The sequence below is a fragment of the Lepisma saccharinum genome, unplaced genomic scaffold, assembly GCF_977018435.1.
Source record: "Lepisma saccharinum unplaced genomic scaffold, izLepSacc3.1 HAP1_SCAFFOLD_713, whole genome shotgun sequence".
NCBI classification, from domain to species: domain Eukaryota; kingdom Metazoa; phylum Arthropoda; class Insecta; order Zygentoma; family Lepismatidae; genus Lepisma; species Lepisma saccharinum.
Genome location: NW_028143382.1, coordinates 1 through 114,000, shown reverse-complemented (window position 1 = coordinate 114,000; position 114,000 = coordinate 1). Strand labels below are relative to the sequence as shown.

Here is a 114,000-nt window from a genome sequence, read left to right as displayed (position 1 = left end):
CCCTTCGGTCTGAAACCTTCCTAAGTCTTGAAAATCCAAGTCACAAGGATGGAAAATTAGGGCCTTGTTAAGGTTAGGTGTGAAGGCAGGCAGACCACAGCACCCTAAAGGATCATATCCAAACCCACAGGAAGAACGCATCTTACTTCAATCTCCAATACGGAATGATAAAAACTTCTGGTGAGTTGATTTTAAAAAATGTGTCCGAGATAAAGAGATGCGTGCCCAGGATTTTCTGAAGGGAGATGGGTTACGCATACTATTTTTAGTGGCCAGTCCTGATTTTGCCATTTTTTTCCCTGTTCTTGACGTTCTTCTTCTTTTTTTTTTTTTTTAAAAAAAAAGGAATACTGGGTCAAATGGGGTTATGACATCACCAACCCTCCGTTGGGCACGTCACTGGAGATAAATGAATAAGCATTTGATCATACTGGGAAACGAAACATTAGATGTGTTGGGAACGGAAGGGTTTTCACTGTGCATTAATTGTTTCGTGATCCATCTGTATTCGAGTAGACTTCCTTTGTTTCGTGCCGATATATGACAAGACAGCGGAAGCTGTGACAGGCATTTTGAACACTTGTGAGTGCTAAGGCCTGAATCTGAATAATTTGGTGGGTTTCGACTTTTATAAGAGCTGCAAACATGGGAGTACAAGACACATTAGTGGTGTTCAGGCTCTAATCAGAGATACAAATTCGAGAGCTGGTTGCGTCCAGTTCGCAGCCCACAATTTGAATCTCACGTTGTCGACTGGATTGTCCATCCCGTGCATGTGTAACAGCTTCGTAAAAACACTCAAAGATACCATAGCTGTTTTGATTCCTGATGGGAAGAAATGGACAAACACCAGTGGCGTATGCTGGTTTTAACTAGTGGGTAATCTCCGACACTTGATTCATCCACCCACTCCTGAAGTCTCCCTGCAAATTTACCTCAACATCTACAGGATTTATGAATATATGTGTGAAAAATTTTACCTTATTGTTGCGACCACTGTCGAATAATTGTTGTGATTGCACTTGCAGTTAATCTACGTTTAGAATTTCAAATGATAAAACAAGAGAATAGCTATAAGAAAAAACCTGTAACAAAGAATATGAAAGGAATGCGGTAGTGAAATAAAAACCCTCAATATTAATTTAAGTGTAAAATTCAAGTTACCCCAGTACTCAGTCACTCGTACATTCCCGATTTTTGTTTTTATACACGGAAGTTCAAGTTCAAGATCTATGGTACAAGAGATGCTACTGACCTACCTACATTAACTATTTGAAATTTCTCCGGAAAAGATCCAGTTCCAAATATTTTCGCACGCAAATATTGTATTATATCCATTCATTGCCTTTAACTTCAGTGAACACAGCACTAGCACAAATACTAAACCACTAACAGCTAAACAAATATTAAATTCTCGAATCGCTACAACACGCATTCAATTCCCTGTGCCAATATTCTATTGTGGTTCCTTCCTGCTTGACACAGAATTAAATTCCCTTTCCCAGCTTTATATTCCCTGCGATGCGCGAGGTTCTATAAGTTGGAATCATTGCGTTTTTTGTTTATATATTTTACATTCAAACATCTTTTATCATTATGATCATTGTTAATCTAAAGAGGGGGGAAAAGCAACTTAAATTACCTAATATATGTGTACATATATATATAATTTATTTCTGATAGCCACCCAGCGTCGAATAACATGGGTACCTGGGGGAAACCCTGGGGGGTAAAGGCGGTCAGGGGCGTGATGCTGATCACATCACCCCCACTCATGACCGGATCAAGAAAGTGTGGGGCGTTACCCCCACACCCCCTATACGCCTCCATGGCGTGGTGCTAAGCACAGGGGAACACTTTACCCTTTTTTTTTAGCTTTCCCTTTTAAAAATTATTCATTTCTGTGAAAGAAGTACTCTCACTGGTTTTGAAGGCTACAAAGAAAGTAATCACGCATTTTAAAATACAAAAATGAAAAAAGTAAGCATATAAATAGTTTAATTACTTCATTAATCGATTGATTAAACTGTTATTTGACGTCGCTTTTCTGCCACTTTTGGCTAATCACTACGAGTGATGATATGACATTGATGAAGGGATATTTACAAAGAACACCCATGCCTAGACCGGTATTCGAACCCTGGAGCTCTGGTGTCGTAGGGAGCTGTGCTAACACTCCGCAATGGAGGCCGGTGTAATAGTTTTTTTTCCTTTGACAATATCTGTTGAAATAGCAGAGATCAGGAAGACAGAACCAAACGTAAAATGAGAATTTTCATAGAATTGGTTCGCAAATGTTGTTCAGATTTCTCTGTTTCTCGCGCATTTTCAGATGTATTTTCTCTTCTTTCCTTTTCAGTACGTAATTTGTGAACCCAAAACCTGTTTCCTGATAAATTTCCCTGTCGTAAACAACACAGCTCCTACGATACAAAGGCCATCGGGGAAGAATGGCAGAAGAGGGTGCCAGCCAAGGGAACGGCAAAGGCTCTGGGGTGGAGAGTGTGACCGATGGACTCTTTCCAGAAGGAGCTTACCCTTGCCACGGAATAACCGCGCCTGAGAAGCAGTGTTTCCTTCCCCTCCCGTCAAGGGTTTTAAAGGGAGCCGGTGGAATCTCACCCTGACGTCACCAGATTCCACCAGCTGGAGAAAAAGCCTCACGGACATTCCGCGGCAAACGGTTGAAAACATTCGCGCGCTGGAAGCAAAGAAATATGTGATTCAAAGATTGGTTCGGAAGAATATTGCGAAGAAATAAAAAACAACTTTTTAAAAAATTATAGCCGGGTCATCTCCGATTACCTAGGTGACCCAGAGTATACGCCGCTGACAAACACACCTACTGAAATGCTTCCGGCAAATTATGTTAATGCATGGAAATAGAGAAGTCGAGTGGTAAAAAATGTTCCGATTTCACGAACTGATTAAAATGACAGCCTTACAGTGGCTGCGATTTAATTAATAGTTGGTCCCCATTTTCTTGCCTCAACATTATGGCCTCTTAATGTTAAGCCTTGTCTACCAAGAGAAAGTAAACTTTCCTTTCAACGCCCTCCGCACTCCCTCCCCTTCCGGTTTGGAACCCAATTGCCGCCACTGGTCTTGAACATACAATTGTAAGGTTCTTACTATACCCCTTAAAAAAAAAGTGTTGAGCCCCCCCCGAAAGGAATTCCTGGATACGTGCCTGAATAGACTCCTGCATTCTTCGTAATTTCCTTGCCGAATTACAGTGTTATTCCCCATGCCAATCTTCTGTCAATCAATTAAGTTTCCCCCGATTTATTTACAAATTTCATTTTGTTGATTCCATGGGGTGGAAACATATGAAAACTTTTAATTTGATCTGAGCCATAAAACGATTTAGAGCACAAAAAAACCTGAACAGTAGACCTTACTCTTTCGCATATTCCCCATGCGACTTCAACACAACGTATCCTACTTAGACTAGTTCCTGAAAGTCCCACCAGATGGCATATCGGTTAATTTTAATCGCGAATTCTATGATTCTATATTTCTACTGTCGACCGGACGTCATATCCTGATAGGAGGACTTTTCTAATTTTGATCTGGCAACTCTGCAGTCTATTTGGCGCTTTGGTTACTGTTTTGTTTTTTCATCTCTCTTGTTTTGTTTATGTTTACCTTGAACACATGGAGTTGGTAAGGCTGGTTATTTTGTTCTCCTGGAAGAAAATTAGTACCTTCAGTGGTATATACTTTGGGTGTAATGTAATTCCACTGCGTATCAGTGCCGGGGGTTTATACAGAATTTTTCATCTATGTGTGTTCTTTACAGGGGTGAAATTAGCATTGAATTCAAGCTGGAAGAGAGCGGAGCCTAAAACCAAAGGGGCCCAAGCTCCTTTGTTTTATTGCGATTTCATCATGCTACGAATGCAATTTTGGTATGGTAACAGTTAGATATAGTTAAATGTGTTTTCACTATATCTAACTAGTACCCAACGGCGTGCCCAGGATTTTCAAAAGGGATGGGTTATGTATACTTTTTCTTGGTAGTTAGCCCTCATTTTGTCATGTTTTCCTAACTTTGACGTTCTTTTTTTTGGGAATACTGGGCCAAAGGGGGGGGGGGTTATAACCCCCACCAACCCCCCTTGGGCACGCCACTGCTAGTACCGAATTTTTGCCACCTACCATCACTCTTTCTCGCTGTATAAATTTAATCACAATAAGTAGCTAATGAACTGGTACTAGTTTACTATCCTTCTGACAGATTTCTTCATTTCTACAGAAGAAACTACTTACCGTAATAATTTCCTGTAGTATTGTCTAACATCTGGAAGTTGTTTTGTGTGATGTGGGAATGTTTCATAGCGGAAATTCAACCATTGACGCATAGCCCCACAAACCATTCATACATAGCCCACGAATCATTTCCGGTAAGGTTAGGTTAGGTAGGGTCACAATAGGTTACAATAGTTAAAAATTGGTTTCGAAAAAAATTTGTGTAGTCCTACACACCATTCTCGCATAGCCCCACGAACCATTGACACATAGCCCCACAAACCATTTGCGGAAACGTATGTTCTTCAGTTACAAAAACACTTTAAAAAAAATGATCTAAAAACGTGAATACATGTTAAAAAATGATCTGCGAAGCAGATAGGTAAGTACAAATGTCAAAATTTTACGAAACTCCGAAGTTATAGGTGTCCGAAGGATAGTAAACATTTACCAAAAAAGTGTTTTTGTAACTGAAGAATGTACGTTTCCGCAAGTGGTTTGTGGGACTATGTGTCAATGGTTCATGGGGCTATGTGAGAATTTTGTGTGGGGCTACGCATATTTTTTTCGAAACCAACTTTTAACTATTGCAATCTATACGTGACCCTACCTTACCTAATCTTACCGGAAATGGTTCGTGGGGCTATGCGTCAATGATTGAATTTCCGCTATGAAACATTCCCACATCACACAAAACACCTTCCAGATGTTAGATAGTGCTAGAGGAACTTATTACCGCAAGTAGTTTCTTCTGTAAAAATGAAGAAATCTGTCCAGGGAATGTCAGATTAGTACTTTTTCTTATTGTTAGCATTGCTCTGCCATCACTTTACCTAACTTCTGTCATGACAATGAATGTTGATTAAATTAAATGGGTGAAGGGTGGATACAAAGAAACGCTCATGCACAGGCCAGGGCTTGAACTCGGATCCTTCAGTAATGAGATTGTGAGATGGAGAAATAAGGGAAATCATGCGGTAAATGTCTGTTATGTCGGAGACACATTTCTTCATTTTTACAAAAGCAACTACTTACGGAAATGAGTTTCTATAGCATTTTGAAAGCCCACGGAGGTATTTTCTCACTGTAGAATGCTGCACAACAATAAATAAGGTCTTTTGATATAATAAACTTACATTTTGTGGAAAGCGACAACATTATGTCATCGTTTCCATTATGTTCGTGGAGATGGCGCGAGCGTCGAAAGTCACGTGGTCTCGCCAGTGTTTCCAAACTTGTCTTTTTTTATGAGATTTTTTTAACTATGCTTACCTAACCTAACCCAACCTTTACAGAAATGGTCCATGGGGCTATGGTGAATGGTTTTTGGGGCTGTCTGTCAGTGGTTCGTGGGGCTATCATGAATGGTTTGTGGAGCTATTGTGAATTTTTTTTTGGGACTATCTGGCAATGATTCGTGGGCTAGCATGAATGGATTTTGGGGCTATCGTGAATGATTTTTGGGGCTATCCGTCAATGGTTTGTGATGACATAATGAACACGAAAGTAGGTATTTTTCGGTTAAGAAGGTGGAAACACTGCATACCCACTCCAAATTGACAAAACACAAGCATGGGGTGTGATGATCCACAGCTGTGTGCGCCATATTGTATGTTCCGCAATGGAAGAAAGGAACCAAAAGAATTGCTCGTAATGTGAAAAATTGAAGTTATTTTCGTGTAAAAATCATAATGGCACCTTCAACTATGTTCCGCAATACACAGTTGGTAAGTACGAACCATCCGAAACACAAATCAAATTTTAATGTGTCTCCGATATAACAGACATTTACCAATCAAGCAATGCAAAATTTTTGAAAAAAGAAAAAAGTTAATCATACACAAAGATGGTGTTTCAAACACCAATTGAAAATTATCACTGGGGGAAAATGCAGTTTGCTTTACCGACACCCACGTATCCGAATGGTTAGTAGCCCTTTCCTCTAGTATTTGTTGACGGCCAACCTCCATGGTGGAATGCAAGTGGTCCTGGATCGGTAACCAGTGGATTTTTTTTTATTTGCTTTATTTTACTTTGCTTCTTGTGCCACTTTTGACTAATTTGCAAAGATGGGGAGGAGTGATGACATGATGTAATTGATGATGGAAACTCACAAACATCCATGCCCATGCCGGGATTTGAATCCAGGGCTCCTGATGTCGAATCGCGATGTGCTAACACCACTCTTCTACAAGGGCCGGCGGTACCCAGTGGAGGCACATAGTGGTTCAGTTCCCACTTTAGACTGTAGGGCCAGTCCCGATTAGCCTTTCTGTGCATAAAGTGGGCTTGAAACACCAAATCAACCAACCGTGGGGGAGTGGTTATCAAAGTGGGGGTCGAATCCCCAACTTGGGATGGGTGTTCTTTGTGTTTGCCCCTTCCTTAATTATATGGTATCATCTTCACGGTTAACGAAATGTGACAAAAAATCTACTCTAAGTAACAAATATCAAATCAAATCATTGATAGATTTTTTTTTTTACTTCGATTTCCTGTTGGTTTTGGCTAATCGCGAAGATGATAAATTGATGAAGGGACACACACATAAAGAACACCCATGGCAAGCCGGGATGTCTGGCTTAGTAATCAAATGAAATCGTTTTTTATTTTCACAAGGGGGTGGGAGTTACGTGTAATTTTTTTAGAAATACTGGGTGCTAAAGTGTGTGTGTGTGTGTGTGGGGGGGGGGGGGGGGGTTATGAACCCCATCAACTACCCTTCGGCACCCCTCGGATTGCTATGCCAAGTGGTCACCTCACGTCACTCATGTTAACAGACGTAAATCACAATCGAATAGAACCATGTAAAAATTGTGTGGTTCTAGTTAGATATAGTGAAAACACATTTAACTCGTTTATTTCCAAATTATTTACATTTTTACTTACCTTATATGCATAGTGGAACATTTTTCAACTTGGGATTATGTTTCTTTGGTCATTGCTAATTTGGCGGGCAAATCTTGACTCACGTTGTCTATTGTCAGCTGATATGCAGTGTTTCCAAACTTACAAACTGATAAATGCCACACAAACTATTCACAAAAGGTCTTTAAGCGAAAATTGATCCACAAACCATTCACGGAGGGTTAGGTTAGGTTAGGCAAACAGAAAATTAAATTTAAAAAAAATGCTCACAAGTCATCTTGTAAAACTACTGCGTGGTTGCTACACTAACACTTAATAACCGAAAAATTATGGTTTTTAGGCTAAAATTGATCCACAAACCTTTCATGGAAAGTTAGGTTAGGTTCAGTTAGCTTAGGCAAACATAGAAAATTAAATTGGAAAAAAAAAACGCTCACGCTTCATCTTGAAAAACTACCGCGTGGTTGCTACACTGACAGGGGCTACATAATCGAACGCATGGAACATTTGATTCATGTAGTCGACGGTAATGGTGGCACGAGCTATCATGCAACGGAGATACATGAATGTCGAAAATTACATTATTTACCGGCTGAATAAGTTGCACGAATGGAAAAAAAACACTATTCCCAGCTTCCAAAAGTCCACACGAACTCAATTCCGTAAGTACTTTCCCGTCTTTTCTCCTGTAAATTTGAAGAAATGTGTTTTCACTATATTTAACTGTTACCAAAAATTCAATATATTTAAGGGGATAAACATGTAACAATACACACATTTTTGTAGTTTCTTCAATGATATTCATTTGGCTTTTTGAGTTTTGGAATAAATTTTTCATTTCATTATTCACTGCAGAGTACAACACACAGGAACAAGAATGCACGCTCGTCACGTGTTCGAATCCCGGCCTTCATCAATTCCATCATCTATCACTCTCATCCTCATCTTCGCGATAACCAAGTGTGGCAGAAAAGCAAAGTAAAATAAACCTAATCAACAACAACAATAAAAACACTCGTTCTGTTGCCCAAATAAATACATGCTTACTCAATTGTTTTCATTGGAAGCCAAGAGCTACTATATGTAAATAAAACGCTAGTAAAAATAGAGTGAGAGAGATAGAGCGTGAGCAAATATTTGTTATTTAATCATTATATATTTTATATTTGGAAAAAAGAAGAAAGCATAACATTTTTGTCTGCACATAATAAGTTCCCATTTCATAAATAATGAAACTACATCCCATATTATACATACACTTTGTACAATGTGTAAAAACGTAGAAAAAATCAATCAACTTTCGAAACCGTTACCCATGTAGGGCTGGTGACCAAATGCACCGAACTAAATTTATGTTGATTTTTTTTTTTTTTTTGCAATTAATATATGTTCATGTTTTACATAACATAAAATTTGTTCACAATGCAAAAACTCGAATATCTGATGTATTTAGTCATGATATGTGGCCCACGTACTTCTATCATGAAATACTTCCACAATTTTTATGTGTCTGAACCAGTTGCATGCACATACAAAATGTGTAGAACCATGTGTAAATACTAAGAAATGCAAAAATATGTAAATTTTTCAAGAATGTGTTTGCAATTGTGCATTGTGTCAAATGCACATGGATCACATATGAACTACAGACTAGGCCATGTAGGGGCCTACATGGTATATGGCAACAATATGCTGAATGATATTCCTGAATATATCAGCATCCTCATGACAAGCATGTTTCCAATTTGTATCGAAGGTCAATTTTGCTGGCTCTGTGGCCAAGCATATCAATTGGTTGGCTTTTAATCCCATCAACAAAATTTTGTACATCTGGTCATCACTCATCCTCATCATCATGATTAGTAAAGAGAGGCAGAAAATCAAGAGTGATATAACCAAAAAATTGGCGAAATTCTAACAGAATTATACCAATATGTGTAACCTGACCAAAAAAAAAGGTAGAATTATTTTCAGCACCAGCAACTGAATTTTAGTGGCAGCAAGATCTTCATCATTATCAGCATCTGCCTGTCCAAGTGCCTATTGTTTAACTCCAATTCTTCCATGGCCACTGCATTTTTTACGTACTAAGGTAAACCATGCCATGAGGACTCATTTAGGTGAAGTGGGAGTGGGGCCCCACACATTTTCAGTCTCTGCTCTTTTGGAGGTGATGTGACCAGCACTATGCTCCATCTGGGCAAACCCCAGAACCACTTTTTGCAGGGACAAAGTCAGAAAAATTCCGACCTTAGATCACCCACCCTGGAAACAACCCGAGTCTCCCACGTGACAGTCAAATGCCCTACCAACTAGAGTGTGAGTGATTTGCTTTATTTTGCTTTGCTTTTTGTGCCACTTTTGGCTAATTTCCGAAGATTGGGATGAGTGATGATATGATGAAATTGATGAATGAACACTCACAAACATTCATGCCCAGACCTGGATTCAAAGCCGGGACCGCTGACATTGTAGCACGATGTTCTAATCACTCTGTCACAGGGTTTGGTCCTTACTGACTACACCACTGTGGTATTTTACATGGTTTGATTTCTAATTATGTTTGTTAACACATACTTCAGAGGTTTCGCTCGTGACTACTTACGACACTTTTTCTGGAGAACAATTTTTCCCTCCCATCCACTTCTATCTGATTGTTTGCAAGCAGTCATTCATTAACTGTTGTCTTAGATACAGACTGCTGCTACCATCTTATTTCACATGCGTGGGATGTGAAGGAGTATTATTTCACTCCTAAATGTTTTTGTTATTGTTAGTCTGGTTAGGTTTAGGGCTCTTGGTAGTAATAAAATATTCTGAAGTCCTTTGATGTTAGATTAGGTGGGTCACCTTTAGGTCTCCTAGCAGTAGAATAATGCCCCTAAATTCTTTAAACACCTGATCACACCTTGAGCACAAAACTTCCTATGAGCCTCACATGATAATCTGCAAATAATTGACGAAAGTTCAGCAGGGGGAAGAGAGACTACATTCCATCTTACTATTTCACAATTCTGTATTACGTCCACAACAGGGGTGTAGCTAGTATGACTCCCAAAAATATCATTTTTGTCTACATTTATTGCAGTTTTACTTGTAATTGTATAGTGTACATTTCATACTTCTGATGCAAAAATGGAACCCGTATTAACCATGTAAACTCACATGGTTGCAAATTGACTACACATATATGTACAAAAAAATCCTTTCCAAAATATTCTATCAAAGTGGCTTACAGGGGTGTCGCGAAATGTTCCAATACTTTCACTGAAATGACACTTCCAAATATGTGCTTATTTAGTACTTTTTACATGTAAAATGTTTCTGAATTTGAAATATGGGTTTATTTTTTCACCTTAAGGCAAGCAACCAAACTACACTAACTAATCCTTGCAAGTGCTAGATAGGCTTACATTCTGACTTGGGCGCTGCAGAAGTATCTTGAAACACTAAGGGTGTCATGAAACGAAACAGTTTGGGAACCCCTGTTCTATCATACAGTCTTCATTCCGTTTACTAGGTCACTGATACATTTGATCACATAAGAAAAATGCTCCCTCATTGCTTGAAACTTTGATCTGCTTGAAAATGCTTCATCTCTTCTTTTTTCAAGAGTATAGGTCCCGTTCCGAAAGTTGCATGAGTTTATCACGTTAAACGAGTTATGCTAACTGGCTGTCCCATAAGTGCTTCCGTGCATTTCGTGAGATTCATTATGCTGTCCCAAAAGTCGCATTCTGTACGTTTCGTGCAAGAACGAGATTCACCAAATGCACGGGCCAGGAGGCTGGTTTGTTCGGTGAGAATCGTCTGCTGCTTGCAGACAACGCGTGTGCTTGAAGGATCCAAACTGAACTACTTCGAAAATGTATTATAATTTTAACAGATAGTGATATGAAGCAACATGCACAAGATGAGTATGCCTCAACTGTTCTTAGAATGTGATTAAAATGAGTAACAGTGTCCACAGTAGTGTTTATTTTTGCCATTAAGAACATTCCTTCCTGCTGGATGCCATGTGGAAACCTTTTCTGAACAAAACGCTGTGCCTGCGCTTTTGCCTAGAGCATCCCGTAAGCCTGTAAAATAAATAAAATTCATTTAACATACGTCCATGATGGTGTTCTCATTTTTAGCAATAATTAGCACATCATCTACATATCTGATGTAGAGTATGATATCCGCACCTATCTCATTAATAATTGGAGATTATTGAAACGTCACAACGAAAAACTGTTTTCTTATGCTTGTAATAACCGCAAACTATAGGAAAATAATAATTCTACAATGCAAGCAATGCGTACATACAAGAAAAACTATTATTTAGAATAATTTAGGTAAAATTATTTCTGCAGCTAGAAAACTTGTGAACCAAATTGAACAATTAGTTTCAAGATGGTGGATGAAAAACTTATTTTCTGCATGTTGCTATGCAATCCTCTACAATGTTTTGTTTTTTTCTTCAAAATGGTCTAGAATACATTTTTAGAGTGCCAAACCATCCAATGGTGGTTGCATGACCATTTTAGAAAAAAATCATTTTTAGTACATAGGTTTGTACATGTTTCTAGATATCAAAACCAATGTTAAAAAAGAATATTGTCTTTAGTTCTCCTGGAGCAGACATTTTTCCAACATGGCGCATGGCTTTTTTGCTCATGTAGCAGTATACAGAAACCTTAATATCTCAAAAACCATAAAGCTAGAGACCTGAAACAAAATTTATTTTGTAGCTAATGAAGTATACTTCCTATGATATGCAGGTATGTTTTGCTTGAAATTGCATCGTAAGTACGAAAATTATGGTGGAAAATGGGGTAACAATAGTTAAAAAATTGTATCTTTAAACCCGATTTTTTTAATGAATGGGTTTAGTCTAAGGCTTAATTTTTTTTTTCATGTGTAGACCTACCTGCAGGGTGTCTGTAAATAAAATATCAGTGCTTAGAAATGCACCCCTTTTTTACAGCATGGGCTCAAACATGGCCGTTCATTGAATTTTGACAGTTTTTGGGGTTAAATATCTCAGATGGGTCCCCTTTAAAAATTATGAAATTTGGCACATAGGAAGCCCTTCATGAACCTAACTCACAGTAAAAATCTCAACTTTTAGATTCAACTCTTTTTGGACAATATGAGGTAACGTATGTCACCTAATTTCTGACGTTGCAAAGTAAGGTTAAATATATTCCATACTTAGAATAATGAGTCTTTTTCTATTTTAAATTTGGGTTAAATAAAGGCTCAGAAAATATAGTAACGTAAGGTTTTAATACTTGATTTACAATAAATTGAAATTACAATTGAAAATCTGTGAAATTTCATTACAAAAGGTTAGATTTATTAGGTACCCATTACCAGTTGGTGTTATCAGCTCCAGTTTCCTATACATTCTCTTTGTTATAAATCAGGCAGGATTCTTTGTTCTTTCATTAAGTTCCTAAGTAAATTATCAGAAACCTTCAGTTCATCACTAATTTTTTCTTGACCAATTGGTAGCAATCAAACTGATGATTCTGACCTTTTCAACATTAGTTTTATGCACATTTACATTTTTCTTCTTATAATTTCAATTATATGATTGTACTGGCCACGCAAAGGATTGTCACACTTGCTTTCCTTTTCTTCAGTTTTAATACTTAGTGAAAAGCAACTTTCCAGTTTCCTTTGCACTCCTTGTAGGATGTGAATAGTTTTTTGAACATTGGTTTTGATATCTAGAAATATGTTGGTTTTGATATCTAGAAATATGTACAAACCTATGTACTAAAAAATGAAATTTTTCTAAAATGATCATGGAACCAAATATTTTAAAATTGGTTGATTTGACATGGAATGACCCTTTAAGTAATTAACTGAGTAATTTTAGAGTTTTCATTGGTTTGCAATTTTGCAGTAAAACTTTTAAAATAATATATCTTAGCTTAGGAAACTAATTGTGGTAATAGGTAAGATCAAACACATTCTATTTTTGATAACCGGCATAAATGCAAAGCTTTTGAGTTGCACTTTTTATAGTAACATAACTTAAAGGATTGGTCTCACATTGTATCTGAGAAAAATTGGTCACCATGTTTAAAGATAGTAGACAACAGACTGGTTTAACATGTCTTGTGGGAACTTTTAATTATGCTCATATTTGACTAGGTTATATTTTCGTACATTAAGAAACGCAAGTCTCAGTAATGTTACAGCATCACTTGAGTTTTAAGTTTTTAATAAAAACTGTGTAGTGTAGTGTGTGTGTTTTAGGAAGGTTGGGGGTAAGTCACCAATTTTGAGACCACAATAACTGCAGCAAATTTAGAGGGTTTTAGTTGAAATTAGTCCAACTAGATATACCTAGGGAATGGCTCTGTTTTGCATTTGCATTTGTTCAAAGCATTTCAAGAGTGTAGATAAAAAATGGATTTTTCTTATGCTGAGGTAGATTCCAAATTCTGATGACACTTTCAAATCTCTCCCTAAACTACATTTTTGGATATTAACCCATTAGTGCCCAGTGCCCACATTTGTTGGCGCCTGTTGGCAGTTATTGATCATGCCCACAAACCATGTAAATAAAAATTGATCGTGAAATTGTTGGTATTATCACTTACGAGTTGGCAACAGTGATCTGCAGTAGCGTTATCAAATTGAACGTTGCATTCGTTTTGGCGCGAGCTATTGTTGAAGTACGTTGTAGTTGATAAGCCTACGAGCATGGCGAGTTCCAGAAGGTAAGTTATTTTCTCATTGTTTTTAAACAGGTCTACCTATTATTTGTTAGGGTCATTTTAAACTACTATGACGTATGTTTATTATTATAAAGTAAAAGGTTCTTTGAACTTCATAGCATAGTAACAGTAATGGTTTAATTTTTACTGCCCACTTTTGTTGGCACTGGGCACAAGAGGGTGGGTGAACTTCTACAGCAGTTTTCGTAGCTACTTTTTTTTAACATTGAGCCGTAGACCTATATTTTACATGAATTGTAGTTTACACAAAACACATTGGTTGCAAAAGGAACATAGAATATTTACTACATCGCATTTATAAATTATATACCAAAACGATTGAAGTTTATGAGTTTTCTTCATTGCGGAAACGGATTTCCTTTGTATATGTTTTGTTATATAGCCATCGGATTTTTTCTAAATGGAAGGGCATAAAAGGTAGGCTTGGAAATAGTGTCATTTAATGCCTCCTTGCCGTTCGTTCTTTTCAAGTTAAATGAAATTTTGTTTATATCTAATGGTATCAGATAAATACAAGCATTTATTTTTCTTTCCAGGCTAAATGTTGAAGATATCGCAGCTCTTCTTGAAGAGGATGACGTACTTCATGTGGATGTGTATATTCAACCACCTGAAAATGCATTGGCCAGCGATGAGGATAGCGCTTCTGAAGAAGATTTTGATATCACACATTTATCTAGTAATCAGCTTCGAGGTTGAACCATACCAGGGGGCCTCAACAGGTAATACTATTCCTGAGCTTGGAGTAGGTGGTTCTGTTGTTACGAAACTGTTCAACAAAATGCCACCTGATACTACATATTGCCTGTACATGGACAATTTCTTTACGTCCCTCAGATTGTTTGACTCCTTACTTGAAAAAGGGCATGATGCAGTTGGTACAATCGAGTAAATCGAGTTGAAAAGGCGCCTCTCATTAATTCCAAAGTGTTCAAGAAGGAAATCCGTGGTTCGTATAACCAGGTCACGGGCACAAAATCTGCAATAACTTTGGTGCAATACAATGACAACAACGTTGTAACTGTAGCATCGACGAGCTGTGGTGTGCATCCATTGGGGAAAAGTAAAAGATGGTGTCGAGCAGAAAAGAAGCACATTTTTATAGATCAGCCAGCTTGCATTGCGAGGTACAACACTTACATGGGTGGAATAGACCAAATGGATCAGAACATATCTACTTACCGCATCACAATTCGAAACCGAAAATTGTACTGGCAGCTCATTGCTCATTTTTTAAATGTTACAATGAATAATGCTTGGCAGCTGTACAGATTAACACCCATTGGACACCAGCAGGGTCTACATCTTCTCGCATTCACCCGCTTTGTAGTTCAGAATTATTTGGCTAGGTGCACACAAGAGCGTCCATGGCAGTCACGAGTATCCACAATTGGGAAGATACGAGTTGACGATAATATTCGACTAGATGGTGCTCTTCACATCTTAGAAACCAACAAAACACAAATACGATGTGGAGAGTGCAAGAAGAATACTTGAAAAAAGTGCAGAAAGTGCAACGTGGGATGTCATATCAAATGTTTTGAACGGTTTCACAGTCACAAATAAACTTTCGAAAGATCGAAGAGATACTTTTCGAAATCCAGAAATTTGCATTATAAATTTATTTGAAGCTCATGAAGACGAAATATTTTGGGAGTAATTTACTAAGAAAAAAAATCTACCATTATATATACGAGGAGATATTATGTAAATTCTAGTATACTTCAGTGCATAAAATGTTGAACAGACCAACTGTACTTTCATAAATTTAGAACCTTTGCATTATAAATTACTTTAAAGCTCTTGTAGAAGTGTGACTTATTATAATTGCTCTATTATAATAAATATCAGGAGATCCATTAGTGCCCAGTGCCCACATTTGTGGGCAAGTAAACACCCCACCCATTAGTGCCCAGTGCCCACATTTGTGGGCCCCCCTCCACTCATTAACAAGTAAAGATATCATATCAAAACTGAAGTTAAGCATAATATCTGACCCTCAATAGCCTTATATTCAAGTATAAAACAGATATCTGAAAAAAAATATTCTGGGCACTAATGGGTTAAGAGTCTTAAGAATTGTAGGGCTTTTCTTAAGCTATAATTTGACAATAAATGTTTTGAAATATAGTGCATGTTTTGGGATCGTTGTGCACCAAATTGGAAGTCACCAATGTTTTGACCATGAGAATTGCCATTCTCATAGCATTTGAAAGCTTATTGTGGAGTAGTTGGAATAAAGCCAGCTTACGGAAGGTGTTCGCGTTTTGGTACGATTGCATTTGCAAGTCTTCTCGATCAAGCAGGAGTAATTACTCGTTCCGTTTCTGATTCAGCATTAATGCTAGCCAGATATTTTGGAAGATGTATAAGGTATTCATTCCATTTGGATGAAGTCGGCCAGACAATTAAAAATGACAAACTGATAATTTGGCATGGTTAAAACATGGGGGAGGTATTTATGCTTTAAAAGTCCAAAAAAATAAAACACAACTGTGATAAACTGTGAACAAACTGTATTGAAGCAGATTTAAATCATTGTGTTACAAGGTAACCAAAAAAGTTGTTGCCGTTTTTGACGTCCCATTAATCATGCGCTCACAGAGAGGAAACGAAATGATTACGTGCCTGCCAAGCGATCGGGAGTTAGTCTAACCATCGACTGTCAGTAATACAGGCACGTTGCACACACACATCAGTCATAGCTCCTCCAGTGTCGAAGAGAAATGGAGGTATCGAAGCAGCTTGTTCGCGTGTGTTTGTTGTATGACTTTAAAGAGGGCCTGTCAGCTGCCGCATAAAGTCGCCTCATTGCCAGGCATTTGGGGAGAATGCCGTGAACGAACGCACTGCCAGGCATTGGTTCCAGAAATTCCGTTCTGGAGATGTGAGCCTTTCGAATGAACCTCGCAGCGGACGACCACATGTGTTGGATGACGAGGCCCTGAAAGCAGCCATCGAGGAGGACAGTGGTCTAACGTTGATGAACTTGCAGAAAGGTTCCATGTTTCCGCTGAAGCAGTCAGACTGTACCTGCATGGGATAGGGAAGTCATACAAGTTAAGCAAGTGGGTACCCCACACATTGTCGGCAGCCAACAAGGAACAACGAGTGACAGCCTGTTTGTCCTTGCTCACTCGGCACCTGAACACACCCATATTTGATCGCTTGCTCACTGGTGACGAAAAGTGACACTCCCAAGCGTACCAGACATTGGTTGTCACCACATGACCCTGTTCCTCACACCTCAAGACTACCTCTGCACCCACGAAAGGTTATGCTCTCTGTATGGTGGAATTGTCGCCAAGTGGTGCATTACGAGCTCCTTCCACCTGGACCATCACTACTGACCTCTACTCTCAGCAGTTGCAAAGGGTGCACCGGGCATTGCAGCAGAAGGAGCCGGCATTGGTGAATCGCAAGGGTGTGCTGTTCATGTACGACAATGCCAAGCCACATGTGGCAAAGAGGACCCGGGAGACCCTTCAGCAACTTGGCTGGGAGATACTGTGCCATCCACCATATTCACCGGACCTTGCACCAACAGATTACCACCTGTTTCATTCCCTCAACAACCACCTCCGTGGGAGATCCTTCGCAAATGAGGGAGACCTGCGGAACACACTCACGGACTTCTTTGCATCCAAGCCCGCCGAGTTTTATCACCAGGGTATTGTGCAGCTGCAGGAACGTTGGCAAAAGGTGTTGGATGCTGATGGAGATTACTTCGAAACCTAAAGGTACATACTGTCCACTGTATTGCTCTTTGTTTATCACTGCTCTTGAACGGCAAGAACTTTTTTGGTTACCACGTACATAGTATTTTTGGATTATTTAATGGTCTATGCATATTAAATAAATTAGAAAAAAATGTGTTTGTAGCATAATTCATTCCAACATATGTACAACACTGCATTCGCAAAATAATTTGTTTCATAAACTGAAGTTCCGAATGGATTTGATTGATTGATTTGCTTTATTTTACTGTGCTTTCGTGCAACTTTTGAATAATTTGTGAAGATGGGGATGAGTGATGATGTGATGAAATTGATGAATGGACATTCACAAACATCCATGCCCAGACTGAGATTCGAACCCAGGACCCTTGGCATCATAGCATGATGTGCTAACTACTCTACCACAGGGACCGGCGAAGTTCAGAATGAAATATTTACTAATAGTATTAACTGAAAATGTGCATAATCTTGAAAAATATGTGATTTAACATCTAAATTTGAGTATCATTATGGAGGAAGAAGGTAGCAAATCTAATTAAGAAAATTAAAGTCTGTAAAAAGTTATTTACTGCTTTTTTTCTGGGAAGAAATGTTCCGGCACTATTCAAGTTGATATGTTATGTTACCATGTTGTTTGTTAATGTGTTCATCACAACAACTACTCAAATTTGTGCTATTTTCATAAACGATGATGCATCCAAGTACACACACACACACACACACATACATACATATGTGTTTCTCTTGTTTGTTTCACTGGTTGATCGTTTGATTTGCTTTATTTTACTCCTCTTTTCTGCCACATTTTGCTAATAACAAGATGAAAACGAGTGATGATATGATGAAATTGATGAAGGGACATACAAATAATACCCATGCCCAGGCTGGGATTCCAACCCAGGACCTCTGGCATTGTAGGCATTTCTCTTGTTAGAATAAAATGTTATGGCAGTATGGAATACCATTGTTGACTACCAGAAGGAAAAAAACCCACTGGTAATGCCATATTTTGTACTCCCACCCGTTAATTTGTTTCTTGGATACACGAAAGTATGTGCCTCCTCATGGAATGCATCCCTGAAAACTGATCACAAAGCAGCATTAACTATTACACCATCCAGGAAGAGTTGAATCAAGTTTTGGACAAATATTTTAGAACAGAAATAGTAAATAACTATTCCTTGTAACAATTGTCTCTGGAGCAAGGGTGTGCATAGCATCAGAAAAGGGAAGAAAATAGAGTGGGCAGAGGAAAGCAGTACATGCTGCTGTGAAGGTTGGTAACTGCAGTCGCTTACTTCTCCCCAGGCAATCCATTTCTCTCTCCCGTGTTCATTGGTGGAGCCATCTTGCGTTACTACTTGCGCAGAGACTTGTTTTTGTTCGCTTGCTCTAGAGAGAGTTGGGACAGGGTAGAAAGCAATACAAATTGAATGTCATGATACATTACTACTAGGGGAATAATGTATTTCATTCTTAAGATATATATTTTTAAATATAGCCTTAAAAACCCAGTAAAACCCAGTTTTGCCCAGGTTTTATCAGGTTTTATCTGAAAAAATAATAATGAAAAACCCACCTGGGTTGGGTTTTTTCGAAGAAACCTGGGCAAAATGCCAACCCTGCCTATTGCATGACAATGCTAAACCACACACAGCCAACACAACAAAGGAATGTCTGAAAAAATTCAAGTGGGAAGTCCTGGCCCCCCCCCCCCCCCTCTATAGTCTAGATCTGTCCCCGTGTGACTTCCACATCTTTGGTGAGCTCAAAAAAGCACTGCGGAGACAACAGTTTCAATTGGACTATGACGTCAAGGAGTACATGTCCAGTTGGTTCCAACAGCAGCCAAAGGAGTTCTACGAGCATGCCATTTTGTGACTTTTGTCACAATGGGATAAATGCCTAACAGTGGCAGACAATACTTCTGAGGGACATAATGTAAGTACTGTGAAATATTACATTATGTCCCTCAGAAGTATTGTCGGCCACTGTTAGGCATTTATCCCATTGTGACAAAAGTCACAAAATGGCATGCTCGTAGAACTCCTTTGGCTGCTGTTGGAACCAACTGGACATGTACTCCTTCACGTCATAGTCCAATTGAAACTGTTGTCTCCGCAGTGATATATATGTATATTATAAAAAGTAAAAAAGACATTTAAATTAAAGATCATAATTTTTAATCCACACTGCTTGTTATTGTCTTTCAGAAGGCTTCTGCATCCTGGTCTGATGATTGTGAAGAAAATATGGCTGTTCAAGTGTCCGACACGGGTTTGTCTCCTGTGGAAGTGTTCATAAAGTCTGAATCAGAAAGTGCCGATCCATTAGTTCGTGAACAAACATCTCTGGAGAGTGTGTGGCTTCCGGATGAGTCATGTGTCAAGACTGAAACTGTATCATTCAAGGAGCCTCCTGATGTTGATATCTCTCTTGACATCAAACGATCTAATCAGTGCATACAGGATGCTTCTGTTGACATCAAACCATCTAATGAGTGCATAGAGGATGCTTCTGTTGACAGCAAACTATCGAGTGAGTACATGAAAGAAACTTCAGTTTGTAAAGTGGAAAATGTGAGTGGTGATAGTTGGATTCAATTTGAAGGCAGAAATCAGGAAGTTCCAAGTGTGCAAAATGTTCATAGAAGTGAAGGATTTTATCCATGTTATCATGGACAACTTGTTACAAAAATGCCAGCTGAGGACAGTGACAATGGTGAATTAATTTTAAGTGAAGATAAAGACATGAAATATTCTGTAGAGAATCCTGATGAGGTGGAAGGCGAAGTGGCAGATCCTGCACAAAGGTAGGTGAAGAAAATTTTATTACTTTGATTGAAAATGAGCATGGCAGTACTAAGGTTCAAAATTGGACCTTATTGCTTGTAGATTATGATTCATGTAATTTCTGTATTGTGCCAGAAGTGCTGCAGGGTTACTGGTCATTCAATACAAGATTGTCCAGGAGTGTCCCACCCCACCATATCAGGTTGGGATAAAATTTGTTTCATGATATCCTTAAACATATATAAGAACCCATATATTTATTTTTCTTTTGGAATATCAACTGTAGTTTGGAATTTACAGTCCTCTGAAATTTCCTGCCATTTGATGCCTTTTTTCTTATGGGATCAAGCCATGTGTAGAGTGGTGTATCCAGGATTTTTGGAAGGATATACTTTTTTGATAGTCAGCCCTCATTTTGTCATATTTTCCCACCTTTATTATTATTTTATTTTTAGAATACATGGCCAAAGGGGAGTTACAGGGGATGGTCAAAAATATGGAAACACCACGACATCGGAACAGGTGATATCGATGCAATTTTTCCACTTGAAATCGGACACGGTGCGACATTTTGTGTTTTGTGCCGTGAGATAGGACACTCTTGGCCTGGTAGGAGTCGACAATTGCAATGTAGACAGCGTGCAGTGTAGTTGATACTGAATCATGTCGGAGCTGACTGTTTCAAAGAGGGCAAATTTTTGGTGTCCGCCTTGCAGGGGCCTCTGTTACCAAAGTAGCCATGTTATTTGGCATATCGAGAGGGACTCTATCCAAGATCATGATGACATAATAGTGTGTCCGGAAAGACATCATCAGATAAACACCTGGGTGGACGAAAATGTACATTGCGTGACAAAGACAGATGGACACTGAGAAGGATTGTGAACATGTTTTGCATGAAGAATGGTGCAAGATCCCATTATCACCATCCAGGACTTGTATTTGTCCATTCCTTGGAGACTGCAGGCCGTTTTGGAAGATAAAGGCGGTCCTGCAAATTATTAGCTACAGCATTCCGGCTTTTCTTCGCAGGGGCTTCCATATTTTTGTCCATCCCCTGTATGTCCCGTTCCTTTCCCCATCCCCTTGTGGTCCACACAGCATGTAAATATTTTGGGCCCAGGTTTTATTGCAATTTCATCATGCTACGAATGCAGTATTTACATGGTTCATTTTTGATTTATGTTTGTTAACACATACTGGGGAGTTTTAGTGATTACCTAAGATTTTGTTAAATATATGCTTTCGTGGTTAGGTTAGGCAGGTTAGGTTTGGCTTTCTTAGCATTAAAATAAAGTCCCCAAAAGCATTCTATGTACTAAGGTTCTGATTTGCTTCTACATTCATTCCCACTAGTCTACCATACTAACTGTCGCTTGTCAACGAAGAATACCTTGTCCATGGGAAGCACGCATGCTTGCGTAAGGTAATTTTTAAGTTTTATTTTTCAACATAAATAAAGGGCCTCCCCGATGGTGTAGTGGTAACGTCGTCACCTTGTGATCAAGGTGTCCTGGGTTCAATGCCCGTTGGAGGCACATAGTGTTTTGGATCCCACTTTAAATTGTAGGTTCAGTCCCGATTAGCCTTACTGTGCATAAAGTGGACTTAAAACAACAAGTGGACTTAAAACAACAATTCAATCAATCAATCAACATAACTTTTTTTAGAATCCAAGCAGTGCTTCTTAAGAAAGTTTCAAATTTCATGTGACAATGATTTCCAAAATTCTACAATAATTAGTCTTTCTGCTAGGAGAATTTTTTAAAAAAAATCATAAAACAGTCGAAACCGTTACCTTTAAAATAGTTAAAAAAATTAAGTTTGACGGAGCATGCATATCACCATGCCAAACAACATAAATGTTGTTATCAATGTTTTAAGCAAAACTGTGCACACTTGAGATGAGATACGACATTGTGGCATTACGTGCGTAGTAGGGGTGTTCAGAAAGAAACTTGTGAGGTGGAATTTCACATAATGGCTTATTTTGTTGCTTTCGCATTAGAGGATATACCTACCAAAATTCAAGAAGATCGGTTTGTGTTTAGAGGTTGCTCAGCAACCTCGAAATAATACTACTAAATTGATTTACGGAACATGTAATTTTTCTATATCTCAACTGCTTTTAGACACTAAGGAATACAATAATTAGTCAAATATTGAAGTAAGAGTGTGTAGATGTGTTGTTCGTGAAATAAATTAATAACATTTCTTTAAACTTCCTGAAGAACAAATTAAGAAATGTAAAGGAAGGCATAATTTTTAAGATAAGTAAAATGTCGGTTACACTAGTGATTATGTGTCTTATAAGTAACTTATTGCAATTTCAGGGATCTCTTTGTAGCAGCAGGGATTTTCTTCCTGTTTTCTTCTACAACTTGAATCAGTCTCTGCATTTCAGATTCCTTTTTAGTAATGGTTTCATTAAAACTACTCATGAGGACAATGGACCGTTCTGCTGCATCATTGATGACCTTTAATGAATTTACTATATTTTTTGCTTCCTTTTATTCTTCAATATCATTCCACAATTGTAGGTCTATATTAAGAATGACATCAATATTGACTTTCAAAGAGGTTAAGGCAGAAGTAGAGGCAGAGTCCATCAAATCATGTAGGTTCATGCTTTCTAGTCCATCTGCAGTTGTGAGCTTAATTCCCCGTCTTTTCCAATCTTCTCCACTGCTTTTCATCCTTGTAATAACCATTTTTTTCTCCTCAGGAGACAGCTTATCTGAAAATAAACACAGTGGTACCAGTTCTGAACCTAAATACCATATGTGTGATTTCAATTTCTTTGACGATTTTAGAGCCCCAGATTTGTTGACTGCTTCATAGTATTTCAGTTCCTTGTAAAGATGCAAATCATTTACTGCAGCATCACTTGCTATGGGAGAGCATAACCAAGTTTTTACATAAATGATACTGGCAAACAAGCAAAACTCCTTGAGATTTTTTTTTCTCGTTGGCTGTTAAATTCAGTTGCTCATGGAACAGGTAAATCTTGAAACAGTAGATTACTTTCACCATCCATCTAGGCATATGATATGCTCCAGGAGCTCAGAAGCTGTAAACTTTGCCTCTGGGTACCAAGAATAAGAAGGCATAGCTCTGCAATTTGCAGTTAATCATCTCGAGGCATATATCCCTTTTCAGATGAAAAACAATTTGTAAGATATTCTGTGACATTTCCTTTTAAATCCATCATATGTGGATCATCAAGATGTGGATCAGAAAGAGAACTGAAATCATTTTGGTTGATTTCTGGCCATTTTAGTTTGAATCGTTGAAACTGCTATATTTGAACCACTAGTTGGCCCAAACAATACCGAAAAAACCACAGCTAATACAATTTCATGGATATGGTGACGACAGGCAAAATATAGCAAGTTATGATCAATGTTTTTTTCGAGAGTGAACAAGCACCTTTTCTTAGACCTGTATTTGATGCAGTAGTGTCGAAAACTCATCCCTACAATGTCATCACACACTTCCCACAATTGAAGCAGCTCATAAGTAGTTTGCTTGTGCTTCTCCTGTTCCAGATGGTATTTTGGCAATTCCGAGTATTTTTTTCCAAGTTATGGCCAGTGACAACGACAGCCAGTCTCTCTAAACTAGTTGTTCTGGTAGCAGTTTCATCAGCTGTGCTGTTTTTCATAATCCTTCCATCCCAGTGAACAATAAGGGGTGGTTTCGCTGCTGTGTAAAATCTGCTTTTATTTTGTCTGTGGTTTTGGCACGATGAGCTGACCTTCTACGTTGCACAGTTGAACGTGAGAGTGGAGCGTCTGCAAGATCCTGACAATCTGCTTTTGCTATAGCTGCAGTTAAAATTGTAAATTTGGTGTCTGACAAATTAATACGATCTAATGTTGAAGAAACTTCTGGGGAACTGAGCATGGTTTGTAAAAGTCGGGACTTCTTTAATGTACTTGGGCCAGGATCATCAGATTCAGCCCGAGATGTGTCAAGTATATATATATGTATATAATGCAGTGGTATCTACATCTCATAAGCGTCATCATTACTATTTGCATCACTGCCATTGTCTTTCTCACTGCTACTGGAAATGCCAACTGCTGCAATGGGCGTCATTTCCTCTTTTCTTCGTTTTTCATGTTCCATTCGCTTTTCTTCTGCTTCTTTCCGTAATTTTGCCATTTCTTCCTGTTTTGCAAAATGCACATCTACACCAGCCATTCACATCTTTCTGTCTCCACGCTGATCTTTCAGGAACTGTCTGTCTTCTTCAATCTTGATCAAAGTCATTGCTTCTTTTGAGCAAAGTCAAAATTTTTTGACATTTTCTTTGAAAATACTTCCTCCCCGTCTCTCTGTGCTTGTGACACTCGTGATATGTGTTTCTTGATCAAGTTATATTCATCTACAACACCCTTCATCTTCGAGATAATGTTTGGATCAAAAGCAGTAGGGATACGGGCTTTTTCCCCATATGGTCACCAGCTCCTCACAAGTGCACTTCAAACTGACAGAAACGGTCTCTTTCAGTGAGATATTGTAATGGAAGAAGGTTCGAAGAACATCTCCTGTTGTAGGTAACACATAATCCGGTAGATGAGGCTCTTGATGTCCAATAAGCCATACAGCGGTCTTGTTTCTAGTGGTGAGGTGTTTGGACTCCATTGCTCAGAACAGCTCAGTAACCTGGAAAAGTAATATTATTTCAGTAACACTGTCAACATTACAATAGTACAACTCCACACACAAATATTAATTTCTTCTCAGTACAGAGACTTTCATAGTATAAGAAAGCTATACAAAATTATACAATACCACGGTCAAAATATATGTGCCTTGAGCAACCTCTGAATGTTTTCCAATCTGGAAAAAAATTCACACATTTGTTTATTGGACAAAGTGGAACAAAATGAGCAACTATGCAAAAAGATCAGAAAATATTTTTTAACCCATATGTGTATGAGCAGCCTAAGTGCGTAGTTTTGAATGCAGAAAGGGTGTTGCTGGTGTAGTCTTGTGCGTTCTAGCAAGTTTCATTTTGTGGAAATTATGCCGATATGTACAGTGGGATCCATGAGTATTACCATGCAAATTGTGCATCACCATGTTCATGCACTCTATTTTGACCCAATAGGAGCTCTAAGAATGAAAAGAAACTCAAAACAAGCTGTTGACAACTTCTGCACAAGCATACATAAAAATCCATTGCTTAAAATCACACAGGCTGAAAGAGAAATATTAATGAAAATACTTGTGGACAATTTGCACAGTAATACTCATGGATCCCACTGTACTGTCTAGATTATAATTTTACCTCATGAAACTAACCTGTTTTCTTCTCTCTTCATGTGATAGTTATAACCAAAATCTCATCAGATAACTCAAACCACCTTAACTATAGGACTCACAATTTTTGCACTTCATTTTGATTTATTTATCCAATTCTCAAAAAAGCTGAGATTTTGCATATTTAATGTGCAAATGAAATATGAAACTTGTTTTTTAGTACTAACTCCTGTAACCAGACTGAAGCATATAACTTGACTACAATTTTGACCCCCATGGTGCTGTGGTTGCATCATTGCCTTGTAATCAAGGGGTCCCGGGTTTGATACCCGGTGGAGGCACAAGTGATTCGGATCCCACTTTAAATTCGTATCAATCCCGAAACCAGTTAAGGACGGAACACCGAAAGACCTTTGACGTTTCCATAAAAGTTGCTAGTCTGATCAGGGATTTATATGTGCCGGAATTTGTAACTTCTAGACAAATTAGAGTTAAACCTAGATCTCATTTGTGTATTCCTGTCAAACTGACAAATTCTAGTAATCAAAACTTAACTTATTTGGAACCAGATTTACAGTTTCAAATGGACACAGGCTTAATGGTGCCTCGAGCCATTGTAAATCCGGAGTCTTTTTTAATTTGGATTACTAATCCAAATTCTTACAAAATTAAAATTAGGAAAGGGGCACGCTTAGGTACCGCAGAGGCATGGCAAAATCCAGTACCAGCTTCGCGTCATATTGTAGACAACGAAGGACCTAACGTTATGGTGACCAAGGAGACTGGCACCGTGACAAAACCAGTGCACGACATTACTAAATTTGACATAAATCCAGCATTAGAACCCGATCAGAAGTTGCAACTTAGACAATTATTAGAGAAATATGTAGATGTATTTTCTTGGTCCGAGCAGGACATTGGTTGTGCCACTAATTATACGCATCGTATAAAGTTAAAGGACGATTCGGAATTTCACGTCCCAGCCTACCCTATACCAGTTCACCTGCGTAAGGAAATTAACCAGCAAATTGACAACTTGCTAGAAGCAGGGGTCATTAGTCCTACAACATCACCGTACAATTCACCAGTTTTTCTTGTCAAGAAGAAATCAGGAGCTTATCGCATGGTACAGGATTTTCGATTACTAAATGCTAGGTCTGTTTTCGACGCAGTTTCTATAGGAAACATCTCAGAGATATTGCACAATATGGCCGGTAAGAGCTACTACTGTAGTGCTGACTTGAAACAAGGATTTTTTCAAATACCATTAGAAGAACAATCGAAAAAGTATACTGCCTTTACTATACCAGCCAGGGGACAATTTGCGATGAACTTTACACCTATGGGACATGTGACTTCTCCCGCGGCAATGACCCGATGTGTTCAGCTCGCTACAGCGGGGATGAACGACAATAATTTCGCCTTTTATATCGATGACATGTTTGTTTTTGCCAATACATTTAAGGATATGTTGGTCAATTTAGAGAAAATGTTTCAATGTTTACGATCTGCCGGATTGAAATTGGCTGTACCTAAATGTTCATTTGGATACTATGAGACAATTGCCTTGGGCCACAATGTGGGCAAATATGGCTATCGTATAAGTGATAGAATACTGTCATCCATTAAGAATTATAAGGTTCCCACCACAACGAAGAAGGTTAAAATGTTTTTAGGTCTTTGCAGCTACGTGAGGAAATATGTCAAGAATTTTTCTGATATTGCATCACCATTACAGGGTTTAATTCGTAAGGGCAAGAAATTTACATGGGGTCCTGAACAACAATCGGCATTTGAGAAATTAAAGGAAGCTCTAATTACTGCACCTGTTTTGTTACCGTACGATCCAGCGAAGCACACCAAAGTTTTCACCGATGCTTCATCTCATGCGGTCAGTGGCGTATTAATGCAGCCCAATGCAGAAGGAGAGTACTTGCCATGTGCGTACTGTAGTAGAACGTTGACCGACACTGAAAAAAGATTGAGTGTTATTGAGCAAGAATTAACAGCAATTTTATATGCCTTCAAATCATTTAGATTTTATCTTGTTGGGCGCCATTTTGATTTATATACGGACAACAAAGCAATTACGTACATTAGGACATCTCGTAATTTGAGCTCAAAGCTTCTTCGATGGAGTAACCTTTTGGAGGATTTTTCATTTACACCGATCCATGTTAAAACTACGGAGAATATCGCCGATCCCCTCAGCAGAGAATGTGGAGACAACATAGAGGATGGCAACACTGAAGAGGACATTCCCGAACCCAGGACACTTACTTGATATATTTGATTAATTATGAACCCAGTAGTAGATCATTTCATTTACTTCTAGAGACACCTTTAGTACAGATGAATGACATCGCTCCCATTTTTCGAGCAGTTAACTTAGGCATTTTGCATAACAATTCATGGTCTCGCATTCGAATCCCAGAGTTAACCTACAGTATGCAACATAAGGGAAGTCCACGATTAGTGCAAATTGTTGAGAGTGCATGCGAGCTTAAAAACTTTTTTTATCTCTGCTCGCATAGTGAAGTTATCATCGATAGAGATGTACAGTGTTTGGAAGATTTACTTTTACACAATAGGTCAGTTTCTTGTAATTTTGAAGTGAAATCTATTACTGACAATAAATCATTTCAGTTCATTAGGACACGTAATGGTATTTTAATATCAGGCTCAGGTCAATTTATTGTTATTCAGAATTTGAATAATAATTTGAACACGCACAGATCAATTCAGCTTAACGAAGGGGAATCTTTATTTTTTAATTATCAGGATTTTTCACAGATTATTGTGGATCAACAAATTTTACACACAAGAATTTTAGCCTTCGAACAAGTCAAAATGCAGGAAATTGAGTTATTACTTAATATTCCAAAGAATTTATCTGATTTCACTATTCCCCAATGGACTTCGCTTGAACTTGCTTTAAAACAACTTAATCAATCAATTAGTAAGAGCATTTCATTTAAAGAATTAGTTTTAAACCCGTTGCCTATGTCTATATTAGTTTTTGTTATTTGGAATGTGTTATTAACCGCAACCGTAGGATATTATTTTTATAAGCATCATCAGCTTGCGAAACAGATTAATTCAGAGCAGCACAGTAATAATTAATAGGTTAAGGCAACACATTAATCATGGACATTAATATTTTAATTACGGTTGGATATTTTATTTAAATTTTCCTTATTTATTTTCAAAGAGTTATGGCAATTATTTTATTTATTTATTTTAATCATATAATTTTGATGAGACAATTTAATTTGATTTTAAGAAAAGGCAGTGGAAATTAGTTGGTTTTGTGTACATGCATACTTGAATTATATATACCCATCCTATTGCAATTTCCTTTCTTTGTCATAATTTTCCCTTTATTCAACCTAACCTGTCTATACGGAGCACCATGGAAAAGCAATACCTACACCATCCATGGGCATTTTCGTGACGGACATCCGCAGGCAGTCTATTACCAGGCAGAAAGACTGATTACTATTCTACGAGGGAGACATGCAGACATTTCTACTTATTTGTACACGGAGACTACCTTACAGGAAGGATGTAATCAACCATACATTTCCCAGTATAACAGACTACACATTATCAACAACAGCTAGTGATGGAGCTAGATAAAATTTCCCTCCACACTGCAGTTCGAACAACAATTTTCCCCATCTCCCAAGTTCTACGGGTAATTTACTACATTTTTACATTGCCCCAATGCAGTCAAGACGACAAGCAATCTTCGACAAGCAATCCAGAAAGAAGAGGAAGCAGAGAAAACATACATTCTACAAACAGCAGTTCTGGTCACAAACAATAATTACAGAATTGTGTTACAGTGTTTCTACACATACACATGCGAGCTCCTATCATGTGTATCTATTTGGTTATTTAACATGCATTATGGGAAACAATACTTTTCCATAGCCCTTATATACATTTTTTAGTTTTGTGTCATGCATAAGAACTAGTTTTATATGCATGCAAGTGTACATCATACTACAAGGAAGCGACACGCACCAGTGGTGTCAAGTGACCAGTGTTCGCATCAATTAGTGCATAATTTTTTTTTACGATGAAATTTTGCACTTCGAATAATAAATGGACATGCAAGCAATACAAATAACATAATTATAGCACTTTCGAACATTTTAGAAAGCATGCTTTAGTGCCAATATTTTATGCATATGTTTGTCGCATGCAGGTATTATTGTTATTTTTTTTTTTTTCTCTTTCTTCTCACCAACATGGAAGATTGAAAGCGACATATTTGTTCGCAAAACATTTTTGATATTTATAACTTAAGCACATAGTTTTGTCACTTGGAAGATTATTAATTTTGTGTGCAGTCATACAAAGGTATTCACCACGCCATAGTTGTGTATACAGTGTACAGTTTAAACGTAGAAAAGAAAATTGAACGCTATACTTAAGTTTTACCAGCGACAGTTTTCAGTGTAACTCACTATATGCATTTGAATATTGTATAATAATACATTGGAATGTGCAACACAGCCATGCAAGTTTATATATTTGGCGATGTTAGGAGTGCAGTGCTACATAGTTCGTAAAACATACGCATTTTGATATAATCAATAGAATCAGGCTTTCACACGGACAAAACAGTGAGATGTGACAATGTTTTACATGCTTACTTACGTGTACTTATTTGTGCACCTTTTCAAGGTATTTTTTTAGTTTGAAGAGTTTATATCGAGCGGCAATATAAACAAACATTGTGAATTCCGTTCCATCGTGCAAGACGTTCCCTCCAGCCGTTAGCTTCGCGGAACACACAGAGTCGTTACCGCGTGGCGAGGCATCACAGACTCTTGACTCGGAGCAAATGGATGAGCAATTATACATAATAAACAGTACGTACGCACAAATTGTGGTACATTAAGAGTTTTTCGCTTAACGACACGAACTTTTGTGATTTCTAGTCTTATAATAGTATATATTATTGTTTTTTACATCGTATAAACATACGAATTTGTTAGTATTAAGGGTATTATTCATTATAGAGTTTAGGGAATAAAAATTTTTCTTTCCTTCAGGCTACGGCAAACAAGGGAAGGTATGTTTTGGTGGATTTTCTTTTGTATATTTGGGTTTTTTAAGAAAATATATGGAATTGGCGAACCTGAGTCATGTCAAGCTTTGCGATTTGACTTTTAAATTTTCAAAGAAGAAAATTTTTCCTAGAGGGCGCGAACGTATCAATCCCTAAGATTGTATGTTTATTTTTAAGTCTCTCTGAACGCTTCATGTTGACCAGGGCATTCACTTGTTTTTCTCAGCTGTCTCAAGCCTCTTAGGCATGTTTACAATGCATTGTGTTGTGCCATGCAAACCTCCTGAGCATTCAGGAAACAGGTAACACTTCTGGGTTTGGTGTCAGCGGTTTGCATGGTAGCAATTATAATAAACACGATTCGGCGATTCGGCATCGAGGAAGAGCTCGATGGCCAGGGAATATAGAGGTGAGACAAGCTGGGAAGTGACTGGACTTTGGGAATTGAGTTGGTAGAGAGAGGAGGTCAGCAAGACAGGAGGTCGATAGTGGAAGCACGCTTTGGTCAACAAGTTAGAAGCTTACAGAGGACTTCGCTATTTTCATTCAGCTCAGAGACTTCAGTTAGACAGGTAATTATCCTACACCCAGCCATGATACAGGTTCAACGGTTCACAAAATCCAACGAGTTGCCATTGTCTTTTCAGTAGTTTAATTCCTTTGTGTAATTTGTACCTTTCGCATGCCAAGCAATAACTCGTCATGTCAATGACGAGTGGTCTCATCAAGAGGATGAATGATGAGTAGTTTACATCACCCCATCAATTAACTGGTTCAGATCCCTTCATTCTATAGAATGACACGAATTGTAGGTTCAGTCCCGATTAGCCTTACTGTGAACAAAGTGGACTTAAAACACCAACTCAAACTCTACAATTTTGACCAGTATTTCCCCCTCCCATCCAAAAATTACTGAAGCAAGTATGGACCCAGTCACTAAAGCCTGCATCACACGGAACTGGATTTCCAGTAGGTATGCCCTAGTTGGTGCTGGACTGACTACCAATTTACTAGTTTTCGCCTCACACAATACTTACCAGCGTACTTGTCGATAGACTTTTGTTCCCATACGGGAAAAGTTGTAATGGCAGCTGTGTGAGATGTCAACAATGTATCACTTCACATATTTAAAAGCTGATAACTACTCAACCGAACGTTATTAGGTACAAAACAATGGCGCTGCTTAAATGCATACTTCACAACTTTTACTGTACACGTATGGAAGAATATTTTACTTGTTTCAAATGTAAACACAGTGCACTCAGCATAGATGGTGTAACTCAACGTTCCTTTCATGCTGTATATGTTATACATTGCTGGAGTAACACTCGGAAACCACAGACAAAAGTGCTCCTTTGGACACTCACAGATTATCTTCACATGGCAAAACTTTGCTCTGATTGGCTGTTCCACAGAATCCAGTCGAGGAAAGCAAGTAGCAATTAGAACATGTCCTATTCCTCCAAACCAGTCAAGCAGTCAGCCAGGCGGCCATGATTGCTACCTAGAAAGTTAGTTCAGCACCAACTAGGGCATTCCTACTAGAAATCGAGTCCCGTGTGATAGGGGCTTTACATATGTGTGTGTGTGTTAAACAAGGGAAGTACTGCATGAATGACAGAGCACACTGACCACAATTTTCATTTTCGCACTTCAGTAGCCTTTTTTTTTCTTAATAATATTAATGTTTTTATCTTCCAGTACATTTTATTGCCATGTTCTTATAGCACGGATTGTTGTAATCACTGAAATTTAGCAGTAACACAATAAAGAAACATACGGTCCAGACTCAAAATTGTAAATTGAGTAACTGTTACAAACAATGAATGTGTAATCACATTGATAATGAACACAACAAAGCATAAGGCTACAGTATTGAGAAGGCAGTGAAATATTTTACAATGCACCCATTTGGCAGGGAGGAAAAATGTTTCTTTGACCAATTGGGGAATGAAATTTAGTATTAAAGCTTATGGACAACACTACAGAGCCCAAGTTTTGTCAACATACAGAAGCGTCATGTGCCTAATATTGGCCACATTTTTATATAACCCATGGTGCAACAACCCAATGAGGGCCCAAGTCTACCACCAACTGTCGGCCTCACTCCCACCTGATCCTACTCACTCACTTGCCCGAGGTGGCAGATCATCCAACCAGTTACAGGGTTTCGTGTGGTCAGCACAACGAACCTCCAGTCTTTGCTGTAGGTTTCCATGGCTGGGTTACGCTACTCAATTGTAGCTCCCCAATTTCTTCACGATGGTGGGTGGCCACTCGTCCCACACATAGACCGAAATCTCTTGTTGCGCTTTCCCTAGGAGACTCAAACCTGTGCACGTCTCGTAGCGTTAGCGCAAAGCATGGCACCTTAGACTGCACAGCCATGGTGTGGGACCATATATTTACAAGGAAAATCATAAAAGAGAAGCGTTTCAATTGTTCAATTTGCAACAAGGATTTTCCCTGTAAATGAGATATTAGTAAACACATGAGGGTTCACACAAAAAAGAGAAGCCTTTCATTTGTTCAATTTGCAACAAGGATTTTGCTTGTAAAGGGGAGCTTAAGGTATATGTGAGGGTTCATACCAATGAGAAGCCTCTCAGTTGTTTAATTTGCAACAGAGACTTTACCCATAAAGGAGTTCTCAGTATACATATGATGGTTCACTCAAAAAAGAAGCTTTTTCATTGTTCAATTTGCAACCAAGATTTTGCCTGAAAAGATGATCTCAGTGTACATAGGAGGGTTCACTTGAAAGAAAAGCCTTTAATTCTTCACTTTGCAATAAAGGTTTTGCCCATAATGATCGACTTAATGCACATTTGAACATTCACACTAAGTAGAAGCCTTTCCATTGTTCAATTTGCAGTAAATGTTTTGTCTGGAGATATACACTCAATATACATATGAAGCTACACAGTCAAGAGAAATCTTTGAAATGTTCAATGTGCAACAAAGGCTTTGCAATAAAGGATGTCTTAATTTGCATATGTGCATTCACACTAAAGAGAAGCTTTCAATTATACAATTTGCAGCAAATGTTTGGCTGGAGACATAACTTGAATAGACATATGAGGAAGTTTCCCATCAAAGAGAAACATCTTAAATGTTGATTTGTGACTAGTAATTTTCTTTAAGGGTATCTTCAGTGTGCATATGAGGAGACACAAAAAATAAACTTTGTAATGGTTCAATTTGCATAAAATATTTTGTCTGTAAATATAAATTATAATGCATGTGGGGAGATTACACATCAAACAGAAGTCATTAAGGCTGTATGGATGCGAGAAGTAGTGATTTGCCAAACAGTGATCTCTTGACTCTCAACACATGTCACTTGCTTTAGAATCTAAACATCTGTTTTATCAAAATCAATTGTTGTCTGCACATTGGGAGGAATGTCTTTATTATCCAGCAGTGATCTCACTTGTACTTTCACAGAGGTCACCAGTAGTTGCAAGCCATTTCGTGTGCCTATTCTTTAACCAAGATACCAAACAAACAATGATGCTGCCACAGCAGGCACTCTCACCTGTACATATTGGCTGTTGTGGTCAAGGATGTTATGGCCCTGAGCTGCATGTAATGTCTCTTTATGTACACATGTTTGTAGTTCTTATGTGACGCATGATTCGTAGAGCTGATTACATAATACAGCATGTTAAAATGGTGTTTTGAAAACCACTGATGCAGCTCCTGGAAAGAATGTTTCTCTCACCGCAAAGAACTCAAGCTGTACTCCTTCCTCTACTGATGCACCAAAATAAATTAATATTATATAATTTAATTTGAATTTAGAATTGATAATCTTAAATTTCGTCTTTTGACTTTTTCCTCAAGTGTGCCTATAAATATCAACAAAATCAGCATTGCTATAGAACTTTGTAGATAATTTATGTTGCGAGAGATACAAATCATAATTTTTAGTTTGTATTATTGGTTTCACACACTGATGCTTGGGAAATTTTCTTGTGACATTATGAATGTTCATGCACAGAAATATTCCAATGGGTTGTTTTTACGATTTTTAATGTTGATAAAATTTAATAAGCTGATGTAGATACTTGTTCCTTGTTTTGAAATAGTGTCCATATTCATAGTTTGCTCTAATGTAGTGCAGTAAAATTAGATTTTTTTAACAAAACATTAAGTCCAATGGTGGAGTGCCACCTTTCCAACATTGTAAGCCTAGCATCAGTGATTTATCCACACCTTCCTTAAGATTTTTTACTGAGGCTAATTTACGGTCATTTTTAAATTTACCATTACAGCCCTCCCCCTAAATTCTAACTTTTACTCCATCAGATGAAAAATTTTGGATAAGCCTCTGCCTACAGTCCCGTGCAAAATAATGGGAACACAATATTTTTATGCATGATAGAGTCTCAAACTTGACTATGGTTTCATGATGATGAATCTATGACAAATCGTATAATACAAATTACATAATAGAAAGAAGAACATATTAGCTATTAAGAAATATTACAAATATATAATGTATTGTTTCTGAATAGTGTAATTGATGAATTAGGGTATAAGTACAAAAAAATACATGTGTAGTTATTGTCGTATTTCAATTAATTCGCACGGGACTGTAGACCTCATTTCTGATTGGCCTACTTTATTTGAAATATTTTCTCCACATTCATACATTTATTAGTGGGCGAATTCACACACACGTACAGTCCCGTGCAAATTAATTGAAACACAACAATAACTACACACTTTATGTATTTTTTTTATATTTTTTCCCTAATTCATCAATTACACTAATCAGAAACAATATATTACATATTCGTAATATTTCTTAATAGCTAATATGTTCTTCTTTCTGTTATATAATTTGTATTGCACGATTTGTCATAGCTTCATCATCATGAGACTAAAGTCAAGTTTGAGACTCTATCATGCATAAAAATATCTTGTTCCGATTAATTCACACGGGACTGTAGCATTTTGCCTGTTGTACTGATTTCTGGATTTTTGGACAGGCATGGTCAGTGATTTATCCCCATACTTCCAACCCCATATCTCCTATTTTTTTTTCAAAACAGCTTCCTAGATTTTTTTTAACAAATGTTCACTTTTTTTGTTTTCACTAAATTTACCCTTACACCACTTACGCAAAAGTTTAGCACATTAATATTATTATAACTAATAGTATTGTTATATCTAACAATAATTAGTATTTCTGATTTTCCCGTTACTTGCTCATTTTTATATGTTTCATCTTTTTCCCCTTTTTGTAATTTTTTGGCTTCAATATTCCCTGTTTCTGGAAAAGATCCTTCAGGAAACAACACTGGCTCAAACCAAAAAGAATGGACTGACTTGACATTCAAGTCTTTTTGGCTCAAACCTCCGTTCACACCCAGATGCTGCAGTTCCAACAGACAGAAAGTCATCTGCTATTCTTTGGGTAAGAATTTTGACTATATATATACAGTTCTTGAAATGAGGAGGGGAAGGGGTTGCTATCCCTGATCTGATCATTTCCTTATTGGTGTTTGTCATGTGTGGTCTTGAACTACATTATTTGTTAAAATGCCACCAATGCCAAGATTGCCTTGCTAAAGAATGCACTCTAGCATTTTTCTCTTCTTTTCTGACATCAGTGGAATGAGGAGCTTCCTCTGCTTGTGGGCAATTTGTGTCACTGGCACGTGAACACTGGTTACCAGCAATGCCAACCTCAGCACAATGGTGCTAAATCTCGCACAAGCTTTAACTTTGTTGGCATGTTTAGTATGAGGAGATATCTGGAATCAGCAAGTTACCATTGTCAAGCTCTTGACCGCTGCGTATGCCATATTCTGCACCACACTGTGACTTTCGGTACGCCTTGAATCATTTCTAATTTAGTCCAATGTTGATTGATGTTGATCCAGTTTCATGTGTTGTAGGGATTGTCCTCCCCATCCAAAAGAAGTTGGCTGTGTTCTGGATCATCCTTACTCATACGCATGTATCATTGGCAGTTTATGATGATGCCATTTGCATTGTGATAGACACATGGAGATTTATCTGGGGTCACCTTATTGTGCCAAGTGTCAAGTGATCATTACTAGTTTTTTTCACAAGCACTTCCAAAACCATGGTTTAGTGTGCTACATCAAGGCTTTTTTACTCGATTGTCTCATAGTTCGGACAGATGACGCTAGATGGCTTACAGAATCGACTGTTTCTTCGCTCAAGCGAATAACGCTTGAGAAAGTAAACCATGAGTATACGCTTGAAGCCCAGTAGTTCACGTACAACCATAATTTGTCTGTAGTGGTGGGCCTTCAAATAGGCTTCGTGAAGTGAAAGATGCAGTGAAATTGAAACTAAAGTGAACATAGTCAAGTTGAAGTGTAATTTAGTCTATCTTACCAATACATAGCAATATATGAAAATGAATAGATGATCATGGGCTGAAACTACCAACACGAATTTTACACATATATTTGTAGGATTATTGTCACATTGAAATGATATTTCATGTTCAATATATTCAAGTGAATCACGCTCGAGCGTGGGAGATTCGATCGAATTAGAGTGAGCAAAAGTGGTCCAATGCATTACTCTACCATGGTTGCTGCATTGTAGTAACCACACACACTTTCCCTTTGCTTCAATTTCTAAACGAGTTTCACCACTGCGCCACAGATTAACAAGATTGTTTACTTCCTATCTCTTCTTTGTAATCTGTGCGTATAGCAAAAAGGGCATGTGGAGCCACCCTACGGTGCCTTCGAAACTTAAATCATTGTCATAGCAACCTCTCCACGAATCACGTCTTACTTTTGGCAGTGACAGTTGAATGCGTCTCAGCGGAATGATCCGCTCACCCCAACCTTCCATTCCTGCTTTTATTTGATGTTTCAATGATTTCTACATCTAAGTTACGAGATATACAGAATTAATAGCCCAGAAACACAACATAGGAAAATAATTACAAATTCCTGAAATTCCTGCATGTAAATCATTCCGTTGTGCATGAAAAATGGTCCATGTATTATCTGTGGTAATAAGTATTTTAATTTCGTATTCTCCCTATTATGCATTGCTTTTGTGACATTTTGGGCAAATTGCGATTGTATTTTGTGTAAACTCTACAGCGATTACTTTGTTCATAGATAAATGCATTTTACCCCCTCCCTCGTCGTTGTTTGTTATTTAGCATCGCATTTTTTCATTTTTAGGCTAATTGCGATGATGGTAAAAAAATTGATGGCACAAAGAAAGCTCTAACCGGTATTCGAACCCAGGATGCCTGAATTAACTGAACAATGGTATTTATCCTTGTAGAATATTTTTATGTACTTAAATAAAATAAATAATACGACCTTGCGAGACATGTCTGAAATATTAGCAGAAAATAAAGCAGGAATGGATGGGTGGGGTGAGCGGATCATTGTGCTACCCAAAGTGTTCTAAAGGTCGTTCGAGCCATCTTGCAACATTTCCCAAATTGTCTCTTTCCCTTCATAACAATTGCTGCCACGTGGTTGGCAATCTGCAGGATACAGCACACTTAATATCAGCAACTATTTCTGGTGCCATCACTGAATGTCTAGTATTATAGAGGGGTCGGCTGTAATTTTCTCCCTTGTAGACCATATTCAATCGCAAGATATAGACACTTGTGATTTACCAACGTAGAAAAGTCCATTCATCGGTATATGGACTCCTAAAACGAAAGACAAATGCATTCACTTTCTCTGCAATTGATATCAGTGAAGTACCCATTTGATGCTGAAAATGCCAGGGAAACAAAAGACAGGATTGGAAGGTTTTGCCTCAGGAAATAAGAATACAACATAAAACGTATTATTAAAAACTACTGATTAAACATTAGCGCTATTCATCTAACGCAACCATTACAAATCAGCTGGGGGCTTGTAGGTATGAAATATACTGGAATAAAAGATATGTACATATAGCCAGTACTTGTTTTCCAAACTTAAAATGTGATGTAATATATTAACAGGACTTTCATCACACAGTTTTTTTCGTATGGGCTTGAGTCCACGTGGGTTCAGTCTCTGGGTTTTCAGCCTGTGTATAGGACTGCTGGCAACCCACCATCCTGAGAAAACTGGGGACCTACAAGTGAGTATCGTAACCTAGTCTGGGAAATCTCCTATAACAGCTGAGTGTTCGATGTGCTGTCCCCACGTCATCCCATTACTGGTTGAAGATCTCCACACCTCTAGGTAGGGTTGTGGGAGGCTGACAGGCAGTCAGGAGATAGGCCAAGGCCCTTCCAGTGCTGTACAGCAGTGGATCTCAACCTTCTTCAGTCGGGGACCGACCTTGAGGAATAATATTACACTTCATGGGTTCCATAAGACGGGCACCCGCGGAATTACTTTGTAGGGTTGTGCGCCCAGTTTATAATCATGTATTTACTAACATCGAAGTCCTCTTTTACAACAACACGGCCTGAATTTAAATTGTTAAAACAATATCTAAGTAATTGAATGTAATAGGTTTTTAAGAGCCAGTAAACAAAGTTTCGAGGCCAACTTCCCAACCCACCAAATGTCCCCTCAGAACCCAGGAGTGTATCGCTCCTTATAGGTTGAGAAACGATGCTGTAGAACCATGTGTTATGTTATGCTGTACATAAAAGTAAATATTTTGGAATATTTTACACTACAGTTAATTTCTATCATAACTTACATTCAGTGTTCTGTAGATGAAATAATATTTTTGAAAATACAACATAGAAACTAGTTCAGTTCCATCTGCCATGAGAGAATAAAATAAAATAATAGCTATGAGTGACACAGCTCATTGGGGAAGTTATCAAACAGAATAACTTCTGGAATTAAATTGTAATTGTTTTTAATTCTATCATTCTATTTCTCTGTAAAAACTACTATGATGATGATAATGAATAGTTATGGGAAAATAGAGTAAGAAAAAAGTCACGCCTTACACAAGCTAACCTAGAATGCCTAGCAACCACCTCATCTCGAAGTTCTAGGTCCTACCCGATGGCGCAGTGGTAGCTTTGTTGCCTTGTAATCAAGGGATCCTGGGTTCGATACCCGGTGGAGGCACATAGTGGTTCGGATCCCACTTTAAACTGTAGGTCCAGTCCCGATTAGCCTAACTGTGCATAACGTGGACTTAAAACACCAAACCAACCAACCAAAACAAAGTTGTATAAAATTTCAATTTTCTGGTTTCCATGGGAGTAATTTCAACCCATTTCTAAAAACGTATGGATGTTTGTAACATATACGAGGCGTTTCCAGAAAGTAAGTTTCCCTATTTTTTTCCCCGTGAAAGTAAACATAATGAGCCGTGTAAATTGCGCATGCGCAGCAGAGCTAAGACGTATCAATCATATGCCAGGTGGACAGATCCCGCCCGGCGCCAGTAGCGAGGCAGCAGTGGTCCGAAGTGGAAGCTCGTATTTCTTCTCCCGCCGCATGCCAGTAGCGAGGCAGCAGTGGTCCGAAGTGGAAGCTCGTATTCCTTCTCCCACCGCATGCCAGTAGCGAGGCAACAGTGGTCCGAAATGGAAGCTCGTATTCCTTCTCGCACCGCATGCGAAGTTCGGTCGGTGATAAAGTTCCTGAATGCACAAAGCATTGCGCCAATTGACATTCATCGTCAGCTCTGTGAGGTCTATGGGCCGAACATTATGAGTAAGCAGATGGTGCGTCGCTGGTGTCGGCAGTTTTCAGAAGGTCATCAAAGTGTCCATGATGAATAGCGCAGTGGGCGTCCATCCCTCATCACTGATGATCTGGTTGAGCTGGTGCGGCAGCGCATCGTAGAGAACCGTCGCTTCACGATTATGGAGTTGAGTAGCCTTTTTCTGCAGATATCGCGATCCGTGTTGCATGAGATTGTCACGCAGCGCCTGCTGTTCAAAAAATTGTGTGCCAGGTGGGTGCCGAAAAACCTGACACCCGAACACAAAATGAAACGTTCAGGAGCAGCACTGGCATTCCTGCAACGGTACCATGATGACGGCGATGATTTCCTCGATAGGATCGTCACGGGCGATGAGACGTGGATTTCGCACTTCACCCCGGAAACCAAGCAGCAGTCAATGCATTGGCAGCATAGTGGATCTCCGGTCAAGAAGAAATTCAAACAGACGCTGTCGGTACAGAAAGTGATGTGCACCATGTTTTGGGACAGGAAGGGCATTTTGCTCATTGACTTCCTCCCCAGAGTTGAAACGATGAATGCTGACCATTACTGTGAAACACTAAGGAAATTGCGACGTGCCATTCAAAACAAGAGGTGTGGCATGCTTACTACTGGTGTTGTGCTCCTCCATGACAATGCTCGTCTACATATGGCTCGGCGCACAGCAGCTGTTTTGACGGAATTTGGCTGGGAGTTGTTTGATCATCCACCTTACAGTCCTGATCTGGCTCCCAGCGATTTTCACGTTTTCTTGCACCTCAAGAAATTCCTGTCCTCTGGTGATCGTTTTGGCAACGACGAAGAGCTGAAGACATCTGTCACACGCTGGTTCCATTCACAAGCGGCAGAGTTCTACGACAGTGGGATCCAAAAGTTGATACCACGATACGACAAGTGTCTCAATTCTGGTGGTTGCTATGTTGAAAAATAGCTGAACCTTTGCTGTACCTGTTGCCAATAAATGGTGTCCTGAAACTGTGTTTTTTTTTTTTAAAAAAAATAGGGAAACTTACTTTCTGGATGCGCCTCGTATTATTAACTAATCACTGCATGCTTATTCATGTAGTATTTGTCAAACATCCCTAATGTTGTTGAGTTGAGTTGGTGTTTTAAGGCCACTTTATGCACAGTAAGGCTAATCGGGACTGGACCTACAGTTTAAAGTGGGATCCGAACCACTTGTGCCTCCACCGGGTATCGAACCCGGGACCCCTTGAGTACAAGGCAATGATGCTACCACTGCGCCATGGGGGAGGCCCAACTCAAACATCCCTAATGTGTAATCTAGAATGGGAGTAGGAATATGTCATACAAGGGAGTTTTGTTCAAAGTTACTTACTGGAACCACTCTACATATTGACTACGATTTCATCATATGGCATTACATATTTCATAGTTACACAAAAATCTGCACTCGAAATACGAATGTCTTAGAATACGAAACCAATGCAGTCATGGAGTATGCAGGATCAAGAATCATACTGAATGAAATTAATTATATATACACCACTGAAAGATCCTATTACTTATCCTGCACATACATGTATTTTATACATGTATATATTTAATACAGCATTGAACATGATGCAATTCATATATTCATCATAAATATTGCATGAATGAATTTTAGAGTTGAAAGAGTTAACTGACAAACAAGAAATGCCCAAATTTCAAGCTGATGACAAATAAACGAAGAGGTGACATATGCCACTCTGTATGTAGAGGTTTTAATGTCTTCTTAACTTTCTAACATGCTGCGCAAATCCCCTGATGGTTCCTTTACAAGCGTGCATTTGTAAACTTTCTCAAGGGACTCTTTACATCCCTTTTTTAACTTTAACACAAGTATTTGAGATAAAGAGGATTCTTCCTCCTATACTTTGAAGGGTACAAAATGGTCATACATTCCGATGCACCCTAAAATTTAATCTCGTTCATTCATCCATTTGTTTCAAACATCTTACTTGCTATTCCGAATGTAAATTATATTGTTAACATTAAATATACATGGAATGTAGAATAAGAAACTGAAATAAGTCTTAAAAATCCTAGATCAATTAATTTCCACTATATTCAATGCTGTTAATGAAAGTCCATCAAATGAACCATTTACAACTCACTATGGTGACGTGTTCTATTTCTTGTGGAATTCTCAGAAACATTCCCGAAGAAAATAACAATTTCACAGTAAATGCATAACACTTTACGAGTTATTAATGATTCTGTAGAAAAGTAAAACATTATATATTATTGCTAATAACAAATGAAAGGGATAATAAACAAACACATTGTTATACAAGTACATGTATTTATTGATACATTGGCAATTTATATACTTTTCTTAACATAACTTATGACAATGCATTGGTCCTCCAGACTTCTTTATAAAAATATAAGACTTTAAACAGAACAGTAAAAGTTTAAAATCATATTTTAAATAATCTTAAAGTAACTTGCAGTGTCCCATTTAAATTTCCTACAAATTTTTCCATACATGAAAAGCATGAAAATAACCTCCAAAATTGTATGATTGAATGATTTAGATCATATCACTACCTCTTTTGAGGATTTAGAAGAAAACAGTATATGCTAGCATCCCACTGGGGCAAATGTTGGTGAAGCAAGTGAAGGCAACATTGACAACATTCACAATACACAATACAATGTACTTACTTGGTTCTACATCTGGGAATGCATCATGCACGAACTTGTTTCTTGCACTCCACATACTCTTTATTCTTTTATGTAGATAACTGTATTTCCATCACTCTAATGCATATGCTTATGTTAGGTGTAGGTTTGAGGGATTTTAGCATTATAATTATGCTCCTATGTGATTATGTTGTAACAATCCGTACGTTATAGGTTTCATCGTCTAAATATTGGTAGGTTTCATCGCCTAAGTATTTACAAACGTTCCATGATCTGTTAAAGTTTATAATGTTTTCAATGTGAAAACAAAGAATCGAAAGCAGCTATTAGCAGCACAAGAAATCGCACAACATACGTTTCAATACATCATTAGTACTCACACATTACAATTTTCTGCATCTTTAACACAGACAAATTGTTTTTCTGAACTTTAAAAATTATTTCCATGGTGATTTCCAGTATTCACGATGCCTTCCATCTCCTGTGAAACTTGTAAATATCATTACATTACACAATCTGCACCATTACCCACGTTCACATATATTAATCAACATATGATATGATCCCATATGTCATTCTACTTAAATGAAACAATACTAAAACCAAATTATTTTCTTTGACAACTTTTTCCTATAAACAAAATCATTTTTACACTGTAAATACACAGGTCCCACGTAAGAGTGAGCGTAATTCATAACTAACTAACCTTTCAAGATTTCCTTTATAAAGATCAGCTCTGGATTCCCCTTCTTGGATTAGAATGATGCACAGCATATTTTAGTTGTACATCTTATTTTGAGTAATTCTTGAAGCTTTTTTATTTCAAGTTCGTAAATTTATCAATCGACATCACATTCGTATGTGACGTCCATGATGGAACGATGTTACGTGACGTCATGTATAAATAAACAGTGACTACAAAATACGATTTTTCGTATACATGTTTAAGAAGCGAAAGGCTAGGAATAATATATAAAATCACATCCAATTGATCATTATTGATTAATAGAGACATAAACTAAATTTTTAATGAGAAATTTAAGGTTTAGCATCGATGGCAACTTCATTTTTGCACAGGCAAATGAATTCTGAAATTTACCTTGTTCGGCTTTTTGCCGTCGGTGCAAGGGGCCTGACTGCGCTATGAACAATTGGCCACCCATCTCTCAGGATGTCTGCAGTTGAGGTCTGTAGCTATGGCTAGACTGCACAATCGACCCTTGTGTTTTACCATTTGAAGGTGAAAAAAATGTTCACTAATAGTATATATTTCAGACTTTGAATTGCGACTGTTCATTTCTCAATTTTAAGTTACACTTCTACGAAATAATAAAAAATTTACTTCTACATTACTCACCATAGCTGTTTACCTAATCTGTTTTAAACACACAGTATTGCCAGGTAGAACTTTGGTTTTCAACATGGATATATATATGAATTTCCACTAGGATTGAACTTTTTTAAAATCATGTTTTCATTCGTATTTTTTATTTACATTTGTTGAAAAATAGTGTTGCGCAGGTTCTAACATGCCTTTAAAGGGTCTCTTTAAAAAAATGCAGGCAGCCGGAGCATAGCGGAGGCAGGGTCGCGGTAGTGGTAGGGGGCGGTAGGCCAATTACCCCAGGGGCAGAGCCCGGAATTGGAGGGCAATTTTTATGAAATTTTTACATTTCCAATTGTTTCCTCACCTTAAATCATACATTTCTGGAATCCTTGATTCCTACCTTTTCCAACGATGTATGATACATATTTCTATTCAGAAGGGTCGATTCGACATCCTTACCGTAACTATCCTTGCACTCTGACCACCACAATGTAAGCTAATGTTCTCTACATTGATCAATGACAACTAGTTTCACTACATAACAAGGAACTAACATTTGTGAATGGCATGCAAGTAATAATGGCAGTCTTTTTTATTAACATTGAATAACTTGAAACTGATTGTAAAATGAATTTCACTATTCTATTTGGCAGAAGATTTCACTTGATTTTAACCTGGCACTACTTGTGATCAGATCTGCCATGCTGTTATTCGCGGCTGAGCGTGGCACTCAACCCAAGTAGTTTCGTATTTGTAATGATTTTGGTTGCTAAATTTGAGTCAGATCAAGAAGTTTATGCAATCAATGTATATTTTGTTTATGAATAATACACTTTTTTATGCTTCACTTACTTTATTTAAAAATAAAATCAAATCAATTGTAACTCATTTGCCACATGAAAATAAAGTTAGTCACAAGTGAGTTTCGTGCTCCTTTCTTTTCTTGGCTCTGACACATATGAAAAACAGAGATGGCTCAGAAAGCATTAACGATGACTCATATTTTACAGTGTGGTATTTTATTGCATGGGGATACTCGGAAAGGCAGGTTGATGAGAGTTTGGCTCTCACACTTCCATGAAGCTCGAATTACAAGAATTTCAAATCAAAAATAAGCGCAGCACTCACCCGTGAGTAAAGGCAGGTTAAAGTGTCACTTGCTCCTATTTCCATGCGAAAAGTTCAAGATGTTGCATTGGGTGTGTAACATGCATCAGGGATAAAGCAATTGGTCTCTTACATACTGCATATGTTCATTGATGTCTGCAGAAATTATATGGGTGGTTCCACACTTTTGACCCACCATGTATTTTGTATTCAAATTTGGGTTTGTTGTAGAGGTACGCCTTGTGTATTAGAATATATTGGTTTATACATGTTGAAGTGTTATGTAAGTAACGACATAAAATACATTTTGAACATTTCAATTCTTGAGAAATCAGCATTTAATTTTGCTGGTTAATGTGAACTGGCAGAACCTTCAAAGTATGCTTTTTTTTTTTTGCACTCCATATGTAATAACTGGCTTTCTATTATAAAACACCATATATATCTGTATTATTTATTTTATTATGAATGCTTTGGAAGATTGGTGTTGAAATGCACACCTAAGTATTCATCACAGTGAAAACCCTTTCAAATGCCCACATTAAAAGTTCCATATACACACCTTACAAAAAGTGTGGAATATTGTTATACAGTATTTACATTAGGTGATTGGTACAGCCTTCAAATGCAACAACACATGGTATCTGTGTTTGCTGGATGTTCTTGTTTTTTCGCCAACATATGCCACTTCCAAATATAACAATATTCTAAACTTGAGCCTAATATAACAATATTGCAAATTTTTTGTGAGGAGATTTCACATCAATGAGAAGCCTCTTAATTGTTTAACTTGAAACATAGATTTTTACTTATGAAAAAACTTAATATTTATTTGAGAATTCATAACAAAGGACACTTCAAGAGAAAAAAGTGTGACCTATTACAAGAAAAAAGGACAGCATGATACCAAAATGATCAAATTTATCTTCCTGTAGTATTCATTGCTCTTGAACCTCTGATTTATTGAGTATTTATTTATTTATTTATTTATTTTTCAATAATGAACTCAACAGGCTGGCGCCCAGTTAGAGAGTTCAGAGATACAGGTTTTTATACATGTTTCAGTGACTGTTATTTGATATTGTTTTCATTACACAGTTTTTAAATTGTATATATGGCATAGAGAACAAATCAATATTTTTGTTACGCTTTTCCAAGGCATTGTAGAGAATACTCATTCTCCAGATAGGGGATTTCTTGACAATGTTTGTTCGCGCTCTATTCACAAAAAAGGTTTGATGATTGGGTCGCGTCTTATTGTTAGGAACGCGTAATTTAAATTGTGAGATCCAAAGAGGAGAGCGAAGTTTTCCATTATATATTTTCCAGAGCAGCAGCAGGTCACGCACTGTCCTTCGATCGTCAAGCCTGTGCATTCGGAGCTCCTCTATTAGATTACTGTACGAATCAAATTTGGGATAAGTACCTTCAAGTTTATACTTCATATAACGTAACATCTTTGATTGTACTCGCTCTATTTTTGTAGTCTGTACTATACTGTCAGTGTTCCATACAACAGACCCGAATTCAAGTTTTGAACGCACTAATGAGTAATATAATACCTTAAGTGTTTGAGTGTCTCGAAAGTCTCTGCCCATTCTAATAATGAACCCGATAAGTTTGTAAGCGTTGCCTATTACTTTGTTAATATGGTGAGTGAAAGTTAGCTTAGAGTCAAAATATATTCCTAGGTCCTTTGCTGTTTCAGATTTTTTTAGATTGGTATTATTAAGTTTATATTGAAAATTTAAGATCGTTTTTTGTTTAGAGTAAGTAACAGAATAGCATTTTGCTGCATTAAGAGAAAGACCGTTGCACAAGCACCACGCACTCAACCTATTTATGTCTTGTTGTAGACAGACACAGTCTTCAATATTTTTTATTCTTTGAAAGAATTTCAGGTCGTCTGCAAATAACAGTTTTCTAGAATTAATCAAATGCTCTGGTAAATCGTTGATTAATAGAAGAAAGAGAAGAGGTCCTATGTTCGACCCTTGAGGTACTCCGGAACGTACTAGAAATTCGCTGGATGTGTGGCCTTTATACGAAATATATTGTTTTCTATTAATTAAATATGACGCCATAAGTTTCCTGAGGGGAAGGGAAAAGTTGAAAGTGCCCAATTTACTTAGTAGTACATCATGATTTACAGTGTCAAAGGCTTTGGAAAAATCAGTGTATATTACATCCACCTGCCCCCCATCATCTAGCACCGTGCTTATATAATGCAGTTTCTCGCCAAGGTTTGTTTCTATTGAGCAGTTGGGCAGAAAGCCATGCTGGTATTCAGAAAAAGTTTCTCTGACATGGTTATATATGTGGCAATATAAGATTTGCTCAAATATTTTAGCAGGGGCAGATAAAAGAGCTATAGGACGATGGTTTTGTATGTTTCTGTTCTCCGAGGATTTCGGTACTGGACATACAGCAGTAACTTTCCACCGTTCGGGAAACTGCATAGAAGATAATATCGCATTGAAGATAATAAAGAGTGGAATTTTTAAAATGTCTACACATCCTTTGAAGATGTAGGGTGGGATTTTGTCTGGCCCTGCCGACTTCTTTGGCTTTAATTTTTTTACAGCTGCTTCAATTTCAGACATACTGATCATCTGAATGTTGAGTGAATCTAGCGTTTTGCACTCTGTGTGCCCTGCCATGATCTCGAGGTTATACTTTGCCGTATTGTTTGCGTACACAGATTGAAAGTATTCCGCAAATTCATCAACGACGGTATTCAGGTTTAATATGGGTTCATTGTTTGAAGAAACTGGAAACTGTTTGTTTTGCCTGTTGCGATTTATGTACGACCAGAAAAGTGACGGGTCACTTTGAATTAGGACAAAGATGAGACTGCTTCCAACAACCTTACTGCCCTGCTTCCATTTATCTTAATAGTACAGCACAGTAACATTTATACTCATTCAGAATATTTATAAATATTGAAATACTTGTTTTCTTTTGTAACTATACTATATCAATCTAGTAGAGTTTTACTTTCTCTTTTAATACTGGCAGATTTTTCTGGCCAGTACCCAGCTGCACTGTACCTTTCGGAATTTACTTTTACTCAGATATTGTTCATAGATAAATGTTCTTATCGCTACATGAGCTATGAAGCAAATCATTAATATTAATGAATAGTAATTTCATTCTGCCTATATTGTGGAGGGAGGATTAGATGCATACTATTTTCTTTAATGCATTTTCTTGTGTTCTTCAATTCTATAGCCTAAACATGAATTTTGCAAAGGTAAAGCAATATGTTCTTGTATGCAGACAAATGCCGTGAGTTTCCCTTTCAAAGAAGGAAAGAGCTATTGGAATGGGGGAGGGGGAAGGAGTTGTGTTTTTGACATTCCAATAGAGTGTTCAAAAATTCAGCGTGTTTTCAATCACTGACTGACAGCCTGCCATCCAAGGAGTGTGATTTCATAGATACACTAGTTATTTGATTGAGGGCATGAACCAAATGTGAACACTTGTTGCAGTGGAGTTTCATGTGAGAGGTGTTGAACACTTGATTACAGATGCATATTCTGATGGTGATCCATACTTGCCTGTTTGAAGCATACTAAAGATAATTTGGTTTTCTGAATCTTTTGTTTCTTGACTTAAGCAATAAAGACTTATTAACATCAAATTGCTGTTTGATAAAAATTTTGCAGTTTATATTTGTAATCATTTCTTTCTCTGCTTTTCCTGAGCAATTTACCATATGTTACTGTTCAGCATATTAAGAACAATATTTACAGAATACTGAGGCAATAAACCCCACCAAGCGACTCCATTACTTTTTCCTAGCCCAAAGATGAGTATTCCCGCACCAAAAGGTACCAAGATTCCGAGGCTTTTTAGTTTTAGCATACACGTCCAGTAATAAGTCTGTCCAATTTTGACTGTCAGACCGAAAGCTCCATGGTCTCGCACCTACATTGGGCTATAAATCTAGGTTCATCCTTTCATCAAATACAGCACACTTTTCATTTTTATGATTTTATTGTATACTTAATTTATTTGTATCTCATTAATATAAATGTTAAATTAGACAGCATTTAATTTTATCCTGTCACAATTTTTGCTTTGGTACTGCACCAGTATTGAGCAAATATATTAGCAGTAATCAGAAGGCTACACTTTAAAAGTAGCTTTTCTGCAGCTACAGCTAATCTTCCAAAAATGTAGCTTTGTTACAGCTACATCTACATTTACCAAAAATACACTTTGTTCTATGTGATAATGGCCACTTTACTACCTCTGCATAAGAAATAAACCAACCATATGGATATTTAAAATAATCGCTTAGCACTTGTGCTTACTGGATAATAGGTTCTGTTATTATTAACATGAGACTCTCAATGGCAACAGACATCAAATCGAAATATTAATGTACATTGATAATATCTTCAAAAATGATTGAATTTTGGACATTTTATACAAAAAAAAAAATTCCATTGAATGCAGTTGTTTTTTTTCCCCCAACTTGTGGTGCAACAGCCCATAAAGTTCAGGGCCTACCTAATGACTGCCTGGCTCACTCCCACATGCCTCAGCAGAGGTGGGCGATCATCCAACCAGCTATGATATGTTGTGTGGTCATCAGAACAAACCCCCAGTTGTTGTTGTAGGTCTCCATGGCTCTGTTATAGTACTCGTTCATAGCTTCCCAATTTTCTCATGATGGAAGGTCGCCATGAATACAACACCTAAATAATTTTCTGAATTATTTGAGGCATCCCCCAATTCCGACTACTGTGAATGAATTACTCTTGTAAATGTTCAGCTTCCAGAGATTGGTCTCCAGCCTGCAAGAGACTTCCAAGTGTGAGTTCATGTTAGACCAGGGGTCTAGCTTGAGCACTAAGAGAGGGATGAGACCCAGATGGAGTTCAGAGGGCTGAGGGCATGTGAGGATGGAGGTTTACCTTGAGCTTTGACACTGAGTAGTGCAGCCATAAGTCAAATGGACATATCTGGTCACAAGTAGATATGGTTGTAGTAACTCTTTTTTACCCTTCAACAGAAAGAAGAAGAAAAGGAAGATTGAATGAATGTAACTGTGCGAGGCAATGACAACGTATTGTCATACCATTGATATGAACCAACCTTCATGGCCAACCTAATGAGAAAATGAATATTTTTTGACTAAGTGGTAAAAAAATATTATGTATTAATTATTGAAGGAATAATATACATTAAATTAGGCACACATAGAAGATGTACTACGTAGAACTTTAAGTGAAAAATGCAGCCTCGACAGGAATCCACAAAGATAGAACAGCAAAAGTGAAAAATCAGGCAAAGTCAGGCCAACTCGGTAGCTCAGTGGTAGAGCAATGGCATGGAACGCCAGAGACCTGGGTTCGAGTCCTGGTCGAGCCTGCATTTTTTGCTGAACATTCTACATAATAATATACATGTATTTACCTTTTCATGAGTACGTCCCCATCAACAATCTATTCTACCCTCCTTTTTTTTCATTGATTTGCACATGTCAGTGATTCTCATTATTTACTCAAAAAGTGAAACTATATTTGTGTCATTTTTTTTTCAGCTACCTGATCAAGAACTATGTGCATGAACAGGTACAAGATGTTCCAAGGCCATTTCCACATTTGCCAGTGTCTGCAGGAAACCTAAGAGAACAAGAGCAGCCAAAAGAAATTACTGAATGTATCAGTAGAGAAGAAAAATTTGAGACTGAACCTGCACCAAAAACCCTTGCAAGCAAGGCACATGTTGGTTCCAAGCCTATTAACAGGAGAAATCAATGTATAGCCCCCATCTCCAACAACACCTTCTCTGACAAAGGAGTATTGATAACCCATCAACCAGAGATGCTTTTTAATTGTTCAGTTTCCAAGAAAACGTTTGTCCATCAAGCTGAGCGTAATACATTTATGAGTGTTCCTTCACAAGAGAGACATTTTAGTTGTTCAATTTGCAACAAGGATTTTGCCCTTAAAGTTCATCTTAATGAGCATGTGAGAGTTCACACAAAAGAGAAGCCTTTTAATTGTTCAATTTGCAATAGATATTTTTCTCGTAAATTTCATCTTAATGAGCATGTGAGGGGTCACACAGGAGAGAAGCCTTTCAATTGTTCGATTTGCAATAAATATTTTGCCCGTAAAGGAGATCTTAATAAGCATGTGAGGGTTCACACTGGAGAGAAGCCTTTCAATTGTTCAATTTGCAACAAAAATTTTGCTCGTAAAGTTCAACTCAATGAGCATTTGTGGGTTCACACTGGAGAGAAGCCTTTCAATTGTTCAATTTGCAATAAATATTTTGCCCGTAAAGGAGATCTTAATAGGCATCTGATGGGTCACACTGGAGAGACGTCTTTCAGCTGTTCAATTTGCAACAAAAATTTTGCCTGTAAAGGAGATCTTAATAGGCATCTGATGGGTCACACTGGAGAGAAGCCTTTCAGTTGTTCAAATTGCAACAAAACTTTTGCTCGTAAAGTTCAACTCAATGAGCATTTGTCGGTTCACACTGGAGAGAAGCCTTTCAATTGTTCAATTTGCAATAAATATTTTGCCCGTAAAGGAGATCTTAATAGGCATCTGATGGGTCACACTGGAGAGACGTCTTTCAGCTGTTCAATTTGCAACAAAAATTTTGCCTGTAAAGGAGATCTTAATAGGCATCTGATGGGTCACACTGGAGAGAAGCCTTTCAGTTGTTCAATTTGCAACAAAACTTTTGCTCGTAAAGTTCAACTCAATGAGCATTTGTCGGTTCACACTGGAGAGAAGCCTTTCAATTGTTCAATTTGCAATAAATATTTTGCCCGTAAAGGAGATCTTAATAGGCATCTGATGGGTCACACTGGAGAGACGTCTTTCAGCTGTTCAATTTGCAACAAAAATTTTGCCTGTAAAGGAGATCTTAATAGGCATCTGATGGGTCACACTGGAGAGAAGCCTTTCAGTTGTTCAATTTGCAACAAAACTTTTGCTCGTAAAGTTCAACTCAATGAGCATTTGTCGGTTCACACTGGAGAGAAGCCTTTCAATTGTTCAATTTGCAATAAATATTTTGCCCGTAAAGGAGATCTTAATAGGCATCTGATGGGTCACACTGGAGAGACGTCTTTCAGCTGTTCAATTTGCAACAAAAATTTTGCCTGTAAAGGAGATCTTAATAGGCATCTGATGGGTCACACTGGAGAGAAGCCTTTCAGTTGTTCAATTTGCAACAAAACTTTTGCTCGTAAAGTTCATCTTAGTAGGCATGTGAGGGTTCACACTGGAGAGAAGCCTTTCAATTGCTCAATTTGCAATAAATATTTTGCCTGTAAAGGAGATCTTAATAAGCATGTGAGGTGTCACACTGGAGAGAAACCTTTCTATGATTCAATTTGAAACAAAGGTTTTGCCCGTAAAGTTCATCTTAATGAGCATGTTATACGTCACACTGGAGATAAGCCTTGCAATTGTTCAATTTGTAATAAAAATTTTGCCCGTAAAGGAGAACTTATTGTACATATGACTGTTCACACTAAAAAGAAGCATTCCAATTGTTCAATTTGCAACAATAATTTGGCCATAAAGTTAATCTTTATTCACATGTGAGAAGCCTTTCAATTGTTCAATTTGCAACAAAAATTTTGCTCGTAAAGTTCATCTCAATGTCCAGGTGAAGGTTCACACTGGAGAGAAGCCTTTCAATTGTTCAATTTGCAATAAATATTTTGCCTGTAAAATACATCTTAGTGTATATATGAATATTCACTCAAAAGAGAAGCCTTTTAATTGTTCATTTTACAACAAGAGATTTGCTTCTATGGGCCAACTTAACCCTTCTTAACCCACTCTGAAATTTTGAATTATTTTCCTTACCAATGAAACAATGGTGTGGAAAGCACTAGGTAACTTATCTACACTATTTCCATGTAAACAGAGATATTCGCACCTTTTTTCTAGTGTTCTTTCAATTGTTTACATGCCTCTGAAGTGACCAGTCGTCCTTATGCAACACTCAGTACCTCGCGCGGGAATGTTTCCTATCTTAAATGATAGCACTCCAGCCATGAATTTTGCAGATATAAGAAGAATGAAACGAAGGTACACTGTTTGGAATGGAAATTAATTGTATGAAGAAACCATCGCAGAACCCATACGAAATGTCAGAGTTGTGAAATAACGATTTTGAAAAGTGACAATATTCGGTTCATTTTATTTGCGTTTGTATATCACTTATCACGTAGATCTCGTAAGAGTTGAGGGAACATATGGAGATTTGAAAATATTAATATTTTGTAATTAACTTTGAGTTGTGTTTTACTCATTTCATTCCTTTTTCTGCGATTCAGGAAGATTTTGACTAAGAATTTTAGAACAAATAGTTCCTTTCTAAGCCCATATAAGTTGTATGATTTCAAACCATTTTGAAAAACATGTTGAAAATTTTGTAAATGGTGAGTTCAATTTTGTGTTCCTTCATTATATGGAACATTATAATTACCTTTGAATAATGTTTTGGTGCCTTTGCTTCAAGAGTCTTAGCGTGTACTTCTATGTGATATTTTCTGTAATGTTTTTAGATTATATAGTTTTAGTTAAGCAAATGAAAATGTCCAAAATTGACTGTTTTGTTCAAATATATATCGCCTGATTTCCAGTAAGTGCCAGGGTATTCCAACATCTCTTTGCATCAATAATTTATTTAAATAAGGTTGGTTTTGACAAGGTGGCACTGAGTGCTGCGTGCAGGACATTTGTGCTAATATGATGGCGCGGATGACGGAGGGTTAATACGTATATGAGCATTCACGGTACGGAGAAGCTTTTCTATTGTTGAATTTCCTAAGATGTTTTGTCTGTAGGTGTACACTTAATGTACACATAAAGCTTGACAGTCACGAGTAATATTTAAAATGTTGAATTTGCAACAAAGGTTTTGGGAATGAAAGATGTCTTAATTTGCATATGTGCATTCATGCTAAAGAGAAGCCTTTCAATTGTTCAATTTGTAACAAATGTTTTGGATGGAAAGGTAAGTTTAATAGACATATGAGGATGTTTCATCTCAAAGAGAAACTGAATTTGTGACAATATTTTCCAATAAAGATATATTCAGAGTACATATGGGGACACACACATGAAACAAAATCTGTTAATTGTTTAATTTGAATCAAATATTTTGTCTGCAAACTTACACTTATTATGCATGTGAGGCGACTACACAACAAACTGATCTGTATTGAATGTTTAGAAATCATACTATCAGTGTTTCTAAATGGATTTCTAAATAGAAAACTCTTGACTCTGTGCACATCTCACATGCTTTAGGATGTTGACATCTGCATTATCAGAATTAATTGTCTACACATCAGGAGGAATATATCTATATTCTACAGGGATCTCAACCATGCTTTCAAACATGCCACCAGTAGTTGAAAGATAATACTGATGTTTGAATTTTAACAGATGGACCATTTCTTATGTCTATACCTTATCCAAGATACAAAACAGAGAAGGAAGCAGTCATAGGAGACACTTTCACCTGTAAATTGTGACCATTGTGGATAGGGATTTTATTGGGCTGACCTGTACACATGATTATATTTCAGCAGATTACATAATACAACATGTTAAAATGATATTTAGAAACCACTGATGTATTTCATAAAAATAACTTTCTCTCACCAGCTTCTGATGCACTGAGAAAAAAAATATATTGTAACATTTATTGTGAGCTTCAAATTGATGAATTTAATTTTCGTTATTTGACTTTTTCCCAGATGTGCTTCTAAATATCAACAATATGAGCATTCGTACAGAACTTTTTTCACAAGCATTACCTAAACCAATGGTTGCTGCTTGATAGTGACCACACACACTTTCCCTTTGCATCAATTTCAGGACGAGTTTCACCACTGCGCTATGAACAATTGGCCAACCACCTCTCAATGTCTCTGTAGTTGAAGAGATCTGTAACTTTTCTTGCACTGTCCACCACAATGTAAGCTAGAGTCAATGTGCTCTTTGATCAATGGGGTCTTGGTACAGTCAGAGAAAGTAGTTCTTGGGCCACGAGACCTACACTATTGTATCATCTTAAAACCTGTTGTCTATGCAACACAAATTACAAAATTGTCGCTTAGGTTTGCCTGGTGAACCTGGATTCTCGGGATCGATTGAGAATTGACAGTAGCGTGAGTCATACCCCCAGGCCCAGTCATAACAAACAACAGCTGGGTGCCGTGAGACCACCAGAAGAAGTTTCACGAATTGGTTTCTTAACAACAGCTACTCGTAAGGAAATGTTCTCTTTACTGATATTAGAGTCATTGTCAAGAAAGTTCACTGAAATGGTGTTTTCATCGAATCATCATCGTGCAACACACATGCTGTCAACCCAGAAGTCCTTGAAAAATATTGGAATTAAAAACAACTACTTGACAAATGATGTGACGAATCGATATCCATTAGTCCCAACTTAGAATTTTGTGTAAATCATGGATCATCATGTCCTATCATCCATTTCATACCTTCATTAATCATCCTCATTGCCTTTGACGCAAGTGCTAGAAAAGCAATATAAAATAAGCAAAATTGAGAAATTAATAAATTACATTTCCAGCAATTTCACGCAGCGACTCAGTTGCATGTAGACAAAGTTTCATTAATCGGGAACCAAGGCCCCCCCCTCATTTTGCTTCATTGTCATTTTCCCTCCACTTTGCCTGCCGCAATTAATCTGATGTTGATTAATGCAACATTAATTAAGACAACCAACCAATGAAACAATCCACAAAGAGCACCAAAGTGGCTCATATTATGAATAGGGTGATATGCTAATTTAGTAATAAAATAGTAATTTTGGGGGGTTCAGTTAAGTGGCTGCACATCAATTATGTAATTGCGATATCATCAAATTGTACAAAACGTTTCTACACCTACGTAAAGTGCCAGTCCCCGTGATGGAATTTGTAGCCCAAAGCCAGGGCTTTAAGATCAAATTTGTTTTGTTATTGTTTTCATTAGTAATTACCTCAGTTTTCTTCCTCTGAAGTTAAATTATTCATGACGACGATTTATGATTACATTAAAGACATGAATGAACATACACAATGAACCCATTTTGGTCGGAACTAGAACTCGGAACCTTGTTCCTCTACTTCCGTCGTTTTATCACTAATATTTTTCTTTATTTTACAATAATACATCACAACTACCTAAAAATAAATATTATTTTGCATTTTCAAATGTGTATGTTTTTTTATGGTTAGAGTGTGAACTGGCATCTGTTTATTTAGTTTGTTCTTTATGTTTCGTGTGTAGTTAAAGATAGGAAAAATGATTGTGGAACGATTAGGGCTCTAAGAATTCCATCCGTGATGGAGAGGTTAGCACAGTGCGCTATGATATCTGATGTCCTGGGTTCGAATCCCATCGTGCGTATGGGTGTTCTTTGTGAGTGCTCCTTCATTAATTTAATCATAACACTCATCCTCGTTGTCGCGATTAGCAAAAGGTGAAAGAAGAACAACGCTAAATAAGAAAATAAAAAGAGGTTATAAGAAGCATTCTTATTTCCAGATGTGTCCTAGATTTTAGAGTTGTGTCTGGCCTCCGGAAGAAATTTGAAACAAATCACAAATGTCTTATACGTATTTTTGGCATCACGTAACTTTAAATTAGATTGAGAAACAGAAAATCTGATGGGAGTCTGAGATAACGTGGTTCCTTGGAGAAGTATGATTAAATCAAAGAGTGTGCATGGTTGCTACTGAATGTTTGGAAAAACAATTACAATCCCAGCTCAGAAATTACTTCCCGATTTTCTAGATCCGGAAAAGTCTGGATATATGTATAAAAATGTTTACTTTGTGAAGTTTTATCGATCCTACTATAAGTGTCGGTAATTTGTTCGATGTAACAAGTTTCATTCCAGAAATTACATAAACAGTCCTCATTGGAGAAATAAGGCACACAATTATGTTTTTTTCCCCAGTGTATATTAGGTTTTTACATTTCATTAAACAAGAACTTCCAGACTTTGTTTACGAAATTGTAAACTTTTTCATTCCCGAATTCATGGATTGTTTTCCCTTCTTGGCACCGTCTCGACGAAAAACGTTCTGTCTTGCATATATAAGTTGAAATCACATACGGCCATGCTATTCATTAGCAGTTGAGAAATTTTGAACTCAACCATTCACTTCAACATTAATTTTTGAGCTGAAAATGTGTCATATTCTCGTTATATGCTAAGATGTCCTAGTAACCTATTATATTTATTGCAAATGCGTTCGTGTCCAACATTTTGAGACAATTTGCTCTACTTTCCGCTGAAGAGTGAACTGATAGCTCTATTTGCGATGAAAACTGTTTTTACTCAATTTCTGATATAATTTATTCCAGCATTTCCTTCAACTTCTATTACCTTGTTATTACCTCCAATTCTTACAAAACTTTTCCTTCGTGCTCGACCTTTTGGTTCAGAAATGTTTACAACACCCCCATCTCCCGCGTGTAAATAGCAGGCAACAACACTCTGGAAGACCATAACGTATACAACTTGTTTACTACATATTTTACGAGAATATTAGAAAGTTATAACTGTGGATTGGATCGAACGAAATAAAATACGCACACTGGAACGAGCGCAGGCCTTCTGTGAGTCACTCCGGCAGTGAAGGTCACTGATCGAAGCAGTTGGTGCTTGCTTGCTACAAGCAGGTGCTTTATCTTTGCTCAAGGAAACACGGAAATCTTCTTTACTTTTTTTTCGCCAGATTAATGGTGAACATTTACAGTAACGTAAGGCATAGTATCGTATTCTATTGGAATTGATTTTGTGACGTTTAAAAGATATCATAACAATATGTAAATCTCTTTTGTGACCTACACTGAACTATGTTAGTTTCATTGACATGTGAAAGCGGAAATTTAGAGATCCTTCTTCCTTACGATTTCTAAACAACCGAAGAGTGTGGTGAACGTGAAACTACTTATTGTTCGCAACAACGATATGTATTATACAAATGGTCTCTAATCAAAAACCCTATTACATCAGAGGAAGTGATTTTTAATACAATTCTAACATGTATCCAACGTAACCAGTATTCAGATTGATTCCAAGCATCTGTTTGGCTTATTTTATGTCACATTTTTACCTCTTGCGATAATCGCGAGAATGAATATGATGGGTAATGATACGAATGCAATGCTACATCTAAGCCTAAACAGGTTTCGAACCTGGATCCTCTGGCTTTGTAGAGAGTTACGGTGATTTTTATTTTTATTTTCATTTGGTATTTTAAGTCCACTTTATGCACAGTAAGGCTAATCGAAACTGCATCTACAGTTTAAAGTGCGATCCGAACCACTATGTGCCTCCACCGGGTATCGAACCTGGGACTCCTTGATTATAAGGTAACGACGCTACCACTGCACCATCGGGAAGGCTAAGAGAGACAGTTACGGTCACTACACTACCGAAGAATTGAATGTAGCAGAACGACTAACCTATTCTTTAGTCAATATTTGGATTGTTAATGAATATTATGAATGTCAGTTCAAATTGGGGGAAAAAACTAAGAAATTTCCAGAGTGCCGTTACAAATCGTTAATTTTTTTCTTTCCACACATTACTTTGCTACTAGATATTTGCATGCAAAGATGCAGAAAGTGCTACATTTTCAGTGTGTGGAATTGAGATTTATTTCTGAGAATGGAGTAGTGGGAAAAGGAATACCACACATGTTTGGATTATACCCCCCCCCCACACACACACACACACAGGATATTGGCTGTTGTTCTTAAAAGGAAATATAACATGTATAAATTGTGTCAAGAAAAATTGGAGCCTATTCACATCCCTATGGAACTTGGAAGAAAGCCCACATAGAGATTGGGATGTTCTGTTCCGACAAAATCGGGATGTATAGTAAATTAAAAAGCAAAGTGCTACCTTGTGCTTTGTACCAAGCCATGAAGGCATGTAGAGGGTGTGTAGTTATGGCCCTTCTTCATCAGGCTGAAGGTGGGGATGATGTGATCAGCACCATGCCCCTGGCCACCTTACCCCCCCCCCCCCAGAGTTTCCTCCAGGTACTCACTTTATATGATGCTGGCTGGGCACCAGAGCAGCTTGAACAGGTGGACAAAATCCTGATTCTCCCCCGTCGTTGATGGAACCAAGATCTCTCGCATGGTAATAAAACGCCCTAACGACTGAGCTACTGCGGCACATATAGTATAGTAGGCTATATAATTAAGAAAAAAATTGTATTAGCGTTTCATTCAACGTTTTTAGGCGAATCATTTTCGGAGATATAATGTGTAGCTCTTGTCGGTTCTGTGACCTGGCTTGAGAAAAGGCGATTTTCTGACGAACAACATTCCACCTGACAAGTCACGTGACTTTCCTACATTTCCGGTGCCTGGTGGCTTTTGCATGAAAGACGAGTTGCTCTTGAGACACTCAGAATCACCCGATCACCTAAAGGTGCAATGTGTGTTGCCTACCCTTCCGGCATCATTTACTGCCATTAAAGTCTTATGAGGAAGAATTTTTTTTCCACCACTGTACACTGCATAACAAGGAACAAACATTGATGAAAGCAGTCTTTGTTTTTAATATTGAATAAATTGAAAATGATTAAAGACATTGTTAATTGTATTTCACCATTTTCTTTGCCAGAAAATTTCACATGACTTTGATCTGTCACTTTTCCCCTATTCCGATCTGAAGAAGTTAAGTTGAATTCAAGATATATTTGATTAGGTTTGTAAGATACCTCTGGGATGAAGCAATTTGTCTTCCAGTTACTTCATATGGTTCCATTCATGTTCACTGATATCTGAAGAAATTATATGGGTGGTTCCATGCTTTTGAATCACACTGAATTTGTGATCAAGTTTGTGTTACTCTGAGTGAATCAGAATAAATATATTGTTTTATGCATGTTGAGGAATTCTGTAAGTTATAACATGTAATATATTTTTAAAAAATCCATTCTACAGAAATCAGCATATATTTTTACTGGTTCATCTGAACTGACAGAACCTTAAAATTATATGTTTTGTTTTCTATTTTTTGCACTCTGTATGTAATATCCTGTCTTTTTGTAATAAAATACTATATGTGACTGTCTTATTTTTTTTATTGTGAATACTTCAAAAGATTGGTTTTGAAACACAGTTTTAAGTATTCATCACAATGAAGAACCTTTTAAATCCCAACAGTAAAATTTCCATACATTATGTGCAAATTAGGTTTCACATCAAAGAGAATACTTTTATTTGTTTAATTTTGAACATAGATTTTACCTATGAAGATACTTAATATGTGAGACTTCATAGGATAGGAAATTAAAATGGAAAAAAATATGACCTGCACCAAGAAGAAAGGACAGCATGATACAAAAATTATCAATTTTATCTTCCTAAAGCATTCATGTGTAAAGATGATTCAACGAAATGAATGAATACTATACTTGAACCTCAGATTTATTGAATATCATAATTAGGACAGACTTTATACTATTTCCAATAATCTTATAGTCCACCTCCTCCCTCTTTGATTGTGATGGTTCTACACTGTAACAAATATACACGTTCAGAACATTTATACTTACTGAAATATATGTTTTCTGCAGCAACTGTGGCTAATTATGCGTGAATTTTATGTAAAAAATTGCAACTTTTGTAAATCCAAATGAATTCATAAAAAAAAAGGTAAAGTGTTCCCCTGTTCATAGCACCACGCCATGAAGGCGTATAGGGGGTGTGGGGGTAACGCCCCACACTTTCTTGATCCGGTCGTGAATGGGGGTGATGTGATCAGCATCACGCCCCTGACCGCCTTTACCCCCCAGGGTTTCCCCCAGGTACCCATGTTATTCGACGCTGGGTAGGCGCCGGGGCCGCTTCCACCGTTAGAAAAGTTCCCGGATTTGAACCGGCCGGGGATCGAACCCGGGACCTTGAGCATGGTAGTCAGACGCGTTACCGACCATATGTCATATGACCATATGACATTTACGAATGCCCCGAGGTAAGTTTTTCACAGTTTTGCTTTTTTTTTATCTAGGAAGGAAAGAAAGGAAAGATGCATCAAAAATATAACAGCATTCTCTCTCAATACGTTTACTTTGTTAGTGCCCTTTGCAGAACAATTTATCTGACAGACAGATTATTGCAAGATGTCATGAAGTTGATTGTGTAAATTGAGTTTGAAATTCTTATACAATTGACAATTTTGCATAGAATGATATATTCCATAACATTTATGGCTTTTGTTTGTACATGTATTTGAAGCCTGAGTATGTGAAATGGCAAATGTAAACTCTACACCTTAAATTGAATACATTGAATTTTATATACACCATACCGTTTCATTGAAATAAATTAGAATTTTTGGATTCATAGGAATTGCACAGACCCATTATTTTGTTAATATTTGTGTGTGTGTGTTTGTTAGTGGGTGGTGAAATTCGGTAATACATAATGTTGAAATAGAGGAAGCATCTGCTTGTACCCTTGAATTTTTTGATAGTTTGCCTTGAAAACAGGAAATTATATTGAATTTTATCATGTTCCTAGAGTAACCACCCTGTAAATTGATCTAGTAGAGTTCCTCTTTATCACTTTTGAACCAAGATATACACCAGGAATTTTTTTTTTACCAATACCGATCTGCACTGTACCTTTTGGCTTTTTTTAACTCAGATAGATTTAGATTTATTTCGTCCATGAATCACAGTTGCATTTTCATGCTGTGATATTGGACATGTCAGTCAAACATTACAATATACTAATACAATGAAATTTAACCTTTTGAGTCTCAAGGCCATTTTCACAAGTAAGCTTCACGGCCCCAAGCCGATTTTGAGCAAAATGCAGAGTTTTAATTAAATGAGTGTAGATCGGAGAATAATTGCCCTAGAGAAATGAGTGATATACCGTTGTATGCGGAATGAACCAGAGATTCAGACTATATGAAATATGCAAATTCGGCGTATATATGGAGGGGGGAAATCCCCTGAAAATACTTTTTTAAAAAAAAAATTGGGTTTCGACCCCTCCCGCCCCCCCCCCTGAAAAAAGTACATGACAGTGTCGACATGCACATGGAAATGATCGCTGACATGTAAGGAACACAAAAATATTTGCATTATTATCATATGACCAATGTAACTTGAGTTGTACCCCCCAAAAGGAATGGTGGGCACGCCACTGATTCAATCTTCAAAATACAGCTGTACCTTGAAATAACTATAGCTCAGAAACTAAGTGCCCTAGAGATATGAAAGATATACCGTTGTACGCAGAATGAATCACAGATTCAGACTATATATAATTTATGCACATTCGGCGTACATATGGAGGGTAAGAGGGGGAAATCCCCCCAAAAATACTTTTCTTAAAAAAATGGTGTTCCCCCCCGAGAAAAATGTCAAAATGCAAAATTTATGCAAATTTGGCGTATATATGGAGGGGGAAGGGAGAAAACTCCCAAAAATTATTTTAAAAAATTGTTGAAATGTTTGAAATGTTTGAAATTTATCTTTTCCCTTGAAAAGAGATGCAAAAGAGAAGTCCCTTTTCCCGCCTTTTCACCTCCATTTTCATGAAGAAGAAAAAAAGGTGCAAGAAACATTTCTGTTAAATACGTGTGTTAGGAACAATATATAAAAAAAATCGAAATTCTAGCCAAAAATAGAAAAGTTATAACGTAAAAACTACGACCTTGCACAGGATATCTCGTTCGAGACGCTTGGGACCGTGAGGCTTACTTTTAGGTATCTCGTTTGAGACGCTTGGGATCCAAAAGGATAATAATGTAATATACATACAATGAAATGATACCTTATCCTATTACAGATTTATACTTGGAGGTGTGTACTTGTATCAGTTTTACTGTCTATACATAAAAGTAACACCAGAAAGACATGTTAAAGTTACAATATAAAAATAATATTCTGTAATGGATTAAAATATTAAATATTTAGAGATCATATAAAGATAAAACTAATAACATTATAATATGATACTAAATTTGCACTCATGTGATAAGTATAACAGGTACAGCATGTAAGGTTGGATCCAGCACTCTTTTGGATGAATCCATGAACCTCCACTCCATCAACCCACAATGGAGTTGATGGATTAGATGTCCAAAAATTCACTCACTGAGTAAAAACAATGGTACAACAAATGATTTGTTAATTTCTTTTTGAATTTGGCTTCTGGTTCAGTAGTTTTTATATGATCTGATAACTTGTATAGGTGGATGCCTGTGGTTTTTGGACCTTTTTCAAATAGTGTTATGCATTGGAACTGCAAGATTGGAGTTATTCCTCATGTTGTAATGATGTACTTCCTTGTTGTATTTGGAGAACTTTGACAGATCCATTTTTACATGCCATAATAAATTAAGTAAATAGAGGCAGGGTAGTAGGGTAGTGGTAGAATGCCAAGTTCCCTGAAGATTTCCGTACATGGTTCATTCCATTTCTTTCTCATCATAATTCTCAATATTTTTTTTCTGAAGATTAGATACTTTTGTGCTGTTTGCTGCATTTTCCCAGAATATAATGCCATATGTTAGTTGTAATTGGAACAGACTGAAATATATGGTTTTTATTGTGCTCCTTTCTGTAATATCTTTCATGATTGTTATGCCATATATGATTTTGCTTAATTTTCCTGCTAGATAGTTAATATGGGTGTCCCAATTGAGATTTTCTTGTATCCATATACCCAGAAATTTTGTGGAATTTTCAAATTTAATGTCTTCATTTTCTATGTTTACAGTTGATATGTTGTTGCTTTTATTTCTTGGGTGGTGGAATTTTATTGCTACTGTTCTGTTTTTATTTATTGTTAGTTTGTTGCTGCTGAACCACTCTGAATATGTGTCTGTTGTGTGTTTGATGTTAGAATTAAGTGTTTGCTCATTTTTGCCAGTCAGCACTATACTTGTGTCATCAGCATATAAAGTTGGCTGTAAGTTTGACGACAAGTCATTTATGTAGATGAAAAATAAATTGGTCCCAGGATCGAGCCTTGGGGGACTCCACGTGATACTTTTACAAGGTTTAGAAAGGCAGGCAGATACAGAAGTGTTTCTTGTATGTAAGATTTCCACAATTTGACTGCGGTTTTGTAAATAAGACTTGAACCATGCCACTGCCCTCTTATAACATAGTGGTTTAGTTTATTTGTGAATTGGTCATGCAATACTGTGTCAAAAGCTTTTGTTAAGTCTAGAAATAGTCCAACACATTGTTCTCTATTGCTTAAGAGTGTTCTGACATGTTCTATTTATTCAAATATTGCTGTATTTATGGATTTGCCTTTCCAAAAGCCATGTTGTGAATTTGAGATTATGTTGTTCTTTTTTAAAAAGGTTGTCAGTTGTTTGTTCATTGCAGTTTCTATGATTTTAGAGAAGGGGGAGTGTGATGCTATGGGTCTGTAATTACTTATGTTGTGCTTATCCCCCTGTTTGTATATTGGTTTAATTTTTGCCACCTTTAATTCTTTGGGGAAAACTCCTGTGGAGAAGGATAGGTTGACTAGATAGCACAATGGATGGAGGATATGGGTAAGACTTTTCTTCATGATTGGAACAGACTGAAATATATGGTTTTTATTGTGCTCCTTTCTGTAATATCTTTCATGATTGTTATGCCATATATGATTTTGCTTAATTTTCCTGCTAGATAGTTAATATGGGTGTCCCAATTGAGATTTTCTTGTATCCATATGTCCAGAAATTTTGTGTAATTTTCAAATTTAATGTCTTCACCTGTTGAAGGTATATCATCCAGACTGGTGGACCATTTACTTTTCATATTTGAAATGATGTTTCCCATTTCCTTTTAAGTGACTGGGTTTAGGTACATTGATGTGCTACAGGATTTTACCTTTATTTGTGAATAGGTTTGATGTGGTTTCAGTTTGTTTATCTCTAATTCAGTGAGGTACTTGTTGAACATGTTTGCCACTGCAAACACTGTCTTTTATGGTTAACTCATTGTGCTGCAGTGTGATGTTCTCCTGTTCTCTGTTGTTTCTGCCTAATTCTTTGTTTACTACATCCCACATAGCTTTGGATTTGTTAGAGTTGTTTGATATTAATTTGTCATTGTGCATTTTTTTTGCTGCTTGAAGCATTTTTCTATATATTGATTTATATTTACTGATATATTCTTCGAAACTTTTAGTTATGGTTGTAGTTTTTGTGGCTTTGTTAAGGAATCTCATTTTTTGGCTTGCTGTTTTTATTCCCGTTGTGATCCACGATTTGTCTTTCTGTTGTTGATTCTTAACTCGTTGTGTTGTAAAAGCTATATCATAATAGTAGGAAAGAGTATTATGGAATTTATCAAATGCCTGGTTTACTGTACTGCACTCATATATATCTTTCCAGTTTTTTTTACCAAGTAAGTGTTTGAAGTAGACATAATTATTGTCAATAAAAATTCTTTTCTTTATGTATTCAGTTGTGGCTTCAGTTCCATTTCTTTTGTGAGAGAAAGGAATGGAAATTTTAAAAGATTGTGCAAAGTGATCAGAAAAACTTGCGTCGTAAACCTCTACTGAACAGTGTGTTTAAAAGTAGTTTATCCAGAGCAGTCTTGGAGTTTTTTGTCACTCTGGTCAGTTCTTTTACCATAGCCTCAAAGTTGAAGGTGTTTAAAAGCATGCTGAGTCTATGGTGTACATTTTTTTTTCCAGAAAATCAATATTTAACTCACCTATTAATGCTACCTTTTTATTGGTTTGTTGGAAATGGTTCAGAATGTTTTCTACATTATTGATAAATATAGTTAAATCGCTATCCGGCGTTCTGTGAATGCATGTTATTTTAAAGATAGGTAGTTCAATTACGCAAGATTCGAAATGTTTTTCAATATTGACATGATCAAATTTTTGCATTCATTTGCCACTATGTTCTTCTTTATAAATATACATGCTCCCCCTCTCCCCATGTTGCATCTTGAGCAGTTTGAAGCTAGGTAAAAGTCTGGAAAGTTAACGAAGGAAATTTCTCCTGATTTTAGCCAATGTTCTGTGAAGAAGAGTATGTCTATGTCTGCTAGTTTATCTGTTAATAGTGATTTTATCTGTAGTTTTTTGTCATGGGTTATACCTTGGATGTTTTGGTGGAAAATTCAGACATTGCCATTCCATCTCTCCCTGCCCATATATTGTTTATTTTTACATCTTTGTGTTCCCCGTTTTTTACTGGTTTAGATTGATTGTTTACCATTGTTCTAGATTGTGTATTAATATCCTTTACAGCTTTAATTTTACTTGCATCTTTATCGTTTACCATAAAAAATCATTTTTCAGTTTCTCTGGAACATTCCTAATTCTATCTGATGTTCGTAGAAAAATTTTGTTTTGTTTATCTTTAATTTTGCCACTTTTCACTTCCTTACCTGTTTCAATTCTCCCATACTAGCCTTTTCATTATTCTCTATTTCACTACATTTCCCTTCATTCACCACTTCACTACTTTTTTCATCATTCACCACTTCATTAACTTTTCCATCTTTCACCATATCACTATTTTTTCCATCGCTCACCACTTCACTACCTCTTCCTTCGATCACCTCTTTTCCTTTTCCATCATGTATCAATTCATTATGATTTTCACTATTTTTAATATCTTCACCATTTACACACTTCACATTTGAGACTTTTCCTGTCCATTTTAGGGGTATTATTTCTTGCACTTGGTTACTGTTTTCATACCTCATGTTCATGATACATTTAGCAATATGTTGTTTTCCGGTCTTGTTGAAGTGCAATCCATGCCTTGTGTGCAAGTTTCTCTGCAGTGTGTCCAGCTTTAGTAATGATGAGTTTCTGAAACATTTGCACATTTTTCCTATGTCCTTATTTACAGCTCCGATTGCATCATTTACACATGAAGTTATTTCGAGGTCGTGACATAAGGGAATGTTTGCTACTGTTACTTGGGTATGGGTTAGATGGATGAGGACATGCTTTAGGGTGTTGGTGACGGTAGTTCCTTCATTCTTTGACACGTCGTTGGTTCCACATATCAATATGACATTGTTATTTTGTCCTAAGTCGTTATAGTCTTTAACAGTGCTGTTGGTGACCTGCTTTGTTCCCCCTCCAGATATCACTATAGCACTGCAGGTGACTCCTGTTACAATGTTATTTACGTATGTTGCAAGATTATCGCCATGGCTGTCTGCAAAGATAAGTATTATTTTCTTGGGTTTTGGGTGCATTTTGCTGTGTTCACTTTTTGGCAGGCTAATTTCCTCATATGTATGCATTACTGACTCTGATGTGAGTTGGTAGTATCTCGTTTCGTGATTGCAGTTGTTCAGAGATAAATGTTCTTAATGCTACATGAGCTTTGAAGTGTATGATTAGTATTAATCAATAGTAATTTCATTCTGCCTATATTGTGAAGTGGGAGGAGTCCCATATTAGATACATACTTTTTTACATAAACTATTTTCTGAATATCCTGTTCTTCAATTCTGTACCCTAAATATAGGTTTTCAAAGGGAAAACCATCTGTTCCTGAAATCAGGCAAATGCAGTTAGTTTCCTTTTCAAAGAAGAGAATTGCTAATGGAATGGGGTGGGAGAGTGAGTCATGTTTCAGTCAGTGCAATAGTGTTCAAGAGTGTTCGGCACATTTTCACAGTCACTGACTGATAGCCTGTCAACCAAGGAGTGTGAGTCCATGGACACTCTTGTTTTTGGTTAAGACCAAGAACCAAAAGGGATTACCAAAAGGGAACACTTGTTCCAACTGAGTTCCTTCTGGAAGGTGTAGAACACTCGAGAACTGGCATTCTGTGATTACATATTCATAAACTGATGGTGATCAGTACTTGTCTGTTTGAATCATACTAAAGATTTTGTTGTTTTCTGAATCTGTTGTTTCTTGACTTAATCAATAAAGACTTATAAAATTGTTGTTTGATAAAAGGTTCCCAGTTTATATGTTATCCTTTCTTTTTCTGCTTTTACTGGGGAATTTAACATGTCACTGTTCAGCATGTTAAGAACAATTTTTACAGAACACAGAGGCAATAAACCCCACCAAGGGACTTCTTTACTTCAAAGTTGAGTATCCCAACACCAAAAGGTGGCAAGGTTCCAAGGGTTTTTAGTTTCAGCATTCACATTCAGTAATAAGTCTGGAGTCTGGCCTGTCCAATTTTGACTATCAGAGCTAAAGCTCTATGTTCTCGCACCTAAACTGGGCTATAAAGCTAGGTTCATCCTTTCATCAAATACAGCACACTTTTCATTTTTATGAAGTTTTATAAAATTTATTTGTTTCAAATTAATAGAAGCATTTAATTTTATCCTGTTGCTATTTTTGCTTTGGTACTGCAACAGTATTAAGCAGATATGTATATTAGCAGTAAACAGAAGGCTACACTTTAAAAGTAGCTTCTCTACAGCTACAGCTAATTTTCCAAAAATGTAGCTTTGTTGCAGCTACATCTACATTTACCAAAGGGCACTTTGTTCTGTGTGATAATGGCAACTTTACTATTTCTGCTTAAGAACTAAGCCAACCATATGGATATTCAAAATAATAGCTTAACACTTGTACTTACTAGAAAGTAGGTTCCGTTATTATTAACATGAGATTCAATGGCAACAGACGCCAAATAGAAATATTAATGTACATTGATAATATCTTCAAAACATTATTTAATTTGGGCTTTTTTATACAATAAATGTGCAGTTGTTTTTTTTCTCAACCTGTGGTGCAACAACCCATAAGGTTCAAGGGCTACCTAATGACTGGCTGCCTCTCTCCCATATGGCTCAGCAGAGGTGGGCGATCATCCAACCAGTTATGGAATGTTGTGTGGTCAGCACAACAAACACCCAGTTTTGTTGTAGGTCTCCATGACTTTGTTATGCTACCCATTCATAGCTCCCCCATGTTCTCACGATGGTGGGTGGCCATGGTCCCATGCACTGGCTGAAATCTCATGAAAAAAATTGTTACAATTACCCCATTTTTGAAACTAACCCCAGGAAACTTGAACCACCATGCTTTCCATACCCTAAGCCCAAAGCCTGATGTCTTGGACCACACTGTCGCAGTGTGGGACAAATGCATTTCCTAGTAGGTAATAACAAAAGAGTATCCTGAAGTTTATGGAGATGGCCATTTTTAAGGATGACCAGAAAAACATGTGATACTTATGGATTGATAATCATTTCACTATACTGAGAACTTTTTTGTTAAAAAAATATGTCACACTAATATTTTAAATATCAGAATACTTTATCTAGAATTTTGAACTTGGGGAGGTAGGGATTGAAATAAAGGAGCACGTACAGGCATGTTGAGAAGTCAGAAAGCCTGAAATATGTGTAACTTCATTTTCCAATTGTCAAGTTTTTAAAAATAATTTTTCCCTTTTATAATTACTTTTCTAATTTTACCTGTAAATATGTGGGTTAAGTCATGAGTTATGGCAAGTATTTATTTTCTCGCAAATAGGGACAACATAAAAAATGTAAGATATGCATTTCAAAGTGCATAGAATGTACTTTCGAAAGAAGCCACCAGATGGTGTATGTGAACAAGGGTGGGGTAAGCATGCACACAAGTTCAGTTCGTGAGTGACAGCTTTCGAAAATGGAGGTCATGAAGCAGGAGTAACATTCGTGCATTAAAATAGTAGTTCTCCACGACAGAAATGCACGGGAATGCCATAGAGATCTATGGGAAGCACTGGGTATGCATGTTGTGCCCTATCAAACAGTAGAGAGGTGGGTGGAGGCCTTCATATGGGGTAGAGTTTTAACTGCGTAAATAAAACACTGTTGTCTAATGTTGTGTGTTCTGCCTCTTCCCTATGAGAGTCTCCAGCATCCAGATGTTATCTGGTGGGGTCTTTCAAAAGTACATTCCATACACTTTCAAATGCATATCTTAGATTTTCGTGTTGTCTCCTGTTCATGAGGAAATAAAAATAGGTGCCATGACTTAACCCACGTATGTAGAGAATATTTATAGAAGCAATTTGTAATTTCTATGGCATTCGTCTTTACAAGGAATTACAATCTTGAGAGCATTGTAAGGAAAGAGAAGTGTGAACGTAAACATGTATTTGTGCCTAATATTTTTTTTTGAGTGGAGATAGTGTAGCTGAAAATGTCAGGCAAATATAGCACCTTAATTATTTTCTGAATTATTTGAGGCATTTCTGACTACTGTGAATGAATTATTCTTCCAAATGTTCAACCCCCAGACTGGTTCCCAACCTGCAAGAGAGTTATGGGTGTGACGTCATGTAAGACCAGGAGTCGACCTTGAGCACTGAGAGAGAAGATGAGCCCTAAATGGAGTTCAGAGGCTGAAGCCATGGAGGCTGGAGGTTGACCTTGAGCTTTGACAATGTGCAGTGGCAGCCTTTAGTCCAATGGGTGTCTCTGGTCACAGTCAGATATGGTTGAAGTAACTCTTGTTTACCCTGCAACAGAAAGAAGAAAAAAAGGAAGAATGAGTGAATGTAAATATGGGAGGGAATGGAAACATGTTGTCACACTATTGATATGCACAAAGCTTATGGCCACGCTGATAAAAATTGCAGCAAAAATATGAATATTTTTTGACTAAATGGTGAAAGATATTATGTATTCATCCTTGAAGGAATAATATAAATGAAATTAGGCACACACAGGAGATGTACTACGCAGAACTTTAAGTGAAAAATGCAGGCTCGACTGGATTCCACACAGGTGAAACAGCGGAAGCGAAAAATCAGGTGAACCCAGGCAGGCTCAAAAGCTCCTTGGTATAGCAATGGCATAGAATGCCAGAGACGTGGGTTCGAGTCCTGGTCGAGCCTGCATTTTTTGCTGAACATTCTACATAATAATATACATGTATTTACCTTTTCATGAGTACGTCACCATCAACAGTTTATTCTAGTCTCCTTTCTTTTCTATGATTTGCAAATGTCAGTCATTCTCATTATTTACTCTGAAAGTGAAACTACATTTCTATCATATTTTTTTCAGCTACCTGATCAAGAACTATGTGAAAGAACAGATACGAGATGTCCCAAGATCAGTTCCACATTTGCCCGTGTCTGCGGGAAACTTAAGAGAACAAGAGCAGCCAAAAGAAATTACAGAATGTATTGGTAGAGAGGAAAAATTAAAGGTTGAACCTGCACCACAAACACTTGCAAGAAAGACACATGTTGATGCTTTCAAGCCTAATAACAGCAGAAAGCAATGTATTGCCCCCATTTGCAACAACACTTTATCTGACAAAGGAGACTTGATAACCCATGAACCATAAATGCTTTTTAATTATTCAGATCCAATGAAAACTATTGTCCATGAAGCTGAGCATAATACCCTAATGAGTGTTTCCACAACACAGAAACCTCTGAGTTGTTCATTCTGCAACAAGGATTTTGCCTGCAAAGGAGATCTTAATGTACATATGAATGTTCACTCAAAAAAGAAGCCTTTCAATTGTTCAATTTGCAACAAAGGTTTTGCCCATAAAGAGCATCTTAATGCACATGTGATGGGTCACACTGAAGAGAAGTTTTTTAATTGTTCAATTTGCAACAAAGATTTTGCCCGTAAATTTAATCTTAATGCGCATGTGAGGGTTCACACTAGAGAGAAGCCTTTCAATTGTTCAATTTGCAATAAATATTTTGCCCGTAAGGGAGATCTTAGTATACATATGAATGTTCACTTAAATGAGAAGTCCTTCAATTGTTCAACTTGCAACAAAGATTTTGCCCGTAGAGATAATCTTAATCAGCATGTGAGGGTTCACACTGGAGAGAAGCCTTTCAATTGTTCAATTTGCAACAAAGATTTTGCATATAAGTGTCATCTTAATGAGCATATGAGGGATCACACTGGAGAGAAGCCTTTCAATTGTTCAATTTGCAACAAAGTTTTTGCCCGTAAGGTTAATCTTAATCTGCATGTAATAGGTCACACTGGAGAGAAGCCTTTCAATTGTTCAATTTGAAACAAAGGTTTTACCCGTAAAGTTACTCTTAATGAACATTTGAGGGATCACACTGGAGAGAAGCCTTTCAATTGTTCAATTTGCAACAAAGGTTTTGCTCGTAAGGTTAATCTTAGGGTGCATGTGAGGGGTCACAGTGGAGAGAAACCTTTCAGTTGTTAAACTTGAAATAAATATTTTGCCCATAAAGGAGATTTTAGTATACATGTGAATGGTCACTCACATGAGAAGTCTTTCAATTGTTCAATTTGCAACAAAGATTTTGCCCGTAAAGATCATCTTAGTATACATATGACTGTTCACACTAAAGATAAGCCTTTTAATTGTACAATTTGCAGGATAGATTTTGCCCGTAAAGTTTGTCTTAATGTGCATGTGAGTGTTCAGACTGAAGAGAAGCCTTTCAATTGTTAAACTTGCAATAAATATTTTTCCCAAAACAGAGAATCCTTTCAATTATTCAATTTACAACAAAGATTTTGCCCGCAAGTTTGATCATAATTAGCATGTTGGGGTTCACACTAAAGAGAATCCTTTCCAATTTTTTAATTTGCAATAAATATTTTGCACGTGGAGTAGATCTTAGTCTATACATATGAATGTTCATGAAAAGAGTAGCATTTTAATTGTTCAATTTACAACAAAGGTTTTGCTCCTGAGGGTCGACATAATGTGCATGTGAGAACTCACAGTACATAGAAGCTTTTCCATTGTTGAACTTGCTAAGATGTTTTGTCTGGAGGTGTACATTTAATGTACACATGAAGCTTGACAGTCAAGAGTAATATTTAAATGTTCAATGTATAACAAAGGTGTTTTGGAGTGAAAGACGTTTTAATTCGGATATGTGCATTCATGCTAAAGAGAAGCCTTTCAATTATTCAATTTGTCACAGTTGTTTTAGCTGGAAAGATAAGTTTAATAAACATATGAGGATGTTTATTCTCAAAGAGAAACTGAATTAGTGACAAGATTTTCCTGTAAAGATAACTTCAGAGTACATATGGGGACACACACATGAAACAGTAATCTATTAATCCTTTAATTTGAATCAAATATTTTGTCTGGAAACATAAAGTAATTATGCATATGAGGAGATTACACACCACACAGAAGTCATTAAGGAAGTATTGCATGTTGAAAGTATTGATTTGTGTTGAATGTTTAGAAATCATACCGTCAGTGTTTCTAAATGGATTTCTAAATAGAAATCTCTTGACTCTGTGGACATCTCACATGCTTTAGGATCTTGACATCTGCATTATCAGAATCAATTGTCTGCACATCAGGAGGAATGTGTCTATATCCCGCAGGGATCTCAACCATGCTTTCGAACATGCCACCAGTAGTTGAAAGATAATACTGATGTTTGAATTTTAAGAGACAAACCATTTCTTATGCCTATTCCTTATCCAAGATACAAAACAGAGAAGGAAGCAGTAATAGTAGGCTCTTTCACTTGTACATTGTGAGCATTATGGATAGGGATTTTATTGGCCTGAGCTGTGCACATTGTCAGCTATGTACACATGATTATATTTCAGCAGATTACATAATACAACATGTTAAAATGATATTTAAAATCCACTGATATAACTCGTAAAAGATGTTTCTCTCACTTAGAAAAATGAATCTTGTAACATTTAACGTGAACTTAAAATTGATTAATTTAATTTTCATCTTTTGACCCTTTCCCAGATGTGCCTCTAAATATCAACAATATTAGCATTCCTGCAGAACTGATTTCACAAGCAATGCCAGAATCATGGTGCTTCATAGTGACCGGCACACAAACTTCCCCTTCGCATCAATTTGTGGAATAGCAGTGGCGTGCCCAGGATTTTTGAAAGGAAAGGGTTATGTATACTTTCTTATTGTAGCTCTCATTTTGTCATATTTTCCTACCTTTAACATTCTTGTTTTAGACATACTGGGCCGAAGGGGGTGTTATAACCCCCCCTCCTCTTGGGCATGCCACTGTGTACAAGTTTCACCACTGCGCTCTCAACAATTGGCCGGATACCTCTCAGTGTGTCTGCAGATGAAGAGATATGCAACTTACCTTGCACTCTGTCAATGTGCTCTTTGATCAATGGCATCTTGGTTCACTGCTTAACAAGGAACAAACATTGATGATTAGCATGCACATAACAATGGCAGGCTTTATCCTTAACGTTGAGTAAATTGAAAATTATTAAATACATTATGACTATAAAATTGATGTATTGTCATATTAATATTTGAAATGGTTAGGCTAAGTTCAGAGTTCCACATTTGTGCAATAGTTATAATAATTTTCGTCGTATGATTACTCAAAATTTATTCATATAATGTAATTAAGTGTCTGAAATTACTATTTAAACTAATTTTTTTAAATATGATATTTAAAAAAGCCAATTTGTATATTATGATAAAGTTATCAAATTGTGCAATACTTTGAATTCATATTCATAATGGTTATTTTTGACTGATAGTATGAAAAACAAATATATTCAATCATATGTGTTCTTGCAGACAAGCAAGATAAGATACATTCAAATTTATAATTAATTTGATTAAAATTGTGTACATATGCATTGGCATCAAGGTTTATATACAAAGGTCAACTCTTTAAAATTGTTCAATGTATAATATGATGTCATTCTTGGTATTTTGTATCAACATTAAAAAAAGGTAATTGTAATCATTAGATAAGTATGTTGTGATATACATTGTAAAATAGCTGTAACAGAGCAAATATGTACATTTACTTCACAAAGATTCAAGCTGTTAAGCACTTATTGACAAAAATATAAAACAAAAGTGATTGAAGATAATACATGCTAAAAATATTTCTTGAACTAGTTGCTTTGATACTAGTGGTCTGTGACTTTTGATGGCTGATGATGGAACAAATATAAGTACAAATGTGACAATATGTGATGGATATATTGGTAGAATTATTGTTGCTTTTAAAAGCATTAGACTTTGCAATTTAATGATAAATTGAATGCTTAAGCTATATAGAAGCCGTTTCTGAATCTTGAAGAACTTTGATTATGGTATAATCTTTCAAAAAAGTGGAAAGTTGTGGAATAGCACTCATATGTATAAAATATGCCATGTTGAATTTGAAGCAGTTAATTGGTATCTGCTTTCATCTCCATTAACAAGTAAGCTTACAAATGCTACAACACCTCAAATGGATGCTTTGAGGAAAGTTACATAAAGTGACACCCATATATTCTACATTTGGATGTGATTTAGTCAGATGCTGAGTTTTGAAAACTGAAGACCAGGATTGTAGAAAACCTGGATGAAGAAGGAGACATATTGAGTATACTCAGATTTAGAACTGATGCATGCTAAAATATATGAGAGAGATATATGCTACCTCAAGAGGTTATAATAAAGAAATATTGTCTTTATTTCAATTACATTTATATGTGATAATGGTCTTAATAACCTATGCATAATTTGATGATGTATTTTTTTAACAATATATTTTGCATAAAATTACTTATAATTGTTTCAGCATAAATGTAAATGTTGTTCCTTAGTTAAATATAAGTTGGTATTTCCTTTTCATCATAGAACCGTAGCTTCCTACTGTGCTAACACTTCATTTGAATTCTGACAGGTATATATGTATAATGCTGTACCAGTCAGGACTTCAGATTTAGCCAAGGGCATTTACAAAGTTGATTAGTGAGATGGATTAACTGAATTGGTTGACTCCACTGTCTTGTACTTATTTCACTTTTGGTAATAGGTCTCGATATTGAGTATCACTGTCTGCATCTCGCATCTTTTCATGTTATTTTTGTGTAATAACATTGTTAAATGGATTTCACCATTTGCCAGAAAATTTTACATGATTTTGATGTATCACTTTTCCCCTATTCCCATCTGAAGAAGTGAAGTTGAATTCAAGATATTGGATTAGGTTTGTAACATACCTCTGGGATGAAGCATTTGGTCTTCCAGTTACTTCATATGGTTCCATTCATGTACATTGATATCTGAAGAAATTATATGAGTGATTCCACACTTTTGAATGACACTGAATTTGTGATCAAGTTTGGGTTTGTTTTAGAGTTACTCTGAGTGAATCAGAATGAATATATTGTTTTATGCATGTTGAAGAATTCTGTAAGTTATAACAAGTAATACATTTAAAAAATGTCCATTCAAGAGAAATCACCATATAATTTCTCTGGTTCATATGAATTGGCAGAACCTTAAAATTATATGTTGTGTTTTCTATTTTTGCACTCTATATGTAATATCCTGTCTTTTTTTATAATAAAACACTATTTATGACTCTGTTATTTATTTTATTGTGAATACTTCAAAAGATTGGTGTTATAAGCAATACTAAAAATAAGTAAGTAAGTATGAAGTTTTGAAATCAATGTTTCAGGGTACAACTGCCCCCTTCAACAGGTTCGCATTTTCTCTAGGCACTAATCATAATGCCGTGTTACTAAGTGTTAATAAAGGATTAGGTTAGAAACACTTGAACAATCCCTGACAACATTCATGTCTAAAAACAACCAGTTAAAAATAAACTTTTAAAAAAGACACCTATTCTCCCTGAGACCACTTAGAATCAGGTACTTATAAAATCGATAAAACACATTTAGTTGCTAAGCCAGCACTGGCAATCAACTCCAGATTGAGAAGTGGGGGAAAGTTATTTCCCCTCCTTCGCTGTCCCACCTTCCCCTCGATTACATTACCATTCCAACACGAACTCTCGTTCCACACCGGCCACTCGGACAACTTCAATTGCATGTAACTTTGAGGATAAAGCAGTTAATACTGATACATCGATTGATAGTAAAAATGCCAATCCTTTACAGAAGCTTAAAAAATACAAGATGTTGGCAATAATACAGGATCTGATTCTTCAGATTTTCCAGATTCCGAATTAGATGGTGTTATTTATTCTGACAGCCAGCCATTCCGCAATACTCGGCTTGCAAGTAGGAAGTGTAGAGAAAGGTGAGAGAAACCATCATGACATTGGTAGTAATAACATAAAAACAGGTATTGAAATCCACGCTGATAATAAAGAGACTAAAATAGAGTCTTCTTCACTTGTTAAGGAATCTAAGGGACATCCATTTATAAAACCACAAGACATAAAATGTTTTCCACACTTTGACGGGTAACAACTGATGTTGCTCCTTCAGAATTTTTAGATAGGGTTGAAGAAAACTTTGAGATATATAACTTGCAAGAAATTGAGTATTTGCAATATATCCCTAAATTGCTAAGAGATTGTGCTAGGAGCTGGTACAATCAGCACAAATCACTTTTCGTGTTATATGAAGACTTTAAAAATGCTTTCTTGGCACATTATGAGAATAGCAGATGGAAAAGTGTGAAATTGACAAGAGTGTTGAATACACCTTATTCTTCTAGCATTCATGGAAGTATGTTGCAATTCGTAAACAAGAACTCTAAAAGTCTAATGTCAATTCAACCACATGGAGAGGAAACTCAAGTTGTAGCACAAAAAGCTACCTTGCTGCCTCATAAAATTAGTGAGCACATAATTGTTAATAATGTTACGAGGGTCACTATTTATATTTTGAGCCTTGGCAACACTGATTGAAGTTAGGCGCGATTTGATGTTTGCACGGAATCGTCTGGCATTATTGACCATAATGTACTTCAAATGTTTTGTCAATAGCTTGATTTGTGTTGTTTATGTTGCCTTGGAGATTGCGCGACAACAATAAAATGGAATTAACTCGTGAACATTTTCGTGCGGTGATTTTTTACGATTTTCGACGTGGATTATCAAGACAAGAGTGCATCCATCAACTTACTTCCACATTTGGCGATGAAGCCCCATCCTTTGCCACTGTGAAACGCTGGTATAACGAATTTAATCGTTATACCAGCTCACCGACGAGATTCGCGAAGGTCGTCCAAAATCAGTTGTTGTTCAAGAAAACATTGATGCTGTGCAAATCCTAATACTGCAAGATCGTCATGTGACATACTGTGAGATTGAGGCAACCATAGGCATTAGTTCCACCAACATATATAAAATATTACATGATCATTTAGCTGTGAGAAAGGTATGTTGTCGTTGGATTCCACACAATTTGACAAAAGCTCAAAAAGATGCTCGCGTCAATTGGTGCAAACAAATGCTGAATAAATACAATCGTGGTGCTTCAAGAGACGTATATAAGATTGTAACAGGTGACGAATCATGGATATATGCATATGAGCCAGAACGTAAACAGCAGTCGGCTGTATGGGTGTTTCAAGATGAACCCAATCCAACAAAAGTTGTTCGAAGCACATCGAAACAAATGGTCGCCTGTTTTTTTTTCGGGAAAACTGGTCATGTGGCAACTGTGCCTTTAGAGGAATGTAGGACGGTCAACTCTGAATGGTACACAACAATTTGTTTGCCAGAGGTCTTTGGTCAAATACGAAAAACAAACAAACGCCGTCGGATCATTCTTCATCAAGACAATGCCAGCTGTCACACATCTCGTCTAACAACCGACTTTATGAACAGTCAAAATATCGAATTGATGGGTCATCCGCCGTACAGTCCTGATTTGGCACCCAATGACTTCTTCTTGTTCCCGAATGTCAAGAATAAATTGCGTGGACAACGATTTTCGTCGGCGGAAGACGCCGTTGATGCGTTCAAAAACCATATTATGGAGGTGTCTCAAGAAGATTGGAAAAACTGCTTTGACAAATGGTTCGAACGAATGCAAAAGTGTATTGACCATAAAGGAGAATACTTCGAAAAACAATAAAGCAGTTTTCAATGCCAAATTCCTGTTTTTCATTGTTAGGCTCAAAATATAAATAGTGACCCTCGTAGTACATTCCAGCATGTGCTACAAATAATTGAGAACTTTGAATCATTGAAGACTGTTACTTCCAAAAATTATAATGCTGACACAAGTTCTAGAAACTGTAACTTTAAGGCCAGAATAGCTAATGTCACTGTTGGTAAAAATCATAATCGTAGTTATCGATCTGAACAACCACATGATAATAACATAAGCACTGATAATGTAGGTAAGGTAAATAGGCATAATTGGAGACAGAATACTTTCAATCGAAGTGGTAGAGAAGTGTCAAAAAATGTTAATAATGTTGATCTACAACCGGAAAACTTGGAGCGCTAACATCATATGCAATGTGAGTCATTTTTTAAACAAGATGATGGGCATGCCAGTGACTGCAAACATGAAACAGAATGTTGTGAAGAAATTTCTTCTGAATGGTGTAAACGTGAGTGAAATTCACAGGACACTTCGAGCACAGTACGGTGATGGGACTCTTCCCTGTAGTAAAATATTTGAGTGGTGATAACAGTATAATGACAGCCATATATCAGTGCAAGATGGTTCCTGTTAATGTTTGCTTGGAGTGTACTGCAGTTATTCCTGTAAATATTGGTGAGTGGAATGAGTGACCCTGAGAAATTCGATGTATTATATTTTGTCAACGTGAAGAGAATCACGAAAATGGCTTGGCTTGATCACTAAAGGTGTTCTGATGCTGCGAGAATGCATGGCTACTTACTGCTCATCATGCAATTTGCATGCTAAATAAACTTGGATGGGAGTTACTGTCACACAGTCCCTTCCAGTCCTGATCTCACTCCAAACAATTTTCTATCCTTAAAAGAGTTCATCAGAGGCCAGCATTTTAGCAGTGCTGAAGGGGTGAGGCAAGCAGTCAGATCATGGTTGCAACATTCTGAGAAATAAATATTTCTACATTGCTTGTATTCAAACACTAGTGAACTGGGACAACTGTATATTTATAGAAGAAAATTACATTAAGAAATAAGTCTTTCCTAGATGTTCCAAATATTTGTTTATTTTGAAAAACTAAGAATACTTGCTTGACTTGAACTCTTCTTGTTCATTCAGACCATAAAAGGCATCAACCCATCCACCCAAAAGTGTGCCGCCACAACAGCTAACAATATTTGCATCCTATAGAAAGCTTTCCATCGTAGAGACACTGTTACATTTTTTGACTGTTTACAGGAAACCGCTCTTTACTTAGGATGATATCAATTTTCTGAAGGGGCTTGTTAAAAATTAAAATGGAACAAGTCTGTCAGTAAATATAATATTAATCTCCACATGAGGTGATTTAAGGGGGTTCCAAAGCCATACTAAAGCATAGGCTCAAATTCATTTGGATAACCATACAACTAATATAGATTCAGAAAGGAAGAAGTTTTCTGATATGAAAGGTTGTTTTATTCACTAGAACATAGAATCCTTATAATTTTGTTACGATTAAAGGTATTTGAATAAATAAGAGAAAATATAAGGTCTCCATCATGTTCAAACTGCTGCATACAGATGGTGCTAAAGTAGTAGATTTGTCAATACCGTTGCATTTTTTTTCTTTTCTGACTAGTAAGAAAGATTTTGTGGTGAAACAACGACTTCAGACTGTAGCCGCAAGCATTTGAAGTACTATGTGAAAAAATGAAAACATTTCATACCTACTCAAAGTTGTGGTTATATTAATGATTTTTGAAGTGGCGTTTCGTAATAATGTACTCCATGGTGTAGATTTTAGCAAACACTGTTGCCGTGATTTTGCTCCGTGTTTTCTTGATCAGTACGAGTGCTTGACTGGATAAGGACATGTAATGAATCTCCACTACACCACTTTTTTTAAAAAAAATGAAAAAATGCAAACTAATCTAAGTCTGTGAAATATTAATTGCAAATTTGATGGCAAATGATTTTAATTTTTATTCAAATTACAAATAATTTTGAAACTGCTGAATACCAAATCACTTTAATAAAGTTAAAGCCATTAAATGAAATGTAAATAAAATAAATGCTAAGTGTAGTCTATTATTTGGATCTAGTGTTTTCCTTGGAATTGGTATCACTAGATTATTTGCTTATATTAGGCTATTGCTATGCTATTAAATCTTGCCTCTAAATCTATTCACAGACATAAAAGTTAATGTTGGGATTGTTAGCAACCTTATTTTCTATTAAAATGATAAATGATTTATGTTGTTTTACACCTTGAAAAATTGTGTAATTTTAGGCATTGTGTGCATGCGTAGTGAGAGAAGAAGATATCAACCTTGCATTACTACATTTATCTGTCCCTAACTATGCACAAACATTACATAAAAATTGAAAGAACATCATCCATCATCACCCCCCCCCCCCTTTTTAATAATATTTTTTTCCTACAGAAGTCAAAGTGGGAAATATAATGCTGTGGAAGTATGACTTTATGGTCAAGTCAGTATGATAAGTTGCTAAGATGCCAAGTGGTCCCAGGTTTGCTTCTCATCGAATGTAGATTTTATTTTTACAGTGCAGTGCCAACCTGCACATTCTTAGAATGGAATGAATTACACATTCCGAAACAACTACAAATATTTCTGCAATACATTATAGGGATGTAACTTCGATAAACATAATATCTTAGTTTCAAAAACTTGAGGTTGTACTGGTGTGTTCGGTCACACATTTGACCTTAAAATGATTAATATTTGAAGTTTTGCTTGCAACGCCACCATTAACCAAACATAAACTTTCTATACAAATGTACCTACCCTTGACTCACTAGTAGATCTGGCAACATGGCACAAATGATGCTGCCAGCTGTTATCGAAAATTTACTGCAAAATTACCTTTAGTTCCACCTTAATTTTTTTTTGTTATTTAACATCACTTTTCTGCCACATTTGGATAATCTGGTGCAACGTCCTCCGGCTGAAACCGTAGGCAACGTAGACATGCACCTTAGCTCGGCGAGCACATTGCGGAGGACGACAACATTTCATAATGTGCATAAATCTACCCAAAATGCTAACTGTCTCTTCAGCGGAGAGTTGAGACTGCATAGTTCACAGGGATCGGGTGTGAAAGAGCTTCTCCACAGATTTCAGATGAAATGGGACCAATGACCTTTACCTCAACAGAACAACAGGTGATGAAAGTTTATATGCCAGTTTATTTTCTTAACAAAATAATATATATACACACGTTTAAAAACAAACTTCCCAGGGTTAACAATAATAATAAGTACCTTGTGAAGCTTACTAAAATTATACATATACACAAGTAGGGAAAACGGGAAAACAGATTTCTTACTTCAAGGCGGTTTCTTACTATTGGGAAGGAGTAAGCCGAAACTAAATATTAAAACGGCCTTTCATCTCTTTCACCAGAAGGTGGAGTTTAACTTCTCTATGGTGCTTGGACTCTCGCTTTAGCGGAGAGCATTTTCTCTTGCCCGAAAGCGGAGTTGATCTTCTCCTTGGTGCTCGGACTCTCGCATAAGCGGAGGGCACCTTCTCTCATCCGAAGATGGAGCGGAACTTCCTTCTTGGTGTTTGGTCTCTCGCCGTAGAGGAGCACACCTTCTCTTGCCCGCAGGCAGAGTCTAACTAACTTGCCAGCCAGGCCTACGCCTTTATATAAGGTTGGCGATGCTAGCGTAAGCGAGCGGAAAATTCTTCAACTACATACATTAACATTAAATAGTTACAACAGTTGATTATACATAGAGGTGGATCCATTTTACTTGTGACGATCCGAGTTTGTTACAATCTTGAACTAACAATATTTACAATAAACAGTTACAAAAGTTGATCATAGAAGCTAACAAACTTAGAGGTGGATCTGTCTTTACTTGTGACGATCCGGGGTCGTTACACTGGATTATGAGAATGAGTGATGATATGATGGAACTGCTGAAAGGACACCCATGCCCAAGCTGGTATTCAAACCCAGGACCCATGGCATTGTAATATGCTGTGTTAACCACTCTAAAATAGGTCGGCTTGACATGAAGTGATGCCATATGAAGAAGGCATATTCTCACATCTAGAAATATTCACACAAATACAAAAAAAATTAGTGTCTAAAAGCAACAGAATTATTTCTTTTACACTACCAGCTGACAGAACTGTGTGAAAGTAAATATTTTATTGCAGTGTATTTCCACTTAACATTTACAGTGTATAACAGATATTTCATGTTTAACTAGCTTTACTGTATTGCCTGCTAGGAATAACATAACATGAATTTGATCAGAGGAGTTAATTGTTAAATAAGTAATGTGTTCTATTGTTGTTGATGCTTAGATTGCTATGGAAATATCAGAGAACATCAACTGCCCCTATAAATGATGATGAATGAAGTCAATGAAATCATCAGCTTTCTCACCTTACAGGGCAATGCCATTGAGAGGGAAGCCAACAAATTGGCTCTAATGATATAGCCTAGACTGCCATGAAAATTAGAATGCAAGCAGCATGTGACTAGTTGAAGGTTGGTTTTGTACATGTTATACACTGTGTAGATTTATTTAGAAAAATCACAGTTTAGCTACTTTTTTTTTCCAATGACAAAATGGAACTCCTCTAATATTCAGAATAATATATATGAAATAAAAACAAGAAAATAGTCACCCCGGTGAAAAGGGGTGTTGAGATATTGCCTCCTGCTTGATGCATGGTATTCATTTCTGAGTGTTCCTTATTCAATTTCTTATAATCATCATTCGTCCACATAATAGGGAAGAAATATGACATAAAATAAGAAAAATACTAAAGAAGACCATAAGAGAGATGGAGCCGATGATTGACGAGATATGGAAGGCAAAAATAGAGAAGGTAATTAAAACCAGTAATATTGATTTATGCCGAAATGAGAATATAGGTTGATATTCGTGAGTGCTTGTACTCAGACATTGCTCATAGCAATAGTTCTTTTTTAACTTTGTTATAATATTCAAAAGATTGGGAGGCATTATGGAAAGGGGTGAAGTTTGTTACCTGCTGTAGTGCAGGCATGCCAAACTTGCAGCTCGTGGGTCGCATGTGGCCCTCAGCATCCCTTAATATGGCCCTACGTCTGTTGTGTAGCTCCGTTAGCTATATTCATTCATGGATGCAACCCTCATCTCAATGTCACAGAAGAACTGCTTGACATAATTACTCTCTATGACACAATAATGGGAGAAGACATTTTGAAGGAAGTGGAGGCTATTTTGCAAAGGTACAGTCTTGCTTTATCTAACTTAGTTTGTGTTGCCACAAGTAAAACTTTGACTATGACAAGAAATCATTAATGCAGATCATAAATATCCCTGGCAGTTAGCTTTACCATTTAAATTGTATTATTCATCATGAAGTACTTTCTTTGAAAGTTTTAAAATATATCACGTGTTCAAATTCGTAAAGATCATTTTCATTTGAAAATTTACAAAAAGTATTCATTGTGGATTGCAACTCAGGGCCCATAAAGTGAACTAAAAATAGTACGAATGTGAAAATATCTCAGTATTTAAATATTGATGTTTGAAACAGTCCAGTTATAAGGACATATGTTCACTTAGCAACAGTGAATGTAAGTTTTGCCTTACTATCTGAAAGTTCATTGGCTTTCCTGCTACAAAGTTTTTCCACACTTTTGGCAATTCCATGAAGAAATCAAAATTTTTTTGAAGTGAAAGGACAGCAGCCGGATTTGCTTTAATGGTAGATGTAACGAGGCATTTAAATGCTCTGAATTTAAAATTTCAGGAAAGAGATCAGATTTTTATTTCATTGCATGACAATGTTAACCCTTAACCAGGCACACCTCTTTCACCACATTAAGTAGGCACGTGGAAGTAAATTTGACACCCAAATATAAAATATTATTTGTAATCAATAGGGCTAGGATTTTCATGACTTAGCATATTTATTTTGTTAAGGGTGATGTGTTCTCTAAATATGTAAAGAAAAAAGGTAATGTGCTCCCCTGTGCTTAGCACCACGCCATTAAGGCGTATAGGTGGCGTGGGGGTAACGCCCCACACTTTCTTGATCCGGTCGTGAGTGGGGGTGATGTGATCAGCATCACTCCCCTGACCACCTTTACCCCCCAGAGTTTCCCCCAGGTACCCATGTTATTCGATGCTGGGTGGGCACCGGGACTGCTTCCAACGTTAGAAAAGTTCCTGGATTTGAACCGGCCGGGGATCGAACCCGGTAGTCAGACGCGTTACCCTAAATATGTAAAAATTCATATTATGAAGAAACTAATTAAATTAGGGTGAAAGAGAGAGAGAGAGAGTTAAAGAAAGAAGAAATAGGAAGAAGGGATGAAGATAGAAAGAAAGGGAAAAGAGGCTTCTTAAGGGCATATTTTGACATATTTAGCCATTTCTGCATAGTTTGATAGATTTTCGGTCATATTCAGCATATTTTCACTTTTTCAAGAAATATGCAGTCATTTTCGAAGTGGATTCATTCTTACTCACAGGTTCACTCAAGTTTTTTTTTTTTTTTGTTTTTTTGGACTGCAGCAAAATCTTTTTAATTTTCATTTGAAAATTTACAGAAAGTATTAATTGTGGATTGCAACTCAGGGCCCATAAAGTGAACTCAAAATAGTATGAATGTGAAAATATCTCAGCATTTAGATATTGATGTTTGAAACAGTCCAGTTATAAGGACATATTTTTCAAATTATAGTGCATATTTTGGACAATTTTAGGTCATAGGAGCATATTTTACGAGGGATGATCGAAAAAAAAGGTTACAAAGCATATAACTTCGGATTCTGACCATGTATACCCGAGAAGCAGACATTTAAAATGGTGACTAGTCTAGAAAATTGGTCAAGAGAAGTGAGGGCAGTGGTGCAGTTCCTGTGAGCCAAAAACACTACACCTGACATTCATAGGCAGATTGTGGAGGTGTATGGGGAGGGGACAATTTCAAGGCAACATATAGCGAAGTGGTGTCGTGCCTTCAAAGAAGAACGGACGAATATTGTTAATGACAACCCTGGACACAGCGGTAGGCCCAGTACATCAACCACTGACGTGCTCTTGTGGATGAGTGTATTCGTGAGGACAGAAGAAGAACATTACGCTCACTATCAGCTGAGCTGGGACTGCCATTTGGTTGGCTGGCCACCATTATCTGACATGTGATGATGTCAAAAGAGCTGCCTCACGGTGGCTACGAAAACTTGACGCAGATTTCTGTGTAACCGGTGTGGAAAACCTCATGTACCGTTGTGACAAGTGCTTGAACAAAAAAGGTGATTACATCGAGGACTAGTGTTGAGTGCCCTCCATCATCAGGTGTGTTGATCTTCCAGCTATGTCTAACACATACACCATAATAGGCTTTGTAACCTTTTTTTTTATCATCCCTCGTATATTGCATATTTTGGTGATTTTTAGGTCATAAAAATCCTAACCCTAGTAATCAAGTAACCACTTGATTACCACCAAGCATTTCAAAAACTTAAAGTAGTTTTTGAATATAGAAAATATGTGCAATTAATATAGAAAAATAATATGGACAGACATTGCATTTTCAACATTTCAAAACCCTTTCTTGCAATAGTTAAATCAAATGATAATTATGAGGAAAGTGTGGAATAAGCAATACAATTTTTTTTTGTAGGGTATACACTTCAAATATTTGTGTTATTTTTAGCAATATCCATGTTTTTAAAGAAATACAAATATATATTTTTTAGTACGCTTTCCCTTGAAAATATTGAAGTTCCAATACATATCAATATTCAAAATCTCAATTGCTTTCCACAACTAACTAAATGGGACCATTGTATTATTTTTTTATCATATATTATGTCAAATAAACTTGTCTTGTTTTTAAAACTTCATCTTCATCAGCAAATTTGGCATTTCTTGCAGTTGCAAGTGATCTAAGAAGTCATAAAAAAATGTTCATACTTCTTTTGTGAACATTCAAACATGAGCAGAGAGCTTCTTTCCATCAAGTTATTTTGTCTTTTCCCTGGGAATAAGTTTCGTCTTCTTCCAGGATATCATTCTCATCATCATGATTTGACTTAGAATTAGTATAATGTTCTCACTCAGTAACATGATATTCTACATCATGATCTGATTTGGAGTCAATTATTCATCTTGAAGCACTTCAGCTGAACTAGGTTCGAAATGTCCTCCAACAGCCCCTGCTGTCTTTCATACTATGAGCTTTTGAACGATTTCTTAGAAAAATTAAACATTCACTCTAAAACACGGTCGCAAAACACAGATCAAGTAAAAAATGTTAAAATATTTCACTCACGAAGCACAGTAAGGGAAAGTTCTAAAAAAAATGAACAACAAAAAATCACATATGTAACTATGAGCGTGGGGGTAAATTTGACCCCCATCAACTTTAAAACAGCTTCACCTTGCTGCAATTACACACACAATGAAGGAAATGATTTCGACAGTTGAATCAGATTGTTTTAGGAAGGTACTAGATGAGCTAGCACAGGGGGCAACCAACAAGTGTCTGGGCATTAAGAAATACCTACCTGTGGGTCAAATTTACCCATGCATGCCTATTTAAGGGTTAAGGCTTTTAAATCGAAAGTGAAACTTTTGAAAAATAATTGTGTAGAAATAATTTCAGTCAGTTCCCAACTTCTCAAGAATGCCAACTGTCAATGTATGAACTTGATTTAAGCCAATACTCATCAAAAGTAAATATGTAATTTACATAATATAGTGATCCTGCAAGAGTAATTGATGGAATTACTGGAAATCTTTCAAATGCAACACTGGTTTTAAGTAATACCACTGACAGATGAGGAACTTTTTCTCATGTGATTTATAATTTATAAGATGTCATAAATTGGATTGATTGGTTTTTTATTGTTAATTGTTAAATTTTGACATCTTGGAAAATGATTTATGTCTATTGACTATTGAAGTTAGTTACAAGTCCACTTGATTCATAGATAGGCTAATCTGGAAAAGACCTACAGTTTAAATTGGGATCTGAACCATTATGTGCCACTATTTAAATAAATACTTATTGCAAATTCTTAAATGCCCAGTTTTTAAGCTTGAAAACATGAAATGTGTGAGAATATTTATGAAATGTAAATATGACTACTCATTAAAGAAACTCATGCAATCATTCCTTCATTATTTACTGTCTTAAAATTTTCACTGCAGTTGCAGAGAGAAACAAAATCATTATACTTGCTAGAATTATGCAAAGATGGTTGCTCTATTGATTATATCAAAAAGATTTCAGCCTCCGGATTTTCCAATATTGTACCATATCTCTCATCTGATAATTTTAACTTCCCTGGATATCTCTCCATTAAGCATTCCTTCCAGTGTTTCTATTAGCATACAGTTCCTTCTTAGCCAGTGTACCAGCAAATTTCTTTTTCATTTCTTGAGCACTCCCGGAATTACTTAATCACCAACTCTTCCCAACAATTCCTTACTTTGTCCATTTCGCATGGTCCATTTTTCACCATAACCACATTTCTAAAACATCCACTTCCTTTTTCTCAATTATTCTTAGCACCCAGGTTTCTACACTATACAACACTAAACAACACACAAAATACTCCACCAGTCTATTTCTTACTTGTTTGTCAAAAGGTACATGAAGACACATGTCTTATATTAACCCTTAAATGCATAGCGTTACCATATGGTAACACTCAACATTAGCACACTTCGTGCTAGAGGCTTGTCCATATTTAGTGTGTACGCAAAACTTGTGTCAGAAGTCGCTCTAGCTTGCATTTGAGGCCATTTGTTTTGGTCCAGGTAACGACATTGTTGTGAGAGGATGTATTTGTTTTGACCTTCGATTTTTTTATTCAATATGTCATAAGCTGGAAAGTAAATATGGTGTTTTGATCTGATTGTCTTTCATTATGCAGTTCTAAATGTTTTCAGGATTTAGTAAACACATGCAATTAAAAACTTATGAAGTTTTCTGTTCAAGAATTTGCATCACTTGCTCGATTTTTGCTCATAATGGTGGCATTACCATATGGTAATGCCACCAATAGCTGCAGTTCTTTTCAACAATTACATCATTTATTCGTTTATTAATGCATGTAAAGCAAGAAATTTAAGTTGTAAAACCTCTTATCTTTTGAATAGTTTATTTATTTCTATTGCTTATAATTTATATTTTATTTTAATAATAATATAAATGATAATACATATTATAAAATAATAGTAATAATAGATGACCATTTCATGGAACATTTTGTGCCTGTTCAGTAGCTCGGCCTTGTTGAGTCTGTGATCTCGTATTATGGTAAACATTCGTGCAAGCTATTTATTACAGGTAAACCTATAAGATTTGGTTACAAAGCTTGAAAACCTTCAGTGGATACCTCTTTCGTTTTGATATGTATCAAGATAAGAGTATAAGAAGATTTCACTGACATTAAAAACAAATTTAGAAAAACTGCAGCCCCTCTCATCCATATGATACTTGCATTTCCAAGACAAAGATTTTCCCAGCTTGAATTTGGATGGATATCGCTCAAAACTATATGACATTATTTCATGTTGCACCTAAGGGAGCTTGGAAGCCCATTGCAACACAAAGGAAGGTTTTGAAAGATGTGTGGTATGCTGGTGGTCCACGAGTAGTGTTCGCATTGGACATGTCAAATATGTGGTTGAACTTCGCGTTCCATGTTTCATACGTTTCTGTGACAAGGGCCTCCCCAATGGGTCAGTGGTAACATCATTGCCTTGTAATCAAGGGGTACCAGGTTCGATACATGGTAGAGGTACATGGCACATTGGTTCTGATCTCACTTTGAATTGTTGGTCCAATCCCGATTAGCTATTCTGTGCATAAAGTGGACTTAAAACTTCAATTCAACTCAATACAAAGTATCTATGGCAAGTGAATATGCAAGAATGATAAACAATATGTGAATATAAAGTAATCATTATGTACTAAATATATACCTGAGCACTTTTAGCTCAGAAAATGTGAGATTAATGTACAATCAATCTATAATATTTGTATTAACAAAAAAAATAATCAAATGTTAAAAGTAATTTTAAGGTTAATTTTAAAAATTCCAAGTTTTCAATAATAAATCAATTTGTAGGGGTGAATGCATAGCGTTACCGTATGGTGACAGGGCATAATTCGAAAAGGGAGAATGAAAATTTTCATGATGATGATTCAAAATCACTTATTCGTACATAACAACAGATATTAAACTGAAACCAAGAAAAAAATCAACAAAAAATTATTCAAGCATTTAAGGGTTAAAGGCTACCTTCAAAATTGCTATTCTCACATTGATTTCCTGCTTATGATACATCCAAGTTATCTGAATCTCTCAAATTGTTCAATACTTTGGAATCAAATTCTCACATAAATTTTCCTTGCTTTCTTCCCAATAACCATTGTTCTTGTATTCTTCACATTAATTGTCATCCTGAACTACTTGTATTGGACATTTATGTCCCCTCAAAACGTACTAATCACCTTCCTAGTATCTTCTACTAACAAGACCATGTTATTCTCAAATATTTTACATTTTTTCTTCTTCTTCCTATTATTAACCCTCCCTCTTTCTAGAAAGACTTGATGTAGGTCATTTGCAGAATTCTTGTCATACTCCTCCCCCAATTTCACTGCTATGTGTCATTTCTTCTCCACTCTCACTTTAAGTCAATATTTTGTGAACAGATTGCTTAAGTTTTTTCTCTCTTCCCAACTTATATCTATCCTTTTCAGTATCTTTGTATCTTCTATCCAGTTCAATCTATCAATAATTTCACCATATCCACAAATACAATTAATAAAATCATTCCATTTTCTAGGTATGTTTCAACAATTGTCCACAGTGGTCCAATTGCATCTCTTGTGCCTTTTCCCTTCTTGCGACTAAATTGCTCTTCTTCTAATTCTCTATCAACCTTAGAGGAAAAAACATCTATTTCGTACTCATAGAAGAAAGTTCACTGTGTGCTACAAAGGGCTCACTCTATTCAGTACATTCCCTGGCAATAATTTTCTTCTGAAGAAAAATTGGAACATTCATGGTAAAGTCTTTGGTTCAATCGACTCATGGATGTCATTACATTAGTATAAAATATCCTTCTTCTCTTCATTAATTTGATCAAAAATTCATCCACTTATATAGCCTTTCTTTTCATTTCATCCAATGCTTGCTGGAATTATTTTTTCAGGATGGTAAACCCATTCTCTACAGGAAACTGTGTAACAACACACATTTATTTTACATTCGAGCAACAGAGCACTGTATAGCAAGTACTACATCATAATTATGTACTGTAATTTGAATTTTTCTCCATTTATAACTTACAGAAAAACTTGTACAGTTGGAAATATTGATAATATATGAAAACTATTCAAATGCACATATTAGAACAAGCAAATGAATACAATCATTTGCAGTTTTAGTATTTCTTGATTTATCAAACCAAAATTCAACAATATATGTATTTGTTTTTGAGCTCTATAGATGGCATAAGTCATCCAGTCATAACCTTTGCACAGAGGTTTTTCAGAATTTTTGTGACAAATACAGTACAATTTTGTAGAAGAAAATAATAATAATAAAAACATTACTGCCAGTTATATAATATTTTTGTACACAACATTATCAATCTCAAGCTACTAATACAAAAAGATTGAATGTTTATCTGATGAATAAATGAGAGAAACAATATAATGCATTATGTTGTCCCTGTCTTCTTACTGTAAAAGTTTAAAAGTACACTATCACAATGAACTGGTTACAAATTTGATGTGAATTTCTAAAAGAATAATTAAACTACTTGGCAAACAAATTCATTAAAGAATGTCATCATTCATGAGCTACCATACCATGAAAATATTAATAATATAGCTGTCATTCTCTGTTTTTGAATTATGCCCCATTACCTTATGGTAACTCCATGCATTTACACTTACCAATTGATTACTATTTTTAAAATTTGGAAAATTTTTGAATTATCCATAAAATTTCCTTACAAATATCATTATTGTTTTTAAAAAGATACAAATGTCACAGATCCATTGTACATTAATCACACATTCTATTAGCTAAACATGCTCATGTAACTGGTATATAGTACAAACTGATTACTCTACAGTGTGTCTCATAAGTAATAGTGCAAACTGACACAGGTCTGCAAACGAGCTATTTTCGAGATAATTGCAAATGCGTGAGTACAAGCTGCCACTGACTTCATTGTTTGTAAACATCGTCCTAGTTGGAAAAATGCTAATAATGTGTGCGAATGTGTGGTTACAAGCCATCATTGATTGCATTTTGTAAACACTGAGTGCTTTACTCCTTACGAGGTTTGCTCTTTGTTTACAAAACAGAACATTTTTGAGAGGTGGCGTTGTAATCAAACAGAACATCTTTGAGAGGTGGCATTGCAATCAAACAGAACATTTCCGAGAGGTGACGTTGTATGGATACAATCAGTACACAGCCTAATCATACTGTGGGAGTCACGTCAGTTGTGCTGGACTGCGTAGTGAAAATGGTACCTTACAGCAACAAAGAGTATGTGGATATGCATTTTGTGTATGGTTTGGCTAACGGCAATGCATGGGAGGCTGCACATTTGTGCCAAAAAAAAAATACCCTGCTAGAAGGCACCCCAAGAGTAGCACATTTACTAGGGTACATCAGTGCCTCAAAGAACATGGGAGCTTCGAACATGGTAGGAGAGCAGGTAGACCTGAAGTTGAGGATATGGTGTTGGAAGCAGTAGAACACTCTCCAGGAACCTCGACGAGGAGAATTGCCGCACAAGTGCTAGTAAGTCGCAGTAGTGTATGGAGAATTTTACATCGCAGTTCACTCTACCCTTACCACCTCCGAGTTCAGTGTCTCAGTGATATGGATTGTGTTCCTAGAGTGACGTTTTGTCAGTGAATGCAACAACAGGTTGTACTCAACCCTCGTTTTACAAGTAACATTTTATTTACTGACAAAGCTGGGTTCACACGCAATACACGCAATGGTATTTTTAATTTTCATAATTCTCATGTTTGGAGTGTACTAAACACACTAAACACACATGCTGTTCATGAGGCACCACATCAGCAACGTTTCTCATTGAATGTGTGGTTTGGGGTACTAGGTGATCATTTCATTGGAACACACATTCTTCCAAGAAGACTCAATGGACCAAGGTACCTTCGGTTTATGCAGCATGATCTTCCAGGATTGCTTGAAGATGTTCCCCTTGATCCATGTCAGAGTATGTGGTACTTGTATGATGGAGCACCGGCACATTTTGCTGCTGCTGTTAGATGACATCTAACATGCAGATATCATCAAAGATGGGTAGGTCGAGGTGGGCCTATACCTTGGCCTCCAAGGTCACCAAATCTAAATCATTTGGATTTTTGTGTCTGGGGTCACCTCAAAAGCATAGTGTACAACACTCTCGCTGACACAGTTGGAGAACTGAAACAGAAAATTGTACATGCTTGTGACCAATTCCGAAATGAACCCGGGGGTGTTTAAAAGAATTTGAAACTCAATGCGGAATTGCATACAGTATTGAATTCAGATGAAAGGATGACACTTTCAACACCTCTTTTAACAGATACGAGTGTACAGTAATTGTAACGAAGAACATACTACAGTAGTGCTATATTCCTTGTTAAAGTAAATAGAATGTTTAATAAAAGCAATGAGATCTCCTGATTTTTCATAGTGTATTATTGGTATTTTACCAACTAGGACGATATTTACAAACACTGAAGTCAGAATGGCTTGTACCCACACATTATTAGCATTTTACCAACTAGGATGACATTCACAAACAATGAAGTCAGTGGCGGCTTGTAATCACACATTCACGATTATCTTGAAAGTGGCTCGTTTGCAGACCCATGTTTACTGAGACTTTTTGCTTCTATTATCATGTACTTTCACCTGAGTCAGTTTGCACTATTACTTTCGAGACACCCTGTATATTCACATATCGATTATTTGATTGATTTGGCTTATTTTATTTCATATTTCTGCCACATTTGGCTAATCTCAAAGAGAAGAATGAGTGATGATATGATATGATATGATATGATATGATATGATATGATATGATATGCAGGGCCACATGAACAACACCTATATCCACGTCGGCATCGTACTATGGTGTGCTGAACACTCCTCCATGAAAGTTGGTATATTCACATGTCATGGAAACATATGAAATGTGGAATGCAAATTTCTACACCATATTTGACATATCCATTAACAACACTACTGGTGCACGCACAGAATGCTTCACATCTTTCAAAACTTGCCTTCATGTTGTAATGGTTTACAAAGCATCTTTAGGTGGAACAGAATGTCATGTCACTTAGTATTGAGCAATTTTCCATCTAAATTTAAGCTGGTAGATTTTTTAACTTCAGAAATTCATGTAAGATATGAATAAGAGGGGCTACAGTCTTTCTAAATTTGATTTCAGTATCAGTGGAGTATCCACATACTCTTACCTTGATAGATGTCAAAACAAATGACTTATGATGGAAGGTGTTCAAGCACCAAGCTTTGTAAAAAAATCTAATAGATTTACCTCTTATATTTTGTTTGGAGGAAAGTGTCGAATAATATGTAATCAACAAAGCTGAGCTACTGAAAGGCAAGAAACGCTCCAAAAATGATCAATAATAATAATAATTATAATAATAATAATAATTATTATTATTAAGATAATATTTGAAATAAAATAAAAATACAAATAATAAGAAATTGAAATAAATAAAACATGTAAAGACGACAAAACACTTTACAACTTAATTTTCTTGCTATACGTGCAATAATAAGCTTAACAAATGGAATAAATGAAGTAATTGTTCAAAGTAGTAGGAAAAAAAAACTGTTGCTACTGTATCTGCAGAGTGGTACCATGTGGTAAGGCCACCATTATGAGTAAAAATCGAAGATATGATGCAAAGTCTTCAACAGAAAACATTATAGGTTTTATATTGGATGTGTCTACTAAATGTTGAAAGCATTAAGTACACAATAATGAAAGACAATCAGATAAAGACACTGTATTTAATTTCTAGTGTAGGACATTTTGAAAAAAAGAATCAAAGGTCTAAACAAATACATCCTCTCATAATAATACTGATACCAGAACTAAAATTAACAGTTCAAACACAAGCTTTGTGCATCCTAGAGAAACTCCCGGCACTACTTCCACCTGCACACCAAATGCACAAAAGTGCATGAATGTTGAGCATTACTATATGCCGATGCTCTGTGTTTAAGGGTTAAAGTAGTGTGATACAATATATTAATAGCTTTGACACTAAAACTTATTTTTGTATACAACAGGAATCACTTCCTCTGCAAGGAAAAGTAAGAAAACAAGACATAGAGGTATGTGAACAATGCTGCTGAGAGGTTAATAGTACAAGGCATGAAGACCATTAAGATGCAGAGAGGAGACACCATCAACATGAGAGATCACTGATGTAAAAGAAGAGAAGACCAACACAAGTTGAGTAAGTAACACCTTTCCATTTATGTGCTCTTACTTTCCACTGTCCCAATTCTAACTTGAATTATCTGCTTCTATCTCCTTCATTATCCCTTATCCTACTCTACAATCCTACCACCATCATATCACACTCATATTCCCCTGTATTTTCCTTAAAGGCTCTGCATCCTCTTATATCACCACTCCTTGTTTGTCCAATCCTCCATTTTCCTTGTCCAATCCTCCAATCTCCTTGTCGAATCCTCCATTTCCCTTGTCCAATCCTCCATTCTCCTTGTAGGACTCACTTTCTCCTATTACCCTCCAACTCCTTATCTAACCCTCCATTCTTCTTAGAGGCCTGACTTCCTCATATCTCCCTCCCTACTCCTTATCTAATCCTCCACTATCCTTAGAGGGCTTGCTTCCTCCTTTTACCTTCCAACTCCTTACCTAACACTCCCATCTCATTGGAAGCCTGATCTCCTCCCACATCCCTCCCTACTCTTTATGTAACTTCCCATCACAAAATATTCCAATATATATGTTGAAGAGCAACATATTTATGTTTGCTCAATATTGTATACATTCGTTACTGCAGTTTGTATACTAACTAACTCTCTAACCTTCTTAAACCCGAAGGTTCATGGATGCAGTAGGGATGGCCAAACGGATCCGGATCCGAAAAATCCAGATCCGTTCGGATCCAGATCCAAAAGTTTCGGATCTGGATCTGGATCCAGATCCGAGAGTTCCGGATCCGCGGATCCGGATCCAAAAGTTACGGATCTGGATCCGAAAATTCTGGATCCGGATCTGAAAATTCCGGATCCGGATCCGGGTCTGAAAGTTTCGGATCTGGATCCGGATCCGAAAGTCCGGATCCGGATCCGAGAGTTTCGTATCTCAATCCCATTATAATATTACCACAACTTAAAAGGTATTATGATCTTCGATTACAAAGACTTTCGTTAGTCCTACAAGAATTTTTTTCAAGTGTTGTTCCTAAAATACTTTGCTACGCATCGGCTAACACACTCGTGCACACATGTCAGAGGTGATTTTGTAAATGCCATTGAAATGAATATGTATTCATTCGAATGTATTGGAAATGAAAACACACATAAATGTGAGACATTCCATTCCAGGATGAAACCTTTAACACATATAACAAGATAGAAATGTTATACAAAAATTATACAATTGTTCTACAGTTACAGTTCTACAAATTAAAATAAAACATTATAATATATGCAGTGTTAAATAATTACAAGGGAGGTTATCTAAGTATCCCCCTCCGATTTCCATGAAACTTGGCAGGTGTATAGTGGGGCCCAAAGGCAGAATTACGTGTTTTTTTGTTTCAGCTAAAAAACAGTTTTAGGGGGCAAAACCCCCTCAAATGTCAAGATGAGGACAAATTGAAGTGAGGATCTGACCCCTGTGTCCCCCTCCGATTTCCATGATACTTGACCGGTGTGTGTATAAACGGGCCCAAATGAAGAAATACGTGCTTTTTGTTTCAGCTAAAAAACTGTTTTAGGGGGCAAACCCCCAATCAAATGTCAAGATGAGGACAAATTGAAGTGAGGATCGGACCCGTGTCCCCCTCCGATTTCCATGATACTTGGCAGGTGTGTGTATAAATCATGTAATCCACCTTGTTACAAGTTTGAATATATTTAATTATCAAGTTCCAATCTTGAGATGTTTATTTCTGTTTATGTCATTAATATTAGGACATAACAAAATGGCGACGAGGATGGGATTAAGATAAATAATTACTACTGTAAGTAGAATTATAGTAATTAAGTCCAAGTAAGCCAGTATGGAAAAACACATAAGTTTTATACCTGCATTTGAGGCTTATAACCCAAGCCAGGATATAAATTCGTATATTAAATGATTCAAGGCTTTTATTGAGGCTAACGATATACAAGAGAGGAAACGAGTGTTTACTCTTATTTCTGTAATCGGTAGTTTACCATATCAAGAGCTGGAACACAGATTAAGTCCAAAGGATCCACAAGATTGCACCTTGGAGGAACTCTTTGATACATTGCGAAAAATATATGCACCACAGGTTAATAAATGGATTCAACGATTCGCTTTTATGCAAATAAAGCAAGAGCAAGGTGAGACAGCTACATCGTACATAAATCGTTTAAAAATTGCTGCAATAACTTGTGAGTTTACAACAGATGAATTAGACACTCGTCTTAGAGAAAAACTTGTGTTTGGACTACCCGATAGTATACTAAAAGATAGATTACTGTCAGACATGCCCAACACATTCGAAAAGGTTTGTGATGTAGTACTCCAACATGAGATAATACGCACAAATAAAAATAAAGTCAATCAAAATGCATTTTTGGTAGGTGAAAATAAACAAATACAAGGCTCACGTAGATTCGGTACAAACAATTCGTTTGCTAAAGCTCATTTTTCAAAGAATCAACAAGATACAAGAGAATCAAGATTCGGAACAAATAATGCATACAAAGGCATGCCACAATCTAAACCACATACTGCATTTAGCCAAAAATTTGTATCATGGCAAAATCAGGCAAATGATATAAAATGTAAGCGCTGTGCAAGGTTAGGTTGTACATTCAAGGAGAACTGTCCTGCATTCAATGCTATTTGCAGTTTCTGTAAGAAGAAAGGACATTTCTTGGCTGCATGTTTCGAAAGAAACAATGGAAGGAACCTGCAGTCAATTTATCTAGTATTTATAAAGGAAATTGTGAAATGAGAAACATTAATTTGGATACCAAAGCTAATGGTTATGGAGAATACAATTCTCAACTTAACTTATTCTCCGTGCAAGAAGATAGTGCATATACTTTTTTAACTATGAACACGCAACAAATGTACAATAAAAAAGCAAACGAATCTATTTCTAATTTGCAACATGCATCTGATCAGATTTCATTGAGAAATGAACGTTTACCTTTGTACATTGATATTATAATACAAGACCAATCGTTAGAAGCTATTGTCGATTCTGGTAGTTTTGCTAATTTCATTTCAAAAGATTTGTTAACTAATCTTATTGGCAACTTCACACTGAGTCCGTTATTAAATTCATATACGTTGATATCAGGTGAAAGATTGTGTTTATTAGGCCAATTAAACTTAAAACTTTACTATCATGGCAAAATGTGCATGATGCCTTTTGTTGTTGGCGATAAGATTAATACAAATATATTAATTGGTAGAGTTGGAATGAACATATTATTTGGTGATTGGCGCAGCAAACTTCAAAATGAGTTTCCTGAAACTGATTACATTCAAAATGAAGATTCTACACATACTTGCTTAGGTTTGGAATCAAAAGATTCGCTACCAGATGCTTGTTCGAAAATTCAGCATTCAGCCATAATGGATACTCCAAAGGTACATCAGCAAAGGATTGATGATATAGGTGAATGTTCACGAACATCAAATGTGCAAGGGCAAAAAAGCAAAGACATGATTCTGAACAAACGCAAAGCTGACGTAAATAATTCAAGTAATATGAAACAAATGAACATTGAAGACTGTCGTTCACAATTACTGACATCTTTTGCAGAACTGTTTAATGAGGATATTAGTACACCCATTAAAGATTTCAAGGTATCAATACCTTTACAGAAGAATGCTAGGCCTGTGTTCAGGAAAGCGTACAGAATAGCTTATTCATTACGAGATCAAATAAAAGAAGAAATAGATAATATGTGTAAGCAGAATATTATAGCTCCTATAGAACATTCAGAATGGGCAAGTCCTATTATGCCAGTTAAGAAATCAAATAATTCTATACGTATCTGTGTAGATTACTCGAAAACGGTCAATTTTCAAACCGATGGTTTGGTGTATCCTCTACCAGATTTTCCTGATATTTTACAAAAAGTTAAAATAGGAAAGTACTACACCAGGCTTGATTTACGTTCAGCATTTTTACAAGTTAGTTTGCATCCAGACTCACAAAACATATTACGTTTAAATTATGATTCTCACTTGTACAAAATGCAACGTTTACCATTTGGTACAAATGTTTCGTCTCAGCTTTTCCAACAGGTAATTGATTCAATTTTAGCAGGATTGGAAAGAGTTGCAGCATTTATTGATGATGTTATCATTTCCGGAGATAGTCTACAAGAATGTTTCCTAAGAACAAAACAAGTTCTGGAACGCTTTAAAGATTATAATGTTAAGGTCAATTTAAGTAAATCTGAATTCCTAGTGCAAGAAGTGATTTACTTAGGAAGACGTTTTACGGCAAATGGAATCACACCAACTGAAAAGCATGTGCGTGCTATTTTAGAAAGTCCAGAGCCAAAGGATAAGGTTCAACTACAAAGTTTTTTAGGGATGGTTGCATTTCAAAGCCGTTTTCTACACAACTTGTCATCTACAATACCACACCTATATCGACTTCTGAGGAAAGGCGAAAAATGGTTGTGGTCTAATCAATGTGTGTCGGAATTTAAGGCTGTTAAAGATAAGATTGTTCAGACACCTGCTATAATTTCTTTCGATCCTTGAAAAGAAATAATCCTAGAAACAGATAGTTCTTGCTACGGTGTTGGAGGACGATTAGGGCACAAGATAAATGGCGAACATCGAACAGTGGCATGTTTTTCAGCCACACTTTCACCTGCTCAGAGGAATTACTGTCAGGGAGAAAGAGAGGCATTAGCCATTGTTTCGTCTGTTAAGCATTTTTATTTATATCTGGCAGGTCAAAAATTTACAATATACACTGATTCAACGACTGCAAAATCATTGCTTGATTCGAATACACCAGTACCAATGCAACAGAATGCACGTTGGCAGAGGTGGAAAATATTCATGGCATCTCTGAATTATGAAATAGTGTATTCTAAGAAGGTTCCAATAGCAGACGCTTTGTCAAGATTACCACTACCTGAAGAATTGCAATCAGATTTTGTTTTAACAGCGTATGCGGATCTAGAACAAAAGTTACAACCGTTACGCATATCTGAGATCAAGGAGCATACAAAAAGCTATAGTTTGTTGTCTAAAATAACAATTTACGTTAAGAATGGTTGGTCAAGAGGAATTGATCCACAAATCCATGAGGAAGCAGCAGCTTTATGGAAGAAACGTCTGGAACTATCAACAGAAGATGGATTGTTGATGTGGGGAAATAGAATTGTATTGCCAGAGACACTGAGATGCAAGTTTCTGACTCAAATTCATGGCCTGCACAGTGGTGTAGTGAGATTAAAACAGATTTGCAGAGATTTAATTTGGTGGCCTAAAATGACTTCTGACATTGAAAGTTTTGTTGCAAAATGTGATGTTTGTCAGACGAATGCAAGAGCTCCAGCAAAACAATTTAGATCATGGACACCGACATCACAACCCATGGAACGTGTACATGTCGATCATTTCTATTTTAATGGTTATTTATTCCTGTTGTGTGTTGATGCTCACACGAAATTTTTGAATGTTTGGCAATGTTCTAATTTAACGGCTCAGGAAGCAATTAGACATTTAAAAAGCCAATTTTACATACTTGGTTATCCAAAAGAGTTAGTCTCAGATAATGGACAACCCTTTGCAAGTGAACAATTTAAGATGTTCTGCCAAAGGTTGGGCATTGAACTAAAGCATTCCTGCCCATATAAACCTTCGGGAAACGGGTTGGCTGAGAGAACAGTCAATACCTTGAAAAGGTATCTAACCCTCATAGGAGATTTTCCAAAAGGGGATGTTAGAAAATTAAATACTGAAGTAGAATCACTACTGCGTACAGTAATACACTGGCATAACAACACTCCATTGCCATCAACTGGAACATCTCCCAAGTTCATTAATGTTTTCTTACAACACTGCAAGTAATATAATCATTAAAGATGACACTAAAAATGTTCATTATGAATGTGAGAAATTTTCAATTGGAAGTAAAGTATATTATTACTGCCCTGAAAGAAAGATATATCGGAAAGGAGAGATTATTGAAAGATGCAGTTTTGCAGTGTATAAAGTAAGAGATGTAGAAAGTGGCAGATACAGAAATGTACACTATTCATTTTTAAAGATTCTTCATGAAACAGGAGGAGATTCAAATCAGTCCGAAATACCCAAGGAATATGACGATAGTGCATATCATGCATATTTATATCCTCCAATTAAAAATGAAATGCATCAGCAGGAACTAAGCGACAGTGAAGAACACAATGCTCACAGTTCGTCTCCGAAGCAAGAAAGTAGATCATATTCGAAGGAAGCGAGCAGACTTGGTCCAGGAACAAGTTTGTCTTCGAAGGGAGGAAGTGATTTTGTAAGAAGGAAATCTCAAAGAGTAAAAAGGCCAAGAGCGTTTTACCCCTCATAAGTTTGTTTTCTCTAGAAGGGGAGAAGATTGATATATATTATAAAATACATTATTGTATGTGGTGAACTAGCAGTTATGACCAATGTACATAGTCTGTGCATAGCAACGATTATGCATCTTGTTTATGTGTCTTATGGATGTTTAAGTTTTAATCATGTAATCCACCTTATTACAAGTTTGAATATACAAGGTGATCCAAAAAGGCCACCCCTTTTCAATTGGCTACTGCAAAGCCAACACTGGCCGGCGCGCGCTGGCGGCAGTGAAGCGTATTCACGAATAGTGGGAGAATCAGTTGCGATGGAGAAGTGGAATGTGCAAGACCGTGTTCGCGCGGTAGAGCTGATTATAAAAAGCAAGTCCATTGTTGCAACCCAACGAGCTTTCCGCCGACTAGGCCAGCATAGAGACGCACCGGACAAACACACCATACGGCGCTGGGTAGCGAAATGGCACGAGGAGGGTTCAGTACGACACAGGTCGTCTCCTGGACGACCCCGAGCTGTAAGGACACAGGAACACATCAACCGTGTGCGGGATGACATCCAAAGAAGTCCACGAAGATCAGTGCGCCGCAGATCGCAAGCATTGCATATGACGTATGGCAGTTTACATCGCATTTTACACTTGGATTTACATACACGAGCGTATAAGGTGCAAGTAGTGCAAGCAATGACCGCAGCCGACAAAGTGGCACGTGTTCAGTTTTGTGACACGTTTCTCGACATGTGGGCACAAGATGCACGCATTGTCGACAACCTTCTGATGTCTGACGAGGCACACTTTTTGCTATCGGTGTCGGTCAACAAACAGAATTGCCGTTTCTGGGGTACAGAAAACCCACGGCGATTGCATCAGTGTGAGTTGCACAGTCCCAAGTTAACTGTGTGGTGTGGGATCAGTACATCAGGAATCATCGAACCATACTTCTTTCGCGATGCCACTGGTGCCACGTGTACTGTCAATTCAGAGCGTTATGTGACCATGCTCCAAGACTTTCTCGTGCCGGCACTCCAACGCCTTCCTCTGATCACATGGTTCCAACAGGACGGTGCAACTGCACACACAGCCCGTGTGTCCATTGCCAAATTGTGCGACCTTTTTCCCGGCCACCTCATCTCCCGATATGGCGACGTGGCTTGGCCGGCACGTTCGCCGGATCTGACGGCAGCTGATTTTTTCTTGTGGGGATACCTGAAGTCCCGGGTCTACGAAACCCGCCCAGGAACGATCCAGGAACTGGAGGCGAACATCCGCCGTGAAATCGCTGCTATTCCGGTTGCTATGCTGAAGAATACATTGCGGCGTAGCTTCGTGGCTCGGCTTCATGAGTGCTCCAACAACGGTGGTGCTCACCTGAGTGATGTTATATTCAAAACTTAAGTGAGACGTGATGTGATGTGACATTCACAACCTGATTGACATATCTTGTATCAAACTCCCATGTCTGTGCAACACTTCTGTCCTTGTAGCTTGCAATTATTCGCCAAAATAAAGTTATACTCACCAATTGAAAAGGGGCAGCCTTTTTAGATCACCTTATATTTAATTATCAAGTTCCAATCTTGAGATGTTTATTTCTGTTTATGTCATTAATATTAGGACATAACAGATCCCCACTTCAATTTCTCCTCATCTTGACATTTGAGGGGGGGGGGAATGAAAACACACATAAATGTGAGAAATTCCATTCCAGGATGAAACCTTTAACACATATAACAAGATAGAGATGTTATACAAAAATTATACAATTGTTCTACAGTTACAGTTCTACAAATTAAAATAAAGTTCTGGATCTGGATTTCGGATCCGCTAGGATCCGGATCTGACCATCCCTACTATACACCTGCCACGTTTCATGGAAATCGGAGGGGAACACAGGGGTCAGATCCCCACTTCAATTTGTCCTCATCTTGACATTTGAGAGGTGGTTGCCCCCTAGAACAAATTTTTTGCCGAAACAAAAAAACACGTATTTCTACATTTGGGCCCTGCAAGTTTCATGGAAATCGGAGGGGGAGACTTAGACCTCCCTTGTAAGTGTATTAATTAATTACAAATCGCGCACGCGCGCACACACACTACATATATATGTGTGTATGTATATGTATATTAGCAGGTAACAATATGTTATAAGCACATTGTTACTTTCCAAAGAAGCGCATGTGGGATGGCAAAATGGATCCGGATCCGAAAATTCTGGATCCGGATCCAAAAGCACCGGATCCCTATCCGAAAGTACCGGATCCAGATCCGAAAGTTTTGGATCCGGATCCAAAAATTCTGGATCCAGATCCGAAAGTACTGGATCCAGATCCAAAAATTCTGGATCCAAATCCGAAAGTTCTGGATCTGGATCCAAAAATTCTGGATCCAAATCCGAAAGTTCTGGATCCAGATCCGAAAGTACCGGATCCGCTAGGATCCGGATCTGGCCATCCCTAGGCTGCAGCAATACAGGCCTTCTATCTGTCCCTATCTTGAGCAAGATCTATATACTCTTTTCCATCCCTACCAATTTACTTTAGGTCTTGGCCTTCCTACAGGTCTCTTACCATCAGGTTTCCCAACAAGAATCCTGTAAACTCCTCTTTCCTCTCCCAGTCGTGCCTCATGACCTGTCCACCTAAGTCTTCTTCATTTAATTATTCTAATAATATCTGGACGAATACAAATTATGTAGTTCTAAATTATGTAACCTTCTCCACTCACCTGTCTCCTCATCCCTTTTAGGTCCAAATATTTTCCTAAGGATCTTATTTTCAAATACTCTCAATTTATGTTCCTCTTTCAATGTAATGGACCAAGTTTCACACCCATATAATACTACAGGCAAAATTACTCTTTTGTATATTTTAACTTTTAGTTTCTTAGATATTAAACGAGAAGACAAAAGTTTATGAAGAGAGAAATAACATGCATTTCCTGAATTAAGCCTACTTTTTTTTTTCCTCTTTAATATAATTTTCATTTGTTAATATTACTCCTAAGTACTTGAATTTGGAAACTGGTTCAAACGAGTTGTTATCAATAATTAGATTTTGATTATTACCTAACACTTGGTTTCGACCTGTAAGCATATATTTAGTTTTCTCTTTGTTAACTTCCAAACCTATCTCTTTAGCAGTTTTGAAAAATATTTTAGCATTATTCTTAATTGTATTTACATCATCTGCATATGCTAACAACTGAGTCACACCATTTAATTTTAGTCCTTCTTTAGTTTCTTTTACCTTCCTAACAGCATATTCTAAGGCAAAATTAAAGAGCAATGGAGATAATGCATCTCCTTGTTTTAACCCATCATGAATTGTAAGTTTGTCAGACACATTAATACCCACACGAATTTTACTTTCTGTTTCACTGGTGCATACTTTTATCATACTAACAAGCTTCTTACATATTCCAAACTCGACTAATATATTCGGTCTCTGCTTTTTTCCTTCATATTCCATATCTCAGCCACTATCGACTTTAAATGCTGGCTCCTTTCTATCTTCCTCACTACTCCATATGTTACTCTCCAATCTCCTTGGAGGACTTGTTTCCTCTTATTTATCTCTACACACCACATGTTACTATTTTCTTTAGAGGCTGGTTCCATCATACCTCCCTCACTACGCTTTTTTCACACACCATTCTCCGCAGAGGACTCGCTTCCTACTATTTGCTTTCACACTGAATACCTCAGTCACTATTTTCCTCCATCCTATATCCCTCACCATTCCTCATATCACCCTCCATTCTCCTTGATGAACTCGCTTCCTCTTATTTCCATCCCTACTCCCTATTTCACCCTCCATTCTCCTTGCAGGCCTGGCTTCCCTCCTCTTTCTGTAATTATACTATTATCTTACTCACTATTTTCCTTAGACGCCTGTCTCCATTCTATCTCGATCACTAATCCTTACCTCACCCTCCATTCTATTTCTAGGTCTGCCTCCTTCCTACATCCCCCTAACTCCTTATCCCTTTATCCCTAACTCCTTATACGACATTTTATTTTCCTTGGAGTACTCACTTCCTATTATCTCCCTCCTTACTCCGTATCTCACCAATTACTTTCCTTGGAGGCCTTGCTCTATTCCATCATTCTACGTAATCCTTATCTCACCCTCCATTCTCCTTGGAGGGCTGGCTTCCTACTACATTCCTCCCTACTCCTTTTCTCACCTCCATTCTCTTCAGAGAACATGTTTCCTCCTATTTCCCTCCACACTCTTTATCTCAAAATCCACTCTCCGTGAAGGCCTGCCATCCCTCCCTACACCATATCTCACACACTATTCTCCTCAGAGGAGAATATCCTATCTCATGCCTTACTCCTCATCTCACCCTCCATTCTCCTGTCAGGACTGGCTTCCTCCAATATGGAGGTTGAGATAAGGACTAGAATGGTGGATAGGAAGAACCAAGGGCTCGTTGTAGAATGTAGAGTGAGGTAAGTCATAGAGAGGGAGATAAGATGTAGCCAGGCCTCCAAGGAGAATGGAAGGTGAGATAAGGAGTATGGAGGAGATAGGAGAAAGACAGGCCTCTAAGAAGATTGCAGGGTGCATTAAAGTGTAGGGCAGGATATATAGTGAAGAAAGGTATCTAGGAAGATTGAAGGATGAAATTAAGATTTGGGAAGAAGACAGAAAAAGCAGGTCTCCAAGGAGAATGCAGAAGAGATATATTTTTGAAGGATACCAAAGGCAGATCTCGAAGGACAATAAAAGTATTGTGAGATATGGGGATGGTGTGAGATATAGGGATGGATATATTAGGAAGAGAATGATTCCATGGAGAATGGAAGATGAGATAAGAAATAAGGAGGGTGATAGGAGGTATCGATGACTCGAGGGAAAATGGAGAGTGAGAAAAGGAGTAGGGAAGGGGATAGGAACGAGTGTGACGCACAAGAAAATGGACTTTTAGATAAGGTGTAGGGAGGAATACAGGAGAATGCCAGTCCCAGAAAAGGAAATAGATGATGAGATAAGGTGCAGGGATGGATATAGGAGAAAGCCAGGCCTCCACAAAGAATGGAGGGTGTGACTGTGGCAAGAAGAAAGATAGATTGAATAAAGGTCTCTAAGGAGAATAGAGTATGAGTTAAGGTATATGGATAGAGATAGAAGGAAGTCAGGTCTCCATGGAGAATTAGGGTGAGATATGGAGTAGTGAACGATAAGGAGGAAGCAAGTCCTCTGAGGAATATGAAGTGTGAAATAAAGAGTATTGAGAGATGTGGGAGGAATGAGTTCTCCAAGGTGAATGGACAGTTACATGAGAAGTAAGGAGGAAAAATATAATATAACGAGACCTTCAAGATGAATGGAGGGTAAAAATAAGGAGTGGGGTGGGATATAGGAGGATACCAAGCAAATATATTAAACGTTTCATCATTCATAAGCTACCATACTATGCATAATGTGAATATATTATTAAATTAGCTGAGACTTAAAAACTAGGAATTGTACCCTAATGAAAATAAAGTGGATTCATGGACACAATTGTGAATATTTTGGAAATTTATTCTAATATAGATATTCTCTTCATATATTGCAATAGGGTGATAAAATGTAACATAATAATTTTGATGCTAACCTTCCTTTTTTTTATTTTTTTTTTACAACACTGAAATATCCTTCTGTCCTATCTTTGATTGTACAGGAACCACTTCCGCTGCAAAGAAATGTAGGAAACTCAACAAGACATAGATGTATACAAACAATGCTGCTTTGAGGTTAATAGTACAGAGCATGAAGACCATTAAGATGCAGAGAGAAGACACCATCAACATGAGAGATCACTGATGTGAAAGGATATAGCACCAACTCATGTTGGGTAAGTAACACTTTAAATCTTCTAGCACTCTTACTTTCCCCTGTCCCAATTCTAACTTGTCTTTTCCATTTCTATCTCCTACTTCATCTCTTATCCTACTCTCCAATCCTACCATCATCACATCACATTCTTATTCCCCTGTAATTTCCTTAAAGGCCCTGTTTCATCCTATCCCCCTCCCTACTCCTTGTACAATACCACGTTCTCCTTGGAGGTCTCACTTCCTCCTATTACCCATCCAACTCCTTATCTAACCCTCACTTCTCCTTGGAAGCCTGGTCTCCTCCTACATCCATCCCAACTCCTTATATAACCCTCCCTTCCCCTTGGAGGCCTAGCTTCCTGCTATCCCCCTCCCTTTTCCTTATCTAATTCACCATTCTCCCTCGAGGACTTGCTTCTTGTATTACCTTTCCAACTTCTTATCTAACCATCCATTCTCCTTGGAAGCCTGATCTCTTCCTACCTCCCTCACGTCTCCTCATCTAACTTTCCATTCTCCTTGGAGGCCTAGCTTTTTCCTATCCCATCCCTACTCCTTATCCAATCCTCCATTCTCCTTGGAGGGTGCACTTCCTCGTCTTACCCTCCTCACTCCTCATCTACACCTTCATTCTCCTTGAGGGCCTGCCTTCCTTCTACATTACTCCCATCCAACCCTTTATTCTACTTTAAGGACTTGATTCCACCTACTTAACTCCTTTTTCTTATCTCAACCTCCATTCTTTTTGGAGAACTCACTGACTCCCAGTACCCTCCCCACTCCTTATCTAACACTCCATTCTCCTTGGAGACCTAGCTTCCTTGAAATCTCCTCCATTCTCCTTGGAGGAATTGCTCCCATCTATTACCCTTCAGACTTCTTATCTAACCCTCAATTCTCCTTGGAGCTCTGGCCTCCTCCTACATCCTTCTTTATTCCTTATCTAAACTTCTTTTCTCCTTGGAGGCCTAGCTTCCTCCTATCCACCTCCCTACTCCTTATCCAATCCTCCATTCTCCTTGGAGTGCGTGCTTCCTTCTATTACTCCCCTGGTCCTAATCCAACCCTCTATTTTACTTCAAGAACTCAAATTTCTCCTATTTCCCTCAGTAGTCATAATCTCACATTTCATTCTTATTGGAAGACTCGCTTCCTCCTTCATCCCCCCATACTCCTTATCATAAACTTCATTCTGTTTGGATGACATGCTTCCTCCTATGTCCCTCCATACCCCTTAACTCACCCTCTATTTTCTTTGGAGGCCTCTATCCATCCTATCTCAATCCTTACTCCTTTTCTCACCCTTCATTCTCCTTGGAGGTTTTGCTGCCTATTATATCACTTACTACTCCACACATCACTATCCATTCTCAATGGAGGCCAGACTTCCTCCTATCTCTATCCTTACACCTTAACTCAACCACGACTCTCACTATTCTCCTCAGAGGCCTGGCTACATCCAATCTCTCTCACTACTCCTTATCTCAACCTCCATTCTTTGTGGAGGCTTGGTATCCTCCTATATCCCACTCCACTCCTTATTTTTACCCTCCATTCATCTTGAAGGACTCGTTATATTATATTTTTCCTCCTTACTTCTCATGTAACTCTCCATTCACCTTGGAGAACTCATTCCTCCCACATCTCTCAATACTCTTTATTTCACACTTCATATTCCTCAGAGGACTTGCTTCCTCCTTATCGTTCACTACTCCATATCTCACCCTAATTCTCCATGGAGGCCTGACTTCCTTCTATCTCTATCCATATACCTTAACTCACACTCTATTCTCCCTAGAGACCTTTATCCAATCTATCTTTCTCCTTTCTTCTTGCCACAGTCACACCCTCCATTCTTTGTGGAGGCCTAGCTTTCTCCTATATCCATCCCTGCACCTTATCTCATCATCTATTTCCTTTTCTGGGACTGGCATTCTCCTGTATTCCTCCCTACACCTTATCTAAAAGCCCATTTTCTTGTGCGTCACACTCGTTCCTATCCCCTTCCCTACTCCTTTTCTCACTCTCCATTTTCCCTCGAGTCATCGATACCTCCTATCACCCTCCTTATTTCTTATCTCATCTTCCATTCTCCATGGAATCATTCTCTTCCTAATATGTCCATCCCTATATCTCACACCATCCCCATATCTCACAATACCTTTTATTGTCCTTCGAGATCTGCCTTTGGTATCCTTCAAAAATATATCTCTTCTTCATTCTCCTTGGAGACCTGCTTTCTCTATCTTCTTCCCAAATCTTAATTTCATCTTTCAATCTTCCTAGATACCTTTCTTCAAATTTTCAAAAATTCGTAACTTTCGACGTATTAATTGGACAAGTCTAATATTACATATTTGTTATATTGGACCAAGTATCTATCAGTTAAAAAAAATTGAAGTAAATCCATGTGCACGAAGCAACTTTTTTTTTCCTTCAATTGGCTGATTTCACTTTGGATGACCCTAATATACTAACATGAGGTACAAGTCAAAAGTTCAGGAAGTCTGAAGGTAGCAGTGAAAAACCTGCGTATTGAGGCAGAAAACAATGAATGAATTAATTAATGAGTTTTGTTTATGAGCATCCACATTAAACATTAAAAAAGTATGTTGTGCCACATCACATGATTTCAAGATTAAACTAGGATTGAAGAATTACACAATAAGAATCTTAAATTTCTACAACATTTTGCATATATTGGTAATGGGGAATGAGAAAAATTGCACCCCAGAACAGGGCAGGCCCAGGAGAACTGACAAGGTTGTTTACATCTTCCTCCAATATTATCCTTGGTATAAGTAAAGACTTTACCTATGGAGCAAAATATTCAGTTTTCGTTCCTGTTTCTTCCTCACAATATATGTTCATTCCTTCATGGCATGCACACCTTTCGTCTAATAACAACCCACTGACATGCAAATCACTTAATACAAGACAGTGACTTGCCCAAGGAGGGCCAGATTTATGGGGGTCATAACCTCCCTTTGGTCCTGTATTCTTTAAAAGAGAGAACATCAAAGTTAGGAAGAGATAGCAAGTAAAGACAAAAACAATCTAAAAATTAGAGACATATAATAAAGGTAATAATTTCTCAAAATATGTAGTGTTTGTTCCCTAGTAAATAGCCTAATTACTTCAGCAAAGGGTTGAAAAATGCCACAAACCCCAATCCCTTCGAGTTTGAATATACCCTAAAAACCCTAGGTAAGACTTCGAAAAAAAATATACATGTAACTTATGTTGAGTTGCCAGCATACAGGCAACAAAATAGGCTTTCTGGAACATTTGTAGCACTGAAAAATGACAAAAATGTTACTGAGAAATGTTGTTTGTTTTAGTGTCCTCTATACATTTCTGTATTTTGACCCTGTAAATAATCTGAATATAATATTAATTAATATTAAAATTGCATGTTCAAAGAATTGGTAATTGGGCAATGCTTTATAACATTCATTTTGCCATTGAAAAATTTAATTTTTCTAAATAAACTACAGTTCTCAACACATTAGAAACCAACCTTCTACAAATCATGTGTTGCTTGCATTCGACTTTTGATGCTGGACTGGGACGTCTTCATTAGAGTCAAATTGTTGTTACTCTTCTCGATATTTCTGTACTGTAATGTGAGAAAGCTGAAGATTTCATTGATTCCATTCATCATCATACTGAGAGACAGTTGGGATTCTCTGCTAAATCCATAGCAATCCTAGCATCCATAACAATAGAACACATTCCTTACCTAAAAAATAATTCCTCTGATCAACAATGCTAAAGAAGCAAGAATTATGGATCACAGAACAAATATATTATTATCATATACAGATATGTTACCAAGAGTTAAAAACAAAATTCAACAAGATTGGGAGATATGGGTCAAACAAAAATTTACATATATGGGTCATTCATATAAAAATGTACTAAATTTAAACAATAAGACTCCGTGGTTTTATACATTTAATATACCCAGAAAGTTTTTAGTTTTAATAGTAAGATTGAGATCAGGTCACATACGTTTAAATCACCATTTATATAAAATTAATTTAGTAAATTCACCTATGTGCAAGTGCAATCTAGATCAGGAAGATGCTCATCATGTTATATTTCAATGTCCACTTTATACCACTCAAAGGGAGATGTTATTCAAGAATCTAATAAAAAAAGAAATACCTCTTCCAACTTCTTTATCCTGTTTAATATCGTCACCAGATGTAACAATTGTATTTATCATTTGTAGATTTTTTCATGATATTAATATAGACATATGAAAATTGTAAATATTCAAAATGTGTAACTTGATATAGTCACCAGATATAACAATTGTATTTATTATCAATTTTAAATTTGTATGATAATGATGTAGATAAATTATGTATAAGAAATCTGTATATATTCAAAATTTGTAATTTGTGTAACAGTGTCATGCATGACATATTTTTAGGACACTTGGTGTAGAGCTGGTATAACAGCTAAAACCAATAAAGTATGAATGAATGAATCTGATCAACAATCAAATTCAAATTGTATTATACATTGTTGAATGTAAATTATCATGTGTATATACTGCAAATAGTTAAGTGGAAATGAACTACAACAAAATACTCTATTTCACCCAGTATTGCCTGCTGGTAGTGTTAAAGAAACAGTTCTACTTTTCATGTTAAACTTAATATGTACTATAACATGGATGCAGTAGATATTTTTGAACTCTGTATTTTTGGTTTGTATAATCAAAGTGTCCATCAGCTATTCATTGATTTTAAAAAAGCATATGATTCAGTCAAAAGAGATAAATTATATAATATATTAGTCAAGTTTGGAATACCAAAGAAGCTTGTCAATATGATAAAAGTATGCACCAGTGAAACAGAAAATAAAATTCGTGTGGATATTAATATGTATGAGAAATTTACAATTCATGATGGATTAAAACAAGGAGATGCATTATCTCCATTGCTCTTTAATTTTGCCTTAGAATAAGCTGTTAGGAAGGTAATAGAAACTAACGAAGGACTAAAATTAAAAGGTGTGATTCAACTGTTAGCATTTGCAGATGATGTACACTTACTGGGTGATGATGTAAATACAATTAAGAATACAACGTAATGATAAAATATTTTGCAAAGCCGCTAAGGAGATAGGTTTGTAAGTTAGCAAAGAGAAGACTAAATATAAATGCTTACAGGCTGAAACCAAGTGTTAGGTAATAATCAAAATCTAATTATTGATAACAACTCATTTGAAAGAGTTTCCAAATTCAAGTACTTAAGAGTAATACTAAAAAATGAAAATGATATTAAAGAGAAATAAAAAGCAGGCTTAATTAAGGAAATGCATGTTATTTTTCTCTTCATAAACTTTTGTCTTCTAGTTTAATATCTAAGAAACTAAAAGTTAATATACCCAAAACAGTAATTTTGCCTGTAATATTTTAGGGATTTGAAACTTGGTCCCTTACACTGAAAGAGGAACATAAATTGAGAGTATTTTTAAAATAAGATCCTTAAGAAAATATTTGGGCCTAAAAGCGATGAGGAGACAGGTGAGTGGAGAAGGGTACATAATTTAGAAGTACATAATTTGTATTCGTATTCAGATATTATTAGAATATTTAAATCAAGAAGACTTAGATGGGCAGACCATGTGGCATGAAAGGGAGAGGAAAGAAAAATTTACAGGATTCTTGTTGGGAAACCTGATGGTAAGAGACCAGTAGGAAGACTAAGACGAAGATGGAGGGATAATGTTGAGATGGACCTAAAGGAAATTGGTAGGGATGGAAAAGAGTATATAGCTCTTGCTCAGGACAGGGACAGATGAAAGGCCTGTGTTGCTGCAGCCATGAACCTTTGGGTTCAAGAAGGCTAGAGTGTTAGTTAGTATATTTGGTTCAACTTGCCCTGGGCCTGTTCAACCATTGGTGGCTCATGACTTTTCAAAGATGCATGCTACAGACGATTTTCTTTCTTGCATTTAAAATGACCTTCTCCCCCTCCCCCCCACACACATACACATATACATTCACCTGGAACCACTAGCGTAAGCAG

The 114,000-nt window shown here is 36.9% G+C and overlaps 1 protein-coding gene across 2 annotated transcripts; it reads left to right on the top strand.

Moving 5' to 3' along the window:
* Positions 1-3,654: 3,654 nt before the first annotated feature.
* On the top strand, positions 3,655-71,945 carry LOC145983271 (uncharacterized). 2 transcript variants are annotated; one of them, XM_083116429.1, is made up of 3 exons: positions 3,655-3,666; positions 19,807-20,405; positions 71,516-71,945. In XM_083116429.1, exons 1-3 carry the CDS (start codon positions 3,658-3,660, stop codon positions 71,799-71,801), a joined length of 894 nt encoding a protein of 297 aa, XP_082972555.1. In that variant the 5' UTR covers positions 3,655-3,657; the 3' UTR covers positions 71,802-71,945. The 2 variants fall into 2 exon arrangements, with proteins under 2 accessions (XP_082972555.1, XP_082972554.1); XM_083116428.1 differs by lacking the exon at positions 71,516-71,945 and adding an exon at positions 51,043-60,597.
* The last annotated feature ends 42,055 nt before the right edge of the window (positions 71,946-114,000 follow it).

Excerpts from the sequence above, each read along its gene's own strand:
- LOC145983271 (XM_083116428.1), top strand. Across the intron at positions 20,406-51,042 it reads GTGGCAGATCCTGCACAAAG|CTACCTGATCAAGAACTATG; the intron begins GTAGGTGAAGAA and ends TTTTTTTTTCAG.